This window comes from Capra hircus, chromosome 23 (assembly GCF_001704415.2).
Source record: "Capra hircus breed San Clemente chromosome 23, ASM170441v1, whole genome shotgun sequence".
NCBI lineage: Eukaryota > Metazoa > Chordata > Mammalia > Artiodactyla > Bovidae > Capra > Capra hircus.
The window spans coordinates 2,510,524-2,653,742 of NC_030830.1; the positions used below are offsets into that span (position 1 = coordinate 2,510,524).

Consider the following 143,219-nt stretch of genomic DNA (forward strand, 5'->3'; position numbering starts at 1 on the left):
CTTTAAGAGGTTTTTTTTTCCCTAAATGGGAATGACTTGTCCCTTCTGCCAGTTCTTGGAGTTGGAGAAAGCAAGGTAGAGGGAGGACACTGGAAGAGAAGGCTTGGGAACTAATGGTTCTTACGGTCCTGCCGCTGGGGGTGTTGGGCGGGTGGGGATTAGGAGAGGGGTGGCAGCCAAACCTGAAGGCCCAGTGTGCAGGGACCTGAACTGCCCCCGCCCCCCACCTTGTTGGCACGTGGTTTGCCTTCTTCCTCCAGGAGTGCCGATGGAGAAGGAGAGGGGCAGTTCCTTCTGAGTGAGAACGTGGTGTGGAGGCAGCTGTGCTCCGCCAGGTCACCCTGCTGAACCACCAGGCGCTCAGCCCCAGAGACACACCCACTGAGCCACCCTCTTAGGTGACCCATGACCTTGATTAATGGCCACTATTCTGTATTCATTGTTTACCAGCAGGTGAATAAGGCCTTTAATCACACCAGAGAAGAAAACAATTAGGAAAGGGCAGGCTAGATGACTGTGTCACCTGCAGAACCTAGCCGTTTATCCGGCTGATCAGTTTGGGCTCCACAGAAAGTGTAGCTCCACTTTCAGAAGGCAGGCCGTGTTCCCGCTTCTCCTGGGGAAGCTCCAAACACTTGCCTCATGAGGACACACTCTACTTTTGATTGTTGGTTTCTAACCACCAGTCACCTTCTTTAGAGAAAATGTATATAGTTTTGAAATTGCTTATTATTTTATTCAGATTCAATTGCCAATGAAATAGCCTTGACATTTCTATGTAGGCATTTTCAGTCAATTTTCGAGTATAATATACATACATTGTGTGTGCACGCTAAGTCACTCAGTTGTGTCTGACTCTTCGTGACCCCATGGACCGTAGCCCGCCAGGCACCTCGGCCCAAGGGATTCTCCAGGCAAGAATACTGGAGTGGGTTGTCAAGCCCTTCTCCAGGGCATCTTCCCAATTTGGGGATCGAACCTGCATCTCTTAAGTCTCTTGTATTTGCAAGCAGGTTCTTTACCACTAGCGCCACCTGGGAACCCCCCATACAAACGTCAGTACACGCAAATCATGGGTATACAGGTGTATGCATTCTCATACCCAGGTACACACTGTCTCCAGGTTGAGAAATGGAACCTTACCTTCACCTCAGAAAGCCCCTAGTTTCTTCCCACCCAAGGTAAGCACTACCGCCACTATAACACCAAACCACTGTGCTCTGCTGTGCTCAGCCGCTCAGTTGTGTCCGACTCTCTGCAACCCCATGGACTGTAGCCCGCCAGGCTCTGCTGTCCTTGGAATTCTCCAGGCAAGAATACTGGAGTGGGTTGCCATGCCCTCCTCCAGGGCATCTTCCCAACCCAGAGATCGAACTGGGGTCTCCTGTACTACAGGAGGATTTTTTTTTTTACTATCTGAGCTACCAGAGAAGCCCACCAAACCACTAGTATGGTCTAATTTTGAACTTTCCCATTTTCACAGTTAACCAGTTTAAACTGGTCCAATGGATAGAGCTTCCTTGGTAATATTTTTATGTCTGCTGTTCTTAGTCGCTCATTTGTGTCCGACTCTTCCGACTGCATGGACTGTAGCCCACCAGGCTCCTCTGTCCATGGAATTTTCCAGGCAAGAATACTGGAGTGGGTTGCCATGCCCTCCTCCAGGGGATCTTCCCAATCCAGGAATCGAACCCAGGTCTCCCACATTATAGGCTGATTCTTTATCATCTGAGCCACCAAGGAAGCCCCTCCCCCCATTTTTTAATGTCAGGGATCATAATTCTAAAGATGCTGTTTTGCTTCAGCATTTCCCACTGGCCTGACGCAAAGCCACGGAACTCACAGGATAAAGCATCTTTCCCACAGGTGAGGTCAGTCTTTTTGTTTAATCCTTTTGCCACGGAGGAAGCAAGATGTGCTGTGAATGTCTCCAGGCAGCTGGTGCCTTTCACGGATTATTTGTGGGTCAAATTCAAGCCAAATATGTTTGCAAATTTTGTGCACTTGCAGGCTATGCATGCGAGTCTGCACCCAAATGCACTGGTATTGAGTGTGCACACAAATGCCCTTTTTCCTGTTTTGACTTCTTGTTTTCCTTTTTCTGTCCTCAGAAGACCACTGTCTCCACTCTGCTCGCCTAGCACACAGACCCTCCTCAACAAATCCTGCTCTCCAGGATTCATCAGCTGCACACACTGCCTTGACCTGGTTTTACCGTTTATCACACAAAAGGCATAACATTTATCATACATACGTTATCACACATAACTTCAGAGGATACCTTTTTCACTTGTGCGTTTGAAATAAAGACCAGGAAATCCAGACCTGGAAGAGGTAAAACAGAGAGTAAAACCAACCATTGGCATGTGTGACCAGCCTGAGGGTCAGGCCTGAGTTTCCCATGAATGAGGGGATCCGTGGTTATACATTTGTTTGCTGAAGGCACAGGCACCGTTAACTGTGAGTTTGAATGAGTTTATTAACTCATTCATTGACTCGTTCGTTCATTTCCTGAGCCCTTTAATGTGCCAGGCTTTGTGTTAGAGGCTGGATTTTCCACGGAGAACCTCTGTGCTTTACACCCAGGGAGCCCTGGCAATAGATAATGCATCTGACCACGGATCAGAAGATTCCAGGTTCAGCCTCTGGCTGGCTCAAAACCCTGGAGGCTCAGCGGTAAAGCATCTGCCTTCAAAACAAGGAGAGGCAGGAAACGTGGGTTCGATCTCTGAGTCGGGAAGATCCCCTGGAGGAGGGCACAGCAACCCACTCCAGAGTTCTTGCCTGGGTAATCCCACGGACAGAGGAGCCTGGTGGGTTACACTCCACGGGGTTGCAAAGAGTCGGACATAACACCGCACACACGTGTGCACAGACTGACGTATGATCTACGTCAGGAAATTAGCTGTAGAAGAAATTCTTGATTTCCTAAAATGGAATATTGGTGCTTTTAATGATGCCCTATATATTATAGCACTCTAAATGCCTTTTCGGATAAAGATAAGAGTATTGTGCATGTTTCTCTATAATAAATCAGGACAAAGTCTGTATTGGTTAGCTTGTCATAAATCCAGTTCATTATTACTTTATAAATTAAACCCAATCTCTTTGCTGGTTAATTAACATCCACGTATTGTAGTCCTCCAGGGCTTGCCTCCCTGGAGGTAACAGCTAGCTCACATTTAGCTGACCTCTGTCCTTTCAGCTCTACAGCAAGAGTGAGAATCACCCACTGACATCTACATGTTGCTGTGAGATTTGTTGGCGGTCCAGTGGTTAAGGCTCTATCCTTCCGATGCAGAGGTTGTGGGTTCAATTCCTGGGTAGGGTACTAAGATCCCACATGCTTATGGCTCAGTCAAAACAAAGACAAGGTTCTGGTTTAAAAAAAAAAACAGTCTCATGTCAGAAGAATATCTAGACCTCTTCAAGGAAGTAGTCAGTAAGTGTATGAAAACATTGAATAGTCTTTTCGCGTTGTGCAATAAGTTGTCAGTTGTGTGTGTCAAATGATTTCCTGCAGGTTCATGGCCACAAAGAAGAGGGAGTAAGAGGTTCACCCATGGCACAGGGTGGAGGGTGATTCTCTTCTTCCGCACACAGCCTGTTAGCAGTTGACCGCTGGCTCATTTCCAGCTGATGGAACTCATACCTGTCAGCTCGGGTTCCTCTGAGACCTGGACTGCAGAGAGGAAGGGGGCAGGTCAAATGAACTCGCTCAATGGGATTTAAGTTTATCCAACGGAACCCACTACTGGAAATCCCTTTATCACCTGCAGTAATTATACTGTGTCGTCTGTGGGCTGAGATACCACCCTAGTCCCCATTTTGTATCCTTGTTGAATACGGAAGAGACATCAGTATCAGAGCTCTGCCCCAAATTAACACTCCTTCCCATAGAGAGTTCTAAACCCAGAAGGGACGAGTGCCCCTTTAACAAGGTGCCTTCCCCCTGCCTGCTCTCAGCTCAGGGTCAGCAAACTCACAGGTCAATGCTTTCTAGTCTCCGGGATGTGGATGCCCGAGGAGGAGAAGGCTTTTGTCGTGGGTTTTCCAGTGTTATCCATAGCTGTGTAAATCTCTACATGTTGTTGTTGAATTGCTCAGTCATGTCCAACTCTTTGTGACCCCAGGGACTGTAGCCCGCCAGATTTTGCTGTCCATGGGATTTCCTGGCAAGCATACTGCAGTGGGTTGCCATTTCCTTCTCCAGGGGATCTTCGCAACCCAGGGATTGAACCTAGGTCTCCTGCGTCTCCTACGTCGGCAGGCAGATTCTTTACCACTGAGCCACTAGGGAAGCCCATATCTGTCTCTACTATTTTTCAAAAGTAGGAAGATGTGATTGGGATTCAGAAAACATCAGTTGGGTTCAAAACCGTGTTATACGCATGGCAGTGTTTCTCATTATGTACTTCCTCCATCGGTTGCTAAAAGAAGCATGATTTTGCTTATGTGCAGATTTACAATTTTTAATAATAATGTGGTCCTCATAATTTAAAAGTTTGGGGGTCACTGTTGGAGGGTGTTAGCAGTCTATGTTTAGCTCGCGGATGACTTCCTCCAAGCTGCATAAAACACTGAGGTGTCGTCATTGCAAAGCTGCTGTCACTGGGATCTTTGAGTCCTTTTCTGTAAAAGTCAAAAATATTCTTTTTTTGTGGTACTCTAGCTCAGTAGTTGAAGCATGTGGGCTTAGTTGCACCACAGCATGTGGAATCTTAGTTCCCTGACCAGGGATTGAACCCACATCCCCTGCATGGCAAGGGTGATTCTTAACCATTGAACCATGAGGGAAGTCCCCATTGCATTATTCTTGACTGCATCCTTTCCCAACTCCTTCTGTCTAGCTGGGGAAACACAATTTAAGCACGTAAGAGATTAGAAGTTAAGAAAATGCAGAGAGAAAACATGTGGCATTTGATCAATTTATCAAAGGCTTTGAGCTCAGAGGAAAGAGTGGGAAGAGGAGAGGGAGACAGAAAGAGTTGAGACAGAGGGCCACCCAGGAGTCCGGACATTAGGGCAGGTTTCATAGACTCTGCTAATTACCACTGGAGTGACCGGGATCTGCTTACCTGACCCCTGTGAGCCCCTGTTCTGTCGTCAATAAAATCAGGATTATACTGCCTCCCTCACAGTGTTATTGTGAAGATGGTTTACGACAATGTGCTCTAAATGCTTTGTACTACACCTGGGACATGGCATGTGAAAGCTAAATGGTGGCTATTCTTTGTTTTATTGGATTGTCATCCCATCAGCATTGAAAGGATGACATTTATTTATGCTTCCCCAGAACCCAGCACAATGCCTGACTCATAATAGGTACTAAAAGAAAATGTTTGCTGAATGAAAGGATGGAAAGATCGTAGGATGAATTGTATTAATGAGCCATGTGAGCTGGGAGGGTCTCATGAGAAGCAAGACTTACGGTAACTCCAGCAGAATGCAGAGAAGGTGGGTGACTGTTGCCCTGGGGGATGGGCAGGAATTAAAGCACAGAAGCAGAAAAGTGCAGGGTGGGTAGAGGGTAGGTTGGGGTACGGTTGTGCAGGGCTCTGGATGCTAAGGCTGGGAGTGTGCGTCTTGTCTGCTGCCAGCAGGGAGTCAGTGTGATGTTGAGATGGTGAATCAGGTGAGCAGGGAAACTTTCAGAAGGTCAGTCTGGAGCAGGAAAATGATATCCACACCACGTGTCCATCCCGCGCAGACAGAGCCCCTGACCAGTATAGTCAGTCAGTCAGCTTAGTTGCTCAGTCGCGTCCAGTTCTTTGCAACCCCATGGACTGCAGCACGCCAGGCCTCCCTGTCCATCACCAACTCCCGGAGCTTATTCAAACTCTTGTCCATTGAGTTGGTGATGCCATCCAACCATCTCATCCTCTATCGTCCCCTTCTCCTCCTGCCTTCAGTCTTTCCCAGCATCAGGGTCTTCTTCAATGAGTCAGTTCTTCACAGTAGGTGGCCAAAGTATTGGAGTTTCAGCTTTGGCAACAGTCCCTCCAATGAATATTCAGGACTGATTTCCTTTAGGATGGACTTGTTGGAGCTCCTTGCAGTCCAAGGGACTCTCAAGAGTCTTCTCCAACACCACAGTTCAAAAACATCAATTCTTCGGCGCTCAGCTTTCTTTATAGTCCAACTCTCACATCCACATGACTAATGGAAAAGCCATAGCTTTGACTAGATGGACCTTTGCTAGCGAAGTAATGTCTCTGCTTTTTAATATGCTGTCCAGGTTGATCATAGCTTTTCTTCCAAGGAGCAAGGATCTTTCAATTTCATGGCTGCAATCACCATCTGCAGTGATTCTAGAGCCCCCCCAAAATAAAGTCTCTCACTGTTTCCATTGTTTCCCCATCTATCTGCCATGAAGTGATTGGACCAGATGCCATGATCTTAGTAACAACTATGGAAATAGAGAGAGAGAGTTTAATAGCATAATAAAAGAGATAATGGGGCTTCCCTGGTGGCCCAGTGGTAAAGAACCCGCTTGCCAATGCAGGAAACACGGGTTCAATCCCTGGGTCTGGAAGATCCCCTGGAGAAGGAAATGGCAACCCCCTCCAGTATTCTTGCCTGGGAAATCCCATGGACAGAGGAGCCTGGTGGGCTATGGTCCTTGATAACTCAAGAGTCAGACATGACTTAGCAACTAAACAACAACAAAGGAAATAATAGAGATTAAGGAGAGCCTGTCTCTGTCTTATCTTGTCTCTATTAAGTCTTCATGTGGTCATTTAAACCATTGGCCAACATGCATACTGATGATTCTGAGATGTACAAGATGACATTTTAAAAACCATGGCAGGTGAATGTTTAGCTACAGAGGCGACACACTGAAATTGGAGGTTCGGATCCCCGAGGAACGTGGAAGACGAGGCATCAACAGAGTCAAGGAAGAGAGGTGATTTGAGGTGCAGGCTGGGCTTTTCCCTCTCGGAGACTTGGGAAGATAAAACAGTGGTTCGATTAGGGAGGGTAGTGGAAATGGGTTACTCCAAGAGAGGAAAAACTGAACCAAGCAGCTAAATTGCCGACAAGAGAGACTCGGGTGCAAGGAGAGAGGCGGTTGCAGAGCAGGGGGAGCCCGCTGGAGTGGGGACACAGGGCTGACGGACAGAGGGATGGAGAGGAGCCGGAAGGCGGGTGGGAGGAGCCAGGTGCGGCCCCGCCTCCTTCTGCCCTCGCCTGGGCTGGCCTGGCCCCTCCTCACTCACCGTCCCCTGAGCAGGAGGAAGCGGGTGGAGCCTGGAGGTGGCGCTGGAGCGGGCCGCCTGCCTGTTTCGTTTTCAGGAAAGAGGTCTGTGCGTCTGTGGAGGAAGTTATTCTTCCAGATGAAGGAACCATTTCTGGAAAGGAATACAGGTGAAAGAGAGAAAGAAAGAAGGAGAGAAACGAAAGAAAAGGGCCTTCCTTTCCCCTATTCTTAAGGGACCCATTCATTCATGGACCATATTTATTAAATTGAAAAAGCCCCACTTTCATTTTCTTCCTATAACCGCCATGTTTACTGACTGCTGATTTTATTGCCACAAAACTCTCTGCCAGCCATAATATACTTGTTTTCCTACACTGGGGAAATGCAAGAAGGATGTTTACGTTGAACCCACCTCCCCTGCAAGTTTTTTTAAAAAAATAATTTTATTTATTTGTTTTTACTTTTGGCTCATTAGAGAAGACCCTGATGCTGGGAAAGATCGAAGGCAGGAGGAGAAGGGGACGATAGAGGATGAGATGGTTGGATGGCATCACCGACTCAATGGAAGTCAGTTTGAGCAAGCTCTGGGAGTTGGTGATGGACAGGGAGGCCTGGCGTGCTGCAGTCCATGGGGTCACAAAGAGTCAGACACGACTGAGCGACTGAACTGAACTGATCTGGGCTGTGCTGGGCCCTTGTTGCTGCGCGGGCTTTTCTCTAGTTACAGCGAGCAGGGCCTACTCTCTTGTCGAGGAGCCCCGGCTCCAGGGCCTGTGGGCCTCAGTAGTTGTGGCTCCGGAGCACTAGAGCACAGGCTCCTTAGTTGTGCCCCATGGGCGGATTTGCTCGAGGCATGTGGGATCTTCCCGGGTCAAACCTGTGTCAGATGGATTCTTTACCACAGAGCCAACCGAGAAGGCTTCCTGCCAGTTTTGTGTTCGAAAAACGACAGAACATCCTGATAACTGAAGGTTTCATACAATGTACAAAGAACCCAAGTGGCTTTGGACCTCTTGACCACAGTTCCACAAACAGCAGACAGTGGAGCAAGACTTCCAACAATCAGAAGGAAAATTATTTCTCTTCTAGATTTCCATACCCAACCAAATTATCAGCTAAGTACATGCAGTAGTGGGAAAATAATGCTTTGGGACACACAAATTCTCAAAAAATTTATCTCCCAGGCACTTCTCAGTAAAGTAGGTGGAAGAGGTGTGTGATCAAAATGAGGGAGTGAACCAGGAAAGGGAAAGGCATGGGAATCCAGAACACAGGGTCCAGCCAACACTCAACAGGCAACGGGGACCCTTAGGGGGAGGATGGAACTTCCCCCAACAGTGGAGGAGCAGGTCTGGAGAGCAGCGGACCCAGATTAGAGCAAGTCAGAAAATTCCAGGAAGGATTTCTCCCTTTCTTTCTCTTGTTATCTCCTTTTTAAAAAATATTTTGAGGCTGCCGTATCTTTTTGAAAAAAAAAATTGTAATACTTTTGTTGAGGTTTCAGTTCAGTTCAGTTCAGTCACTCAGTTGTGTCCGACTCTTTGCGACCCCATGAATTGCAGCACGCCAGGCCTTCCTGTTCATCACCAACTCCCGGAGTTCACTCAAACTCATGTCCATCGAGTCCGTGATGCCATCCAGCCATCTCATCCTCGGTCGTCCCCTTGTCCTCCTGCCCCCAATCCCTCCCAGCATCAGAGTCTTTTCCAATGAGTCAACTCTTTGCATGAGGTGGCCAAAGTAATTGACACAAAACATTATATTAGTTTCAGGCATGTAACATAATGATTCAGTGTTTACATATACTCTGAAATGATCACCGCACATAGTAGGTCTAGTTAACATCTATCACCATACATAGTTACAAAAACAATTTTTTTCTTGTGATGAGGACTTTTGATTTACTTTTTTTTATCAACTTTCTTTTTTTAAGTGAAGTATAGTTGGTTTATAGTATTAGTTTCAGGCATATAGCAACACTGCAATTCAGTTAGATATATGTGTTTTTCAGATTCTTTTTCATTATAGGTTCTTACAAGATAGTGAATATAGTTCCCTGTGCTATGCAGTGAATCCTGTTGCTTATCTGTTCTGTGTATAGTAGTGTGTTATCTGTTGATCCCATTGTTGTTGTTCAGTTGCTAAGTGTCCAAATCTTTGCGACCCCAGTCCACCAGGCTTCCCTGTCATTCACGATCTCTCGGAACCTGCTCAAACCCAGGTTCACTGAACCGGTGATGCCATCCAACCGTCTCATCCTCTGTTACCCGCTTCATACTCCTAACTTGTTCCCCCTCCTTCCCCTTAAGTTTGTTTTCCATGTATGAGGACCATCTCTGTGTGAGAGGATGGGAGAATTCTGGAGATGGATGGCGGTGATGGTCAAACACCTTTGTGAATGTACTAACACACGTAACAACAGTTTAAAGGGTGAACTTTATGTTACTATATTTTAATACAATTTTTAAAATAAAAAACTATAAGTGCTGCACAGATGAATTGAGGTATAATTATTTTTTGCATACTGATAAATATCAGACTTTTAAGACTTTTAAGGACCTCAATTTATTTTCAAAACCAGGTACAAAGGCTACATTTTTCTTTTAAAATTGCACACGTTTATTTAAAAGATCTATGACTAGAAATGTATATTCTAACAAATAGATCTTCCAGTGATAACATCTATGTTTTAAGTTTTATGTCTTGTAATCATATTTTTAACGTAAAAAATCTTACCATTTCTAATGTAAAAAATTATAATTTTAATGTAAAAATCTGACCATATGACTTAAAAATAGCCTTTTTTACTTTACATTTTCCCTTCAGTCTATGCAAGCACTCTCATTTTCTTCAAATTTTTTAAAAATTTTAGATTTACACACAATTTTCTTAACATTTATTTTTAATGATAACTCTGATCGAAGTGTATTTAATATTAATGTAAGTGCCTCTTACAAGTCAAGTCCCTCTGTAGCTAAAAAAGGAGGTTTTAAAACCCTCCTTTTGTGTATTACATATTTTTTCAGGAATACATTAAATAGGAATACTGACTTTTGTTTTAGAAATACAGTAATTCGGATTTTAAATTGAGAGATTATTTTTGCCTTATTCAGTAAAGAAAAACAAAAGCTTGTTCAGAGATGACAGATGACATCTCTTCTGAGGGCCAGGGTGGGAAAGGACTCCAGGTGCTTTGCTTGATTCCACCCGGAGCCAAATTGCTAAGTGGTTACAACTCCCAGGGGCCGTCAGACAGGTTTCACGGGAATGACGTGTAGCTCTCCACACCCACCTCTGCAAGACCGAACAGCTTCAGGGGTTGCTGAAACTGCCTCAGAACTGTACTATAACTTTTTCCTGAATGTGAAACGTTTCTGGCTGATGTCAGCAAGGTTTAAATGTTTCAGGTTAAATTCTGCAAATCAGTTAAAAAGAAAAGCACAAATTAAGTTAGACTGGATGTCAAGGGCATTGATTTATGGCAGCAGAAACACTCCTCCATAGTCTCCTCTTGATTTTGGATGACTTTTTGTTGAGCCCAGCTCTTGCTAAAGGGAAGCCAGGGCTAGGGAAGGATCTCTGGGAAGACCCTTCAAGCACTTCCCTGCATCCCGCAGGCAGGACTGTTTCCCTAACACGCCTTTGGGGATGGTCATAACCACCTTCCTTGGATTGCTCCCTGCTCCAGCCCTGCCTCACCCTCTGTTTCTCATCCACAGGGAATGCAATTTGCCATTAATGTGAACCTTCTAGAACAGAGGTGTGTTGTATAGAAAGCTCGAGCAATTGCCCCTTACCACTTTTAAGAAGCCTTTTTAAAACAACAAAATAATACCCTTAAAAAAAAAAAAAAAAGCAATACTAACAAGACATTTTAAATGAAGTTGGAAAATGCCCATGACATAGTGCTAACTTAAGAAATTGGAAATAAATCTGTATGGGGAATCTGACATCAGTTTGGTAAAAAAAGAAAAAAAATTATTGGAAAAAAAAACCTAGAAGGAAATCTACAAAAATTGTTTAGCTCGATTGCTTTGGTCTGGATTGTATATTTTAGGTGAAATTTTCTTGCCTGTTCCATGTTCCCTTCTACTTTTTCTGAGCATCCTACAGCAAACATACACACTGTTATAATCGAAGGATGGGGGAACCCCAATTTTAGACTTATCCTTCTAAGCAAGCCTCTTGCTTGATTTGCTAGCAAACTTTCCGCTCACTTCGAGGTCTGCCCTCACAGGCTGAGAGCTGGGCAAGAAGTGTAAATTCTCATGGCCTCTTTCCACTGTGTATAATCAGGAGTTCTAAGTGTTTCTTCCTGATGGTCTATAATCTTTCCAAGTCTATGACAAAATTACACTATCATAACCTTAGATGTTAGGAGAGTCAGTCAAAGCTGAGGATGGATTTCTTTTCCCCTCCCCTAGCTCCTGCTCTATTTAGATTCCCACTTTCTGTGTTTTTGTAATACTACCAGTTGACTTCTGTTTCATATTCTCTCTCCTGCTGTAGCTGCTTTAGTTGTCAACATAACTGAAGGCAGGAATTTTAAAAAATTTATTTTGTAATATTAATTTTTTAGTTTTAAAATTGTATTGAAGAGTGCTGATTTATAATGTTATGTTAATTTCTTCTATACAGCCAAGTGACTCAGCTATACATATATATTGTTTTTCATATTCTTTTCCAGTATGGCTTGTCACAGGACATTGAATGTAGCTCCCTGTGTGTTTTACTATTATTATTTTAAGGAACTTATTCTTTAAACTTCCTTGCGTGGATACTTCTCTCTGAAGCAGGGAAACAATGTGTATGTAATAAATTCTTCGTGACGATAGTGATAATGGTTGGAAGAACTTGCCTGTGAATGTCTACAGTTTGGAAAGATGGTCGCTTCGGACAGCAGGTGACATTTGGGTTGCCCTGGACTCTACCCAAAGTTAGGTGTCGGAACATCTACGGCTTCATTTCCACTCTGACTTTACATTGTTTGTGTATGAATCTGTAGTTTCACTTTTCCTAAAAGATGGAGGCCATATGAAAAGCCAACAACAGTTCAACCAAACCAAAACGAAAATATGCCCTGTGACTTGAAGGTGTCAAGAAAGACAATCAACCAGCTCACCTATAGGAATATGGTTAAAAATGATGAGTAGTCTTTTCTGATGTAGCGTCTGCAAAGCATGCTGATTACTGTATTGTCACTGCCTTTCCAAACATCCTATGTCTAGTGTAGGAAAGTAACAGTTGATAGTTTTTCGTTTCAAACTAACACCAATTATTGCTCAGAAAGATATCCTTTCATGCCTGACTGGACAGGAATTTTGACCTTGTGGAAAGGGCATGAGACTGGAAACAGAATTCTGACATTTTACTTATTAAGTAACTCAAGGAGGCTTCTTAACCTCTCTGGGACTCACTCTTTCCTGTCACTAACTTGCAGTTTTTGGTTTCTAGGCTCTCCGGTTGAGGGAACACAGTGGGTAGGACCGTGATCCCAGCAGGCTACGGCCAGCCTGGCCCCACCACGACCCAGCCAGCTGCTGGCTCTCCTCACAGGGCTTCTTTGACAGAGAGCTCTGAGGCTCTCAAAGTTTTGAAAGCACCTGCGATAAACGTTCTTCAAAGCAGATTTCGTTTCTGAAATCCTCTGTGGAATATATGTTTTGAATTCTTTCAGTAAAGGCTGAGTGTGGCTGTTGTTTAGTCGCTGAGCCATGGCCGACTCTTTGCCACCCCAGGGACTGCAGCAGGCCAGGCTCCTCTGCCCTCCACTGTCTCCTGGAGTTTGCTTAAATTCACGTCCACTGAATTGGTGATATTGAGCAGCTATTCATAATTTTCTTCATGGAGCTCTTAGCACATTATATATCCGTGTGGTGCTGGTGGCTTATTATCTGTATCTCGACTCTGTAGACCTTTGACTAAGTGTTCCAGTCCCGAGACTGTAGAACGGTTGTCCGTCACAAGCATAAGATTAGAAAACTCCTTTGAGAGCATATTTTGAAGGCTAGCTTATTTCGCTCCTGTATCCTATTCAGTGGCTGTATGCTTGCCCAGGAAAATTAATGTGAGTTATTGTTTAGCTTGGTGGGTTAGAAGTCACTAGGCCAAGGGTGTAGGTGTCTTCTGTGTAGCCATTCCTATGCATATCGTCAGCCATGCCTCTGACTTCCAGCCTCCCGATCTTGCAACCTGGGGCTCTTAATGAAAGAAGAAGATTAGGCAGGAAAGGACAGATGGGTCTCCAGTATCTATGCTATCCAGCTAAAGGGAGTCAAAAAAACATGCTCAAAACACACAATTTATTAGATATCATCTGTCCCCAAACCAAGGGGCAACTCCTCAGTACAGAAACAGAAAGTGTATTTGAGATGTTTCTCTCAGCTCTACAATTTCTGAAAAGTTAATCCTCCTCTTCTGGCAAAAATGAAAAACCACTATAAACAGAAAAATTCTTCTGTTCCCGGACCCTTGAACCAAGGAAAATAGAGTTCTGGGCTAATTTATATATTTCACAAACATTTTCCCATTTCTGAAATGGAATTTCTGTGAGTTTATGAAACTGCTTTTGTTTAAAGCTTCGAACAGTTTCAACAGCTTTAGGAGAGATTGATCTTATTTTTTATATTACTGAGAACACAGATTTATGATTTCTGGAGGATTATAACTTATTCATAAAAATGGAAAAATAAGATAGTTCAGTTCAGTCGCTCAGTCGTGTCTGACTCTTTGTGACCCCATGAATCACAGCACACCAGGCCTCCCTGTCCATCACCATCTCCCGGAGTTCACTCAGACTCATGTCCATCGAGTCAGTGATGCCATCCAGCTATCTCATCCTCTGTCGTCCCCTTCTCCTCCTGCCCCCAATCCCTCCCAGCATCAAAGTCTTTTCCAATGAGTCAGCTCTTCGCATGAGGTGGCCAGAGTACTGGAGTTTCAGCTTCAGCATCAGTCCTTCCAAAGAACACCCAGGACTGATCTCCTTCAGAATGGACTGGTTGGATCTCTTTGCAGTCCAGTGTACTCTCAGGAGTCTTCTCCAACACCACAGTTCAAAAGTATCAATTCTTCGGCGCTCAGCTTTCTTCACAGTCCAACTCTCACATCCATACATGACCACAGGAAAAACCATAGCCTTGACTAGATGGACCTGTCGGCAAAGTAATGTCTCTGCTTTTGAATATGCTATCTAGGTTGGTCATAACTTTTCTTCCAAGGAGTAAGTGTCTTTTAATTTCATGGCTGCAGTCACCATCTGCAGTGATTTTGGAGCCCCCAAAAATAAAGTCCGACACTGTTTCCACTGTTTCCCCATCTATTTCCCATGAAGTGATAGGACCGGATGCCATGATCTTCGTTTTCTGAATGTTGAGCTTTAAGCCAATTTTTTCACTCTCCACTTTCATTTTCATCAAGAGGCTTTTTAGTTTCTCATATATATATGTATATATAATAAGATAGTTATATATATACATATATATATATACATACATATATATATATATACACATACACAATTCCAATCCTAGTTTCTGTAGTTCCAATTTGTTAAAAAGTCCTACTTCCCTGGGAATTCCCCCAGGGTCCAGTGGTTAGGACTTGGTGCTTTCACTGCTGGTATCGGTTTGATCCCTGCTCAGGGAACTAAGATCTCTCAAGCCTCATGGTGAGGTCAAAAAAGGGAAAAAGGATACTACTTCTGTGGCAGGCAGGAAGAACAGCTATTTTTAACTCACAAGTTGTAAATCTTTTCTGTGGTAAAGGATTATCATTTATCCCCAAAGAGATAGGAGACAGTTCCCGTGGGATTTTGAGCAAGTAAATGGTTCCGCTTAATCTCACTGAAATCAAGGGGCTCTGTTTCATTTTAAAAATATGTTCAGGATAGGACTGATGCCTGTTTCCTAACTTCAAGGTCATTTTTAAGGTCAGCTACAGAGAAAGTGACTTGTCAGTGATGTGTCTCTAACAGTACAAGGGGACATATCTACAAGTGGAAGGGAAAAAATAGCTGACCTTACTCAGGTCAGCTAGTGAGGACTGTGCCAAAGGTTGGATTCTAAACTTCAGCAACATAGTTGTAAGAAAAAAAGCTACTTTTTAACCCCTTTCCTGTACCCCAGAAATTCTGAAGACACACCATGTAACAGCAGACCTAATATTGTATTGCAATTACTTGTCTTCCTCCTGCAGGTGAAATCCTACAGTGAGTGACCAGCAGTGAGCCTACAGTAGATGCTTTATAACCGCTTTCTAAATGTGTGCGCCTCTTAGTCTCAGTCGTGTCCGACTCTTTACCACCCCATAGACTGTAACCCGCCAGGCTCCTCTGTCCATGGGATTCTCCAGGCAAGTGCAACGGGTTCCCATTTCCTTCTCCAGGGGATCTTCCCTGGATCGAACCCGCATCTCTAGTGTCTCCTGCTTCGGCGGGCGGATTCTTTACCACTGTGCCATGGGCTACCCAGTGTGAATTCTCAGAGGGGACCCCCCTCTGCCCCCCGCCCTCCCTGCCCCCAGTTGAGCAGAGCTTTCGCCATCCTGGGAGCTGGTTCATGGATGCGTGTTGTGGTTAAGGAGGCTTCTGTGACCTTCTTACTACACATTATTGGATAAAGAAATCCCTGAATTTTTAACATTGAAGTTTTATTATCTTGTTTTTGAGGACAGTCTGTGTGTTTTCCACAGCCTAACATTGGTCCTTCCATATAAGAGGTTGTAACTACTTGATGAATAAAGAGGTACGTAGAGGTATTTTACACATTATGGACTGATACCCTGGAAAGGTTTCTCCCCTCCCACCCATGGGTGTCAGCCACTTATACTGATGCTGACTTCCAGCCGCTGATTTAGTTTCAGAAGAAGCACTGTTCTTGTCAGTGTGTGTGTGTGTGTGCTCACTCAGCTGTGTCTGACTCTTTTGCGACCCCATGGACTGTGGTCTGCCAGGCTTCACTGTTCATGGAATTTTCCAGGCAAGAATACTGGGGCAGGTTGCCATTTCCTTCTCCAGGGGGATGTTCTTGTCTATATATCTGTGTTTGTGAAATCCTTTGAACACTATCACATTTGCCTTTATTAGAAGAGGAAACTGAAAAAATGTTGGGAATTACTGAGTGTGCTAACAGTGGTAGACTTTTATCTCATGATATCTTTAACTGCTTGGACTTAGGCTGGTGAACTCTGCAGTTCATGGTGGAGGAAAGGGATGTGCTGCCGAAGATTTGTGCCTAAAAACTGAGGGGAAATTTGGAGTTCTATAAAATGGGATCTTTAGAGAACTTCCATTCTCTTTACAACATGCAAATATACATACAAAGATAGTTTGATTTTTGTTCTTTTCAGTTTATACATATACATACAAATATAGTTTCAGTTTATACACATACATACAAATACAGTTTGATTTTTGTTCCAGTTTACACATATACATACAAATATAGTTTTTTTGTTCTTTTCAGTTGATAAACACTGGAGAAATATACTGTATAAGAAAATGAATTAACTGTCATTGTTTAGAGAGATGACAAGTATTTATTATAAAGATCTTTAAATGGTGTTTATTACAGAGTAATTGAACACTTTTTCCGAAATATAAAAACAGCTTTTTATGGACGGTGTGACAGAGACCGCGTGTGGGTCAAACTCAGCCACTAACTGGGAGGGGCCCTCGATCAAGTTGCTGGAATGTTCTGCGTTACTCATCTGTAGCCAGTGGACAATCTCTGTCCAGGGCTCTTTGCTGCTCTCAGGGAGGCTGAAGCTTCCTGACTTTCGGGAAAAGCAGTTTCTAAAAGGATGGGTCCAGGGAGCTGGTGCCCAGGGGCGCATAAGACAGGGGTGGTCCCCGAGTTTTTTATAAAATTTGGAAATGGTCTCAGGGTGGCAGTCTTTGCGATTTCTCGTTTAAAATGACTGTTCATTATGAGGCAGAATGAAAGAAACTGCAATTTATAGTTTCACGATGCCCCGTGGAAACCGTAGTGTTTTCTTCTTTATCTTCATGCCAAAGAAATTAGTTTTTTACGGTGAAGACTTCCCCGGCTAAGGACTCGTTTCACGCGTGGGAAAACGGACTTCTTCAGTATTCTGAATTACCAGACTAAAAGAAAATTTTTAAAAAGCCTCCAAACAAAACCTCATCATCTACGCGTTCTCTCCTCAATAGTTTCTAGAGGAGGCTTGGCCGGCACCGTTTCCAGGGATAATCAAAAGTAAATGTTTAATAAGTAACTGTGCAGTCGAATGACTTCTATTTTTCAGCTTATTTCCGCCCCGGGGACCGTAAAATCCTCAAAAAAGGTGGGGGGGCCGTCTCCCTCCCCGCCACTCCAGCTCGGGGCGGCGGGCACGCCCTGCCCTCTGCCCTCCGCGCGCCCCAGGCGCTCGGGTCCCGGGCCCCCGCCCCGTCGAGTTACTCAGGCCCCGCGCGCAGGGCGGAGCCGCGGGCCGGCGGCGCAGGTGGGGAGGGTCGGCCGGGGCGCGTCGGTGACACCCGCGGGGGAGCGGGGAGGCGCGGCGGCCGCACCCCGCCCTGGGAAGAAACCGGCCAGGTGTGGCTTCGGCGCCCGGCGCCAGCGGGGAGGAGACTCGCGCCCCCGCCGACCAACACCACCACCCGCCCGCGGCCCGGCTCCTCTGCGCCCTCGCCGCGCTGCGAGCCGCAGCTCCCGCTCCCGGCCCGTCCCCGGCGCCCTACCCCCGCCCGCTTGCCGCGCTCGCAGCGGCCCGGCCGGCCCCAGTGGAGAGGCGCGACCTCGCGATCCTTCTGCGTCCCCAGCTCAGCCCCGGCGTGGGGCCTCTCCCGGGAGCCCCTCGCCCTCTCCGAGCCGGCCGGCCCTCGCGTCCGCCCCGGAGCTGAGCGGCGCTCCAAGTACCCGCCGACATGAGCTGCAACGGAGGCTCGCACCCGCGCATCAACACGCTGGGCCGCATGACCCGCGCCGAGTCCGGCCCCGACCTGCGCTATGAGATGACCTGCGGCGGGGGCGGCGGCGGCGGCGGCGGCGGCGGCGGGGGCACCAGCAGGATGTACTACTCGCGGCGCTGCACGGTCACCGACCAGAACTCGGACGGCTACGGGTGGGTACCGGGCCGGCCAGGGCGCGCGGGGCGCGGGCCGGGGCCGCCACCCTCCCCTGGCACCCTGGGACCGGAAGGATCCCTGACCGACGGGGAAACTCAGGTCCCGAAATGGGACGGTCGGTCAGTCTGAGGTCCTGCGCGCATTCCCCGCGCGCGCTGGGGCCGGATCGGCGTGTCCCGTGGGCGCCGCGCCAACCCGGGTGGGCGCGTGCGCCCGGGGGAGGGAGCCGCTCCTACGCGCCCGCGGCCGGCCAGTGAAGGTGCCGGCGGGGCGCGGGGGTCCCGGCTGAGCCCGGAACTATCCCTTGCGCGGCGTCGCCTTAGTCTAGAGCCGCAGATGGGAGGTGAGGCGGCCGGGGCTGCGACCACCAAAGCCAACTTCTCAAACTGTAACCAAAAGTAAATCAGTACAGAAGCGGGGGCTCCGGCCTGCGGGCTGGCCGGGGTGGACTCGGCGGGCGCTACTGCTCATCGCCAACTCGTGGTCAGCCCGAGACCCCGTCCGCAGCGGCGCCTGGGCAGCTTGGCCACCGGGGGAGGCTTTTGTGTAGAGGCTGCGCGTCCCGGGTCTAGAAGGCTCCGCTTCGTCGGCTTCTGCTATCTAGACTGAGTTGCCTGGCGGGGGCGGCGGCCTGTTCCCGCGCCCCCCGGCCCCCCAGCCTGGATCGGCCGCGCCGCAGCTCCGGCCGGAGAGCACACCTGTGGCCCCGCGCCTGCGCCCTTTGTTTCCTGGTTTTTCAAATGCACCCGAGAAACGACCTCGGATTCCGGGTGGCGGAGGGCGGGCGCAGACTCCTGCGCTCTGAGCCGGGGCTCGCGGAGGAGCGGCGCCGGGTCCCACCCCCGCCGGCCCGCCACGCCAGGGGCGCCCTGGTCCAGGTGCCCCCGGGGAGGGCGGTGGGAAGAGGGCCAGGTCTGCCTCCGAGTCAGCGGGGAAATCCAGCGAGGAGGGTCACTCGGGTGGGGGCGGAGAAAGATAACGAACCTACGTCTACCCAGTCCCTGGAGCTGGGGTCGCCCACCTGAATCGTGAGAATTTCTCGGCCCTCACCCCCCTTTCCGCCCCGCTGCAAGTCCTTGCCTTGTAGGGCTTTGGGGGAAAGAGGCCTGGGTTCCAGAAACTTTGCCGACCTTGCCTTGTGGCCTTAGGCTGGGGAGGAGCAAGTTGAATCCACTCCCGGGGGTTTTGTTTTGCCAGCAGTTTTGGAGGTGGGGACGGACTCGAGTTGCAACGTGTTTTCTGCTTCGATTTATTCATTTCTTTATCTTTCTGGAGTACTTTTAAATTTTATTTTCCCTTTCTGAGTGACCAATGAACCGTCTCAATCTTGGCGCTCTTCCTTTTCTTACTAATTTTCTTTAAAAAATTGGATGGCGCTCTTTAATGAACAAAATCCGCCTGGGGGTTTCCAGAAGAATGTGCCAGGCCACTAGGGAGGCTGGGAAGAAACTTTTGCTCATTTTCACTTTGGTTTTTAAGTTAGTTTGAAAACTTGGCCAACCGTTTAAATCCGAAACTTTACTTACCCTCCAAGTCGTCTAGTATTTGGAAAGCACATGCTATACATTTAAAGCCATTTAAACCCAAGTCAGAATTAGCAAGACCACTTCTTTCCCGCATTTTATGAACCAAATTGTTTTTCTCTTTTTAAATGCTCCTGTTATCCTGTTTTAAATTGACAATACACATTATTATTAATGGAATATTTCACCCTCTTGGCTTCTCCTGGAAGTAAATTTGTAATTAATATCTTGCTTAATGAACCGCATAAAAAGACACCTGGTTTTTAAGAATTCTTAAATTCTTAAACGTTAAATTTGGGCAAGGTTCAATGTTTTCGCATAGTAGAACATCATTTTTTTGTGTTTGGTTTTTCCAACTTGAAGGCTGTTTGTAAATCTGTTAAGTTTTCCATCTCTGCGGGAAGGGAGAACTGACTCAAGTGAAAAATGACCTAACTTTGAGGGAGGTTGTTTTTCTGCTCTTTGGTGTGGAGCTGCCGGGATGAGGGGTGGTGGAGGGCTGGGGCGGGGGCCTCAGCAGGCACGTGGCCCCGGGGTCTCTGCGGATCCAGGGACTGGAGTTTCCCCTGGCCTGGCCCTGCCTGGCGGGTGCCCCTTAGAGGCTGAGCATTATTAGCACACACGCAAAAACCCCCAGAAGCCGAGGTCTGCATTTTACTAAAACAGGGACTGAGGGTCCCTGCACACGCCACACCTGTTGTCCAGGTTTTTTTTTTTTTTTGGTCTTGTGCGGAGGGAGTTTGCTAGTCCCTGACAGGGACTTTGCAGGAGCAAGATGCCATCTCTCACTGCCAAATGAATGTTGGAGGAAGGATTCAAAAAGCACTTTTCTGGCCAGAAGTTTTTCTAAATTGAGGTGCTTTGTTTTTAAAGTAAAAAACAAAAGAAAAACAAAAAGAAGCCCCTAAAAAAACATGAGAGCGACTGGTTGCATCTAAACTCCTTTGTTTCTAAAACTCCCACTTGATTGGCTGAATTGGATTGGTGATTTTTTTTGCGTGATCAATGTTTGCATGTAGCCCTTCCCTAAATACACGGATTTGAGTGTGAACAGAGCCCAGATCTTATTTTTCCTTTGGAAGTGGCTTTACAATCTCTTGCCTCGGTCGGTCCTTTTCTTAGAACAGTTGTCACTGTTTAGGACCAGACCGTTCTCACTCTGACAATCCCTCCTTCCCTCGTTGTCTTTTTCGGCTTTGTTTCAGACTCCATGGAATCTGCAATGACTTTATTTACCTTCTGCTGCTCTAGCTTAATATTTTCAAGTTTAGTACATACTACAGGCTTAATAATTAAAGAGGTTTATTTTCGAAAATTTAAACTTTGGATTTTTCCTGTGTAGGATGTTACTGTTTTCAATGAAGGCGGAATTACTCTAGTCTTTTTCCTGTAGAAATCACAAATCTGTAGTGAAATTTGGTGGCCAAGTGACCAAGTCCTCCAATTAGATCTTCCGCTGATCAAAGTGTGGAATTTGTAGGAGGATTACCAGCCGAATACAGTCACTAAGGGCTTCCCTTGTGGCTCAGCTGGTAAACTGAATGCCTGCAATGCAGGAGACCTGGGTTCAATCCCTGGCTTGGGAAGATCCCCTGGAGAAGGGAAAGGCTACCCACTCCAGTATTCTGGCCTGGAGAGTTCCATGGACTGTATAGTCCATGGGGCCGCAAAGAGCCGGACACAAGAGCGACTTTCACTTCACTGTCACTAAGCCACAGAAATATGTGCATAAAATGGTAATGCTTTTCTCCAGAACTCACAGTTTCCAAACCAGGATGTGTGTGGTCCCTGTCCTGTGCTTAGTGGCTCAGTTCTGTCTGACTCTTTGTGACCCCCACAGACTGTAGCCTGCCAGGCTCCTCTGTCCATGGCATTCTCCAGGGATTGGAGGCGGATTCTTTACCATCTGAGCTACCAGGGAAGCCTCACTATTTGATATCTATTTTAAACTAACTTTTAAAAGAAGCCTGTTTCTTAGCATGAAATTAAACAGGCATATTTGCATTTAATTTTAGACTGGGAAGGGGATGCTGGTGAGGACATAAACCTCACTTTCCCACTTGAGAGACAAAGAGGTTAAGACTTGCCCCGAATCCCAGAGTCGACGCAGGGCTCGTCCGTCTGCCCTCTGCCCTCTTGTACCACGCACTGAAGTGTATGAGACTGGACAGCCCTGTCCTTCCAGGATGAAAGTACATCGAGTGTGTGTATTCGTTCACTCAGCCAATACATTCTGAGCATCTGCTGTGTGCTAGATGTTGGGGAGATTCAAAGGTGGAAATACAAAGGCTTCTGGAAGGGAGCGGATGCTCTTTAAGGGAAGATAAGGACATTAAGTACTCTGTTACACAGGAGGGGCGCCCGTGACTCAGGCTTCATAAGGGACATGATAACATCTATAGTGGCGGCACTTGGCAGACTTTATTATTAAGGCAGTGGTTGAATTGGACTTTGGGGAATTTCAGCTGGTAAAGACAGGTGGGCAGAGAGTGCTCCAGCGGGAGGGAAGAACAGGAGGAAAAATGTGAGAGGTGGCAAACTGGAACAAGTTCAAGAACTAGAGAGTGGCGGTCTCCCTGTGGGGCATTTGCTGCAGGGGGGAAATGGTAAAGAAGCAGAGAGGCAGGGCGGGCTGGGGCAGCGCCTGGGAGGCCTGGACTCCGTGGTGGGGGGATTTGGGTAGGCACAGGGGATCCACTGCAGGTTTCATCCAAGCCAGTCAGGGTCTTCGTTGAAGGAACAGGGAGATGAGACCGTCACAGAGAGCTCTAGGACTGGTTTCAGGGCTTGTATCGGTGAAGGAGGGAGGTGATGAAAGTTGGTCAAGTTTGGTGGCAGTGGGGCAGGAGGTAGATGTGATGGAGTGGCAGCTTCAGCTCAGAATTGGATCAGAGAGGCAGGAAGAATCTGAGAAAACAGGCTCAGGGGTGGGTGACTCACAGAATGGTCATTCTAAATGTTTTAATGGGAAATGATGGCAAAGTAAGATTCAGTGTTGCTTAATATAAGGCAGATGATACCACTTACATAGTGATTAAGTTTAATATATTTGATACAAATATCAGATCCGTGGTTAATAATAGTTATATCACCACAGGGCAAACACCCACAATGTGCCAGGTATATTGTTGTCTCAAGCCTCAGGACAAACTTCCCATTTCACAGATGGAAAACTGAGGTTAATGTAGTTAGATGACTTGGCCTAGGTCACACAGCTAGCTGGAAGTTAAGCTGCCTTTGCATCCAGTATACCACCATGGTTCAAGAAAAGATCAAACCTTAACATCTCTTCTCCTTGTAAACTCTTTATCCAATGAGTTTTCATTTCTTTTTAAATTGTTGCATTCCTAGGATGTATTTTATAACCGTAGTGTTCTTTCATTCACACTCCTGTAGAGTTTCCATCTGCTGAGGAATGCAATTAAGCCCACTAATTGCTGGGCAGATCTACAGAAGAGCTTCCAAAAGGAGTTAATTTTTTCTCTAAATATGGGCATAATTTCATTGTTGTTCAGGTGGCTGAAATGTCTTGGGAAAGACAAAAAGTGCTGATGCCTCCATGCTGACTTCTTGGGGTGGATCCCAGGAGAGCTTGGGTGTGTCTTGGGGAGTCTAACTCTCAGCCAACCAGTCTTTCCAGACTTCTCAGAGGTTCTGGAAGGAGTGGCTGAGTCCGGAGGCCTTGGTGCCTGGGGCCCTGCTCCCCACCCTTTGCTTTTCTCTGTTTCCCTCTTGCAATCCTGGGAAAATGGGCAGGTGTGGTTCTGATGTAGAAACCACAGTCCTACAGACCCCAAGACTCTGAGAGACAGCATCTCGTAAAATGCCAGCATGGCCCCATCATCACGGGCACCTTAGCACCAATACCCTGGGCTGGGGAGGATCCAAGACCTTCAGAGACCCTAGGAATGCGAAATCCAGATTTCATGAAGATGATGACCCAGGAGTGGGAGGCTATAGCCGATAGGTCTAAGTTTTTGCTTGGAATTCAGAGTCTTGACATGCAGACATTTTTCCCTTGCTTCATCTGGCACCTGGAAAAAAATTTTTTTTTATTTGAGTTGGCTTCTTGGGTAGTGGCTCAGATGGTAAAAAAAAAATATATGCCTGCAATGGAGGAGGCCCGGGTTGGATCCCTGGAAGGGGGAGATCCCCAGGAGAAGGGCATGGCAACCCACTCCAGCACTCTTGCCATGAGATCCCATGGACAGAAGAGCCAGGTGGACTACAGCCTGTGGGGTGGTGAAGAGTCAGACATAGCTGAGAGACTAACAACTTCAATTTTTTCACTTCTTGGTGGATAACTTGATAACTTCTACATGACTTTTTTATTTTAATAGACATCAGAAGGAATGTAAGTTTTTATATAGGGACAGAATTCAAAATAGAAATCCCTACTTTGGCTTTGAATTTTTAAGGGTCAAATATTCATCCCCACTTAATACAGGAAAAGAAGGCATATTTTTCTGATCCTTTCAAAAAATGTCTTTCATGCAGTTAAAATGTATCACTCTCTTTGAAGTGTCTCAAATTTTATTTTAGATCTTATAGACAATTTTAGGAATTAAAAATTACTTGACAAAGTCTGAAATGCCTCACACTTAGTACTCAGTCATCATTTCTTTTCTTTTTTTTTGCTTTTCTCTCTACCCTCAATTTGCTGCAAGATTAATTTAAAATTAGGCAAAGTTCAAGATTATAAATTGGGGCAAAAACCACAAAGTGAAAAATCAAAGGGAAATCTAAGAATCATTTCACAACAGCAGCCACTGCTCCCCTGTAAGAGCGACCCGGCAGGAGGATTTAGTTTCTGCGGGGCTTGCACCCTCTGGGGCTCCTCCTCGAAGCATCAGGCCAGCCCTGGGAGGTGGCTGTGTTCGTGCAGAAACGCCAGGCCCCTCCAGTCTAACTAACTTGCTCCAAGTCACAGGCTGTCCTGCCGGAAGTGGCCGAGCAGGGGGTGGCCCCCAAACTCTTCTGAAGTTAATGATCTGTAATCGGGGTGCCCGCCCCGCCCCAGGGTGCCCGCCCCACCCCTACCTTTCACCAACAAACTGTGAAAATAGTAAGCATGGAGAGGAAGTGGACCTTGATTAGAATGCTGATTCCGGAGATTCTGGGTGAGGACAAAATGAAGGATCAGAGGAAGGCTTCTTTCTAAAACTGGTAGAAAACAACAAAACAAAACATTTTTTTGACGTAAATGCGCTACCTGATGGATCTTTGGAAATACCAGCCTTTGATTCGCCTTTGTTTTTCTTCCCCTTTCCTAAACCAAACAAACGTGTTAGAGATCTTCTGTGTGCACAGCCCTGTGTCGTCAGGTGTGTGTAGGAGTTGAAAGTGGCTGAGATGTGGGACTTTGCTCTCCAGGAGCAGGCCAGACAGGTGTGTAAACAACTCGTGCAGAATGGGGGCAGAGGTGTGCCAGGAAGCTCTATGCATGGAGGCCGCAGCCCTGGGTGTGTAACTTCTGATACATGATGTTTCCACTGACATGTGTTCGGTGAGTCTTAAAGGTAGGGTATTTTCCTTAGGTGAAGTAAGCGATTTTTTAAAAAACAAACTCCATGGATGCTTTACTTAAGCTCTTTTAAAGAAACTCAAACAAGATAATGTATGGAACGTGTGTTGAACCTTGTAAGGAGCTAAGCAAATAGACTTTAAGTCCATGTTAATGAAAGTAAGTTTCAAGAGCATTACGTAATCACCATAATTTCCATCAAATATTTATTGAGTTTTTCCAAGGTCATTATTCCGTGAATCTGAATACACATAAGACATCATTTCTGGCACACATCCAGGGTCCTGTGTTGGTGGAATGAATAAAAAGAGAGAGATAGAGAAGAGACAGCAAAGGAAGGAGGAAGAAACGAAGGAACCGGGTGGGAAAGAAAATACATACACAAGAAATCCGGGGTCGGGGGCACCAGTCAAGTATCTAATGAACAGCATGAACGATTGTAAAAGACTTTTATAAAACAAAGTATTAAAAAAAAAGTCTTAATCTTGTAATGTTGCACGCCCCTTTTCGAAATATTTTTCTCGTGTTTTTTTCTATGATCTTGGGAAAAGTGTTAAACTCATGACTTCACAGTTAATTTTGGAATCTTTTTTTTTTTTTTAAGAAATGACTGTTATTTGTAGGTAGTGAAACAGAAAGCTCTATAATACCGGTCATGCTTTCATGTGGCCCACTTGGATGAAAATCCTGACCATGTTTTCCATTTAGCCTCTGATGAAGGGAGCTTTATGTAAACCTGCTGCAACCTTACTTGTTTAAACAAGTTTTTAGGAAGGATTTTCAGAAAAAGTGTAGGCAGGTCCTTTGTTGTATGAATCATTTGTCTTTGTGAGTTTGAAGATAAAACAGGATTTCAGAGATGTTAAAGACTTTTAAGGACATGCATTATTTTTTTCAAGGCAAGCTATTAATTTTGATCAAAATTATTTTTTATTGATTTGACCCAAATGAGTTTTCTTTTTTTCTTTTTTTTTTGCATTGACATCCTTCATCCTCCATGTCACTGAAATAAAACTCAAAAATTGAACTTTTGACGTCTTTAGTTCCATTCCTAACATGGTTTAAAATCTCTACACCCCTAACACCAGTTCGTACCAGTTCTGAAAATTTCTTTGAGGCTAAGGATTTGTAAAGTCCTTATGTGCTTGTTAAATAAGTATTTATTTAAAAGTGATTTCTTCCTGTCTGATGGAATTTCTCATTTTCCCAAAATGCACTGTATGAAGAGGAAACTTTATTATCTTTAAACAGAATGTAGACTTTTGAATTATTTTCAATAGGAGTAATGCGTTTGTTGGCTTCATAAAATAAAGTTACAGAACAAATGAGCTAAGGAGATTTTAGATAGAATCTAGCCTAACAGATGTGTTAACTGGATCTAAAAAATTTCAGATATTAACTAGAAAAGATCTAAAGTTATGTGAAAAAATGTTTTTGACTTAAAAAATTTTGAATGACAAAAAACCACCAGTGTTCCCTGAAGCAAGCTCTCCTGGCTCCTCTGCGTAAGGTCCAGCCTTGCGAAGCATCTGGGTGTCTGATGAGTCAGAATCCTCTGAGCAGACACAGCCTCCTTGATTTTTAAGCCAGTTTTGTGTGAGTCTGTCACTGGGCGGAAACAGGACCGCTGAAATGTGAAGGTGGATTCTCTATCCTCATCAGTAAACCTCAGGGGGCCTGGGTCTCCCTTCCTCCGGTCTCATTTTGATGATGTTTCCCAAGCATGTTCAGACTGAAGTGAGATTTTACAGACGACAGATGAGAGCTGTAAGTCTTGCTTTAAGGACCAGTCTTGAAAGGTTGTGTCTAAGAGAAAATTTGCTTCATCAGTTCATACTGTCCTAAGACCAGTCACAGTACCAAGGGTTCTTCATTACACTGTGCTTACAGTTTAGCTTTTCATTTTTCTTTTTTATACTTTTAAAGAGATTAGATTTTTGTGCATGACAGCTGTTCATCTATTTCCTAACATGCCAAGGCACACACAGAGGGTTTTAGCGGCTGTCAAGGGTGTGTATAGTGAACATAAGCACATTTTTTAGTAAAACATGAAGAATTCTTTTTAGTATTATTAACAGACTGTGGAGTTACTTTTTTTTTAAGTGCAAATTCATAATATTTTAAGCCAACATTTAATTGCTTTTCCTCTTTTTCCTGGATACAGTTCATTTCTAAGTGTTGTGTAACTAACTGCTCTAGTAGTTGGGGAAAGAGAGCTGATGAGTTAATTTTGTTGTCAAAGGAATCTAGTGGCATAAAGTCACTTTAAAAAGACCTGTGTAGGGACTTGCCTGGTCGTCCAGTGGTTAGGACTCTGTGCCTCCGCTGCAGGGGGCATGGTCTCGACCCGTGCCCGAGGCATGTGGGCCCCAAAAGATTTGCATATATACACTTAGAGACTTTCATTCGAAAGTTTGGCCTCTCTGCTGCTTTTTTACTTTTTTAATGTTTAATAGTTTAATTGTTTATGATATGGAAAAACCCCAGGGAACATTTTGGCCAAGCCCTTCCCTCACCCAGAGTTCCCATCTGCACCTGCCTAGGAACCCCCTGTGCTAGTCTTTATAGTCACACACATTGTTAAGTCATTTAAGAAACTCAGACTTTGCACTGCTCTGAGAATGCCCTCTCTTCGTGGGAGGGACTGGCATTCTTTGTGGGAATCACCCTCTGAACCCAGTCATGTATCAGAATGACCCAATGTTTCAGAAGAAAGCTCCTCTCATGCCTCTTCAACCAGGAAAACAAATGTAATTCACAGGACTCCCTAATTGCCTACCCATCCTCGCTTCTCAATGACGCTTCTGTGCTTCTTCAAGTCTCTGTCTCCTGAAGGTCTTTCCTTCCTATTACAATAGGTGCCTTTGGAAAGTGTTCTAAGTCAATTGGAATTTTGCACAGGTTTTGACAAGGGATAGAGTCCTGTTTATATCTCAGCAATCCCAGAGGTGTGCCAGGCCTCCTGCCTGATTCTGCGTGGGAGGCGGAGAAGGGCGGCATTCATGCGGGGAGGGTGGGCCGCCCTGGTTTTGTTGGGTGGGCGGTGCCCAGCCTGCCTGGAGCAGCCCCGGCCCCACCTGGCAGCGGTTCCCAGGGGAGCTGGTTTTTCACCCACGCACTCTCAGCCGGTGCTGGCATGTCGGGAGCCCAGCTGGCAGGGACGGACTGCCAACGGGTGGCAGCGAGAGAAAGTGCCTCTCGAATGTGAGTGAGGCAGAATCAGAGGCGGAGGGGATCATCCCACATTCTTGTAACCTTACCCCCTCTCTGCCTAGTACAGCCTGTGCTTTTCAAACTTTTTTTTTTTTTTTAACAGTAAAATTCTTCCTTTAAAATGCACGGACACCCTTCCCGACACACACACACACATAAAAGAAAGTCCAGGATTGAGCCGGCGTCGGTTTTATCTGAAAGCTTGGGCTGGGCTGACTGGTGCCTTGAACGCTGGGAGGAGCTCAGGTTTCTTGTAGGACACTCTTGAAGTCTTTCCTAAACAGTAATAATTTAATGGGCTTTACATGTCTCTTAAGCTAAGCTGTAGTGGGCTGTGCTGTGGCATAAGGCACCTTGGCAAATTAAAAAAAAAAAAGACTTGTTTTATTATAGATGACTCTTTATTTGTATCTGGAACAGACTGAATTTCTTTCTTTCTTTAAAATGTAGAATATCTAGGACTTCCTTTGTGGTCCAGTGGCTAAGACTGCACTCCCAGGGGGCGGAGGTTCGATGCCTGCCTGGGAATGCCGCAACTAGGAATTGACATGCGCAGTTAAGACCTTACACAGCCAAACAAATGAATAATAAGTATTTTTTTAGTGTAGAATATCTACAACATTCTCCTTAGACACCACCCTTGTTTTAAGGTTTCTGCTGCTTCTCTTCCAGTAAAGTGCTGCATTCGCAATACACCTGTGGCTGAGCAGTCATACAGGATAATATTCCACGATCATCTGGAAAGGAAAAAAGTGCCTTGTTTTTGCATTAAAGATACTTAAATTTGCCATCGCTTTCTTCACTCCGTTTTTTCTTGACCATTATCGTCTTTTTCTGTAATTGCAGAAAACAGTTTTGCAGAATAAGCTTTTCCTTCTTCTCCTACAAGTGTCCTCACAGACTGGTCAGGGAAGCCCTGCGGCTCTGGGCTGAAGCCCCCTCTTGCAGAGGGACTTTTGATGGCATTGACGTCGGATGAGTGACAGAGAAGGTGCTAGAAATGCATTTCCACGACTCATCCAGATTAGATCCCGTGCTGTGCTTAGTTGCTCAGTCGTGTCCATCTCTTTGCCACCCCATGGACTATAGCCCACCAGGCTCCTCTGTGCGTGGAATTCCCCAGGCAAGAACACTGGAGTGGACTGCCAGGGGGTTTTCCTGACCCAGGGATCAAACCCACATCTCCTGTGAAGCACACACAGAAAAGGGGGAGGGGGACACAGAGACCCAGCCAATGTGAGCAAAGGGGGAGGGGGACAGAGGCCCAGCCAATGTGAGCAACTGGGAGGGGGATCTGGCTGAAGGGTTTTTGCATCTTTTCTGAAAGTTTCCAGTTTTTCAAAATTGAAAAAAATTTACCACCTGCCTTCTCTGTGTTTTTCCTTCAGTCAAACGGGAACGATGTCCAGGCACCAGAACCAGAACACCATCCAGGAGCTCCTGCAGAACTGCTCCGACTGCCTGATGAGGGCGGAGCTCATTGTGCAGCCCGTAAGCTCGCTTCCCAACCCCCTAATCCCTCTAGTGCCGACCACAGCTGCTTCTGTTCCCGGGCTTGCTCCTACTGATGTAGACTCATAGATCTCTGCAATCTCATCCCTCACCTTCTTCACATACTTAGCATGTAGCGATGCTTTGTCTCAGAACACACTTCCCCACCTACCTGCGGTGTTGATTGAACCATGGGAACTAGTTTTCACACTTTTTTCTCAACAAATGCTTGCTCTGTGGACTGCCACCCTTTTGGGATTGCGATCACCTGTGGTTGTTTATGTGATTTGGTAACACTTTCTCTTCCTAGAGATGCACCCTGACGTGTTTATGTCACTGGGTTGTCATGGATTGTGATGTACACCATCAATTTAATGTCATTTTTTCAGGAAAATCTACCATCTTGTGAGAACAGTTCTACAATAGAAATGTTTACAAAGTATGGGAAAATGAGCAATTAAAAATTGAGGGGAGATAGTAACATTGGGGAAGGCCTCATGCTCCTGGATGTTACTGAGATAGCATCGGATCTCACTGAAATAGGTGTAGAAGTCAAGAGATTCGTGATTTTATCTGAGTACCCATCATTCAGCTCCCTCCAAAAGTGGCATTTCACTAAGTATCACTCATCATCAAAACCAGGACAGTTATTAGATCAATGCAACCAACTAGACAGCTTTCTTTTTAAGAACTGAAAAGTTATTTCCTACAAGATGCAGGGAAAACTCAGTTTGTGTGTTAAAAAAAAAAAAAAAGACCTTATCTGGCGTGACGGTACAGGGCTCTTACCACAGCAGAATTCCAGTTAGATGAATGGCTTGTGTAAATAAGAAAGATAGGCATTTAACATTGAAGCAAGGGCGAGATTAGCAATCTTTGGACATGCTTTTAAAGGCCTCTCAAAATTTAAAAAACAGTCTACAATTTTGGTTTGTGACAGTGAAAGTCCCACCCCATGGACTGTAGCCTGTCAGGCTCCTCTCTCCATGGAATTCCCCAGGCAAGAAGAATGGGTAACCATTCCCTTCTCCAGAGGATTGAACCAGGTCTCCTGCATTGCAGGCAGTTTCTTCAAATTAATAAGATAATTTTCATTTAAAGATTTTTTTGCAGTTAGGTGGAATAAGGGGGGGAACTTATTTAAGTTTATAGCAGAAACTTTCGCTTCCAGTTAGCACACATGAAGCTTTTCTTTCCCGTATCGTGTGCTCCCTTCACGTGACTTCTTTCTTGCAGGAACTGAAGTATGGAGATGGAATTCAGCTGGCCCGGAGCAGAGAGCTGGATGAGTGTTTCGCCCAGGCCAACGATCAGATGGAAATTACCGATAGCTTGATCAGAGAGATGCGGCAGATGGGCCAGCCCTGTGATGCTTATCAGAAAAGGTATTGCAGGGACTTCCCTGGCGGTCCAGTGGCTAAGACTTCCCTACTCCCAATTCGGGGGGCCCGGGGGTTCGATCCCTGGTCAGGGAACTAGATCCCACGTGCTGCAACTAAAGATCCCACACGTGACTAAAACATCCTGGATGCCACAACGAAGATATCGAGTCCCAGCTAAGCCACAGCGAAGCCAAAGAGACATTTTTAAAAAAGAGAGAAAGGAAAAAGGTATTGTCCACAGAGCGAGCGTGGTGCAGGCGGGCCTGCAGACCAGCAGGAGTTGTGCAGACGTGGTGTAGGAGTTACACTCAGTCCCCTGACCCTGGTCTTCCCTTGAGGGAAGCACAGACGTTTTCCGGGAAAGGCTCCCTTGCTTGATAATTTCGCCCCATTTTTGGGTCTCTAATACAAATCACCTAAACCCACTACCTTCATCTTTTGTGGAATCACGAAGCTGCTGAGCAGTGAATTAAGCAGACCTGCCCAGGAGGGTGTGCTCCTTTTGAAGAGTCGAGTTTGCTGTGAGGTGTTCACCGTGCTTCCACTTAGGGGGCAACAAAAGCCTTTGGCGCGGTCGTTGACTTTTGAGTCTGAGATTAAGTTGAGGACTTCTCTGGTGTCCCAGTGGCTAAGACTGGGTGCTCCCACTGCTGGGAGCCTGGGGTGCATCCCTCAGTGAACTAGAGCCCACATACCCCAACTAAGAGTTCACCCTGCAATGAAGATAGACGGTCCTGCGTGCTGCAGCTGAGACCCGCCGCAGCCAAGTGAATAAATATTTTTAAAAGAATGAATAAAATAGAGCCCAGCTAAGTTTACTGCATACAGAAATGAGACTCATAGAGTTGAAGATGCTGTTTCATGCAGAGGTGTGTAGTCTGATTTTGTGTGATCATGGTATTCAGAGCATGGGGTCCTAGGAGATCCCCAGGCTGGAACTCGTGAAAAAGTACAAGATGCTACCAGGTTGGGCAAAGGCAGTTACCCTTGCTGTGATGCTTCAGGTCTGGAGCAGAAGAATACTTAAGGTTTTGTCTGTGACTAAGGTAAAAAAAAAAAAGCCTATAAATAAAACATTTGTGGGCTTCCCTGGTGACTCAGTGGTAAAGAATCCACCTGCCAGTGCGGGAGATGAGGGTTTGAGCTGGAAAGATCCCGCATGTCTCAGAGCAACTAAGCCTGTGCTGATGCTACCGAGCCTGTGCTCTGGATCCTGGGAGCTGCAGCTAGTGAAGCCTGCCCGGGGGCCCTAGAGCCCGTGAGAAGCCCCGACGTTGTCACGAAGAGTAGCCCTTACTCTCTGCAACGAGAGAAAAGCCCTGCAGCAATGAAGACCCAGCGCAGACAAAATAAATAAAACTATAAAAGAAAAGAGAGGTCGTAAAAAAAGAGCACGTGTGGTCCCTGTACTGACCCAAAGGGGGACGGTTGCCCGGGACGGGTCTTCAGGGGCTGTCTTCCTGCCGCGGCGTGATGGTTCCCCTCTCCTTTCAGGCTGCTGCAGCTGCAGGAGCAAATGCGAGCCCTCTACAAAGCCATCAGCGCCCCCCGCGTCCGCAGGGCCAGCTCCAAGGGCGGCGGAGGGTACACCTGCCAGAGTGGCTCCGGGTGGGATGAATTCACCAAGCGCCTCACCAGCGAGTGTCTGGGGTGGATGAGGCAGCAGAGGGTAAGCAGCTTCCGGCGGGAGGAGGTTGGTGCTCAGAGCTCCCAGCCCCTCATGTGAACCGGGGCGGCCGGGGCGATGACCCAGGCCTCTTGCTGTTTTCTCCTTTTCCTCATGTGCTTTTATTTTGGAATGAATGCTTTTATTTAGAAATAAATGAAACTTCCGGGGATTTTTTTTTTTTTTCTTCCTCATGTGGCTTAGGGAACCAGCCTCATGGCTTTATAGTCGTACTTTATCACTCGAGTAATATTTAACAGGTGAAAATCTAGTTCTTACAGGAACATCTATTATGGGAGTTCATGGCTAAAAACACTTCATCCCTGAGCTCATCAGGTGTTACCGAGAGGTCCTTAAGAGAAAGAAGGAGAAGGTTGTGGAGGTTCATTTAAAATGTTGAGGAATTGGAGGAGCTGGACAGGCAGGGAGACTGGATCTTCCAGTTTGGGCTCATGGGTTGTTTCATCTTGTATTTTTGAAGTGTCAGGCGTCTTGTGCAAGCGTGACATCACTGATGTGGGAGCAAAGTGAGATGCTGGCACCCGATGTGCTGAGCCCCGAGAACTGGAGTTTCTACAAAGGGTTTTTCACTGCTAATGATTGTTTTGTTGTTTTATGTAGTAATTAGGTGCTGTAATGAACAGGTGGCAGGAGGAATGTAGATGGGAATTTTATAGTGAGAACCGATCCTGACGAATCAGCCTTCTCTTGAGAAGGTGGGCGTGTCAGAATGCTCAGTCGTGCAGAGGTGGGATTGAGGTTGTCAGAAATAGTGGTCTTATGACTTGTCCTTGGACCAGTTAGGCAGTGGTTCTGAAGTTTCTCAATCTTTGTTGTGGGTGTTCTTTCGCAAGTGTGAGGGCTTATGGGACTAAACGTTCACTCATTTGTTCAGTTAACCTTGTCTCCCGTGTCTTACAAAGACTCTGTAACACAAGAAGGTGGGGCTTATAAAAGAGCAAAGTTGTAGTTCCAGCAACGTAAATACAAACCTATTTGCAGGTTTCCCAACTCCCTTTAAATCTTTTGAACACACGTTTCTGAAGCATTTGCTATATGTCGACTCCATGCCAGAAAATGAGGGTTTCAACGTTGTGTCCCATAGCCCTGAAAGGGAATATTATTTAAGGAAAAAAAGATATATATACACACCCAAGTGCCACTTTTCTATGCAGAGCAGTGTGGGGTTGATAGCTGGGTTTGAGCTGTAATAAAACCATGCTCAGATAGGAGTGGGGAGGGGTGGCATGCCCGTCCTTGCGGGATGGAGCCAGCAGAGAAAGCTGGGCAGAGCTCCTGGAGCCTGGACTATGTCGGGAGGATCAGTGACATTAGGGGAAACAACCTTTGAACCAGATGACTTCTAAAATGGCAGATTCCCTCACTTCTTCTTAGTCACTACCGCAGTTCTATAAAATGACAGCTCATACTTCGTCACTTTCTGAATTCATGTTGGGCGTAGCTTTGTGAGAATCTTTTGTGGCAAAGGCGTAACTTTTTTTTTTTAATCTGTAAACATAGCATTTTATTAATAAAATGTTTACACTATCCCTACAGTACAATAAATTTTGTAGTGACTTGGCATGGTATCCTCTAGAAAAGTTTGGTATAGAATATTCAAGCTAAAACAGTAGTTTAAAAGTATGCCAAGGCTCAACATTTTTGTTTAGTTGATAACTCGTGTCGGACTCTTTGTGACCCCATGGACTGTAGTCCGACAGACTCCTCTGTCCATGGGAATTCCCAGGCAAGAATACTGGAGTAGGTTGCCATTTCCTTCCCTGGGGAATATTCCTAACCCAGGGGCTGGTAGATTCTTTACCACTGAACCACCAGGGAGGCCCCAAGGCTCCACATTTTCAAATTTTGAGCATTTGAAAATAGCATTATCCCATGGACTCAATTTTCCATTGTGGTGAGGAAGGGGGGGCGTCTTCTAATAGATGATAATGATGGGGGTTTCAAAGGAACTGTGAGCTGCTTTATCCCTTATTGCCGGTTTGCTCTGAGGTTCTCCAGCCCTTTCCTCCTATCCCTGCTTCCTCCAAGCCTGCATTCTTCCTGTCACTCCCGGGGGACTGAGCCGCAGGGCCAGCTGATAAGGGAGAGGTGTCTCCAGCAGCACAATCGGCACACAGTCACACAACTCCTGGGCCAGGGTCTTGTTTCCCTGATTTGTGTTTTTGCTGATGAGCAGGGCAGATACTGCACACCTGGCTGGTAATGAAGGCGGGGTTGGTCATTTCATTAACTTCCCGGTGCCCTCGCTTGCTTTGCTTTAAGGTTGAAAGGAGCCATGGGAGGGCAAGGTCAGAGTCCTGGGTAACTTACAGTTGTCTGGTGGGCTGCCTTTTCTGAAGGCTCGTCAAGTACATGAGAACGTGGATGGGGCTTAGAACAGCGGGTGTTGTTCCCGCTGCAATACCGTTCTGGAATGTTTGCCCTCGCCGTGTCCGAGAGATTTGGCAATTTACATGAGCTCATGCCAAAGAAAGACGAGATGATAGACTCGCCCCAGTATGCAGCTTGTGAAATAATATGTTTGATTCTTATTATTTGGTACTCTGAAATTGAAGTAATGGAGATGCAAATTAGAAAGTTAGGTTTACTTTTTAGAAAGCTAACATAAATCCATGATCTTAATATTGCCAGTATTCATTGAACTGAAGGTGTTGGAGATATATTGTCACTTCTGTTTGAAATGGGCCATGGAGAGTTTTGCAACCCAAAAGGCAGTGCTAACTTCTGGATTTAAAGAGTCAACAACTGCATTACTCAAAACAAGTTAAAGAAATAAACAATGAAAAATTGTCTTAGGTCAACTGTTAAGCTTGGGAAGTAGTACTTGATTGAGCTTAATGAACTATCTTTGATGCACATTTAAAAACAAGTGAATATAGAAACCTCTGTCAGTATCTTATCACACTGTGTCATACATAGATTTACAGTCCCAGCTGTGTATACACACAGGTCACTTGGACACACACAGGTAGATTTTTTTTTTCCGTCAGTGCGCACAGTCTGGGTTTTAAGGATCTCATTACAGAATCATCTCTGCTCAGCCCATCTTGAGATGGGGGCAGATAAGTTGAGGGAACCCCCAGCTTTTACTGTATTGGGCAACCCCCACGAGCTGTTTGGGATTCCTTAGAAAATGGCAACCCACTGCAGTGTTCTTGCCTGGAGAATCCCAGGGACGGGGGAACCTGGTGGGCTGCCGTCTATGGGGTCGCACAGAGTTGGACACGACTGAAGCAACTTAGCAGCAGCAGCAGCAGCCTTTACAACGGAGAAGGCAATGGCACCCCACTCCAGTACTCTTGCCTGGAAAACCCCATGGGCGGAGGAGCCTGGTAGGCTGCAGTCCATGGAGTCGCTAGGAGTCGGACACGACTGAGCGACTTCACTTTCCCTTTTCACTTTCATGCACTGGAGAAGGAGATGGCAACCCACTCCAGTGTTCTTGCCTGGAGAACCCCAGGGATGGGGGAGCCTGGTGGGCTGCCATCTGTGGGGTCGCACAGAGTCGGACACGACTGAATCGACTTAGCAGCAGCAGCAGCAGCAGCAGCCTTTACAAACTTTTTTTTGGGGGGGTTTCAAAAATGTTGATTAGTTACAGCTTCATTTGTATCTGAGTGGAAGCTTCATATGCACCGTGGCCGCCTGGCCACCGGGGGTGCTGTCGAGGAGGGAGTTGGAAATAAGGGCCCTCTGTCTCCTTGGCAGGCGGAGATGGACATGATGACCTGGGGCGTGGACCTGGCCTCGGTGGAGCAGCACATCAGCAGCCACAGGAGCATCCACAACGCCATCGGGGACTACCGCTGGCAGCTGGACAAGATCAAAGCCGACCTGGTACTTGGAACTCTTCTTGGCAGAGGCTCCCAGCAGTGTACTGAAGGCTGCTGTAGCTACAACATCCCAGGCAGTGTGGGCTCAAACATGAGTCCGAGATTTCTTCCCCAACAGACTGGGAATTTGTTTGTTTGTTTGTTTGTTTTCATCTTGGCCTGTAGGCATTTTTTTGAATATTGAAGTATAGTTGATTTACAGTGTTGTGGTTAACTTCTGTACAGCAAAGTGATTTAGTTATACATGTATGCAGTATTTTTCATATTCTTTTCCACGATGGTTTATCGCAGGATATTGAACACAGTTCCCTGTGCTATACAGTAGGAACTTGTTGTTTTCCATCCTATATATACTAGTTTATGTCTGCTGATCGAAACCCCCAGTCCACCCCCAACCCCGCTCCCCACTGGCAGCCAGTCTGTTAGTCTACATAGGGTCTGTTTCTGCTTCGTTGATAAAGTTCATTTGTACCATTTACATCACTGACTTTTGTTCTTAGCCCGAGATGATCGTCCTTACTTCTTCCGCTCTTTTTTTTTTTTAACCTACTTTTGTCTACTTGAGTATCTGATCAGGTCTCTCCCTCTTTTCTCTAAGTTCTGAGGAGTCCTAAGTGATATTTTCAGACTTTCAAAAGTTTGTGTAACAGCGAGTCTGTAAGTGATAGTGATGAGCCCTTAACTTTGTAGAGGTGCCACCACCAAGCCAGTGAACTTTGCCTCCAGACCAACTGGGAAAAGTCCTTGTGGGTAAAAGTTTCCGTAGAGCAGCTACTTCTTGCTGCTGGGGAATCAGAAGTTAGTATGTGTTTGACAGAAGGAGGTTTAGAAGGGCTGTTCTTCTATGTAAACCCTCAAGGGGAATTAAATTAACTCGCTGTTGGTCTTCTTCTAGCGGGAGAAATCTGCAATCTACCAGCTGGAGGAGGAGTATGAAAACCTACTGGTAAGACGATTTATTCTGAAAGCTCTGTGTTCAGCGCATTTCAGTCTTGTAAATGTGGACCTGGGGATTAAAGCACCTGCTTGGCACTATCCTTAAGGACTCTGGAAGTACCTGGAAGTATATGAGGGACTTACAGGTGCTGATTTCATTTCTGCTGCTGTGTTTTCTTTATAAGGGAATTTTAAAAGAATATTTTCTGAAGATAGTGCTATTCTGTTTGCAAGTTGAAGGGTCCCGTCAATAGCCCTTGTTAAATACTTGCAGTTAAAGACATAAAGCTTTTCCACTTGTGAACTGCAGCCTTTTTACAAAATATAAGCAGAAATAAGACTTGTTTTCTTTAGAGAGAGGTTTTCCAGACCATCCTTACCATTTTATGACAAACTGAATCAATTCCTTGACTGGTAAAAAGAGATCTTTCTATTCTTCTGCCTATTTGAGTCACCCTGTCTTCACTTTGCCAGTGTTTCCCTGTTGGCAATGATACTATTTAAATAACATGGCTAGTGGCGACACAGCTGTTTTCCAAGGTGATGACACTTTGAATTTCGGGGACATTGGAGAGGGCAAAGAGAGCTTGATTTATCTTTTTAAGAATCTGTTTTCTCTTTATGGTCCAAGGCTAATTAGTGAGACCAAACATCAATGTATGAGTCAAGACCCATCCCGATCAAGCTAGTTCATTGAATCTAAAATTGTCCCCTTGTTCCTAAGTTTGGGTGGGTCCTTGCCATCTCCCAGCTGATCACTGAATGCAAGAAATTAGCATTTGACTGCTTCTTGGGATTTTTGTTGGTGAAAGGAACCAGCCAGGGTTTATCTGTGGCGTCTGCAGGGAGCACCATCCATCTGCACTTTGTCCTAACGCTGCTCTGACCGTCCTGTGCAGAAAGCGTCCTTCGAGAGGATGGACCACCTGCGGCAGCTGCAGAACATCATCCAGGCCACGTCCCGCGAGATCATGTGGATCAACGACTGCGAGGAGGAGGAGCTGCTGTACGACTGGAGCGACAGGAACACCAACATCGCTCAGAAGCAGGAGGCCTTCTCGGTAAGCCCCCGGGAGCCGCGTGTCGGCAATGGACGCGTTTGTAATCATTCAGTCGGCTGCCTGTCATTCAGCCTCAGCGGAGAGATCGTGAAAAACCGTTCCTTCCTGAAGGCTTTTCAGTGACTTAAGACGGGCAGTGCGGTGCTTAGCATCTCAGAAGACAGAGGAGTGAGGCAGTTCAGTCAGATATCCCCTAGTGTACACCGAAGAACGTGGTGGCTTAGACCTGAGAAGTAGACAGTCTCAGTATGTGTTGTGGGCTTCCCAGGTGGCTCAGTGGTAAAGAATTTGCCTGCAATGCAGGAGACCTGGGTTCGACCCCTGGGTTGGGAAGATCCCTTGGAGAAGGAAATGGCAACCCACTCCAGTATGCTTGCCTGGAGAATCCTATGGACAGAGGAGCCTGGTGGGCTACAGTCCATGGGGTCACAAAGAGCTGGACACGACCTAGGGACTGAACCACAACAAGTGTGTGTTGTGACTCTGTCACTTCACCTGTGTGCATTTGGATGAGACGGGTCACTGGTCTGGCCTCAGCCACATACTGGATCTCAGGCATCCTTTCTAGTCTTAAAAATGCTGCAGTTCTTGAGGAACGCATCACGCAGTTCTCTGCCATTGTACATTCCAAGATGCAGTTTTGTATTTGATTCCTCTAAGGATGGTGGGAGGGATGGAAAGCTGCCAGTGACTTGCTCTAGAGGATTTGCTTCTCTTTCGTTCACAGATACGCATGAGTCAGCTGGAGGTTAAGGAGAAAGAGCTCAATAAGCTTAAACAAGAGAGTGACCAACTTGTCCTCAATCAGCATCCAGCTTCAGACAAAATTGAGGTGAGTTTCATGAGATTTTTACTTTTATCAAGGGAAGAAAGGGATACTTTTCAAAAAATAAGACTATCCAAGAAACAAAAAAGACTATACGAATGAGTAGTTTTTGCCCATTGCAAAGCCATGACAAGTTTATTTATCAACACCCTAGGCCAGGGATTGGCAAACTTTTTCTGGAAAGAATCAAATAATATAATATTTTAGACTGACAAGCCATTTAGTCTTTGTTGAAATTAACTCTGCCATTGTAGTGTGAAAGCAACTGTAGCAACATGTAACTGAATGAATGTGGCTGTTTGCCAATAAAACTTTATTTATAAATGCAAGTAGTGGGCCGGATATGGCCCTTGAACTGTAGTTTGCTGACCTCGGTCCTAGACTGTGATCTGTGGGATGTGCTCAAGGCAGACTCCTTGTCCAAAGGCTGACTCCCTCTACTTACAATCAGTGGGCAAGAGCTTTTATGGATGGTGGGAGGGGCTATTTGCAGAAATAGCACAGTCAGCTCTGATAGTCATCTCAAAGTTAGTCTTGCGGTGATGATTGGTGTCGTCCTGATGCTTTTAAGTACAGTTAGCCTTTAGTTTCAGGATCGGTTTGTTCCCATTTATTTGAGGCCAGTTCTCAGAATTGCAGCAGCTTATGTCATGCCGACAGTCTAGTCCTCATGGAGATGACCTCTTCCACCTGGTGGAGGTTTCAGTGTGTACAGGACAACTCACAGGATATAGCCCTTGAGGAGGAACTTTGCTTATTGACTAAACTATTAATATTTAGTCATGTTGGACCATATTCCTTTGTTTCTGCATTTTCTCACTTCTCTGATTAAGCTCATTGTTTGGGTAAAGTTTTTCCACAGACACGAGGCAGTTTGAGGACATGAGCGAGGGGGTAGGGGGCACGGACCATAGGGTCCTGCACCATTTCTCCTTGAAGCTCCTCATGATCTAACAGCTGAGCAGGAATAGGACTTAATGCCCCTGCTTTATCCTTGTTCTGACTGGTCTGTTATGATTGGTCAGGAGCTATGTCATTTGGATGACTATTTTAACTAATACTTGTAAGGATACCCATTTGTTAAAACTAGGTCTTTTTTTTAACTGCACAGCTTACAGGATCCTAGTTCCCTGACCAGGGATTGAACGTGGGGCCACAGCAGTGAAAGCGCTGAGTCCTAACCACTGGACCACCAGGGAATTTCCAACTGGTCTTAAAATTTAATTTCTACCATACCAAAAGGTTCCTGTTGGGAAATTCTGGTTTCAGTTTTTAGAAAAAACTTTACTTGATTTGGAATTAAATTTTAAAAACTGCTTTATACTTCTCGTTGATGCTCACCTATCTGTGGATTGACGGATGCCTTTCTACGGCTGGGTGGTGGAGAGATGGCTGCTGTTCTCTCGTTTCAGGCCTACATGGACACCCTGCAGACCCAGTGGAGCTGGATTCTTCAGATCACCAAATGCATTGATGTTCATCTCAAAGAAAACGCTGCCTACTTTCAGGTTTTTATCCTCAGTAACTGTTTAACTGTCTTTGGGTCTTGATGCCTTCTCTTTTGAATGTGTTTGAAAAAGCACTGACAACAGTATTTACAATACTGCATAAATACTGTTTGTTGGGGTTTAGCTTAGAGGAGCGTAGACAAGTCACCTATCTTTCAGATAGTCTCGCGCACCTGGAAGTTTCTGCTCTCATCTTTGCCTTTAACCACCTGTCAGATAGACTCGTAAGGAAGATACTCCTGCAAGTTGAAGTATTAGGTGATGCTGCGTGTTCAGTTGCTTTTAACTGACGTGGAGTCGCTCCCGTCCTTCACAGTTTTTTGAAGAGGCTCAGTCGACGGAAGCCTACTTGAAGGGTCTCCAAGACTCCATCAGGAAGAAGTACCCTTGTGACAAGAACACGCCCCTGCAGCGCCTGCTGGAGCAGATCAAGGAGCTGGAGGTAGAGTCTCAGATGCAAGCCCTTTCCTGGGAATAAAATAAACGCACCCCCCAGTGGATCCAGACTGCTGTTCGGATTTGTGTTGCTCTGCAGAGCAGTGAATGCTCAAAGCTCAAGCAAACCTTGTCTTCACTTTCAGTGGCTTTTTCTCAAATACATTTCTCTGCACGCTTAGCTACTGTTGCAGATTACTTCTGCTTCAGTAGTTGCCGTTGCTCTAAACAAAACGGGAGAGAACACTGATGACTTAACATGAAGATCCCTTTGGAAAAGCGTACGTCACATGTTATCAGCATAGTCCTCTCACACAGTGATATGCTTTCCTGCCCCCCTAATTCATGGCTGTGTTGCCTGTGTGGTGGCTTCTTGTGAAAGGCACCCGTGGTCCCTGCACACAAATGAATGGGTGGCTTTTTACAGCTAGTGCGATTGCAGCAGGGCCTAATTTGTATTGTCCTGATAGCTCTAGGAATGCCATTTCGAGATCTCACCTAATTTTCAGAGAGTATGTACGTTCAAGGATGATTTTATTTGCAATTGCAGAGAGAACGGGAGAAAATCCTTGAATACAAGCGCCAGGTGCAGAGCTTGGTAAACAAGTCCAAGAAGATTGTGCAGCTGAAACCGCGTAACCCGGACTACAGAAGCCATAAGCCCATTATTCTCAGGGCCCTCTGCGACTACAAACAGGACCAGGTGTGTGCTGTTACTCAGAATGCTGCCAAAGTTTTCCCTTTCTCTATAGATGGATTTCTGTCCATCGAGAGAGCAGAACTGAATTTAGGTTTCAGGGAACACCCTAGTAAATGTCTTTCTTTTGTATACAAAGGGGAAGCTGTTGAAAGAACGGAGTGATTTTGTTCTGAATCATGTGATAATTATCAATAAGTAGGACAATAAGTATTTTTAAACTATTCTAATTCTGTTTTAAGGCTTAAGACTTCTTTTCTTCTGAGATTAAAAGCAAACAAGATACATGGCCACTATGCTGCATGTGAAGGGAATGTCATTGTGGATTTTATGCGTTAAATGAACGCATCAGTTCTGTAGGCTCTGTGGTCAATACAAACATTTATATGGAAAGATGGCTCCATTTTAGCAAGTTTTCATGAATTTCCCACAACTCTATATTCTTATAAAAATTATGGAGGATTTAATAAATGAAAATGTGACTAGTTGATGAGATGAACATTATAAAACAATGGAGTTTATTCTACCATGCAGAAATGGTTTTAGAACTTGGCTGGAGAGGAGAAAGAAATTGAAATGGAGATCAAAATACCTGCTTGTCAAACTTGTTACGTTAATAGTTAAGATAGATGTCATAATTTACCCATTTTAAGAAGCTATCTAGTTAATTTAGAAAAGAAGCAATTTAGATGCTGGAGTTAATTTAGAAAGTTGTTTTTCTGGAGACCTGATACCAGAAATTTTTCGTTTTTATTTAAAAATTTTAACAAGTGAATGAGGTGTGATGTCCACATACTGAAATCCACTATATGAAACAAAAACTCACAAGTGTGGAAAAGTCAGAAGGTGAGTTTTTGCTTCATAAAAGGATTTATCACTTCAGCGGCGTACTCCCCTGGCTGTCTCCTGGAAAGTCACTCCTCCTAATTCCCTTCAGATACACCTTGTAGACTCACCTGTTGTATTTAAAGCATCAGTCCTGTTGGGTTGTGTCAAGGTCAGCTTGAATGGAGGAGAAATTAAGTGTTTCAAAGCTGCAACACTTTGCATGTTGTCCTTGTGGCTGCTTCTGTTTTTTTGAGCAAAAAGATACAAATGTGAGCCTGTGGATCAAGCCAAAACATGATGCTGCTTGCCTTGCAGAAAATTGTCCACAAAGGGGACGAATGTATCCTGAAAGACAACAATGAGCGGAGCAAGTGGTATGTGACCGGCCCAGGGGGCGTGGACATGCTCGTGCCCTCTGTGGGCCTCATCATCCCTCCGCCCAACCCTCTGGCCGTGGACCTCTCGAGCAAGTATGTAGTTCAAGTTCCTGCTGGCCGTGATGTGGACATGGGTGGGGAAAAGTGTGGCCGACCCCTGTACAAACACTCAGACACACCGCTCCACACAGCTGTCACCTACCCCAAAGTGGGATCCGGTGAAGGGCCCTTTGCCTTGTCTTGAGGTTTTATGTTGAAGATACTGTACTCATCATTGGAAGATGAAAAAGAATGTTTGACAGTAGAGGAACTCATCTTGACCATGCACTTGAAAGGCGTGGTTTCAGAATTCTTCCTCCTTTTAGGCAATTGGTAGTCTGACATATTGGAGAAGGGAAAGGCAACCCACTCCAGTATTCTTGCCTGGAGAATCCCATGGACAGTCCATGGCATCACAAAATGTTGAACATGACTGAGCAACTGAGCACACACACACACAGTCTGACATGTAGCCACAAATAGAATATGTGGCTAAACATTTCACATAAACATTCGGCTCATCAGTAAGTAGCTGGAACATTTGCTTGACAGGTTGTCCAGGGCAGATTTTTCCAAATGCTTTATAAAGGAAATCTTCAGCCCGTTCAAGGTGGGGTGAGCATAGCCCAAGGAATATTTCCAAACCCCAGAAGCCATCAGAGTTTACGACCCAAGACCCATCTCTCTCTGCCAGTGTGCATGGAGTCAGACCTCTATCAATTAAAAAGTTGCTGACAAATAACCCAACCACCCCAAATTGTACTGTGTGTTTCAACCAAAATGATTCCAGTGTATCTAAACCCATGTCAGTCATTGAGAATATACTTCCGGGTATTGGTCCAAATCCGTCAAAATGTTGTTGCTTAGTTGATAAGTTGAGTTCAACTCTTTTGCAACCCCATGGACTGGAGCCCAGCAGCTCCTCTGTCCATGGGACTTCCCAGGCGAGAATATTGGAGTGGGTTGCTATGTCCTTCTCCAGGGGATCTCCCCGGCCCAGGGATCCAGCCTGAGTCTGCAGCATTGCGGGCGGATCCTTCGCCACTGAGCCGCCGGGGAAGTCCTCACTGAAATGCTGGTGTCTTGCAGCTGTTCCCTGTGCCCGTTGCTCTGTTAGTTCTCCTTTGAGCTTTCGGGATGAACTTGGAGAGCCAGGCCCGCGTGTTTTTCCCTTGTGCCTCCTAGGATCGAGCAGTACTACGAAGCCATCCTGGCCCTGTGGAACCAGCTCTACATCAACATGAAGAGCCTGGTGTCCTGGCATTACTGCATGATCGATATCGAGAAGATCAAAGCCATGACCATCGCCAAGGTAGGTCCTCAGGACCCCCTTGCTGCCCAGAGGGGCTGCCCAGCCACTCCCCGCGCTGCGGTTTCTACCAGACAAACCTAGCTTTGCAGTTGATGCTTTTGGGGTCAGCAAGAGAGTCAGCTGAGCCTTCCTTAGAGGTTCTAGTTCATCCAACACAGATGGGAGGAATGGCACCGGGCTGCTTACCAGACAGAGAACTAATTAAAGTTACCCAACAAGCCAGAAGTCCCTGGCAAAGGCATGTGGTCCTGCGATCCTCTGGGTCCCCTTCTCCTTAATAGACATAATGGAAAATGAGGTCATAATTATTGACTGGATAGCACAGAAGTAAAAGGTAGGGTAGGATTTTTGGAATCCAAAGCGTCAGCTACCCTAGACTGGTAGTTTTCAGATTATGGTCCAAGAACCCCAGGGGTAGAGGTCCTCCGGGAGGACAGGGGCAGACGGCAGGGAGGGTAAGTCTGGGGGCTTCCCTTCACGCTTCTTAGTCAGAGCAGCTTTGCTGTGATCGACTTGACTCTTGGGGTTTCTGAATCCTGTTTCCTTTGAAGAAGAAAATGTCATAGGAAGAAAAAAATTGACAACTCCCTGCTGTGGTTCTTAGGAGCAAGGTCTAAATCCTCAAAGACCTTTTCTGTCTTAATGGGTCCTTGAGGGGCGATGCCTCAGGCCACTACCCTCCGCTCCCCACCCAGCTTCCCTCCTACCGCCCCCAGCATGGTGCATTTCCCAGCAAACTCCCCTTGGCCACTGTGTGGGGCCGCCAGAAACACCTCCACCGGGTTTATTTCCAGCTGAAAACCATGCGGCAGGAGGACTACATGAAGACCATCTCTGACCTCGAGCTGCACTACCAAGAGTTCATCAGGAACAGCCAGGGCTCGGAGATGTTCGGAGATGATGATAAGCGGAAGATGCAGACCCAGTTCACAGACGCCCAGAAGCACTACCAGACCCTGGTCATACAGCTGCCCGGCCACCCCCAGCACCAGACAGGTTGGCGCTCTCTTCGCAGCCACCATACATGCAGGTTTCGAAAGAAAGGACGTAGTTTGCCCAAATCTTGTTTTGGAATCACTTCTTTGAAAGATCACATTTCAAAAGTCACTTAGGTTGGAGGAGAATGGATACATGTATATGTATGGCTAAGTCCCTTTGCTGTTCACCTGACGCTATTAATTATCACAGCACTGTTAATCGACTGTACCCCAATACACAATAAAAAGTTCAAAAAGAAAGAAAAAGACACTAAGTTTTCAGAACCCAATCCAAGGAAGTAGCAACACTCTCATGCAGCCTAGCTGTTTTCTTGGGGCCTCGCACCCTTCTTGCCCGGAATTCTCTGATTTTTGTGGTCCTAACATTTTTACAGTAACCACGACTGAAATCACTCACCTTGGGACCTGCCAAGACGTCAACCATAATAAAGTAATTGAAACCAACAGAGAAAATGACAAGCAAGAAACGTGGATGTTGATAGAGCTCCAGAAGATACGCCGGCAGATGGAGCTCTGTGAGAGCAGGATGGCCCTGAAGAACCTCCTTCTGGCAGACCCGGGGTCTTCCCACCACATCACAGTGAAAATAAACGAGCTCAAGGTAGGCGCTCGTTATTATTTTGCTTGCTTCCAGGTATATTTATATTTAACCGAGAACTAATGGAAAAAACCTCCTGGTTAAAACATTTTTAGGTTTACACCTATTGAAACCTTCGTTTTCAATAAAAGGCTTCTGGCCCGACTTCCTTTTTCCTTTCCCATGCTTCTGAATTTGTTGAACGATACCAGACGGGGGACTGAACTGTCTTTGCTGTTAGATGATGGGCTGCTGAATCAGGCTGCAGTGTTCCTCCTTTTCTGCAATATAGCGCTTTGTAGATTTCCAGAGTTTTCACAAGCGTGAATTCGGGCTCTGCCTGAGACAGCGTATGATGTGGTTTAGACAGGTAGAATGATATTCTTTGCAAACAGGAAATGGACGTGGAGAGATTTGGTTGGGGGAGGGGGTGTAAGAGCCGCGGAGCTGGGACTGCGGCCCAGATGCTTCGGCGTCAGGCTCAGTCATTCCTTCTGCTCAGCCAGGCCTGGGCACGGCATTGGAATGTCTGAGGTGTACTTTCTAAGGGAGAGGGTTGATCAACCCAGTGCTGGTAAGGCCTCCCTGATGAAGGACAGGAAGGGTCAACTCTCTCTTGAATCATTCACATTTTGTGGGCTTTTTGAGGGCACGAAGGATGGTGACAGGCATACAGCTAAATCAAAGGCGCTTTCCTTCTTTCTGGACAGAGCGTACAGAATGATTCTCAAGCCATTGCTCAAGTTCTCAACCAGCTGAAGGACATGCTAGCCAACTTCAGAGGCTCGGAAAAATATTGCTATTTGCAGAATGAGGTATTTGGATTGTTTCAGAAACTGGAAAATATCAACGGCGTGACGGACGGCTACTTAAATAGGTAAACACGACTGACACTGACCTCAGATATTTGGCTTTTCTCAACCTTCATTTTGTGAGACTCCATTTGCTTTATGTGCTGGTTGCCTGTGGTTTGTCTTTTTATGAGGGACTCACGTTTTCTGTGCTTCTGGGAGAGGATGCTCCAGCCTAGGGCTCCAGTTCCTCTGTTCTGAACTCCGGTGTCTCTTCTAACAAAGGCAGCCTCTTCAGGCCAGAGCTTAGCATTCTTCCATTAATGCAAAGTGGTGTTCTGAATCATGAAAGTGGGGGGAAAAAGTGCATTGCCGTGCTGTTTCCAAAATAAGCAAAATCAATTTTTCTCTGCTTTAATATCGTTCCCTTTTATGAAGAGTGGCAAGAGCCAAAGTCTAATTGTGTCATCGGCAACTTTATCTGCTCCCAACTTTTTGGCTCCCAACAGCTTGTGCGCCGTGAGAGCCCTCCTGCAGGCCATTCTCCAGACAGAAGACATGTTGAAGGTTTACGAGGCCAGACTTACGGAAGAGGAGACCGTGTGCCTAGATCTGGATAAAGTGGAGGCTTACCGCTGTGGACTCAAGGTAATAAGAGGAGTTTTAGCAGCAGCCCAGTTTATTTCGGAAAAAAATGCAGGAACACTCAGTCCCCAGTGATAAAGCTTCGCTATGTCTTCATGACTTTGGAGGATTACTGGATTTTGTTGGCCGCATGTGGTTGACATCAGCTGTTATCCCCAGAACACTGTTGTCCAGAGCACATTGGCAGGACCTACCTGAGAAGGTCGCTTGTAGTGAGATTAGCCTGGGGAATGCGAGTTAAGCCTAGTTAAGCTGGTACTATAGTACTGGGGTGGGTTTCCCCAATGCCTCAGCGGTAAAGAATCTGCCCAAAAAGACACAGGAGACTCAGGTTTGATCCCTGGGTCGAGAAGATCCCCTGGAGAAGGAAATGGCAACCCACTCCAATATTCTTGCTGGGAAGTTTCATGGACAGAGGAGCCTGGCGAGCTACGGTCCCTGGGGTCATAAAGAGTGGAGCATGACTTAGCAACCGAACCCAGTACTGTGGCACTTCTCAGAGCCTGAGATATGATATTAAATATATTAGTATGTGGGTGCTCAATCCTGTCTGACTCTGTGATCCCATGGACTGTAGCCTGCCAGGCTCCTCTGACCACGGGATTTCCCAGGCAAGGATGCTGGAGTGGGTTGCCATTTCCTTCTTCAGGGGACCTTCCCATCCCAGGATCGAACATGTATCTCTTGCATCGGCTGGCAGATTCCTTAATCCTGTGCCACCTGGGAAGCCCAAATATATTAATAGATTTTATAATTTTCCAGGAATGGAATGGAGTGTGATATGTAGCGTTCCTTAAACTGACTTACACGTCAATTTTTTTTCAAATTCTTTTTTTTTTCTTGAGTTAGCACAACAAACTAGGTCATTAGCACAAATATTAGGAAATGCAGTCTTTGAAGATACTTTCCATGCAGTGTAGCATCAAGTGGGAAAGAGGTTAATTTGTACTATTTTTTTTTTCTGCTGTGACAGAAAATTAAAAATGACTTGAACTTGAAGAAGTCCTTGTTGGCCACCATGAAGACCGAACTGCAGAAAGCCCAGCAGATCCACTCCCAGACTTCACAGCAGTATCCACTGTATGACCTGGACCTGGGCAAGTTCAGCGAAAAGGTCACCCAGCTGACAGATCGCTGGCAAAGAATCGATAAACAGATAGACTACAGGTGAGCCAGCCTCCTCCCACACTTTCTGCCCGTTTGGTTGTTCCCAATATAATGGCACTTGAAGTCATCACTAAAGAAAACAGTGGTTCTGGAGACTTCCTGGGTGGTCCAGTGTTTAAGACTCTGTGCTTCCAATGCAGAGGGTGTAGGTTTGATCCCTGGTTGGGGAACTGAAATCCTGTATGCCTTGTGGCTTGGCCAAAATCTAAAACAAGAGACCAGAGGTCTTGTTCTGTGTGTCAGTTCGGCATCCTAGGTGCTCTCTTCGCACACTGGCAGCTTTGTTGGGAGTGGAAGAGACCTCATCCCAGTAGCCAGGCTTGAACTCACATATGTCGGGTGCCCTCCAGTCTCATAGGGAAATAAGGGAAGCCGCTGATCAGGCTCTTCTGTGCCCCCTAAACTCCTGTTATGACCGTTTATTGGAAGGAGTAGTGACTCTGAGGGAGAATTCTCCAAAATTTTGTGAAATTAAATCTTACATTTAATACAAAAGAAATGCCTTACTGCAAATGAGGATTTGAAAACATCTCCTGAAAACACCTCCTAAAAACATCTTTATTAATATATAATTCACACACCATGCAATTCGCTTTGAATTCACAGTTGAAAGTATACAATTCAGTTGTTTTTAGTAAGTTCAGAATGTGTAACCATCACCACATTCCAAGTTTAGAACATCTTCATCACCCTAAAAAAGAAACCCTGAAGACTTCCCTGGTTGGCCACTTCCACTGCAGGGGCACAGGTTTGATCCCTGGTCAGGGAACTAAGGGCCTCCCTTGGGGCTCAGCTGGTAAAGAATCTGCCTGCAATGTGGGAGACCTGGGTTCAATCCCTGGGTTGGGAAGATCTCCTGGAGAAGGAAAAGGCTACCCACTCCAGTATTCTGGCCTGGAGAATTCCATGGATTCTGTAGTCCATGGGGTTGCAAAGAGTCAGACACGACTGAGCAACTTTCACTTAACTCTTCACTCACGCTCACAAGGAACTAAGATCCCGCACCTGCGTGGCATGGCCAAAAACAGAACGCCTTGTACCCGCTGGCAGTTTGCCCTGTTTCCTCCCAACCTTCCAGCCCCAAACAACCACCATTGTACTTGCTGTCTCTATAGATTTGCCTATTCTGGATACTTCATATAAATGGAAAGATATGATATGTGGTCCTTTGTGACTTTTTTTTTTTTTCCGTTTAGCATAACATTTCCCAGGTTCACCCATGGTGTAGCACATGTCAGTACTTCACTTCTTTTTTCTGACTGTATAATATTCCGTTGCATGGCTATACCACCTTTTGTTTATTCTTCCATCATCAGATGTATATTTGGGTTGTTCCCAGTTTCTGGCTATCATGAAGTGCTGCTGCAGACAATCACACGTTAACTTTTGTGTGAATGTATGTTTTCAGTTCTTGAGTGTGAGCCCAGTGGCACTGCTGGGTTATCTGGTAACTCTGTGTTAATACTTTTGCAGAGCAGTAGCAATGCCATCTATGGGGTCGCACAGGGTCGGACATGACTGAAGCAACTTAGCAGCAGCAGCAGCAGCAGTGCTCTGATAATTTTATTATCTCTTATTATCACCAGATTATGGGACCTGGAGAAACAAATCAAGCAACTGAGGAATTACCGTGATAACTATCAGACTTTCTGCAAATGGCTCTATGATGCCAAACGCCGCCAGGATAGCTTAGAATCCATGAAGTTTGGAGATTCCAACACCGTCATGAGATTTTTGAATGAGCAGAAGGTATAAGCAGATTTGTCACTGCATAGATTTCACTGGGGATAAGCTGTATTTTCCTCTGGTTTTCATAGCAGTACTGAGGTTGAAAGTGAGAAGTTTTTTTTTAATGTATTTGATTGAAGGATAGTTGATTTACACTGATGTGTTAGTTTCAGCTGTACAGCAAAGTGATTCAGTTATACATAAATATACGTTCTTTTCCATTATGGTTTATTGTAGGGTATTGAGTATAGGTTCCTATGCTATACAGTAGGGCATGTTGGTTTCCATTCTATACATAGAAGTTTGCATCTGCTAATCCCAGATTCCCAGCCTCTGTCTCCTACCAACACATACACTCAGCACCCACAGGTCTGTTCTCTATGTCTATGCATCTATTTTATTTCGTAGATAAATTCATTTGTGTCATATTTGAGATTGCACATATAAGTGATATTACATGGTATTTGTCTTTTTTTCTTTCTGACTTACTTCACTTAGTATGAAAATCTCTTGGTCCATCCATGTTGCTGCAAATGGCATTATTTTGTTGGGTTTTTTTTATGGCTGAACAATATTCCCTTGTGTATATATACCTTATCTTCCTTATCCATTCGTCTGCTGATGGACATTAGGCTGTTTCCGTTTCTTCACTATTATAAATAGTGCCCTTATGAACATCGGGGTGTGTGTATCTTTTTATGAAATGATAAATCTTTAATACCACTAGTCCATTTGGGGAATGCTTAAAGAATGCCCAGAGGAAAAGCAGTTGAGATATTTACAAAGAAATGCAATTATGAACATAGAAATGATGTTATGTTGTAGTAAAGTATCTTTACAAATTGAGTTAACAGGACTAGAGACGAGTGCTGACTAGATAGTAACCTCTTAGATGATAAGAAGTTGAAGATCTTCTTTCTATTTTCTGAATAGAAAACACACTCATCTCCTGAGGTTTAACTGTGAGACTATGGGGTCAGAACAGGTCTTAAACTGAGGGGGGGGGGAAAAAACAACAGTGGTTAAAGAATGAAAAAACATTTATTTTAAAATCTGTGTACACTTTAACATTTGTAAATATTTTCTTTTCTGTGTAGAACTTGCACAGTGAGATAAGTGGCAAACGAGACAAATCAGAAGAAGTACAAAAAATTGCTGAACTTTGTGCAAATTCAATTAAGGTATGTTGGTTTCAGAAAGCGTGATTGTGTTTCATCAAGAATATTATGAACGGTGTTTGCGTTGGCAGCATGTGTATTAAAATGGGAATCATACAAAGATCAGCCCAGCCCTTACACATGAAGTGTTCTGTGTTTTTTTAATTAAAAAGAACATTATTGACTATACTATTTTCTGGTTCACTTTAAAGATGATAAACTTCTTGAGGACAGCAGTTATGGCTTTTGTGTATTCTCTCCTGAACAAACCATAAACACTTGTGACCCATTAGCTTGAATTTATTATACGCTGGTAGTATTTACGGCAGTGGGCCGGTCTTCATTTTTAGACAGGTGGTGTGTGCAGAAATCTCTGTTTGGCTTAAAGATGTGCCACTGGTTTAATGCTATCATATGATGCTTGGACACTAGCAGCATGTTATGGCCTTTGGGGTTGGACATCAGAAGTGCAGTGTGGTGATTTAAAACTGGAATTGTAGCTGCCAGTGACTCCTCTTAAGTCAGTTACGTATGTTTTTCTGAAATGTCGTTATTCTGCAGGATTATGAACTGCAGCTGGCATCATATACCTCAGGACTGGAAACTCTGCTGAGTATCCCTATCAAGAGAACAGTGATTCAGTCTCCTTCTGGGGTGATTCTGCAAGAGGTAGATAAGTCATTACCTCTCTCTGAGAGCCTGCCCCTCCGTCTGCATCTTCCTCCTCCCCTGTCCCCTTCCTGTCTTCCCCACCCTCCCTGAATTAATCTCTTGCTATTGGGAGGGTTTCCATTCAAAAAGGTTTAACAGGTTTTCCTCTCTCTAGTGTAAATCATCGATATAAGATGCTCTTTAGGAAATGATCAGTGAGAAGTCTGGGTCAGTCTATTTATACATTAGACTCTTTGCAGAAACTGGGCTTAAATTCTGGGTTTATTGAGGTTTTTTATTCCATTTAAAAAGTGGAAAATATCTAGTCAATTTCTAAAGACAACTTCTTCTCAGAGATATCAGAGAACATCACCCATATCAGATGGTTTAGGGGGCATACCCTAGAGGGATGAAGATAAAATGCATGGTATAGGCCCTTGGTTTTATTGCACTTTATTGTTTTATTGGATTTTGGAATTAGCACAGATGAAAAGAGGGAGCTCACTCTTTAAGCTATAATTTCACTATTGGACTGTTTAGAAACAGAATTGGTCAGCTCGCATAGGGCTTCTTGTGAATGCAATGTCATTGACTGGTCCTTGCGTATCTTTCCTCCAAGGCTGCAGATATGCATGCTCGGTACATAGAGCTTCTTACAAGGTCCGGAGACTATTACAGATTCTTAAGTGAGATGCTGAAGAGTTTGGAAGATCTGAAGGTAATATACTCACTTTATTTCCATGGACGATTGAAAAGAAAATAGAATGGAACTTAATTATTACTGCCTCGTTGGGTTTAACTTTTTCGTTTGCATTGGGGTACAGCCGAGTAGCAAACAATGTTGTAATCGTTTCACATGAACAGTGAAGGGACTCAGCCTCAGTGAAGGGACACATGTGCCTCTTCTCCCCCAAGGCCTCCTCCTTCCAGGCTGCCACATATCATGGAGCAGAGTTCCATGTGCTGCACAGCAGGTCTTTGTTGGTTATCCATTTTAAATATGGCAGTGTATACATGCCCTTTTTTTCTTTTCACTGCCTCATTTTAACATGGACGCTCCTTGGTAAAACTGTATTTCCTCTAAATAGTATAATACAGTTCGTTCATAAATCAGGTATCAGTCCTATTCTCCAGTTCACTGCACGAAATGGGCTGAGGTCATATTTTCAAAATTATAGCTATTTTACTTTGCCAAAACTTTCCCAGGAATTTCATTTAACGTTTGGTCAAGGAATTAGCTTTATTTCTTTGTGTGAAATTAAGAAGAACACCTAGGACTCGCTGGATTTGAATTTTTCATGTCAGGTGATTGTTGTATTTACTTCTCGTTTCTAATGCTCGTGCTGAGTTTATATGGAAACTTACTTTATGCCTGGAAACTTAGGACGCATAATTTAGGAAATCATAAGCTTTTGGTCTTGAAAGAAATTCCTTCATTTGTAGATATTGAAGGAAGCTGAAACTCAAAGAGGATAAGTCCCTTACTAAGATCATGCAAGCACCCAATGGAAGAATGACAAGAATACGGATTTCTTGAGTTTTTTTGCCAAGTAGCTTTTGCCTTGTATCATTCTTTATGTGCTTGTCTGTGTGTGCGTGTGTAGTTGTGTAACAAGAAGTGAAGAAAGCGCACATGGGTCTGCTGGGGAGGAAGTACCACTTCTTTCTTACGATGTCGAGGTATGTTTCTTTCAACACCCTCTCCCATTTCCCTTCCACAGCTGAAAAATACCAAGATTGAAGTTCTGGAAGAGGAGCTCAGGCTGGCCCGAGACGCCAACTCGGAGAACTGCAATAAGAACAAATTCCTGGATCAGAACCTGCAGAAATACCAGGCAGAGTGCTCCCAGTTCAAAGCTAAGCTCGTGAGCCTGGAGGAGCTGAAGAGGCAGGCCGAGCTGGATGGCAAGTCGGCCAAGCAAAACCTAGACAAGTGCTATGGGCAGATCAAAGACCTCAACGAGAAGATCACACGGCTGACGTATGAGATTGAGGATGAGAAGCGCAGGAGAAAGGCCGTGGAGGACAGGTTTGACCAGCAGAAGAGCGACTACGACCAGCTGCAGAAAGCGCGGCAGAACGAGAAGGAGAGCCTCGGCTGGCAGAAGATGGAGTCTGAGAAGGCCATCAAGGAGAAGGAGTTCGAGATAGAGAGGCTGAGAGTGCTGCTGCAAGAGGAGGGTGCCCGGAAGAGAGAGTATGAGAGTGAGCTGGCCAAGGTAAGAAACCACTATAATGAGGAGATGAGTAATTTAAGGAACAAGTATGAAACAGAGATTAACATCACCAAGACTACCATCAAAGAGATATCCATGCAGAAAGAGGATGATTCCAAAAACCTCCGCAACCAGCTCGATAGGCTCTCGAGGGAGAACCGAGATCTGAAGGAGGAGATCGTCCGTCTCAACGACAGCATCCTGCAGACCACGGAGCAGCGGAGGCGGGCCGAGGAGGACGCCCTGCAGCAGAAGGCCTGCGGCTCCGAGATGCTGCAGAAGAAGCAGCACCTGGAGATAGAGCTGAAGCAGGTCATCCAGCAGCGCTCCGAGGACAACGCCAGGCACAAGCAGTCCCTGGAGGAGGCAGCCAAGACCATCCAGGACAAAAACAAGGAGATCGAAAGGCTCAAAGCTGAGTTCCAGGAGGAGGCCAAGCGCCGCTGGGAATATGAAAATGAACTGGCTAAGGTAAGGGCCAATTACGACGAGGAAATCATCAGCTTAAAGAACCAGTTCGAGACGGAGATCAACATCACCAAGACGACCATCCACCAGCTCACCCTGCAAAAAGAAGAGGACACCAGCAGCTACCGGGCCCAGATAGACACCCTCACCAGGGAAAACCGGAGCCTCTCAGAAGAAGTCAAGAGGCTGAAGAACACTCTGGCCCAGACCACGGAGACCCTCAGGAGGGTCGAAGAGAACGTCCAACAGCAGAAGACCACTGGCCTGGAGATGTCGCAGCGGAAACAGCAGCTGGAGATTGAGCTCAGGCAGGTGACGCAGATGCGGACGGAAGAGAGCGCCAGGTACAAGCAGTCTCTGGACGACGCTGCCAAGACGATCCAGGACAAAAACAAGGAGATCGACAGGTTGAAGCAGCTGATCGAGACGGAAGCCAGCCAGAGGAAGTGCCTGGAGGATGAAAATGCCAGGCTACAGAGGGCGCAGGGCGAGCTGCAGAAAGCTCACAGCAGCGCCACGGAGACCATCAGCAAGCTGAAGGTGCAAGAACAGGAGCTGCTGCGCCTGAGGCTGGACTACGAGCGGGTGTCCCAGGAGAGGACCGTCCGGGACCAGGACATCGCCCGCTTCCAGACCTCCCTGAAGGACCTGCAGCTGCAGAAACAGAAGGCGGAGGAGGAGCTGGCCAGGCTGAAGAGGGCGGCCTCCGAAGACTCCTCCAAGAGGAAGAAGCTGGAGGAGGAGCTGGAGGGCCTGCGGAGGACCCTGAAGGAGCAGGCGATCAAGGTCACCAGCCTGACCCAGCAGCTGGAGCAGGCGTCCATTGTGAAGAAGCGGAGTGAGGACGAGCTGCGGCAGCAGCGGGACGTGCTGGATGGCCACCTGCGGGAGAAACAGAGGACCCAGGACGAGCTGCGGAGGCTGGCCTCTGAGGCTGAGGCCCTGCGGCGGCAGCTGCTGCAGGAGCAGGAGAGCGTCAGGCAGGCTCAGGCGCGCAACGAGCACTTCCAGAAGGCCATTGAGGACAAGAGCCGGAGCCTGAACGAGAGCAAGATCGAGATCGAGCGGCTGCAGTCGCTGACCGAGAGCCTCACCAAGGAGCACCTGATGCTGGAGGAGGAGCTCCGTCAGCTCCGGCTGGAGTACGATGACCTCCGGCGGGGCCGCAGCGAGGCCGACCACGACAAGAACGCCACCATCGCGGAGCTCCGGAGCCAGCTGCAGATCAGCAACAACCGCACGCTGGAGCTGCAGGGCCTGATTAACGATTTACAGAGAGAGAGGGAAAACTTGAGACAGGAAATTGAGAGATTCCAAAAGCAGGCCTTAGAGGTATTCACAAATATTTGATCGCCGCTTGTTGCCGCTCCACTAATCCCCTCCGCGGTCCTCTCTGCCGGGCTGAAGGCTTGCAGCCCTCTCACGTTTTCTCTTTGCTGCTGTCTGTCCTCATCAGACCTGCGGTGGAGTGATTGCGGTGCAGTTGGCCCGTCTCTTCTCTCACCGGTGTTCTCTTTGTAACCCACGCTGGCTCTGCCTTTCGAGCCTCCACCGGGTGTAAGAGCTGACATCGCTTCCTCTCGATGTTCCACGCTGTTTTCTAGAAGACGGCAGCTCTTACCTTATGAGCTGTGACCTACGTTTGTAGTTAAAATCTTCCTAAATAAAAGCCACGTTAAAGGGCTTTTTGAGCCATGTTAAATTGCACGCTTTCTATACAATTTTTAAATCACTTTTCTTGCTTGCTTTTCATGATTTTTCTGCATGCATTATTCTATGCTCTTTTCATCCTGGCCCTAATATGTTTCTTTTTGTTTGGCTTTTCTTTTAACCCCTAATTTTAACACTTCTTGAACTTCTAACACGTTTGACTTCTGTAAACAATATTTGTGTGGGGCTGGGGGTGCAGGGGTGGATGTGTCCATAGATTTGTATAGCTTTATTAAACACGTCAATATAGCTGTAACAGGTGGCATGTAGGTACAGCAGGTGTGATAACCTGGAAAAAATTCATCATATTTGTTCAAACCATAATTACCATTAAGAGTAAACCAGGTATACAACTGCTCGTATCTCCTATGGAAAAGTATAGTAAGTATAGAAGCCATTTATCAAAGTGGCAACATATATGTTCAGACTTTTTTTCCCCCACGAACTTGTAAGATAAAATAACAGTACAACTAAGGAAAGAGGGAAAGGGCAAATAAGTAACTATATGTTGTACAAATATAGGAAAAGAGGTGAAATGGTGATAGTCCTATGATGTGATCAAAGCATTATTTTTTTTTTTCCATTTCTTTCTTTTTGCATTTTAGGCATCTAATAGGATTCAGGAATCCAAGAATCAGTGCACTCAGGTGGTGCAGGAGAGGGAGAGTCTCCTGGTGAAAATCAAAGTCCTGGAACAAGACAAGGCCAGGCTGCAGAGGCTGGAGGAGGAGCTGAGTCGCGCCAAAACAGCTCTGGAGGCGGAAAGCAGGGTGAAGCAGCGCCTGGAGTGTGAGAAACAGCAGATCCAGAATGACCTGAACCAGTGGAAGACGCAGTACTCCCGCAAGGAGGAGGCCATCAGGAAGATTGAGTCGGAGCGAGAGAAGAGCGAGAGAGAGAAGAACAGCCTTCGGAGCGAGATCGAAAGGCTGCAGGCGGAGATCAAGCGGATCGAGGAGAGGTGCCGGCGGAAGCTGGAGGACTCCAGCCGGGAGACGCAGTCCCAGCTGGAGACGGAGCGCTGCCGGCTGCAGAGGGAGATCGACAGGCTCAAGCAGCGCCCCTACGGGTCCCACCGCGAGACCCAGACCGAGTACGAGTGGTCCGTGGACTCCTCCAAGCTGGTGTTCGACGGGCTGAGGAAGAAGGTGACAGCCGTGCAGCTGCACGAGTGCCAGCTGATTGACAAGGCGACCCTGGACAAGCTGCTGAAGGGGAAGAAGTCCGTGGAGGAAGTCGCTTCGGAGCTCCAGCCTTTCCTTCGGGGAGCGGGAGCCATTGCCGGGGCGTCCGCTTCCCCGAAGGAGAAGTACTCCTTGGTGGAGGCCAAGAGAAAGAAGTTGATCACCCCGGAATCCACAGTCATGCTCCTGGAAGCCCAGGCAGCCACGGGTGGTATAATCGACCCCCACAGGAATGAGAAGCTGACGGTGGACAGTGCCATCGCGCGGGACCTCATCGACTTCGACGACCGCCAGCAGATCTACACAGCGGAGAAAGCCGTCACCGGCTTTGATGACCCATTTTCCGGCAAGACCGTGTCTGTGTCAGAGGCCATCAAGAAAAATCTGATTGATCGAGAGACTGGAATGCGTCTGCTGGAAGCCCAGATCGCTTCAGGGGGTGTGGTGGACCCCGTGAACAGCGTCTTTTTGCCGAAAGATGTGGCCTTGGCCCGCGGGCTGATTGACAGAGATCTGTATCGTTCCCTGAACGACCCCCGGGATAGTCAGAAGAACTTCGTGGATCCAGTCACCAAAAAGAAGGTCAGTTACATGCAGCTGAGGGAGCGGTGCAGAATCGAACCACACACCGGACTGCTCCTGCTGTCAGTGCAGAAAAGAAGCATGTCCTTCCAAGGAATCAGACAGCCCGTGACCGTTTCTGAGCTGGTCGACTCTGGCATATTGAGACCGTCCACTGTCAACGAACTGGAGTCGGGTCAGATTTCTTACGACGAGGTTGGCGAGAGAATTAAGGACTTCCTCCAGGGTTCGAGCTGCATCGCCGGCATCTACAACGAGACCACGAAACAGAAGCTCGGCATCTACGAGGCCATGAAAATCGGCTTGGTCCGCCCCGGCACCGCCCTGGAGCTGCTGGAAGCGCAGGCGGCAACTGGCTTCATCGTGGATCCCGTGAGCAACTTGAGGTTACCGGTGGAGGAAGCCTACAAACGGGGCCTGGTGGGCATCGAGTTCAAGGAGAAGCTCCTGTCTGCAGAACGAGCCGTCACCGGGTACAATGACCCTGAAACGGGAAACATCATCTCCCTGTTCCAAGCCATGAACAAGGAGCTCATTGAAAAGGGCCATGGCATCCGCCTGCTGGAAGCGCAGATTGCAACCGGCGGGATCATTGACCCGAAGGAGAGCCATCGCCTGCCCGTCGACATCGCCTACAAGAGGGGCTACTTCAACGAGGAGCTCAGTGAGATTCTCTCAGATCCGAGTGACGATACCAAAGGCTTCTTTGACCCGAACACTGAAGAAAACCTTACGTATCTGCAGCTGAAAGAAAGGTGCATCAAAGACGAGGAAACTGGCCTCTGTCTCCTTCCCCTGAAAGAGAAGAAGAAACAGGTGCAGACCTCCCAGAAGAACACCCTCAGGAAGCGCAGGGTGGTCATCGTGGACCCGGAAACCAACAAGGAGATGTCCGTGCAGGAGGCCTACAAGAAGGGCCTCATAGACTACGACACCTTCAGAGAGCTGTGTGAGCAGGAGTGCGAGTGGGAGGAAATAACCATCACCGGCTCGGACGGCTCCACTCGGGTGGTCCTGGTGGACAGGAAGACAGGCAGTCAGTACGACATCCAAGACACTATCGACAAGGGCCTCATCGACAGGAAGTTCTTCGAGCAGTACCGGTCGGGCAGCCTCAGCCTCACTCAGTTCGCTGATATGATCTCCCTGAAGAACGGCGTGGGCAGTGGCGTGGGCGGCGGCGTGGGCAGCAGCAGCAGCACCGGGGGCGGCCTCAGTGATGATGTCTTTGGCGGCTCTCGACACGAGACCGTCAGTAAGATCTCCACCATCTCCAGCATCAGGAATTTAACCATCAGGAGCAGCTCCCTGTCTGAGCCCCTGGAAGAATCCAGCCCCATCGCAGCCATCTTCGACACGGAAAACCTGGAGAAGATCTCCATTTCGGAAGGGATAGAGCGGGGCATCGTTGACAGCATCAGCGGGCAGCGGCTTTTGGAGGCTCAGGCCTGCACGGGCGGCATCATCCACCCGACCACGGGCCAGAAGCTGTCTCTCCAGGATGCAGTCTCCCAGGGCCTGATTGACCAGGATATGGCCACCAGGCTGAAGCCCGCTCAGAAAGCCTTCATTGGCTTTGAAGGAGTGAAGGGCAAGAAGAAGATGTCGGCGGCAGAGGCGGTGAAGGAAAAGTGGCTTCCCTATGAGGCCGGCCAGCGCTTCCTGGAGTTCCAGTACCTCACGGGGGGCCTGGTGGACCCCGAAGTACAAGGGAGGATAAGCATGGAGGAAGCCATCAGGAAGGGGTACATCGACGGCCGCGCAGCTCAGAGGCTGCAAGACACCAGCACCTATGGCAAGATCCTGACCTGCCCCAAAACCAAGCTGAAAATATCCTACAAGGATGCCATCAACCGCTCCATGGTGGAAGACGTCACCGGCCTGCGCCTGCTGGAGGCCGCCTCTGTGTCCTCCAAGGGCTTGCCTAGCCCCTACAACATGTCCTCTGCCCCGGGCTCCCGCTCTGGCTCCCGCTCCGGGTCCCGCTCGGGCTCCCGCTCCGGCTCCCGCTCCGGCTCCCGCAGTGGGTCCCGGAGAGGAAGCTTCGATGCCACAGGGAACTCCTCCTACTCTTACTCCTACTCCTTTAGCAGCAGCTCGATCGGGCACTAATGATCAGTAGGAAAGGTGGCTAGACCTTGGCGCTCATTTATATGAATTTTCACTGTATTCAAAAATAGAAAGAGCAAACCGCGTGCTTGCCGGATAGTGATAGAACTTTTTAGGCTTCAGAAAACATAGCCAAGGGGAGGGGGGCGGAAATACATGGCAGAGGCTGTTCTGGCTTTTTCTCTTCTTAGCTCATCTGAACTAATGTAACACACTGGACGTAGTATCTGTGAAGTAGGGGTAGTTGGTTATAAGGATAGCACAGATTGAATCTAGAGTTTGTTTCCTCTCTTCTGTGTTTAGATTTTTGATCACTGCTTCTTGAGCTTCTTTTGGCCAATAATGTAGATTTCTATGCTTGGAGAAGAAAATAAAATTGACCTTATAGTCATCAGTCTGCTTCTCATCTAAATATTTCTATTTTATGTATTAGGAGGAAATTACCCTACCCACCCCCACCCCCCTACCCCCAAAAAAGAACCCCTCTGAAACTCAAACGTTTGGAATAAGTCTCCTTGGATTGCATGACCCATGACCCTATATACTCTTCAATGTACCTGTTTGGTTTGGTATTAGTTCGACTGTATATGCATGATAGTAACAATCTTTGCTTTTCTTCTATCAGAGTTTCCTGTTTATTTTGCTTATCATTGTCTATGTACTTTCAAAAGGTGTCTTTATGAAGTTTGCTATTCCAGCAATAAAGTTTTAAATGTTTGAAGTTTTTGCATTTTGATTTCATGATATGTTCATACACACAAGGGCATTTAGCAGAAGCTTTTTGTTTATTGTAAAATATGTCTAAAACTGTTTACTAAATACCTATTAGGCTCCCCTAGTGGCTCAGGTGGTAAAGAATCTGCCTGCAATGCAGGAGACCCAGATTCAATATGAAAGACCATTAAAAAGCTGTTTTAGTTCTGAATTCTTGTTCGAAGTTGGTCTTCTGAAGGTAGTTTTTTCAACATTTCTGTACTAGGTAGAATTTTGGAAAGAAGCCTGCGTAAAGAGGCCAGGTCAGAGGTCTGCACACACTTCTAGTTTATTCTGGGCAAGTGAATAACATAGGCTAATTCACAGTCATACCCTTTAAAAACATGAAGTGACTAAGATTCTATGTTGGGTAGCCTTAAACCACCTGGTTGCATTTTTGTTCCCTAAGAGGAAAGAATTGATTTTGAATCTGTGAAACAGATTCCAGAAGAGTTCTTGGTTCTCTGTTGAAGCCTATTCTTCAGAACCAAGAAAACTAGTTATATCACATTAGGGGCCCAACGGTTATGACCTCATTTAAACTTACTCTGTAAACGCCTTGTCTCCAAATAGTCACGTTGGAGGTTTTGGCTTCAACCTATGAATTTTGGAGGAGACACAACTGAGTCCATCCTAAAGGCCTAACTTAGAACAGTGGTCAGGAGACCTCTTTAGGAAATGGTGATGAACAGAGCAACCTGAAGCCGTGTAAAGGAGTTCTTTGGGTTGAAATGGTACACCTGCTCCAAGCTGCTGCCAGAGTTGCATTAAGTTCTGAGCTGAGAGGGCCAGGTCCTGGAGAGTGGACATACTTGACCTAGGCTGAGGTTTGATCTGGTTCACATACACTACATCCACAGGAAAGGGAAATTTTCAGTGACGGTCATCACTTCACATCCAAAAATAGTCTCACATTTTCCAGGAGGCTTGGCAAACTAGGTAAATACAAATAAAAAGTAAGGATGCTGTGGGCCGAATGCGAATAGAATGCTTCTTACACCCAGTTGCAGCTACGGGACTATTTCCATATTATTAACTTTGTGTGTGTGTGAGAGAGAACTCTGCTATTTACCTTTGAAAACAGTTGCTCACAAAAGTATCCTCCACTGTTTCTTTGCCTCATGGAAACAAGTGCAAAGGAAAGCAAAGATTTGGCATCAGGCTTGGGGAAAAGAAAAAAATAAAGAAGGATTAGATTGTAGGAGTTATTAAAACTATTTGGGGAAACCAAAAGGGCTGATAAAGTGAACTTGGGTTCATCAAAACAGGGAAGTACTTGAGGGCTAACAGGGTACGTCACAGAGACCCAGGCGGTTATAGTGGTTTCCACTGGCCAAACTTGGAACCATTTCAGTCAGTTCAGTTCAGTCACTCAGTCGTGTCTGACTCTTTGTGACCCCATGAATCACAGCACGCCAGGCCTCCCTGTCCATCACCAACTCCCGGAATTCACTCAGACTCATGTCCATCGAGTCAGTGATGCCATCCAGCCATCTCATCCTCTGTCGTCCCCTTCTCCTCCTGCCCCCAATCCCTCCCAGCATCAGCATCAACAAAAATTATGTTGGTTAAAAAAAAAAAGTCCAGAATACTCATAGGATATAAATGGACATTGATTATTCATGGCCCAAATCAATATGACAAGTCCTCCTTATCCTTTAGTAAATGCCGCCTGCATTGCTCACTTGTGTTGACAGCATCATTATGACTATGTCAATTATCAGTGATTTACTTCTTCAAAAGAAGTCCGTGGACCCATGGGAGAGTTTTTAATTATTGATTTACCCAACTCAGTTTTCTCAAAAATATCAATATTTTGTACTGTTGCTAATTTCTGCAAATACATTTCTACTTAAAAATGAATTATGATGGTAATGGAGTATGTAATAATGAATTTTAAAATCCTTAATAATTTTTAAAAACCTGGATTTCATAGTGAAACAAACAACAGAGAAAATGGTGTGGTAAGAATGGCAGCTAATAAATGTAGGAGCCATGATAGAGAATCATCGTTTATAACTGCTGACATAATCAGATTCAGGGAAGGATTGTGTGACTGTTGGGAATAGAAAGTTCATATGGCTTCAGAGTATCATCCTTCAGATTACTTACCAAATACCAAAAGGAAAATGTACAGTTAGATGTCTGAAATGTAGAAATGGAGTGATGCCCCACCCAACCAAGTGATCAAATTTAGCTTTACTAACAGCAGGAAAATCTAAGCTATGTGTCCTTTATAAAGTGTAATAAAGAGGTACACACATCTAACAAAAAATGCATAAGCTGAATCTAATCATAAAGGAAAAAAATCCGACAAATCCAAAAAGAGGAAGGTTCTACAAGATGACTGAGTCCTGACAAAATTCAATGACTTGACTTAAGAAGGAGACTGTGGGGACATCCTTGGTGGTCTAGTGGTTAAGACTCCTTGCTTTCACTGCATGGGGAGCCAGTTCATTCCTGGTTGGGGAAATGAGATCCCTATTGGCCATTGCATGTGTGTGTTAGTCACTCAGTCGTGTTCGACTCTGTGACCCCATGGACTTGAGCCCGCCGGGCTCCTCTGTCACCCTGAATGGGTTGCCGTTTCCTTCTTCCACGGGATCTTCCGCACCCAGGGATTGAACAGATTCTTTACTGTCTGAACCACTGTAGTGCAGCCAAAAAATAAAAATTTAAAATAAAAAGGAGAGTGAGGGAGGCTTTTCTAGAATAAAAAAGAACCGATTATAGCTCATGGTTTGAAAAAAATGATGAGATGGTTATAAAAGGACTTGAGGGGGACAAATGGGGAGATAGATATGAATGTTATTATAAATTATTAATTTTCTTGGATTTGATCATATATTGTGCTTATGTAGGAAAATGATCTTACTTTTCTTTTTTTCTAAATTAAAAAAAGTTTTGGCCATGCCTCCTGGCATACAGTTTCAGTTCAGTTCAGTCGCTCAGTCATATCTGACTCTTTGTGACCCACTGAATCGCAGCACGGCAGGCCTCCATGTCCATCACCAACTTCCGGGGTTTACTCAAACTCATGTCCATCCAGTCGGTGATGCCATCCAGCCATCTCATCCTCTGTTGTCCCCTTCTCCTCCTGCCCCCAATCCCTCCCAGCATCAGGGTCTTTTCCAATGAGTCAGTTCTTCTCATGAGGTGGCCAAAGCACTAGAGTTTCAACTTCAGCATCAGTCCTTCCAAAGAACACCCAGGACTGATCTCCTTTAGGATGGACTGGTTGGATCTCCTTGCAGTCCAAGGGACTCTCAAGAGTCTTCTCCAACACCATAGTTCAAAAGAATTAACTCTTCGGCACTTGGCTTTCTTTGTAGTCCAACTCTCACATCCATACGTGACCACTGGAAAAACCATAGCCTTGACTAGACAGACCTTTGTTGGCAAAGTAATGTCTCTGCTTTTCAATATGCTATCTAGGTTGGTCATAACTTTCCTTCCAAGGAGTAAACGTCTTTTAATTTCATGGCTGCAATCACCATCTGCAGTGATTTTGGAGCCCCCCAAAACAAAGTCTGACACTGTTTCCACTGTTTCCTCATCTATTTGCCATGAAGTGATGGGACCAGATGCCATGATCTTCGTTTTCTGAATGTTGAGCTTTCAGCCAACTTTTTCACTCTCCTCTTTCACTTTCATCAAGAGGCTTTTTAGCTCCTCTTCACTTTCTGCCATAAGGGTGGTGTCATCTGCATATCTGAGGTTATTGATATTTCTCCTGGCAATCTTGATTCCAGCTTGTGCTTCTTCCAGCCCAGTGTTTCTCATGATGTACTCTGCATATAAGTTAAATAAGCAGGGTGACAATATACAGCCTTGACGTACTCCTTTTCCTATTTGGAACCAGTCTGTTGTTCCATGTCCAGTTCTAACTGTTGCTTCCTGACCTGCACACAGGTTTCACAAGAGGCAGGTCAGGTGGTCTGGTATTCCCATCTGTTTCAGGATTTCCCACAGTTTCTTGTGATCCACACAGTCAAAGGCTTTGGCATAGTCAATAAAGCAGAAATAGATGTTTTTCTGAAGCTCTCTTGCTTTTTTGATGATCCCGTGGATGCTGGCAATTTGATCTCTGGTTCCTCAGCCTTTTCTAAAACCAGCTTGAACATCTGGAAGTTCACGGTTCATGTATTGCTAAAGCCTGGCTTGGAGTATTTTGAGCATCTTAACTAGCGTGTGAGATGAGTGCAATTGTGCGGTAGTTTGAGCATTCTTTGGCATTGCCTTTCTTTGGGATTGGAATGAAAACTGACCTTTTCCAGTCCTGTGGCCACTGCTGAGTTTTCCAAATTTGCTGGCATATTGAGTGCAGCACTTTCACAGCATCATCTTTCAGGATTTGAAATAGCTCCACTGGAATTCCATCACCTCCACTAGTTTTGTTCGTAGTGATGCTTTCTAAGGCCCACTTGACTTCACATTCCAGGATGTCTGGCTCTAGGTGAGTTATCACACCATGGTGATTATCTGGGTCGTGAAGCTCTTTTTTGTATACTTCTTCAGTGTATTCTTGCTACCTCTTAAAATCTTCTGCTTCTGTTAGGTCCATACCATTTCTGTCCTTTATCAAGCCCATCTTTGCATGAAATATTCCCTTGGTATCTCTAATTTTCTTGAAGAGATCTCTAGTCTTTCCCGTTCTGTTGTTTTCCTCTTTCTTTGCATTGATCACTGAGGAAGGCTTTCTTATCTCTCCTTGCTATTCTTTGGAACTCTGCATTCAGATGCTTATATCTTTCCTTTTCTCCTTTGCTTTTCACTTCTCTTTTCACAGCTATTTGTAAGGCCTCCCCAGACAGCCAGTTGGCTTTTTTGCATTTCTTTTCCATGGGAATGGTCTTGATCCCTGTCTCCTGTACAATGTCACGAACCTCATTCCATAGTTCATCAGGCACTCTATCAGATCTAGTCCCTTAAATCTATTTCTCACTTCCACTGTATAATCGTATTTGATTTAGGTCATACCTGAATGGTCTAGTGGTTTTCCCCACTTTCTTCAATTTAAGTCTGAATTTGGCAATAAGGAGTTCATGATCTGAGCCACAGTCAGCTCCCGGTCTTGTTTTTGTTGACTGTATAGAGCTTCTCCATCTTTGGCTGCAAAGAATATAATCAATCTGATTTCGGTGTTGACCATCTGGTGATGTCCATGTGTAGAATCTTCTCTTATGTTGTTGGAAGAGGGTGTTTGCTATGACCAGTGTGTTCTCTTGGCAAAACTATTAGCCTTTGCTCTGCTTCATTCTGTACTCCAAGGCCAAATTTGCCTGTTACTCCAAGTGTTTCTTGACTTCCTGCTTCTGCATTCCAGTCCCCTATAATGAAAAGGACATCTTTTTTGGGTGTTAGTTCTAAAAGGTCTTGGAGGTCTTCATAGAACGGTTCAACTTCAGCTTCTTCAGCATTACTGGTTGGGGCATAGGCTTGGATTACCATGATATTGAATGGTTTGCCTTGCAAACGAACAGAGATCATTCTGTCGTTTTTGAGATTGCATCCAAGTACTGCATTTCGGACTCTTGTTGACCATGATGGCATACAGGGGGGTCTTAATTCCTCAACCAAAGATGGAACCCCCACCCCCTACAGTGGAAGCACCAAAGTCTTATTAATCATTGGACTGCCAGAAAAGTTCCCTCAGTTGTCCTTCAGTTCAGTTCAGTTCATTTCAGTCGCTCAGTCGTGTCCAATTCTTTGCGACCCCATGAATCGCAGCACACCAGGCCTCCCTGTCCATCACCAACTCCCGGAGTTCACTCAGACTCGCGTCCATCAAGTCAGTGATGCCATCCAGCCATCTCATCCTTGGTCGTCCCCTTCTTCTCCTGCTCCCAATCCCTCCCTGCATCAAAGTCTTTTCCAGTGAGTCAGCTCTTCGCATGAGGTGGCCAAAGTACTGGAGTTTCAGCTTTAGCATCATTCCTTCCAAAGAAATCCCAGGGTTGATCTCCTTCAGAATAGACTGGTTGGATCTCCTTGCAGTCCAAGGGACTCTCGAGAGTCTTCTCCAACACCACAGTTCAAAAGCATCTATTTTTTGGCGCTCAGCTTTCTTCACAGTCCAACTCTCACATCCATACACGACTACTGGAAAAACCATAGCCTTGACTAGATGGACCTTAGTCGGCAAAGTAATATCTCTGCTTTTGAATATGCTGTCTAGGTTGGTCATAACTTTTCTTCCAAGGAGGAAGCGTCTTTTAATTTCATGGCTGCAGTCACCATCTGCTGTGATTTTGGAGCCCAAAAAATTAAATTCTGACACTGTTTCCACTGTTTCTCCATCTATTTCCCATGGAGTAATGGGACCGGATGCCATGATCTTCGTTTTCTGAATGTTGAGCTTTAAGCCAACTTTTTCACTCTCCTCTTTTACTTTCATCAAGAGGCTTTTTAATTCCTCTTCACTTTCTGCCATAAGGGTGGTGTCATCTGCATATCTGAGGTTATTGATATTTCTCCCAGCAATCTTAATTCCAGCTTGCGTTTCTTCCAGTCTAGCATTTCTCATGATGTACTCTGCATATAAGTTAAATAAGCAGGGTGACAATATACAGCCTTGATGTTCTCCTTTTCCTATTTGGAACCAGTCTGTTGTTCCATGTCCAGTTCTAACTGTTGCTTCCTGACCTGCATACAGGTTTCTCAAGAGGCAGGCCAGGTGGTCTGGTATTCCCATCTGTTTCAGAATTTCCCACAGTTTCTTGTGATCCACACAGTCAAAGGCTTTGGCATAGTCAATAAAGCAGTTGTTCTTAGGAGATGCATAAGTGAAGTCGCTAAGTCGTGTCCAACTCTTTGGGACTCCATGGACTGTAGCCTCAGGCTCCTCCGTCCATGGATTTTTCCAGGCAAGAGTACTGGAGTGGGTTGCCGTATCCTTTTCCAGGGTATCTTCCCGACCCAGGGATCAAACCCGGGGCTTCCGCATTGCAGGCAGACGCTTTACCATCTGAGCCACCAGGGAATCAGTGTGTGGGGCCATGTGTATGGAGAGAGTGAGAGAAAGGCCAAATATTAGCAATTAATAAGCGGAGGATGGCTACGCAAATGCTCATTGTACAATTCTTTAAACTTCCCTGTTGATATAAGCCTTTTTTTTTTTTTTTAATGGCGAGGGGTGGGGGCGGGGGGCATTGTTGATTGGATGATAACGTTCGGGGAAGGCCAAGGGAAAAGGCATACAGAGTGAGTGAAAGTCACTCAGTCCTGTGCGACCCCATGGCCTGTAGCCTGCCAGGCTCCTCTGTCCATGGGATTCTCCAGGCAAGAATATGGAGTGGGCAGCCATGCCCAACTCCAGGGGATCTTCCTGACCCAGGGATCTGACCCAGGGATCGAACCCGTGTCTCCCACACTGCAGGCGGATTCTTTATAGTCTGAGCCCCCAGGGAAGCCAACTCATCCAGAAACCAGGTGAAAACAGCCACTTCAGGAAAAAACCGGAAGAGACCGCTCAAACGCCCCACTTCCCGGGCTGCTTCCCTATTGGCGGCTCCAGTCACGTGGCAGCGTGGCCCCGCCCCTACCCCAGAAGTCCGCGCGCGCGCGCCGCCCTCAGTCTCGCAGCTTCTTCCGGGAGCGCGCACTGGAGGTGGAGGCCATGGAGGCCGAACCTCCTCCGGTTGAGGAGCGCCGGCGGCTGCGGGAGGAGTTGAGCGAGTTCGTGGAGAGCTGCCGCCGGACGCTGGAGGAGGTGACGGCGTCGCTGGGCTGGAGCCTGGACCGGCTGGAGCCCGGGGAGGAGGCGGCGGCGGCCGAGGTGAGAGGCCCGCGGGGCCGTGGGCGGCGGGCAGGGCGCGGCGTCTGCAGGGCCGAGGGGGGCGCGTGGGACTCGGCGCTGTAGCCTCCCGGGCGCTCGCACCGCTCCCGGGGAAGCCGAGGAAGTGCAGTGAGATAAGCGGGCAGGCCTGGGGTGCTGCCGGGCTGCTTGCCGTGTCCTCCGCGCGTGGATTCCGCCTTGGCACCGGGTTCGGGGTCGGGAGAACTGGGGAGTTGATGGGAAACAGTGGAAACAGTGGCAGACTTTATTTTGCGGGGCTCCCAAATCACTGCAGACGGTGACTGCAGCCATGAAATTAAAAGACGCTTGCTCCTTGGAAGAAAAGGTATGACCAACCTGGACAGCATGTTAAAGAGCATAGATGTTACTTTGCCAACAAAGGTCCGTCTAGTCGAGGCTATGGTGTTTCCAGTAGTCATGTATGTATGTGAGAGCTGGACCATAAAGAAGGCTGAGCGCCGAAGAATTGATGCTTTTGAACTGTGGTGTTGGAGAAGACTCTTGAGAGTCCTTTGGACTACAAGGAGATTCAACCAGTTCATCCTAAAGGAAATCAGTCCTGAAGATTCATTGGAAGGACTGGTGTTGAAGCTGAAGCTCGAATACTTTGGTCTCCTGATTCTAAGAACTGACTCATTGGAAAAGACCCTGATGCTGGGAAAGATTGAAGATGGGAGGAGAAGGGGATGACAGAGGATGAGATGGTTGAATGGCATCCCCGACTTAGTGTACATGGTGTGAGTAAACTCTGGGAGGGTGATGGACAGGAATGCCTGATGTGCTGCAGTCCATGGGGTGGCAAAGAGTTGGACACGACTGAGCAGCTGAACTGAACCAGGTTCTGCGTTGGGAGAACTGGGGAATTGCGGGTCGCCTTCCTCTGCCCCAAGATAGTGCACTTCTGGCACTTCTGACAGGGGTGGCAGCATTCTAGGACTGTTAAAGGATTCGGTACCTGCAGCTCTCCTGGACATTAGGATTGCTTTGGAAAGAAATGTAGGCAAGTGTGTTAGGGTCAGCAATCCTGATCTTTAAAAAAAAAAAAAATTTACTTTACTTTGGCTGCGGCAGGTCTTAGTTGGAGGCACGCAAGCTCTTAGTTGCAGCATGTGGGATCTAGTTCCCAAGCCAGGGATCGAACCCGGGCCCCCTGAATTGGGAGCACAGAGTCTTAGCCACGGGGACCACCAGGGAAGTCTCCAGTTGTTGTTTTTTTAATGAGATGAAAGGAAGTGCCCATGGGGCATCATACTTCATGAGGCCTACTATGCTTTGAAGTGAAGTGAAGTCGCTCAGTCGTGTCTGATTCTTTGCGACCCCATGGACTGTAGCCTACCAGGCTCCTCCCTCCATGGGATTCTCCAGGCAAGAGTACTGGAGTGGGTCGCCATTTGCTTTACGGGTTTATAATTTTTTGAAAAACTCTTTCACTGTTTGTTTGGAGGTATAGTTGAAGCTGTGAATTCCGTTGAGCGGAGCCTCCCAGGCCTTTCCACATCACTGTGCTCCCAGCAATGTAGTAAATTTACATTTATTTTATTAGCAGTTAAATAGGTCTTTGTTTATGCCGCTTATTGTACACTACCTCCTTTAATACTCATAATGACCCTGTGAGGTAGGTACCCTCAGCCACCTTTTACAGATGAGAAAACGAACCGAGAGAGGTGAGCATTTGTCCCAGGACTCGTTGTTGTTAAGTGGCAGTCAGGATGTGAACCCAGGCATTCTACCCCTGAGAGTGTGTGCTTCATTGCTTCGCTGCCTCTCTAAAACTCCACGCTAAAATTCCGAAATTCTTGGGAGTTCCGCAGTGGCTGAGACTGCCTTCCAGTGCAGGGGCGTAGGCTCAGTCCCTGGTTAGGGAACTGAGGTCCCACATGCTGTGGGGTGTGGCCAAGAGTTGAGAAATAAAATGGAATTCTCAAATTCTGATCATCAGTTGTGGGTGTGCATCTCATGTTTGCAAAAGCAGCACCTGACATTCAGGAGAGTGACTGGCGTAAACGTCCTGGTGCGTGGCATTGCCAATTCCTAGACCAGGTGCAGTACAGAAAGGCGGTGCATCTTCACTGCTCTGCTGGAATGCTTTCATCCTGTAATTGCGTGAACAGCAGTCAGTCTCTGCCCTCCAATGACTGCTGATGGTGAGGGGGAATACAGAGAGTAGCCGCTGTGTGTTACAAGGTGAAAAAGTCTGTGAAGGGTGAGTCAGGATTGCTGTAGTGCATGCGGGTTATTGTAGGCTGTGGGGGTGGACGGCCACAACTTCCTTTGCAAGGTGAATTCTAAACTGGTGAAAGGAGCTAAATTAGCTAGGTGCAGCACAGAGAAAGCATCAACAGCATGGGTAGAAATCCAGAGATAAGGCTATGCACAGATCAGGAAACCTCTGGAAGTTAAGCATAGCTAAGAGCTTGGGATGTAGGGGAAGAGGGGAATGGTGGTCAGGGGCCAGAGCTTAAAGGTCCTTGTACAACTGTGTTAAAGAATCTATATATACATTTTTTTTTTCTTAATGAGAACGGTAGGGGGAGACATGAAGGTACTTGAAGCCAAAGTGCTGGTTGCTCAGGCAACTAAATTTTAATAAAATTATAACTGCTTATGTTTATTGAAGTGTGGTATTTGCCAGGCCCTGTGTGAATTGCTTTGTGTGTATGAATTCAGGTATAATTTATTTAATCTTCACAGTAGCTCTGTGTGAGTAGTCCTGCTATTAGACCCATTTTACAGGTGAAGAAACAGAGAAAGGAAGGCTCCTGACCTTGACTACGTTCGTACGGTCATTCAGTGGCAGGCCTCGAACGCACTCTGGCTGCTGTGTGGAGGGTGGAGGCAGAGGGAGCAGTTGGCAGGGGCTCTTGTCACCTCGGATGGAGAGGACGGCATCCGGCATGGGCTGGGGCAGGGGCGGGGTTATGTGTAAGGACCTCTGAGTTCCTCAGGGGGAGATGGTCGGTGAGGTTGTCCAGGCAGTGCACGTACGTATATCTTTTAGGAGGTGGGCTTTGAAGGGTTGGAGGGGGACAGAGGCTGTCAGGGGTAAAGAGAACCAGGGAGGTTGTTTCTTAATGTGTACGTACACTCACACGGGAAGTGGGGTGGAGAGGCTTACGGAAGAGGATATAAAAACATTTAATGGGATAGTTATTTCTTGAAAAATGATGGACCTTTTCCTTTGCTTCTCTTTGATCTTTATAGGATGAAGTTGCGATATGCCCTTACGATTCCAATCACCACATGCCTAAATCGTCTTTAGCAAAGCATATGGTGTCTTGTAGATTGAGGAAGCTGGGCTATACCAAAGAGGAAGAGGTACCATATATTTATTATATATATGTGATGCGATTCATGCGTTAATAAATCCTCACAGTATTTGGAAGGTGTAGTGTGAGGTTTTCTGAGAAAATAATAGTCATTTGTGAGGTGCAGTGGGGTTTGCCTCATTTTGCAAATGATTGCAAGAAATGCTTAAATGACACTAAACCTGTTGTTGGTTTATGTCAAATATTAAAGTGGGCATCTCATACTGGAGGACATTAAGATTTACTTTTTTTTTTTTACCGTTTAGGATAAAATGTATAATTCTGACTTTTTCTATGAGAATGCGAATGTACCTTCAATTACTTTGAGTAAGTATTAATATAATTTTTAAATATCTTAGGCTATATGTGTATAGGTATTTATGTTTCATTTTTGAATTATCAGAAGAGTGGGCTTTGTAAGTATCCTGATGATTGATTAAGAAAGGTATTGCTTATAGTGATACTAGTTTACTCAATCTGAGATTTAGAGACCAGGTTTATAATGGACACCAGAAATCCTCTGGAGTGTCCTACAATAGGGCACATGCCTGCCGCCTTGGTTATAACAAAACCTGGCCACACACATATGTTGAAGATAGAGCTGAGGATGGAAGTGTGTTCTGAGTGGTCACCAATTACATAGAGGTTAAAATCTCGGGCTCTAGAATCAGAATGCCTCGTTTAACTAATTCTGTGACCAATAGTTGTGTGGCTTTCAGTAAGGTAATTAACCAATTTTTTGCCTAAATTTCTTTGTAAAATAGGAATGATGCTAATAACACCTGTAAGGAGGATTAAATATCACATATGTAATATGGTTAGAATACTGCCTGACACTTAGCTGGGATTCACGAAATGTTAGATATTACATTGGTTGCTAAAATTTGCGGCAGCAACTGCTGCGTGCTTGATTATATTAAGTGTTTTCTGAACTGCTCGAAGTCTGGTTGCCTATTGGATTCTGGTGGATCAGAAAGAATTCTGCATTCAGATTACCTCAGCAGCAAGGTGAGTTGTTAAGATTCTGGATTCTCAGTGTGCCCAGAGAGCTTGGATTATTGGAACCTAGTTAATAATTCCATTGTGGACATTGATGATTCATATTGTGTTTATGGATTTTTTTTTTTTTTTGGCAGATAAGGACTCACAATTCCAGATAATTAAACAAGCTAGAGCTGCAGTTGGAAACGATGGTGATTATTATAATCAAAGTAAGTGGCATCATAGTTTGAGCTAATTAGTTAGACTGTTTTTCTTCCATAGCGTGTATCACTAATTTTCAAGAGAAATCTTGTAAAAACAGTTACATGGAATAGGTTAAGCTTTCCATCTGACATTAGACTAAGTACTTGGTGTCAAATAAATGCCCGAGTAGACCGTCTCACCCTGAGATTTCCTCTCTCGTGAGCACTGTTGTTGTTAGTTTAGTTGCCCAGTCGTGTCTGACTCTTTGAGACTGTGTGGGTTCTGGCCTGCCGGGCTCCTCTGTCCATGAGATTTCACAGGCAAGAATCCTGGAGTGGGTTGCCGTTTGCTTCTCCAGGGGATCTTCCTGACCCAGGCATTGAACCCCCATGTCCTGCATTGCACGCAGGTTCTTTTCCACCGAGCCCCCTGGGAAGCCCCTCTCGAGAATTAGCTCAATGTTACATGTCAGGATGTTGAAGTGCAGCATCCTTACACCCCTGCGCCTCGCAGTGAAGCACGGACAGTGTTAGACGTACAGTTTCAGAGGGTTGTGGGTACGTGGTGCCCAGCTTTGGAAGCTGGGGTAAGAGATGCTACCTGGGACTTCACTTTAGCAGAGACAAGCTTAGAATTTTAAGTTTCAGCTTTTAGGAAATCGGAAGAAAACTTCATCCTTCAAAATCATAGAAGTAAATGGGTAAATGGAATTAATAGATTTCTGACTCTAGGTAGAACATCCAGCCAAACCCTGACTGGCTCCTTTGATAAAGGTTCTCAGTTGTCTTTGAGCTTTCTGAAGGTACCTTTCTCTGAATACCTAACCTTTTTCTCCCTTGTTGATGTTTAAGGTCGTGACCCTGTTGTTGTAAGCCAGTATCTGGACTCAATTTCTCCCTCGATCGCATTGTGGCTTTGAAAGGAAGAAGTCTGTTAGTCTCAGTGTATTGGTAGCAGCCAGAAGCATGTTTCTTGTGTTTGCTGTTTTGAAGGATCCATGTAGTTCCGGGTGTTAGTCTTTGAGAGGGATGTTTGACTCTCATCTTACTCAAAGAGATACTGAGCTGTGGTCGGTTAAGCCTTTTTTGGCCATCATTCAGTTAAGACCCAGTTAAAAAGTAGAGGATTTTGTTTGTGTGTTTTGGGAAAAGTTACTAGTTTTAACTTTATTTGACCTTAGCTAGTGAGATTTACTAAATTTATTTTATCTACTCCAGCATCTGTTTTTTTCAGATAAGGAAATAAACCCTGTCCAGCAGAGGTGATAAAAGAAATTCTGGGGTGCTTGTTCTAAAGTTCCTCAATACTTTGCTATTTTAGAAGAGATTCGTTTTGTTTTGTTTTTTTCCAAAGCTCTCTTGTGTATTTCATTTCTCTTTGACATCATAGTTGTGATAGGTTAGACAAGTATTTTCTCTTCCATATTAGGTGAAGAAATAGAGGAACACAGAAGTGAGTTAACGCTTTTGTGCTTTAACATAAGCTGGATTGAAAACCTAGCTCTGAATTTTGCGAATTTGAACGTTGAATTTCGTTCTTTACAAAAGCAAACAGTTACTTTAAATGAATAGTTCTTTCAGTAGATAAAAGGAACTTTGATTTTGGATTTTTGTACTGTGTTAATATTTAATTGTTAAGGACAATTTGTTATATCATCTGTAATCCTCTTTTTAAAACTTTTTTTCATCTTACGTACAGCTCTGCAATTTCTCAATAGAGATTATTTTTTTGTGGCCCATTTATGTCTTACACATTTAAAACTTTTTACCCCAGGACAAAAATCTCTTTAATATCTTATTGATGTTTACTTTGAAGGAATGACTAACATGAACAGCTTTACATTTTCCGTATAACTAATATTTTGTTGGTAATGTACTAAAATTTTAAGTTTCTTATATTTTCATTTCATTGGTCATATCAGGCCCAAACTCAAGGTATAGAATTCTCAACCTGCTAATCTTTGTCAAAGCTTGAACAGCCATTAGATCTACTTATTTACTTTCAGATGTAGTTATGTTGGAATAAACAATCATTTTATATTTGATCTTTTTCCTTCAATATTAAAAATTCAAGTTGCCGTACTTGAATTCCATGACATCTGTGTGGCTGGTGGCCATGATTTGAACATGAGTGTACTGGGCTAAAGCATCCTAAAGAGATGGGAGATGATGGTTCTAACCCTGATCTTTTCCTCCCACTTGTGAGACTTCAGTGGATCATTTTACCTGTAAGGGCCTCATTTCTGCATCTCATGTTAGGAAATTGACTTGGTATGAATTCTTCACAAAATTCTGAATCCGTATCTTTGACACAAGTTAATATTTAATATTGTTAAATATATTATTATTTAATGTTAACATTATTGATGTTTAATATTGTATTTTACACATTTGAGATGGCATGTGATGGCCACAAGGGCTAACAGAAGAATGAGAGTTCCGGTTACTGGGAAAGTAGAATGGAGTTTCAGTTTGGGGTGGTGGCAGAGTTCTGGAGGTCGGCACAGCTGATGGTGCACAGTAGTGAGGATGTGCTGACTGCCGCTGAACTCTCCACCCAAAAAGGGGTCAAATGGTAGATTCCATGTTGTGTCTATTTTATGGCAATTTTTAAAAACTATTCTTAAAAAAGTACGTAGAGGGTCACAGTTAGTATGATGACAGCTCATTCAGATAGATCTCCAAATCATATAGAAACTTGCATCTGAACTTTTTACGTTTTGTGGAAATGTGAGCTTCTTTAAGTGTGTTTATCCATTTTTTTCTTTTACCAGAAATATCTATGTTCTGAATGATTTGAATGCCGTTTGTTGTTTAACTTTTCCTGTACTTTTTCTTTTTCAGTAATTGGGGTGAGTATAAAGAGGAATTAGGAACCTGAATGTACTCCTTATTTAAAGATATGCAGTATCCTTTTTGCAAATGATATCCTTTTAAAAGTATCATTCAAATTTCTAAACTTTATCTTAATCGCTGTCAAAACATTATAGTGGTGACTTGGAATTTTAGTTGAATTTCAAAGAATTTAAGTATCAGTCTTAACCAGACAGAAATTTTAAGATGAATAAAGAAAACTCCAAAATATTTTAAGGAGGAAGTTATACTTCTTTGTTTACAAAGAACAGGCAAAGGTTTGTGTGGAACGTGTTTTAAAATACATCAGTATTCTTTTCATCTTTGTATTTTTCTTCCAAACTGTGTAGCCTATAATCAGATAAATTAGGTTTATCAAAGCTGACTCACTTTCGTATTACAAAATGAAGTGCTGAAAATCTGGCTGCATAGAGGGGCTTCTCCTAGTGTTTGCCAGAATTAGAGTAAGAGGGATTGACAGTGGGGAACCCTTCCTCCCCGCTAATTCAGAACCTTTTACTAGTACAGATTGGTATCCGTCACTGTTACTTCAAGACTCCGATTCAGGGTAGCTCTCCTCGGAATTTATAGGCCTGTAAAGTCATCTCTTTTCTCGCGTTGTTATCCTTAGTTCATGGCGTGTTCTCATTTGAATTTTTGTTGTGCCACTTTATAAGCACTTGAGAAGAGCTACTGATTTTATATTATCCTGTGAACCTGAGTGATTACTTTAGGGTAACCCAGCAAACATTAAAAGGATTCCTTTAGTAGCTGGTGTTCTTTGTTTGTATTCATGGATAATGAAGTCTAGAAAGAATCTTTTTAAATTGCTTATTTACAGTTACAATAATTTTTTATTTCTTTGAGAAAAATTGAATCTCAAAAATTTTCTTCAATCTTTAATACATCATATCAAGGTATTGTATTTACTTTTTTTCATTAATGAGCAGATTATAGAAAGTTCTATGATTGGGGGGGTGGGGCGCTTGCTGTTGATAACTTTTTTCAGTTTGGTGAAGCCAAGATGCTGCTGCTTCTGAAAATTAAAAGAAGCTTTAGTCTCTGTCTTTCTCTGATCTGAGGAAGTTTGGGATTTCTGCCCCTTGGTCTGTAGCTCTAAGTCACTGCCCAAATGGGATATATTTTGACTGAAACATATCGCTTGGTGTCTCATAAATATGTTTTAACACATTTTTCGTATTTCTGTAATTTATTTTCAAGGGGGCTGTAATGTGTATTTCCTATTAAAATCATTTTCCTTCACCTTCTGTGGGGAAAAGCATATATAGAGAAAATTGATATCTACTTTTACAGTATGGGGAGCCTTTTAAAAGTTTGTTTTTTTTTTCCAATGGGCAAATTGTCTCACGGTTATTACTGTCTGCCTTCATGGGATCTGTCTTAACGCTGTCGGGGAGAATAGCCAACATCCACGTCCATCCTTTCTGTGGATGCAGCGTTCAGGACAGAGTCAGTGTCACGCAGGTGGCTGTTCTGTATGTTTAGGGACTGTTGAAAGCAAGTGACTTGTGTTAATTAAACGTCACAGTATTACCGTGCATGTTTAAAGATAAGTATAGATTGTAAATCCACAGAGCTTCATGTATTATTTATCCTTGTGATCTTATTTTTACTCTAGGGGTGTATTCTTCATTGCCTGTTGAAGTTCCTCTGAATCACAAACGGTTTGTTTGTGATCTCACTCAAGCCGATCGTCTTGCCCTCTATGATTTTGTAGTCGAGGAAACAAAGAAAAAACGCTCAGATTCTCAAATTATCGAAAATGACAGCGATCTCTTTGTAGACTTGGCGGCCAAAGTCAATCAAGGTTTGAGATGAATATCTTAGTTTTCTATTTCTTAATTGTCATTTCCTCCTTATAAGTGTTATTAAGATGATTTGCAGGCCATTTTGAGTTGAAATAGGATGGTTTTGTATCATCTGATATTAACATATATGTTAAGGTGTTTACTTAGTACTTGAAATTTTGTTCTCTGGTTGTTACAGTAAGCATACCTTTCTTGCATAAGAATGTTACTTAGAACTGGGCTGTTACTTTAATCTCTGTACTTAAAACACTCTCTGTTCAACTAATGGCTAGAGAAAAGGAGTGATGTGAAATAGTCCATTTGTACAACATAAAAAAGTGCTGCATTAAAATGTGGTAAGATATCAGATGACCACGGTGTTCCTTTCCTCTAATTCTTAAGAGTTTACAGTTTCTGATGATGTAATAATTTTATTTTGGTCTTTTATTAGATAATAGTCGAAAAAGTCCAAAATCTTACCTTGAAATCCTGGCAGAAGTGAGAGATTACAAAAGAAGACGCCAGTCCTATAGAGCTAAGAACGTTCACATAACCAAGAAGTCATACACCGAGGTGAGTTCTGCGTGATTTTGTAGAGCCTTGCTGAACGCAGAGGTTTCCCTCCTCAGTCATCGCCTGCCCCGTGGTTCCCACAGTTGCCTAGAGGCTCCCTGGGAGCACGAGGCTCCACTGTGGCCACATCTGATTTGTATTTGCTCCATCGCATTCAGACCCAGCCTTCACCAGGCACAGGCTCTTCAGGGCACAAAGACCTTACGTAAAGAGGTTGTGCAGTCTTACAAAAATATTGCTTTTGAGAAAGTGATAACTGCGTCATGATAAGAACATAGATTTTGGCTGTAGACAGACCCAAGCTTGAGTTTTGATGCTGCAATTTATCACTGTCTCTTTGACCTGGGCAAGTGATTTGGGCTTTTTAAGATTGAAATTTTTTTCATTTTATACTAATACAGACTTTGTAGGGTTATCGTGAGAAGTAATGGAAATAATGCTTATGGACAAAGGAATTTTCAATAAATAGCTTTTATTGGCAGAAACTTTAGTGTCCTTTTATGTACTCTACTAAACATTTTGGCTTAAGTGTTTTGGTATAAATTATTTGTAACTTACAGTATTACGTATATAATAAAATTTAAGTGCATTGCTGCTGCTACTGCTGCTAAGTCGCCTCAGTCGTGTCTGACTCTGTGCGACCCCATAGACGGCAGCCCACCAGGCTCTGCCGTCCCTGGGATTCTCCAGGCAAGACCACTGGAGTGGGTTGCCATTTCCTTCTCCAGTGCATGAAAGTGACAAGTGAAAGTGAAGTCGCTCAGTCGTGTCCTACTGTTCGTGACCCCATGGACTGCAGCCTACCAGGCTCCTCCGTCCATGGGATTTTCCAGGCAAAAGTACTGGAGTGGGGTGCCATCGCCTTCTCCGTTAAGTCCATTAATTTGTGATTTAATTGCTAAGTTATGTCCCTGACTCTTCGACCCCATGACCTGTGGCCCACCAGGCTCCTCTGTCCATGGTATTTCTCAGGCAAGGATACTGGATTGCCATTTTCTCCTCCAGGGCATCTTCCCAACCCAAGGAATGAACCCCATCTCCTGCACTGGCAGGTGGATTCTCTACCACCGAACCACCAGGGAATCCTGTTATCTGCATGTGATCTCTGTTTATTTTACACCCACTCACTCCCTCTCTCCTCCTGCCCCAACCGTCGGTGGTTTGGGAGCAGATCCTGGATGTCCTTCATCTGTGAAAACGTCCGTGTGTTCCACCCTTTCAGTGGTTTATCGTGTCTCAGTGACCTCCAGCATACAGATGAGCTGCACTACGTCAGACAGTACACAGGACTCGCTTGTGTGTGTCCTTCTCCCAGATCACCCAGGGTTGACCTCGTGGCCCGTCCTGCGTCCTCTGTCTTTCTGTGCGTGATTTCTACTCTTCAGGCCGAGTTAACACGTGTCATGATCGTGTGCCCCTGAATCCTCAGTGTGTCTCCTGTTTGTGTTTCCTAGACTGCACACCTCCCACAGTCCACCGTATCGTAGCTCTCAGGAAACGTGTAATTGATGGCAGTGCCATCTGCTCGTTTCTCGAGCAGCTTCCTTACCTGGCAGTTGGGTCCTCCCCGCCCGCAGGTGATCCGGGATGTGATCAACGTGCACATGGAGGAGCTGAGCAGCCACTGGCAGGAGGAGCAGGAGAAGGAGGCGGACGGGGCGGACAAGTATGTCGCCGTGTCGTCGGTGGGAGCGGCCCTCTGTCAAGTCTGTTGCCTGTCGCTGTTGAGCTGGGTTTGAGCACCTCCAGGACCAGTCATAGCACACTGATTCATCCGGAGGCTTCCTCCTCTTCCTGTGCCCACAGTCATGAGACAGACCATGCGGAGCTGGGTTTCTTTGCCTGCCCTCTTACTGGAGTGCAGGATTATGCATATTTATTTGGTCTCTGCTATAGAATGTTGGGCTCGAGGCTGGTCTTTCATGGAGACCAGTGGTTGAAACTAGCTGACGACCATTCTTTCTGTCTCAGGAGTGAAGAAAGACGATCGGCCTCAGTGGACTCGAGGCAGTCCGGGGGCAGCCACCTGGACGGCGAGTGTTCACGGCATAGACGGGACCGAAGTCGGAGCCCACACAGACGGAAAAGAAACAAGGACAAGGACAGAAGCTGGGGCTCCAGGAGAAGGAAGGAGAGGTGAGCCTGGCGGCGCGGCGCTCGTTGCCGAGCTGTTGCTTCTGACATGTGGACAGTCCTTCCGTCACAGGCCATGTTGAGAAGATGGAGCGTCAGCACCGCGAGGTCGGGGAGCAAACAGCCTGTGAAGGTCCTTCACGTGTGTCCTGTTTCAGGGCGGCTGTCCACAGCTCTGCGGGCGTGGCTCGGTCTGCCTGCTCAGGCCTGGTTTCCCTTCGTTATTAACTGCTTCTCAGCAAGACACAGGAAAGGACTGTCTGGGCAGAAGGATAGCTGCATCACAGAGGTGTTTGCCTGGGTCTTCCTTCCGTCCCTCAGTGTCTGCCCTCTGCTTCCTGTTTTCCTGCTGCTGTTCTCTCCTTCTCTTGCTAATCCCGCAGATAAAGAGCGTTACTAAGTCAGGAAGGCCCAGGCTTTATGGCACTCAGCTCAGCCTTGTTGGGATTCCTGGTAGAGGTTTGATCATTGGGGAGATATAAAGTGACACTGAGATAATACAGGTTGGCGGAGGTCTGTTCGTGTGTTCCAGCCGCTTAGTGGGCCTCCGCCTGGACCTTAGCTTGGCCAGGTCTGCCCCTGGACTCATCTGTTTTCCACTCTGCTCCTCTGGCCCCTCACGCCTGTCCTGGTTGCTAATGACTGGCATCTGTCCACCTAAGCCGGAACGCGAGGCCTTGCTAGCCGCTGTCCCGCTCCTCGCCGTCTGGGCTGGCTGTCATCAGTCCTGCGTGACGGGGCCCCTCTCGCGCTCCCCGCCCCTCCGCCCTGAGCGCTGTCCTCTGGGAGTTTTCCTGGTTGTTCTGTCTCTACGTTGGTGCCGTATGGACCTGTCCCTCCCCAGCTGCTGGAGTGAGCCTTCGCTTTTCAGAGCCCCTCAGCAGCCGCATTCTCGTGGCTCACAGCGGCTCTCAAGGCCTCACTGTGTGCTTTGCCGCAACCCCGTGGTTCCGTAGCGTCTGCCCCAGCCAGCCCGGGCCACGCACCGTTCCCTGTCCCCGCTGTGCCTCATCCGTGCCCGTCCACCGCCTGTTCTGCTGCCTCTCTGCTGTTTTAAACTCCTCCTCTGCCTTTAAGATGCAGCTTAGTCATTCCCGTGAAGCTTTTTTTTCCCCATCTGTGCCACTCTACCCAGCACGTGCGTTTCATTGACCTTAAGTTATTTTTCTCCGTACTAGACTAAGCTCATTGCAGGCAGGTCTGGGTCTTGTTTAGTCTCATTTACACAGTGCTTGTCTAAAAGTAAGCTCTTATGTGGTATCTCTCCAGGATCAGTGGTGATCAGGAGTCAGGCTTTTTGGTTTAGTAATTCTGCTCATCTTGTTATCATTCAGTTTGTAGGTTTAAAGCTAGCTATGAGTTCAAACTGTGAAGTAGTTTCTTGGTAATCCCTTTTGATTCATTTACTGAAGGATAACCTCTGGTCATCACACATCGACTCTTGATCAGCTGTCGGAAGTTGTGTTCTCTCCCTCTTTTTCTGGTTTCTTAGTTCTTCCTCCTCCTGAGTAATTTTTGACATGTCCAATCAGTCCCTATTGACTGATACACATTAAATAGTCTAAAAACCCAAACATGGATGATTTCCTTCAGTGAGGATAAGCTGAGTGTCAGCAGGAAGTATTCTTTGAGACCCCCCTGAGGTGGGATGACCTGCAGGGAGCTGAGCTGGGAGCCGGGATGCGGAGCTCAGACAGAACTCTGAGTTCCTCCTGTGACTCCAGAGTCCTGTTTGAAGTGAACTCTCAGGTCATCCACCTTGTACATATATTCAGAGCATAATTCCAAAGTGCAGCTTTAAAAAAAAAAATCCATTTCCTGTATCCTCATCTCAGTTTTGTCCTGTATTTTTAGTGATGCTTTTTTTTTCTTTATTCTTTAAAAAAAAACTGAAACACTGTTCTGTTTTAAATGCATGTTTGAACTTGCTCTGGTTTATATCTGATGTATGTACATTGCTGTGAGTTATTATTTTAAAGCTTTGATCATTTTTTTTCACCCCTTTCGTTTCAGGGATGGGGAAAGACATCACAGTCACAAAAGAAGGAAGCAAAAAATGTAGAGCGGAGTGTCTGTGCACATGGTAATTAGGCCTGGGCCCCAGAAACCAGTATGCTGGCGTCTGCCATTGCCTTCAGTAGGAGCACGTGCTTCTGTCAGCCGTTCCGTGCTCATATCCTCATTTTTCAATAAACGCCTCTCAAACCACAAGAACGTGATGATGCTCTCAGGCTTGGTTTTCCTAGTTGATCGCCTTCTGTTGCTGATTGTGTTTCATTATTTTTTTTTTTTTTTTTTACAATTTATGTATCAAAAAATTCTTTAAAGTAAATATTTAAGCTGTGTAACTAATACATAAATGCATTCTTACTGTGAAAAAAGCTTACAGATAAGGCTAAACAACCCCTGGCGCACCACCTGCGTTGGCCCCACCTGCAGCCCCCTCGGGGTAACCACTGGTGAACTGTAACAGGAAGAGAACCCAGACACTCCTCAGAAGAGGAAGGGCGGAGTTGTGCTGCAGCAGCATGTCGGGCCTGAAGAAACACACCGTGTCACCGTGCGTAGATCTAGGAAGCACGATCTAAATGAAGGAGCAGGTTTCAGAAACACACCCGGGCTCGCTCTGTGTGAGAACAGCAGTGCGCGTTTCCTGTGACTACTTCTATGCGTATTAGTCGCTCATTTGTGTCTGACTCCTGTGACCCTATGGTTTGAAGCCCGCCAGGCTCCTCTGTCCACGGGGATTCTCCAGGCAACAGTACTGGAGTGGGTTGCCATTCCCTTCTCCAGGGGAACTTCTCAGCCCAGGGATTGAACCCGGATCTCCTGCATTGGCAGGCAGATATTTTTACCATTTGGCCGCCCTATATGTACGTAAATATATTTTTAAAGATTCAGAAGAACTTCCAAATTCAACAGTGGTTACTTGGGGGAGGAGATATAAGTGGGAGAAAGGATGGAAACCAGGATTGGAAGGTGGTCAGAGGGAAGTTTACCTTTATCCATAATTAATTTTAATTATTCATGTTAATTTTTTAATGTATTTGTGTTTCACTTGTTAATTAAAAATACATTGTCCTTTTTTTTTGTAAATCAGCTTTATTGAGGAACTGTTTACATACAATGAAATTCATTTTAAGTGTACATTTCATTAAGTTTTGATAGACTTATACCCACCCCCCCCCCCCCCATGTAACCTTCATCTCAATCAAAATAGAGAACGTTTCTGTCTCCCTCAGGTTCCCTTAGAGCCCTTTTCCCAGTCGGTTTGTCCACCAGCAGCCCTAGACAGACACAGCTCTGGTTTTTGTTGCTGTTGATTAGAAACATCTTTCCCAGGATTCATATAAACGGAATGCTCCTGCTCACTTCTAGCTGCCTCTGCACAGGTCGGTCTGAGTTGTGGGTCAGTAGCCTGACCTAATTGTGCTGTATGCTGGATCATTCAGGTGAAAGTTTGGCCTGAAATGGTAAACCTCTCGTATGTGAAGAGGAGTGTCTTGAATCCAGGGAACCCAGGTTAAAGATTCCCCAGTGATTTCCACATAGAAATAAAACCTTGATCATTTGAGTCTGTAATGGACAAAACCAGGAAGGTTGACTGTGTTCAGATCCGATTGGCTACTGGGCTTCCAGTGTGAAAGAAGCACTCTGACTTACAAGGAGGGAATCACCTTAGCAGTATGAAGCCCTGTGAGTGCCATTGTATGTAATTTCTCAGTGTGTAAAACTCACATTTAAAAGTCTTCAAAGACTTGGAAGTTGCCATAATTTTGAGCTGTATGAAGTTTCTACCTTTGTAGGTCAGATCCATTTGATCAAGTTTCATGTAATGTAACAGTTTATAATACTGTTTTTTATTACGATTTCAGTGACTTTACTAACTGGAAGACAGTTTACTGAAGGGTAAACCTGAAAGATGTATTTAGCCTTTTAGTGTGAGAGATGCGGGGGGGAAATAGGGTAGTGTGTGTGTTTTAAGGGATTGCCAGACTCGCTGTGTGCAAGAAATTGCCAAGTGTTTATTCAGGTGACTGTTCATGAGGTGTATCAGTCTAATCTACTTGTCTTTGGTTTTAGTATCAAGATAATGATGGCTGGGAAAGTTTTCTTTCTCATTTGGGATTGTGAAAAATTGGTATCATTCCTCCTTTGGTGTTGGCTAGAATTTATAAGTGAGTTGAGTTCAGTCACTCAGTCGTGTCTGACTCTTTGCAACCCCATGAATCGCAGCATGCCAGGCCTCCCTGTCCATCACCATCTCTCGGAGTTCACTCAGACTCAAGTCCATCGAGTCCGTGATGCCATCCAGCCATCTCATTCTGGGTCATCCCCATCTCTTCTTGCCCCCAATCTCTCCCAGCGTCAGTCTTTTCCAATGAGTCACCTCTTCTCATGAGGTGGCCAAAGTCCTGGAGTTTCAGCTTTAGCATCATTCCTTCCAAAGAAATCCCAGGACTGATCTTTAGAATGGACGGGTTGGATCTCCTTGCAGTCCAAGGGACCCTCAAGAGTCTTCTCCAACACCACAGTTCAAACGCATCAATTCTTCGGTGCTCAGCTTTCTTCACAGTCCAACTCTCACATCCATACACGACCACAGGAAAAACCATAGCCTTGACTAGATGGACCTTAGTTGGCAAAGTAATGTCTTTGCTTTTGAATGTACTATCTAGGTTGGTCATAACTTTTCTTCCAAGGAGGAAGCATCTTTTGATTTCATGGCTGCAGTCACCATCTGCTGTGATTTTGGAGCCCAAAAAGATAAAAGTCTGACACTGTTTCTACTGTTTCCCCATCTCTTTCCCATGAAGTGATGGGACTGGATGCCATGATCTTCGTTTTCTGAATGTTGAGCTTTAAGCCAACTTTTTCACTCTCCTTTTTCACTTTCATCAAGAGGCTTTTTAGCTCCTCTTCACTTTCTGCCATAAGGGTGGTGTCATCTGAATATCTGAGGTTATTGATATTTCTCCCGGCAATCTTGATTCCAGCTTGTGTTTCTTCCAGTCCAGCATTTCTCATGATGTACTCCGCATATAAGTTAAATAAGCAGGGTGACAATATACAGCCTTGACGTACTCCTTTTCCTATTTGGAACCAGTCTGTTGTTCCATGTCCAGTTCTAACTGTTGCTTCCTGACCTGCACACAGGTTTCACAAGAGGCAGGTCAGGTGGTCTGGTATTCCCATCTCTTTCAGAATTTCCCACAGTTTCTTGTGATCCACACAGTCAAAGGCTTTGGCATAGTCAATAAAGCAGAAATAGATGTTTTTCTGGAACTCTTGCTTTTTTGATGATCCAGTGGATGTTGGCAATTTGATCTCTGGTTCCTCTGCCTTTTCTAAAACCAGCTTGAACATCAGGGAGTTCACGGTTCACGTATTGCTGAAGCCTGGCTTGGAGAATTGTGAGCATTACTTTACTAGCATGTGAGATGAGTGCAATTGTGCGGTAGTTTGAGCATTCTTTGGCGTTGCCTTTCTTTGGGATTGGAATGAAAACTGACCTTTTCCAGTCCTGTGGCCACTGCTGAGTTGGAACTAGAGTTTTCTTTGAGGGAAAGTTTTATCTATGAATTTAACAAAATGAATCTATTTCAAGTATCTATTTCTTCTTGAATAAACTTAAATAGAAAACGAAGGCCAAATTAAGCTAAAGGAAGATAACACGAGCATAAATTAATGAAATAGAAAACAAAAGCAATACAGAAAGAGAAATGAAAGCAAAAGCTAGTTTTTTCAGAAAGAGGGATAATAAACTTGATAAGCCTCTAGGCTGAAGGATCTAGCTAGGAGGGGGTCGGTGGGGGGAAGACAAGTTACTGACACCAAGAATGAATGTGGAGATGTTGCTATAGATCTACAGACTTAAAATGATGAAAAGGGAATATTACGAATAATATGCCAGGAAATTCAACAGTTTAGATGAAATGGGTAAATTCTTTGAAATGCACACTGCCTGCAATTGGAAGCATAGTGTCTTAACCACTGGACAGCCAGGGAGATTACGAAAAAATTTAATAAAACATGTAAGACCTGCATGCTGAAAATGACACATCTTGCTGAGCAGAATTAAAGATTCAAATGAAGAGACACTGAAGTCGAGGGTAGTCATCAGATCCGTTAAACCATAGCTAGCTTAATAGTTCCATGGGCTCAGTCGTGTCTGACTCTGCAGCCCGTGGTCTATAATCCTGCCAGGCCCTTATGTCTATGAAACTCTCCAGGCAAGAATACTGGAGTGGATTGCCATTTCCTACTCCAAAGGATCTTCCTGACCCAGGGGTTGAACCCTAACCTGTATTGACAGGCGGATTCTTTACCACTGGGCCACCTGGGAAGCTCAGCTTGCTTAATGAACTGCCTCACCAATCAAGCTGGCTTTAGTTGTTTTTTAACAAAACCCTGCCTGTCCTCCAGGCCTCAGCACTGGGCTTTCAGGGACGTGGCATCAGCTGCATCCAGTTCAAGCCCCAGCTGGTTAGGACTGGTTGGAACCCTCAAGACCCTCCAGCTGGAGTTGAGTTGGAAACCCTGCGTTCAGAACATGCAGACACTAGTTTTCTGAGTGTAAGTCCGGTGGTAAAGCCTGTAGTTTAGTGGTACCTGCGCTAAACCAGGTTACCTTGCGTTTCCTTCTCTGTCAGCTCTTCCACGCTCCCCGTGCCTCAGCTTTATCGCGTAAGTATCCCAAGCCCCTGGCCTTTGGGGAGGTGGATTTGAATTGTTCTCCTGGCTTGTGAATAAACAACCCCCTTCTCCGCTGCACACCTCAGCGTCTGGCTGCCTGCGTGTCAGACAAGTCTGGTTTGGTAACAGCACCATACTCACAGACTGTTTTAAGTTACCAGTTCTCTCCAGATTGAACAACAGTTTCAATGCAATTTCAACACATTTCCAGAGGCTTTTCTTTTTTAAAAGCTTGTTGAGGAAATTGTTCAGTCACTAAGATGCATCCGACTCTTGGCGACTCCATGGACTGCAGCACACCAGGCTTCCCTGTCCTTCACCATCTCCCGGAGTTTGTTCAAACTCATGTTCATTGAGTCGGTGATGCACTCAAACCATCTCGTCCTCTGTCGTTCCCTTCCCTTGCCTTCAGTCTTTCCCAGTGTCAGTCTTTTCGAATGAGTTGGCTCTTCATGTCATCCAGCCAAAATACTGGAGCTTCAGCTTCAGACCTTCTAGGACATGTTCAGGGTTGGTTTCCTCTGGGATTGCTTTGATCTCCTTGCTGCAGGGTATACCACCTGAAGAGGGTGGGAATCTTCCTGCAGGTCGTGGGTTCTGAGTCCACTGGAGGTGCAGCGCCCAACCTAGGGATTCTGATTCTAATCCCAAAGAGGCAAAAGAGAGCAAGCCTGAGGGCATCAGGAGCCAGACCGCACTGGAGATGAAGGCAGGGTCCTGGGAGGCAGAAGGGAAGGAGACGGTGGGGTTGGGGGCATCCTGTGTGAAGAACAACCAACCACCACAACAACCCCTCCCCGCCCCCCAAAAAAATATTATTGTCAAGATAGAGTTTATTTGATTCTTGGGAGAAAACAACCTGGATCCGAGGAGGCAGAATTACAGTTTTGTTGAAATACGATCTTTTTTTTTATGAAGAATAAAATACATGTCCTGTAACTTTGTTGCCAGGTTAGAATGGGACTGTTAACTGGAGGCAAAGATCTGTGGGGTGTATGAAAAAAGATTCTGCCTCTTCGGACACTTCAGTTTATTAGGGGTGGTCATTTATAAAATGTCTCTAGGCAGGCTGTGAACAGAGAGGCCACATGATCAGGGAGAGGGCTTTCTGGGAGCTTCCTGGACCTTCCTCTCAGTTTGGCTGTGAACCTAAAACATTCCCCCACCCCGCCCCAATAAATCTATTTTAAAAATACTAACAAAAGTGCCTTTGTTTGCCAGGAGAAGAATTAAGACTTGAAATTTTCAAAAAATTCTAGGAGGTCAGAGGTTTCAGAGGAATATATAAACAGAAATGAAACAGTTTGTCATATTTTTCTGGCTTCTTTTGGTGAAGTCACATTAAAAGTCAAAATGGAGAAGCAAGTCTAAATCTCTGAGCCTCAGGCCTTCAGAAGTGGGAGCAGTTGGTGAGCTGGATTCTCTGCTGAAGGGAAGCATTGCTTTGGGTGGAGGCACTCACCTTGCCCTTCTCAGCCGGGCACCCCTGTCACCTGCCATCTCATCCCAAAGGTCACGTGGCTGAAGGAGGCCAGCACCCCCTTGAAACATGAACTTGGCTACATGAGTCCTTCCAGGAGTGTTCACATGAGAACTCTCTTTTGAAGAAACTAATTTCATGAGTTATCTAATGTATCATGCCATCCAGAAGTAAAACATTTCAGAACATTTCAGAACCATCTAGGCCATTACCTGTTTAATCATTAAGAAGGAGCAACGTATTTGCAGGAGAAATGTTTTGCAGTGAATCTGCTATGGGAGCCAAGAGAGGCAGCTATCGTAGGTGGAGAAAGCATTCTTTTATTGCTTTATGGAGGAATTTCACTTTCTCAGCTACTCTGCAAACCAACTACTTCCAAAAAGAAAAAAAATCTGTATTACTGCTGGGTAGATAAGAGTGGGAGGCATTTCTGTCTGGGGACCAAAGTCACGGAGGAGGAAAGAAACAGGCTAGCTTTCCCCTTGTGTGTTTGTTTTTCCCTAAGCTGAGCAGGAGAAAGTGAACCATTTCATGCTCTTTGCTTGAGCTGGAAGTGTACCAGGCACAGTGTCACAGGCGACAGGAATGCTGCTGGTCTCTTAGAGAAGCGCCTCAGGGGGTCGAGGTGGACTGGCACTCATTCCACCCTCCTCGTGTGCGTTCCTGAGCCGAGGAGGTTGCAGGCTCAAAGCCACGTTTCTGGGCTCCATCGCAGCAAGGGTTGCTGTTGACACAGAGGATCAGCCAGCCGTGAACCGGTGGGCGTCTGCTGGCGCAGCTACGAGCAGGTGCAAGAGTCGCTTCTGCGACAGGAGCCTGAGCCCAAGACCCCGGCAGGAAGCAGGGCCTGTCCTTTGCGGGTGTGCTTTCCCGGTCCTCCTGGAGCCACAGTGGCAGCGGCTTCCTTATTCTTTCAGCGCCGTAACTTTGTGAAGCTGTGTGAGCCCGGATCTGCGCCAGCTGCTCTTAATTTCTCAGTTCCCAGTGTGGCAGAGGCGTCGGTGCTCTGGGCCGGCCCATTCTGGGGGGCGGTTCTGGGAGTTATTTCTGAAGGCTCTGCTTAGCGCCCACTCCTGCAGCCCATTCAGTGATGTTGTAAGCACCCAACCCCTCAACTCCTTACGCACATTGTCTTAGCCTGTTCAGGCTGCTAGACTGTCACAGAGTGGGTGGCTTAGACAGCAAACCTTTATTTCTCTCGGCTGGCCCGAGGGAAGTCCAAGATGAGGGCACAGGTAGGTTCAGGTGAGGGCTTCCTGGTTCACAGGCAGATCGCCGTCTCCTCATGTGCCCTCAGTGGTGGGAGGGTTGCTGGAGGTCTCTGAGGCCTCTATCTATAATTCCGGTCACGGGGCCCCCACCCTTGCGACCTAGTCGCCTCCCAAGGTCCCCACCTCCAAATACCATCTCCCCGGGAATTGGGTCTCAACCTATGAGTTTTGGGGGGAACACCAACCTTTAGTCTAGAGCCTGCATCGTATGATTGGTGCCTCTCAGAAACACGAGAGCACTTCCTTCCTGAGTACGTTCCGTGGCCGTCTCAGGCTGTTTCCTGGGACGTGGACCAGTGAGGAGCGGCAGGGGTTTCTTTCGCTGTGGCGGATGCCCTGGTGCCTTTGGCTGCCTCCCCACCCTGATGCAAGCACGGCCAGTGTCAGTCCACAGCAGAGGAAATGGGACTTGGGGGACTATAGTGACCTGCCCAAGGCCACCAGCCTGTCAGCGAGGACGCAGGTTGCAAAGCCAGGCACGTTCCCTCACGACCCTGCCCCCATTCCGGAACCCTGGCATGGGTTACGCGGTCACCTGGATTTTTGCTCATCCTGTGTGCTTGGGATCCAGTGCTCTGCTTTTGTGTTCCTGAAATTCTTCTTCTTCCTTTTTAGGAATGTTTGCTTGTTTATTTGGCTGTGTTGGGTCTCAGGGGTGGCACTCAGGATCCTCACTGTGCCGTGTGAGAGCTTTCCTTGTGGCCCACGGACCCTCTGGTTGTGGCATGTTGGCACGTGTGGGGGCTGAGTTGCTTCAAAGTATGTGGGATCTTAGTTTCCTGACCAGAGATGGAATCCGAGTCCCCTGCATTGCAAGGTGGATTCTTAGCCACAGGACCACCTGGGAAGTCCCCTGTCTTGAAATCCTTAGTGATTTTATCACTGAATTTGCATCTTGTGATGCAGTTGGATGGGATAATGGTGGTGCCCGTGATAGGGCTTCGCGCCTGGCTCTCTGAGTGGTCCCTCCTCTCTCCTCCTCCCAGAGGGGGAGGTGGGGAGCTCGAGCACACTCACCCCGGAGAAGGGGGTGTCCTATGGGTGTCTGACACTCCACCTGTGACCGTGCTCATGCCTGTGGGAACGTGATATTAAAAACCAAACACCAGGACAGGTCAGGAGAGATCACGGAAGAAATGAAAGGTCTTTTTGTTTTCCGCTTCTTGAACAAGGGACCCTGCATTTCTATTCGGGGTGGGGCCCAGGGAATTGTGCAGCTCTGCCCTTTGACTCATCCCCTGGTGCTTTTATTGAATAACTACAAGGACTCACTTGTCCACATTAGAGAGTGCTATTAGCACATAAAAGAGGAGATAAATGGCGCTCGTCTTTGCTCTTTTATTTTCACTCCCAGTATTAGCATTCTAAGATCATGACTCTTTTGATGGACCAACATTCTTTAATATCTATTTGGTGAAGAAACAAGGCATTCATCCTGGAATTAAAGGTTAATGTGGTTAAAAGTTATGAATTTTCCTTTTGGTGCAGAGTTTAGCCATAGTACAGATACTTAGTGTTTCGTTTTATAGTCTTTCCATTTAAGGATGCCCAAGTGTTGGATGAATGCACTATTTTGAGGGAAAAAAATGCATAGAGGTTTAAAAAATTCTTGGGACTTCCCTGGTGGTCCAGGGGTTAAGACTGCGCTGGAAGCACAGAGGGTGAAGAGTCAATCCCTGGTGTGGGAAGTAAGATCACATACGTCTCTTGGCATCGCCAAAAATTTAAAAAGTCAAATAGAAAAATTTTAAAAAAAAATTAAAAAGTCACTTTTGCCGAAATAAATTATGCACACTTTGAAGGGTGATTGTTTTTTTTAATAGTAATTTGATACTTGATACTTTGACAGATCAAATGGAGTGCCTCAAATAGGGGCACAGCACATTGACACATGTAGATAAATAAGTCCCCCAGTCTTATGGTCCGGAGAAGGCAATGGCACCCCCCTCCAGTACGCTTGCCTGGAAAATCCCATGGATGGAGGAGCCTGGTAGGCTTGCAGTCCATGGGGTCGCTAGGAGTAGGACACCACTGAGCGACTCCACTTTCACGCATTGGAGAAGGAAATGGCAACCCACTCCAGTGTTCTTGCCTGGAGAACCCCAGGGACGGGGGAGCCTGGTGGGCTGCCACCTCTGGGGTCACACAGAGTTGGACATGACTGAAGTGACTTAGCGGCAGCAGCAGCCGCAGCAGTCTCATGGTCATGAAGCCCCCCCAGGTGACTGATGAAGCCAGCGTGGTCCTAATTCACAGACCAGCTTTGGCAAACTCCTGCCTGATCCATCGGCTTAAGATAATCAGGTTTCTACTATATTTCATTCTCTTTCACGGGTCTTAAAATTCTGATATTTGAGGCAATTGCTTTGGGAAGATGAGGATGGAATTGTCTAGAAGAAATTTTATTTCATTTATTCCTTAGGGAGGAAGTGGAGAAGGCAATGGAAACCCACTCCAGTACTCTTACCTAGAAAATCCCATGGACGAAGGAGCCTGGTAGGCTGCAGTCCATGGGGTCGCTAAGAGTCGGCACGACTGAGCGACTTCACTTTCACTTGTCACTTTCATGCATTGGAGAAGGAAATGGCAACCCACTCCAGTGGTCTTGCCTGGAGAATCCCAGGGACGGCGGAGCCTGGTGGGCTGCCGTCTATGGGATCGCACAGAGTCAGACACGACTGAAGTGACTTAGCAGCAGCAGCAGCAGCAGGGAGGAAGGGGATATAATGAGAAAATTTCTTTTGATGAAAGACCTACATGAAGGAAATGGTATATTTGTGCTTTTAAAAAACATGTGTTTTTTAAAAAATAAAAACATGTTTAGATGGGTTCATTTTTGGATTATTTGGATATTGAGTTTTCTATTTGAAGTTCATATCTTTATTCATTGGTCTTCAGGAATGAAGGCAATGACATATGAGGATTCTTGGTTCTTCTTGATTCTTAGGCAGCTGGGCAATAATTCTTGATGAGTAGGTAATTCAAAACCTTATTAGTCAATTTACGGTTGATGCACATGGCCTGGCTCTCCTCCCAGAGCCTGTTTCACTCTCCTAAACATCTCCTCCAGGAGCCTAGAGAGGAAACGCAAACACACGCAGCGGCGCTGTGACCCTCGCTGTGCGATCTGGGGATGCTCTGAGAGCACTGAGTGCCCTTGTGGTTATTGGTGCTCCCTGACTTTATGAGGACATGCAAACAAAACCCGTGATCAGCAGTCACTCACTTTAATGAGAGTTTGCACGAATAGATTCCCTCTGCTGGACTTTGAAAATCTGAAATGTTATCTCTGATAAAATGAAAGGACTATGGGGAGGGATTTTTTTTTTTTTGAGGGTTTTTTTCTGATATCACAGTAATCATACTAGCCTTGTCTAGGCTGGCTCTGAGCCTGCGGCTATCATTCTAGGGTTGGAGGAGGGTCTGCGGTTTCTTCCCTCCATTGTCTCTCTGCCTCCATGAAAAGATCAGGATGGAAGCTGAGGGCTGGGGCGTCAGGAAATAGGGAGCTGGGACTCGGCACTTGCCCTGCCTAAGCATGAGGTCCCCTCCCTCCCTCACGATTCTTCAGCTTCCTGTGCTTAGTCATGTCCGACTCTTTGTGACCCCACGGACTGTAGCCCCCAGGCTCCTCTGTCCATGGGATTCTCCAGGCAAGAAGTGGTTGCCATTCCCTTCTCCAGGGCATCTTCTGAACCCAGGGATCGAACCTGGGTCTCCTGCTTGGCAGGCAGATTCTTTACCATCTAAGCCACCAGGGACGGTTCTTCAGCTTTAGGAACCACTGTGAGTCCAGCCTTCTGTCATCCCCAAAACTCAGCCTAGATCTTGTCCCCACCCTGTGCCTGAGGGTGTCGGCAGTCCCTTACTTGGCTTGCAGGTCAGTAAGGACTGGAGGGTGGAGGACCGGTACCAAGTGTGACCAAGAGAAGCTTAGCTTTGGGTTCCGGAGGCAGGTGTGCAGAGAACTCTGTATTGGAGGAGCTGAGCCCTGCCAAAAATGTATGTTCGCTAAGTGGCATTCAGGGATATTATGGTTGGAAATTCCCTGGAGGTCCAGTGGTTAGGATCAGTGCTTTCACTGCCAAGGGCCCAGGTTCAATCCCAGGTCAGGACACTAAGATCTCACAAGCTGGGAGTCTCAGCCAAAGAGAAAGAAATTATGGTTTACTGTGAAGTACACATTTCACAAAGAAGGCTTAGGATGTAATCATTGTTCTTTCACCAAGGCTATGACTTTAGACAAATAATGTAACTTTTCTGGCTCTTAGTGTCCTTATCTGTAAAAAAGGGGTTTTCTCAGATCCTTCCCAATAATATAAATCTTATGTCACTGATCCTATTAGGAAAAGAGTCATTGTCATCACCAATTAGAGATATGGTAGAATTAACAGAGCATGAAGAGAAAAATTAAAAATACAGTTTTTTGCGTGTGTTTGTGTAGTATAATAAAGACTATCCTCAGTTTCTGGCGGAGCTTCAAAAACCCTTGGAATCTCCCAAGACAAGAGTGTTTTGTTATGCTAATGAAGTGACTCTGGGAGGGCCCCTAGAAATCTTCCAAACCGGGGCTGGTCACCCGGAAGCCCACACAGTTGGAGTGTTGGAAGTCTGTAAGTTTAAGGTGTACAATGTGTTGATTTATACATTTATATATTGCAAGATGATTACCCCCAGGTTACTGCCAGGGTGTTAGCTGACATCTCCATCCCCTCACGTAGTTACTTTGTTTCTGTGATGAGAGCTTTTAAGACCCCCATCTACTGCAAGGAAGATACAGCACAGCCAAACAATATAAAAACTATTCTCTCAGCAGCTTCCAAGTGCACTTCAGCATTGGTAGCTGTAATCATCCATGCTGCACAGATCAACAGAACTTGTTCATCTTAACTAGAAACTTGTCCCCTTTGACCAATAGAATCTCACCATTTCCCCCTCTCCCCAGCCCTTGGCAACTATCACTGTACACTCTGTTTCTCTGCCTTAAGCTTAGCTATTTTTCTGTTAATTATATGTTCCCATTTGTTTGACCCTATTTTCTAGTACAATTTGTTGACTTTAAAAAATGCACAAGGTGAGAGTTACAAGTTCAGTTGTATTTGGGGCAAAATGAGGACTGCAGCCTGGGAGACAGCAGATCAGACAGCTTAGAGACTGCTCGTGAGAGGCAGTGGGGAAGGTCAGTATATATACGTGATTTCAGTGAAGGCGGAGTGCATGCAATTAAGCGCATATTTGTCCAGAAGGTTTCTGCTGGTCTCTGAAACTTTGCTAGTCACGAGGAACAGTCGTTATGATGCAGGATTTTAGTGCTCTTCTAGATATGAGGAGATACAAGAACTGGGCTCATAAAAGCAGCTCCTGAAAATACCTATCTGAAGACCCGTCCTGCCAGCTCCCCCTCGGCCCCCATCCCCCCGACCCCAGCACAGAGTGTCTCATTCCTGACCTCCCCCCGAACCCCTTTCGGGGGGTGTTGCAGGTCAGCAGCTGTAGCAGCCCATGACTGAGGCTTTGTTGAGGAAGGTGGCAAGTGCCAGTCTGTAGTTGACAGATCTTTTGAAAACGTCTTACCAGCTTGTCTCAGCCATGCTAAGAATAAGCAAGGATCTTGGTGGTCTGGATCGGGGCAGCAAGTGCCAGTGATGGAGGCCCTTGTACCTGAAGAACTGATCTCCAAGGAGCAGGTGTACTTTGTCACCTGACCCGTTCAGAAGCGCCTGGGTTATTGGAACAGCAGAATCCCCACATGCACAGATAAAAGCATTCATTAAAAACAACAGACTTTGGACAAACTGATGCACACTCATTTCTTCGATCCACAGACATCCTCCCAGGCGAAGACCACAGTCTTTGGGGAGCTCAGGTTGTGGGAACTTCCGGGGTGCCCGCTGGTTGTGGTACTTCTGTTCCTCCTCCACTGATCCAGCATCCCACGAAGCAAGGATCACCCATTAAAAAGCATTTCCAATCAACCATGGTGGGCTGCTCTCCCACTTAGAGCGATGTATCACATTTGGCCGAGGAAATAGTCATTATTTCCAAGGGCAGTAATGGTTGGCTATTTGGGGCAATATGGAGATTAATTTGTGGGAAGAGTCATCAGGCTCCTAAGTGTTTGAAAGCAGGCAAATTACCAGCAGAGTCTTAGGAGGGAAATGGCAAAAGAAAGGCAGCTGCATCTACCTGGAGGGGGACAAATCTTCCAGCTTTTTTCATTTGATAAAAGATGTGTAACTGAATCACTGTGCTCTAGAGTGGAAATCAACACAATATTGTGAATAAACTATAGATCAATAAAGTACATCTTTAAAACAATTTTTCAATTATTACTTATTTTTGACCGCTCTGGGTCTTCGCTGCTACACGCAGGCTTTCTCTGGTTGCGGAGAATGGGGGCCTCTCTCGCAGCGGCTCCTCTTGTTGCTGAGCACGGGCTCTAGATCTCAAGGGCCCAGAAGTTCGGGTGCACGGGTAGGCTCTGTTGCTCCAAGGCATGTGGGATCTTCCCGGAGCAGGGATTGAACCCGTGTCCCCTGCGTTGGCAGGCGGAATCTTAACTACTAGACCACTAGGGAAAACTGGTAAAGTAAATTTTTTTAAGAAAAGCTTTTCCCGTGTAAAAGCGAAGTGTCATGTAAAACACTTGACCAGCTTGAACTGGCTTCGCCTCCCTCAATAGGTCTATTAGTCAAACCTTGAGTTATTGTACGGAGACAGCCCTGCAAGATGAGAACTCAGAAACCAAGAAGCTTCAGTCCATGGATCGGAAGGAAAGAAACGTTGCCACTGGCGAGCTTTACAGAGCGAGAGTTCTCTCAACAAGGAAAACCTGGCTTCCAACAGCAGGAGTACCTTGTGTGGCAAACCTGACTAATCAGCATCCAAGTTTGAAATTCCACCGTCTCCTTAGATTTCACCATGAGCCCTGGATCCTGGATCTCGGAGACAGATTTGAGAAGCTTGTGGGTTCTCAAGCTTACAAAAATGTTCTTTTCTCAAGAGTTGGAGCCATAGAGAAGGCTTTTATGCAAGCTGGGCAGGGAGCCTTTGCTTCATCCCTTCCCAAAAGGGGTAAGTGCTCAGGTTTTATCCCAGAGGTCTTAAAACCCAAGAAAAAGGAGAGTTCCAGTTCAGTAAAGATGATAACATTGATTGTATGTCTAAAGAAATGGAATGATCAGGTTGTAAATCTGTGGTTTCTCTGCTGCTGCTAAGACCCCATAGACGGCAGCCTACCAGGCTCCCCCGTCCCTGGGATTCTCCAGGCAAGAACACTGGAGTGGGTTGCCATTTCCTTCTCCAATGCATGAAAGTGACAAGTGAAAGTAAAGTCGCTCAGTCGTGTCCGACTCTTAGCTAAAAGGAGCTAAAGTGGAGCCCCGTCGCTGGAGTGCTACAGAATCAGATGGAATTGCCAGCGTCAGTGGCTTTCGGCTCTTTGTTGTGAGACCCTCTCCGCGTGGCCTGCTGTGCTGGTGGTCCACACGGGCAGGGCAGCCCCTCTATCGAGGCCACTCTGAATCCTGTGACTAGGAAACTCAGGGCCATCCAGCACCTCTGCCCGGTGGAAGAGGAAGAGGAGGCCGGAAGAGACGACAGGTAAGAGCAGCATTTCTCAGTCTCTGAAACACTCCCCACCGTGGCCTGGCCCTCGGGAAGGGACCGGCAGGGCCCCCGTCCCTCCCTTGAGCATGTCTCCCATGAGCATCTCTCCCATGGTGTTTTCCGTTTGCCTCAGAGCCACGCACGAATGTGCAGGGTGAATGCTTCCATCCCCGTGGAACAGTGGGGATATTGAGGTCATTGTGTGGCTAAGTGCTGATTGGAGTTGGAAGGGATATGCTGTTTGCTTTTAAAAGAAAAAAACAAAACAAAACGAAACATGGTTTGGAAGCAGCTAATGTAATTGAGCAGCTCTGTTCTGCCTGGCGAGTCTTGCGACAAATGAGGAGTCCAGGAGCACTGAAGAATTGATGCTTTTGAACTGTGTTGCTGGAGAAGATTCTTGAGAGTCCCTTGGGCAGCAAGGAGATCCAACCAGTCCATCCTAAAGGAAATCAGTCCTAAATATTCATTGAAAGGACTGATGCTGAAGCTGAAGCTCCAATACCTTGGCCACCTGATGCGAAGAACTGATTCATTGGAAAAGACCCTGGATGCTGGGAAAGATTGAAGGCAGGAGGAGAAGGGGACAACAGAGGATGAGATGGTTGGATGGCATCAGCGACTCAATGGGCATGAGTTTGAGTAAACTCTGGGAGTCGGTGATGGACAGGGAAGCCTGGCATGCTGCGGTTCATGGGGTCGCAAAGAGTCGGATGTGACTGAGCAACTGAACTGAACTGGGATCCATGCTGAAATGGGAGTGACGGCCCAGATATGAGCAGATTTGAGATACCGTTCAGATCCCGTGCCCCCAGCCTGCTCAGGAAGAAATTTCAAACACCTTTCACATGAAAAACACTCGAAGATCTTCATCTCCTTCTCTCATTTCACGTCATCTTTCATTAAACTCAGGACACCCCTGCCCCCTGTGGTCTCATTTAACTGTCTGCTAGTCTTAGCACCGGCATCAGCAGCCCCCTGGGAGGGGTCTTCCCTGGTGACCCAGTGGCTGAGACCCCGTCCTCCACGGTGCAGAGGGCCCAGGTTCCTTTCCTGGTCTGGGAACTGCATCCCACATGCCACAACTAAGAGTGCCTACCGTAGCAAAAAACAAAAAGACCCTTCTCGGGAGGCACAGAGTTCCCACAGCATTTGGGCTATCCTTCTAAAAGTTTTTTTTACATTGTGGTGAAATATAAATTTACTGTTTTAACCAGTTTCAAGTGCAAGATGCAACGGCAGAAGCGTATTCACATTTCTGGGCCACCATCACCACCAACCACGTCCAGAGCTTTTTTCATCTTGCAAGATGGAAACTCTTTATCTATTAAAAATAACTCTCCATCCCCTCCTCCCCTGACAACCACCATTCTACTCTGCATCCCTAACTTAAGTGGAATCAACAGTGTTCATCCTTTGTGTGTGTGTGCACGTCACTCAGTTGTGCCCAGCTCTTGTAAGTTGCCAGGCTCCTCTGTCCATGGGATTCTCCAGGCAAGGATATTGGGATGAGTTGACATTTCCTGCTGCAGGGGATCTTCCCGACCCAGGAATCGAACCAGGGTCTCCTGTACTGCAGGCAGACTCTTTACCGACTGAGCTACGAGGGAAGCCCATAGGTTTATCCCTTAGGTGGAGCTCATTTCGCATAATGGCCTCAAGGTTCGTCTATGTGATGGCCTGGGTCGGAATATCTTTTCTTCCCAAGGTCAGATCATACCCATATGTATGCACCACATTCATGGGCTATACTTTTTATCTGGCATTTGATATTTACTGTCACTTAGCTTGTGAGCTGCATGGGGATAAAAAGACAAGAAGGATTCACATTTTAATTCTTTTCCGGGTATCCAGCATATCGTTGAGTACATGTTTTAACAGGCCCGTCAGTGCTCACTTTACACACACTCCCCAAAGTCCATGTCCTGGTGCGGAGCGGGGCGGGACTGACTTGCTAGGAGTAACAGAGGGTAACCTGGTTCTATGTAACGCTGATCGCTCGTCTGATGGCTTAATTAAATAATTCATTCACCCGACATACTTCGTGTGCTCCTATCATATGCCAGGCAGTTTGGAAATGACTGAGGCCGCAAGGCAGACCCATCACTTTCCCTCATGGAGTTTTTTCCCTTAATTAAAGTGTAGTTGATTTACAATACGTGGATTTCAGGTGCACAACGCAGTGATTCCTCTATGCATAAATATCTTCAGATTATTTCCCCTTACTCAGGGAAAAGTCGCTCAGTTGTGTCCAACTCTTAGCGACCCCATGGACTTTAGCCTGCCAGGCTCCTCCATCCGTGGGATTTTCTGGGCGAGAATACTGGAGTGGGTTGCCATTTCCTTCTCCAGGGGATCTTTCCAACCCAGGGATCAAACCCGGGTCTCTTGTATTGCAGACAGACTCTCTACCATCTGAGCTACAGAGCCAGGACCCTTTTCGCTTGCAGGCTATTACAAAGTACTGAGTATAGTACTACTGTGCTATACAATAGGTCCTTGATGGAGTCTCTAATGGAGGAGAAATTAAAACGTAACTTCCCAAATATACACAATAAATATAAGCTGTGGCAAGGGCTGGGGAAGAAAATTATAGATAGGGAAATTATGTTTCTGTTGTATCTGTTATTCTAATGAGCTTTTCAAGTAAAAAAATTAAAGTTCATTGGCTTTCTGACCTCTGGACTTCCCTCTGTCAATTTCAACCTCAAAACCCTCCTTCCTCTAAAACCTAGTCCTGTGACCAAACAACGGATAATGAGTCAGCAAAAGTTGCCAGCTACAGTCCACAAAGGGAAGAGCTGATTGATAATAGAGGTTAGGAGAGAGTAGCCAAGAACAGTTGAGCGGCTCCGTCCTGTTGCCCAGCAACGCCTGACTCCACCCTCGAAGAAAACGGGGTCTGGGAAGGATGAGTTCCTGCAATCTCCGCAGATGAGAGCAGTGGTCTCCAAACTGGAGGTTGGCAGGAGAGAGGGTGCTCAGGGAGGAGCCAGAGCGCCAGCAGACGACCTAAGAGCCGGTCAGCAGGACAGTGGAGGGGGAGGACTGAGCTGGACAGGTGCCGCCCCTGGACAGCAGCCAGCAGGGAGAAAGAGACGAAGGCAGAAAAGCAGGCGCTGTCAGGAAGCCAGGAGAAGAGGGTGAGCTAGTGTTGCAGCCACGCGCTCCGGGAAACAAACCCACTCAGGAGGATAGTGCAGACAGCAGAGTGCAGTTTACTACAGCGGCGGGCCCAGGCAGCGTCTGCTCTTAGCCAAGGACCCCGACCAGTTTTTGTGAAAACCTTAGATACCCTAAGTGTACGTGCCCAAACCCATCTCCCCAAATTCCCTGAAACTACTCTGAACAAAGGAAAAGAAAGATCCAATCAAAGTTAACCCGTGATTCACATGCCTTAAGCCTAGGTAGTTAACAGTGGACAATTGTCAGTAGGCCTGTGGTCATACCCCAATAAGCATAATAGAATTTACGATTCTATTTGGTTACACAGATAATTACCGTATTCTTTTAGGCAACGGAGAGTCTAGGTACAAGCCCTGGGGCTCTTCCTTCTGGAGGGGTCTGGTTTTCTAGTTGGTGCGTCGTTTCCATAGATACTGGGCTTATAGCTCAAAGTCCACAGTCCGGCCCAAGATGGAGTCCTGCTTTCAAGATGGAGCCTGTTCTGCCTGTTTCCTCCTTCACTAGGAGGAAGGCTCTGTCTACTGGATGAGCTGGGGAATCATAGTGGGGAGTTCTGGGGGTGAGCCCTGCCCGTGTCATTAGATCTGGCAGAGTGGAAGTGATGGTTCCCTCGACACCAGTGGTCGGATTGGAGTCAGATGTTCCAGCTGATGGCCAGGCCCCCTTGAAAATCACCTTGACCAGGGGGCGGGCCTGGGGTGTCCCGGTGCTAGCGATCCATGCTGGTTGCTACAGGCACCTGGAGCGTGTCCGTGGAGACAGCCTCAAGGGCGGGACTCCCAGTCGCCCTGAGCTTGGAGGTGGGTTAGCTTATCCCGGGACGCACAACGCAGGCTCGCCATCCGGGCTCCTGTGGTTTCCTCACTGTCTCCGCCCGAGTCTGGCTTTTCCTTTCTGTTGCAAGAAAAAACTTGAGCATCTGAGATTGAAAGGACATATCTACGGGCCTTCCCTGGCGGTCCAGTGGTTAAGACTCCACCTTCCAGCGCAGGCGGTGTAGGTTTTATCTCTGGTCGGGAAGCGAAGATTCCACATGCCTGGAAGCCAAAAAACCAAAGCATAAAACAGAAAAAATACTGTAACAACATCAATTAGGTCTTTAAAAATGATCCGCATCAAAAAAGGAAAACTGTTTGAAAAAGGACACAGGTACTGGGGAGAGAAGCCCCGTGGTCCAGCCCACTCTGCTGAGAGCAGGACCCCCACCCACTCCTAGGGGCAGTGCCCGTCTTCACCTCCCCTTTCAGCTTCCCGCAGGGAAGCAGCTAATTGATTCTGGGAGCAAACTGAAAGTCTCTCAGCGGGTTGGGGGCATCTCCCAGAACTTGTCTTCATCTCAAAGGCAGAATGTGGAAAAAAGGTTCATTGATCCCTTTTCATTTGGTATCAACACTTCTGGTAGCTTCGTGTGTTCATTTTGTCATCTTTGAAAACATGAGTTACTATTAACCACGTTATCAAACGTGACTGTCTTTGCAGAATGTTTTAAAGTATTTTTCCTCCTTCTTTGTGGCTTTCTTTCTCTTCTTCAAGGAGCTACAGGTAACTTGGTTGGAAAAGTGGAAGTGAAACTGTTAGTCGCTCAGTAGAGTCTGACTCTCTGCGACCCCACGGACAGTAGCCCACCAGGCCCCTCTGTCCATGGGATTCTCCAGGCAAGAATACTGCAGTGGGTTGTCACCCCTTCTCCAGGGACTTGGGTGGAAAGGAGACCTGACCTCCAAGGTTCTTTGGGATGTCCTGCCTCGGGGGAGGTGACGTCTCAGAGGAGCAGGACACAGGATCCCTGGCCTGGTCAATCATCCCTGTGTGCCCAGAATTTCATAGGGGTATCAAGGCACTCGACACTTGGAAACTACTCAGACCAACAGAGGCTTCCTGTCATCAGCCCTCTAAGACAGGCAAAAAATATCCTTGTGACCCACCAGTACAGCCGAGTGACCTGGGGACTGGTCACTTGCTATCCGAGGGGTGCTGGTAACCCATCCTTTTGCCTTGGTCCAGGGAAGACTCTGGCACCTTTTTACTTCCCTGAAGATGGAAAAAGTACCTTCTGAAGGACAGAGGTCAACTGCCCCTTCCCCTCCAACTCAGGGAATGTGGCCACCAAGTTGAAATTTACTTGATCTAAAGAAAGATTTAAAAATCCATTTTATCTAGTGTACTTGATGGCATCCCAGGGGGCACAGTGGCAAAGAATCTGCCTGCCAATCCAGGAGACCCAAGAGATGAGGATTCGAGCCCTGGGTCAGGAAGATCCCCTGGAGTAGGAAATGACAGCCCACTCCGGTCTTCTGGCCTGGAGAATTTCGTGGACAGAGGAGCCTGGTGGGCTCCAGTCCATGGGGCTGCAAAGAGTCAGACACAGCTGAGTGCACACACACAAGTGTACTTGATTTTGAGGTCTGAGAATAGTTTCATATTCCCATCTCATATTATGTTAATTTGCAGAAGTCAGGATACCATCCGCTCTTGATTTTGTGGTCCCTGGAAAGGAATAGCATGCAGAATTGCAACCCACTATTAATTCCAAACTACTTTTCCTCCTTGTAAGCCTTTTTATGAGGGGTTGATTTTTTTTTTTTCTAAACAGCAAGGTATATTTCTTCTCCTTTCTCCCCTTAATGTAAGCTAAAATCATATACAGCCACTCTAGTAACACGGTTTGGCAGGTTTTTTTTTTTTTTTTTTAAATGAAGTGTACGCTTACCACACGATCCAGCAATCCCACTGATAGGGTATTTACCCAAAGAAGTGAAAACACATGTCCACACAAAGGCCTGAGCTTGACCGCTCACAGCAACTTCACTCATAATAGACAAGAACTGGAAACAATTCAAACGTGCCACTGATCAAAGGAGCACAGTCCATCCGTACAATGATGGATATTCACTGTACGGATACTCATTCAGCAAGCGGAGTGAATTACCGATACAAGTTACCGCATTGATGAAGCTCAAATATGTAATGCAAAGTGAAAGCAGCTTGGACGCAGGAGAACATACTGGATGATTCCAGGATCTGAAATCCTCTGCAAAGCGAAACCACAGTGGCAGAAACCAGAGTGCTTGCCAGGGGTCAGGGAAGGGCGGAATCGCCGGCCAGAGGACACGAGGGAGCTTCTGGGAGAGCTGGAGACGCTGTGTGTCGTGCCTGTGGTGATGGGAACCATGTGTCAAACCTCATCATGCTTTACACATAAAACTGGTGAATTTTATTGTTTAGGGATTATATCCCAAAAAGTTGACAAAAATCATGTGGGGGAAACATAAAGTAATGAAGGTATTGAGAGAGTGGTTCCCGAGCCTGCGAGGACCTCCCCGGTTGCTGAGGTCAGGTTTTCTTTACTGCTCTTGAACTGCACACGAGCGGGTCCCTGAGGTCCCCACCCCTCGCCACCACCCCCGCCAGAGCTGCCCTCCCACCTTCTCCAGCACCTTTTCTTCCGCTGGGGAGGAGCCAGGCTGTCTGGGTCCAAGGGAGCCAAGGGGAGCCCTTCCCCACAGAGTCCTTCCCTAACTCCCCTTGTCAAGCTTTTCCTTTGAGCTGGCCCTTCATTCCCTCGGCTTTATTGCTGACCTTGGGCAAGATTTATCACGTGCGTGTGAGTGAAGGTGCTCAGGCTAGAGAACAGAGAAACAGACCACTAGGAAAGATACAGAATGAGAGAGAAAGGCACTTATTTTAAGGAATTGACTCCCACAGGGTTTTGGAACTGGCAGATCTGAAAATTGCAGGGCAGGCTGGGCGGCTGGGAATGCCCTGAGTGGAGGCAGTCTTGAGTCTGCAGGCTGGACACGCAGGCAGAACTCGTCTGCTGCCATCCAGAGGCGGCGTTCCTCCTTGCTCTAAGTTGCTCAGTCATGTCTGACTCTGCGACCCCATGGACTGCAGCCCGCCAGGCTCCTCTGTCCATGGGATTCTCCAGGCAAGAGTATTGGAGTGGGTTGCCTTGCCCTCCTCCAGGGGATTTTCCCAACCCAGGGATCAAACCTGTGTCTTTTATGTCTCCTGCACTGGTGCATCAGTGCCACCTGGGAAGTCCTTTTTCCTTCTTAGGGGGACCTCAAACTTTGTTCCTAAGGCCTTCAACTGGTTAGACAAGGCCCACCCAACATGTTTGAGGGTAATCTGCTTCATTCAAAATCTACTGATTTAAATGTAAATCACATCTTTAAAAGAAAACCTTTTTACACAAGGCCTCAACTGATGTCTGACCAGTCAATTGGATGTCATAGTCCAGCCAAGTTGACACATAAATCTAAGCATCACAAATGGGTGCCCACATCTTCAGTAGCCTCTTTCCTGCCACTTAAAGCCATTAAGTGCCACCCGAAACCCTGGGTTTGGGCTCTAGCTCTGTTGTTTGCTGGTTGTGTTACCTTGGGAAAGTTCCTTGTCTCTCTGGACCTCTGTTTCCCCAATATAAGCCAGGAGCAGTAGTAGGACTGTTAACATAAGGATTAAATGAGCTGACACAGCACCTTCAAAGAACCTCGATGAGTACTCAGCACATATAACCTCACTACTTTATGCCCAGCATTATTCTAAACTTCATAAATACTAGCTGATCTTCCAGAAAAGTTTCTATTTATCTTAAAATTACATTTATTGGTTAAGAAACTCCTTAATCACTGCCAATGAATGACTTGAATCAAGGAAGATGAAGGGAAAGCAAATATTTGCAGTAAATTGGACAAGACAAAGAAAAGGGATTCAGAGCTTCCCTGGTGGCCCAATGGTTAAGAATTCACCTCGCAATGCAAGGGACACAAGTTCGATCCCTGGTCCGGGAAGATCCCACGTACCATGGAGCAACGAAGCCCAGGTGTTGCAACTTGCTGTGGCCACAACAACAGAGTCCCTGGGCCGCAGTGAAGGATCCCAAATGATACGATGGAGGTCCTGCATCTAAGACTCAATTCAGACAAATAGCTAGATTTTTATTAAAGAGAAATGGGTTTCAAATTCAAATATTAAAAAAAAAAAATGCCCCAGAATCTCCCTCCTACCTACTTCTTTACTGACATTTTCAAGTCCTACCATTTAAGATAATTTTTAAAGACTTCTTGATCAGTGATATTCTTATTTTGTTATTTAATCATTCAGTTCAGTTTAGCTCAGTCATTCAGTTGTGTCTGACTCTTTGCGACCCCATGGACTACAGCACACCAGGCCTCCTTGTCCATCACCAACTCCTGGAGTCTACTCACACTCATGTCCTTTGAGTTGGTGATGCCATCCAGCCATCTCATCCTCTGTCATCCCCTTCTCCTCCCGCCTTCAATCTTTCCCAGCATCAAGGTCTTTTCCAATGAGTTAGTTCTTTGAATCAGGTAGCCAAAGTATTGGAGTTTCAGCTTCAGCATCAGTCCTTCCAATGAATATTCAGGACTGACTTCCTTTAGGATTGACTGGTTGGATCTCCTTGCAGTCCAAGGGACTCTTAAGAGTCTTCTCCAACAGCACAGTTCAAAAGCATCAATTCTTCGGCGCTCAGCTTCTTTATGGTCCAGCTCTCACATCCATCCATGATGACTGGAGAGACAGTAACTTTAACCAGATGGACCTTTGGTGGCAAAGTAAAAAGTCTCTGCTTTTTAACATGCTGTCTAGGTTAATCATTAGTGTGGCAGAATTTTCTTTTTGTGATAGTGTGTAAAAAGCATCTTTTCATATATTATACTTTAAACATACATTTGTGAGCTGATGAGAACTCAGTCATCACCAATCACCTTTCCATGGGAAAATGTATTCTACGATCTAAGCAAATAGCTTACAAACTTTTAGTCAATAACCTGTCTCAAATTTGCTGACCGTCTATTTTAAATACAGACACTATAATGAAGTAGTTAAGGACCAGGGTTTTGTAGCTTTCAAAAAGCCCAGCCTGGCCATCTGAAGTAGCATCTTCGTGGACAAGTTGCCTAAACTCTCAAAGCTTCAGTTCCTCCACTTGTTAATAAAGATAACAACACTATGTTATAGATTTGTTGGAAGGATTAAAATGAATTTTTCTAGCACAGAAAAAGTGCTCAATAAATGAAATTATTCTACTCTAGATATCATACTACTCAAAATACTTCATTTATTTGGTGTCAAATCCTTATACTTTGCTTTCCAAATGAGAAAAGTAGGCGGAGATATTAGTAGTTCCTCCTCCAGGGACACTCCTAGTGGTCCAGAGGTTAGGACTCTACAGCCATTGCAAGGGTCACAGGTTCAACCCTTGGTTGAGGATCTAAGATCCTGCATGACTTGTGGTGTGGCCGAAAAGGAAAAAAAAAAAAAAATTATCCCCTCTTCCAAACTTTCTAAGGATATACATTCATCCACGTTTCTCCAAAACTATTTGTTTCCACTTAAGAACTTCATAACCCACTGTCATCTGGCTTCAGCAAGCAGCACTGAGGTCAACCATGACCTCTGCATCGCCAAACCCAAAGGGCACTTTGGTAACTCAATCAGTAAATAAATAATCTGCCTGCAATGCAGGAGACCCTGGTTCGATTCCTGGGTTGGGAGGGTCCCCTGGAGAAGGAAATGACAACCCACTCTGGTATTCTTGCCTGGAAAATCCCATGGACAGAGAAGCCTGGTGGGCTATAGCCCATGGGATCCAAAGAGTCAGACACGAATTAGTGACTAATCCCCTCAAAGAACACTTTACAGCTTTAAATTACTGGGAGTCTCTGCTGTGTTTGATTTTATTGAACCCACTGCAATGGTCTGAACTGTGTCCCCCTCAAGTTCATATGCTGAAGTGCTAACCCTTAGTGCTTCAAATTGTGATGGTTATTTACTTGGAGACAAAAGCTTTTAAGAGACAGTTAGGTTAAAATGAGGTCACGAGGGTGAGCCCAAACCCGAGATGACTGCTGTCTTTATGAGAAAATGAGAAGAGGCTGTGGACACACCCAGAGGGACGACCAAGAAAACAGAGAGAGCAGTCGCCGTCTACAAGCCACGGAGAGAGCCTCAGGCGAAACCACCTCGCTTTTGAACTTCCAACCTCCAGAAACGTGAGAAAATCAGTCTTTCCTGTTTCAGCCACGCAGCATGAGGTCCCTCACTATGGCAGCCCTGTAGCAGGCCTTCCCCGGTGGCTCAGATGGTAAAGAATCTGCTTGCAATGAGGAAGACCCAGGCTCAATCCCTGGGTCAGGAAGATGCCCTGGAGAAGGGAATGCCTATCCACTGTAGTGGGCTTCCCTGGTGGCTCAGAGGATAAAGCGTCTGCCTGCAACGCAGGAGACCTGGGTTCGATCCCTGGGTTGGGAAGATCCCCTGGGGAAGGAAATGGCCAACCCACTCCAGTATTCTTGCCTGGAGAATCCCATGGAGAGAGGAGCCTGGTGGGCTACAGTCCCCGGGGTTGCAAAGAGTCGGACACGACTGAGTGATTTCACTTCACTTCTTCACTTCACCCACTGTAGTATTCTTGCTTGAAGAATTCCATGGACAGAGGAGCCTGGTGGGCTATAGCCCATGGGGTTGCAAAGAGTCAGGCACTAAGAAACGACTCACATACATAGCAGAGTAATACAGCCTCCTTTCTGAAACTTCCTACTGCCAGGATTCCGACTCCATGTTTTTCCTCTGGAGAGAATTTCGTCCTCTGCTCATCTTAGATGTTGGTGATCCTCAGTGTGGATGTTCTTTCTCATCCCGGAGTCTCTGTCCAGCAGATGTCACCTACTTGCAGTTTCTAACCATGTTGACAGTAACCAATTTGCTTGTATTTTGACTATGTTCACAGCAGCTGGTGACTTCCGCCTAGCCCTCTTGCAGTGTAAAACTGCACACCCACCCTGAACACTCTCCGCTTATTTCAGATCTCGGAGTCCAAACCTGCCATCACCTTCCCTTGAAACTGGCTGGGCTTCCCACTTTCTGGGCCTCTGCATTCAGTTCACACCAACATCCTCTTGTTCACCCGTGAGAACCTGAGAACCAGTCTCCCGGTCTCCCTTTTCCTGATATCTTGTCACCTACTCAGTATATGCTAAACCCTCTTGCCCTTTCCTTGGACTGCCAGGAGATCAAATGAGTCAATCCTAAAGAAAATCAGTCCTGAATATTCATTGGAGGGACTGATGTTGAAGCTAAAGCTCCAATATTTGGCCACCCGATGCAAAGAGCCCTGACTCATTGGAAAAGACTCTGATGCTGGGAAAGATCGAAGGCAGGAGGAGAAGGGGACGACAGAGGATGAGATGGTTGGATGGCATCATCGACACAATGGACGTGAATTTGAGCAAACTCCAGGAGATGGTGAAGGACAGGGAAGTCTGGCATGCTGTAGTCCATGGGGTCGCAAAGAGCTGGACATGACTGAGCAACTGAACAACAACAACTTGTCCTTTCCACACTGACCGTCCTGCTCTGGTCCCAGGCCAAGCATCCCTTAGCTAGATTGCTGCCATCGTCCCCTCCTTGTTCCTTCTGCCCTCATCCTCTTTCTGAAATCCATCCCAGTTGCGGTTGCCTGGGTGACCATCTGGCAGTTACCCTCTGCCATGCTCTTCCCTGGACAGCAGCAAGCATCCTTTGAGTCTGAGCAAGTATCGCCTTCTGCGGAGAGCCTTATGGACCTACGAGGGTGCAATGGGACAGGTAAGGACTGACCAAGAAGATGCTATTCAAAAAGAGGCTGGAAGTCTGAAGGGGCTCGTGGGGTCCTTCAGAACCCCTGGCGAGTCTTTAAAACAACAAAAATTGAAACTGACCTCAGCTTTTGCCATTTTCCCCAAGGTGTTCTTTAAGGGTTGTTGGGTCGATGAAAAGTCGTCTACTGCCACCTTATGGCAGAATGTTGAAAAGAAACTCCCAGGGATAAAATTGTGCTAACTTCTAAAAGCCTGATCATCTCTGCTGTTGCAGCGAAGGAGTTATTCTGTGCTCGGCCTAAAAACGCTACTTCTATCTGGTATTGTCAGTTCTTTACTGACTCATTTTCATCAGCACCCAAATCTGCTGATTGATCATCATCTTAAAACCAAACCAAACCAAACCAAGAAACACTAGACTTCTCTAGTTACCACCAGTTTCCCTGCTCTCCTTGGTGGCAAACCTCTACAAAAGAGTTTTCCTTCTTTCCTCTTTTGACCTCACATGTGGCATATGGGATCTTCATTCCCCTGGTCGAACCAATAGCCCCTGCATTGAAAGGATGGAGCCTTAACCACCCAGGGAAGTCCCCCAAAGAGTTTTCTATACTTGCTGTCCTGTTTTCTTCCTCTTGTTCTCTCTTGGATCTCTGTGAGGTCAGGGTTTTGCTGCTAACCCTAACCCTAAACTGCTGGGTCAGGCCCACAGGTGACTTTGACTGCCCAATCCAGTGGCCCAGTCTTGACCAACTATAGATGCCATCACTGCTGGGCCCCTCCTGGAAACACGCTCCGCACTCCCCAGAACCCCTCTGCCTGCGTCTCCCTCCTGCGGCGCAGGCCACCCCTTCCCAGGGTGCGACGTGGTTCCTCCCTTTACCTCTGGGCTCTGAGCACTGGGGTGCCCCGGCTCACTCTCCCCTCCTCTTCCCTGTCTCCATCCACTCCCCACACCATCTCATCAGCCCCTCCACGTTCAGTACCCTTCACACGTTGACCACTCCAGCCTTTCCCCCTGAATTCCCGACTTGGTATCACCCCTGCATATCCAACAGGGATCTCAAGTGGAAGTGTTAGTTGCCCGACTGTTTGCAACCCAATGGACTGTAGCCCGCCAGGCTCCTCTGTCCATGGGATTCTCCAGGCGAGAATACTGGAGTGGGTTGCCACTTCCTTCTCCAGGGGATCTTCCTGAGCCAGGGATCAAACCTGCATCTCCTGCGTTTCCTGTACTGGCAGTCAGGTTCTTTACCACGGACGTCTACAGTTGCGTAAGATGACCACAAAACCTGTTCTCTAATAAAGCATCGATTACCTCATGTAGCGCACTGGGTACTGTACTCAAAGTGAAGAACAGAGTGGTTGTCTGGGTTTGAAATGGTCCAGGTATATCAGTTGGGTTGTTTAGCCTTGTGATCACACGGCTGACAAGGAGTTGCCTCTGCCCAGCTTCCATGGGGTCGCAGAGTCGGACACAACTGAGCGACTGAACTGAACTGAGCGTCCTGAAAGGATCACGCTGTGTATCCCTAACCCAGAAAATGACCAAAATTCAAAATGTGAAGCATGTTTCTACTGAACGTGTATTGCTTTCACGTCACTGTAAACTTGAAAAACTGTATTGAATCGTCATAAGTCAGGGACCGTCTGTATGATGACATGTATCCATCTTTATCCTATAGAGTATTTCTACATCCCTAAAAGTCCTGTTGTTACCAAACCCAGGTCTGGCTGTTTGCCGCTTTCGAGCCAGTACTCAAGTAGGAAATGAAAGATTGCTTCATTTCCGAGGCTGGCAACCCCCGGGGAGAAGGTGGACTCTTGTCCGAGAACCCACTCAGACTTGCTGCTCAGGGGATAGGAGCTTTCAAAGGAGAGTCTCAGGACTTGCTGCTCAGGAGATGGGAGCTTTCAAAGGAGAGTCTCAGGGTTGTTGGGGTGGTGGGAGGGAGCAGGGCAGCACCGCCAGCTTGGAATCAGCGTCATCCTGGTGGTTTTAAGTACAGTTAATCTTTAGTTCCAGGGTTTGTTCCCGCATCTTTGAGGCCAGTTCTTGGAAGTGTGTGACGCGGAGCGGTGTAAGTCATAGCTTCCATTTGGTCATCATGCAGTCATCTTCCTCCCCCTAGGGGGGCTCTGGTGTGTGCAGACAGCTCACAGGATCTGGCTCAGAATGTTATCAGCCCTGCAGGAGGAGCTTAAGGCCCCTGGCTTTGCTGAGTGACTAAACTGTTACACTTTGTCTGTGTACAGGCTTCGAGTGTAAAGCCTAAGTTCCAAGACCCAGGCGGTGCTTGCCCTCTGCGCTCATCGAGTCCCCTTGCCCGTCCGGTGGTAGTTTAGCCCCTCAGTCGTGTCCGACTCTGAGACCCCATGGACTGCAGCCCGCCAGGCTCCTCTGTCCACGGGACTTTCCAAGCAAGAATGCTGGAGTGGGTTGCCATTTCCCTTCCCTCTAACTCTGAGAACCCCCTGAGCCTTTTACCATCCCCATAGTTTCGCCTTTTCCATACGTTGTGTAGTTGGAATTCTATAACGTGGCCATTTCAGATTTGTTCTTCCACATCTTTTTCAAAGCTTGACAGCTCAGTTATTTTTAGTGCTGACTGATATTCCATTGTCTGGATGTTCCTTTTTTATTTTAAATTTTTTATACCCATTCACTTATGGAAGAACAGCTTGGTGGCTTCTAGGTTTTGGCAATTATGAATAAAGCTGTTATAAACATTGCATGCAGGTTTTTGTGTGGACCTAAGTTTTCAACTCCTTGAGGTAAACGCCAAGGAGCATGATTGCTGGATTGTAGAGTAAGATTATGCTTAGCTCATACGAAACAAGCAAACTGACTTCTAAAGTGTCTGTACCGTTTTGCGTTTCCACCAGCAATGAACCAGGGTCCCTGCTGCTCCATACCCTCCCGCATTTGGTGTTGTCAGTGTTCTGGATTCTGGCTGTTCTAAAAGGTATGCAGTGGTATCTTACTATTTTAATTTGCATTTCACTGGTGTAATGAGCATCTTTTCATGTGCTTACTTGCCATCTGTATGCCTTCTTTGGTGAGGTGTCTGTTCAGGGCTTCGGTCCATTTTTTAGTTGCATTGCTTGTTATTGCTGAGTCTTAATCAATTTTAAGTTTTATTTTCGTCCACAGAGAGAAGCCACCATTGCCGATTATTTTTCTGCCCTGGGGGGATAGGGTGGGGCAGGGCTTCCTGGTGACTTGATTGAAGTCACCCATCCCTCTGGTCTCCAAGTTGTAGGAAGATAAGGAACATCCCATGAGGAAGGAAAGGGAAACTCCAATCCTTCCCTTTTCTTAAACTTTTGAGATATTTTGTTTTTGGCAGTTCTAGGTCCTCGTTGCTGTGAGGGAGTTTTCTCCAGTTCTGGAGAGTGGGGGGCTGCTCTCTCCTTGCGGCATGGGGGCTTCTCACTGCAGCGGCCCCTCTTACTGCAGCTCCAGGCTCTGGAACCCAGGCTCAGTGGCTGTGGCTCCCAGGCTCAGTTGCTCCAGGCATGTGGATCAACTTCAGAATTAGGGATCAAATCTGTGTCTCCTGCATCGGCAGGCGGATTCTTCAACCCTGAGCCACCGGGGAAGCCCCCAGCTTTTCCCTTTTGTGACTGAATGTTATTTGGATTTTACTGATTGGGAAGGTTCCTGCTGAGGCAGGTCAAGAGAGAGATCCCTCCAAGGCCTTCCTGGGGCCACCGGTCATGAGGGGATGGGGACTGGACTCAATGGGATGATCCAGGGTGTCATGGGGGAGAAGACAGTTCGGAAGTCCTTTGGGTGGCGACACCTTTCTGCTGGATTTGGGTCATGTCTGCAGTGGGACATGGTCAGGGAGTCTGGGCTGGTTTGGGGTAGAGACCCTTGGAAAGTGGGATTCTGTGTGAAGAACCGCTTCATCGTGAAGCCCGCAGTGGGCTTACCAGGTGGTGCTAGTGGTAAAGAACCGCCTGCTAATCCAGGAGATTCAAGAGACATGGGTTCGATCCCTGGGTCAGGAAGATCCCCTGGAGGAGGGCACGGTAACCCACTCCAGTATTCTTGCCTAGAGAATTCCATAGACAGAGGAGCCTGGCAAGCTACAGTTCATGGGGTCGTACAGAGTCAGACACTACTGAGGTGACTTAGCATGCATGATTGAAGCCCACAGCAGCATCAGTGCATCAGTGATTGCTCTGAATCACAAGACGAGATCTGCTCATAGCTCTTGTGAACCGCAGTGCCTGGCCAGGGCAGCTCATTCTGGAGCAGCCAAGTTCTGGGGGCGACCGTGGCTTCCTTCAGCCTCAAGGGCATTCGTCTGCTTTCGCTTCTCCTGACTGGACAGGACTGGCCTTGGAGATGCTAATAAGCATGTGGAGTTTTGGACAATACTGGGAGGCTGGCGGGAAGCCTCAAGCCGGAGATGTTGAACTTCCTGCTAATCTGGAGTGCTGCAGCCTGAGCCCAGTTCCGCTTGAAAAATACACGGGCGCTGCGTTCCTTGTGCCCTGAGCCAGGGGGAGGCTGCTTCCGGTTATGTAACAGTCTGGTGTCCTCTCTGCCTCATGGGTCCCCAGCCTCTGCGATCTAAAGCTGATGATCTGAGGTGGAGCTGCCGTAACAATAGAAATAAAGTGCACAATGCCTGTAGTGTGCCTGAGTCATCCCCAAACTATCCCACCACCCTCAGTCCATGGAACAATTGTCTTCCACAAAACTGGTCCCTGGTGCAAAAAAGGTTGCGGACTGCTGCATAGAAACTGGTGGGTCACTGCACTCCTGTGTGTTTCTGCTGTTACATAGTCCTCCCCCTTGCCCACATCCCTGGTTTCCACGACCTTGCATCACACCCAAGTGAAACCCAGCTGAGACTAATCCACGTCTTCCCTCTGCTCCTGCCGTGGAGAACATCACGAGACCTCCAGCTTGTTGCTGCGAGGGGTGTATCGAGCCCAGTCTTGCCCCCCATCCCGTTCACGTCCCTCTTTCTCCACATCTTCTTTGCTTCATTCAAAATGACAGTCTGATCATCTCCTCCTTCACTCTGAAAACAGAAACCAGCAGACAGGGCTTCCCTGGTGGTCCAGTGGTTAAGAGTCCTCCTTGCAATGCGGGGGACACGGGTTCTATTTCTGGTCCGTGAAGATCCCACATGCCTCCGGGCAACTAAGCCCGTGCGCCCCACCTACTGAGCTTGCCTGCCTAGAGCCCATGCTCCCCAGTGACCGCAGCTAGAGAGTAGCCCCTGCTCTCTGCAGCTAGAGAAAGTCGACAAACAGCAAGGAAGACCCAGCATAGCCAGGAGAAAAAGGCAACATTATTTTTTAAAACAAGAAAGAAACAGAAACTTCTGCCACCAAAGATGTTTCCTTTTCAGAATTGTGATGGTGACAACTGATGGGTACTGAGAGCTTACAGCCACTCAGACTGCTTCAACCCTTCACTTGCTGGCCCATTTCATCCAGTGTCGGTCCTGTTTTATGATGAAATAACTTGACTGAGATCACATGGCAAATCAGGAGCAGACCTGGGATGTGAACTCAGATCAGCTGACTCCAGAGGGCCCAGCGCCTGTTACAGTGCCTGGACACACAGGTGCAGAGGCTCAGAATGCAAATGTGTCCAGTGAATCAGCACGTGAATAAATGAATGCCCAAACTCAGCAGCTTGAGTTTATAACTTGGGTCATCTCAGTATCAAACGAAAGGGGAAAATGACAGCAATTTGGAGGGCAGGAAGCAGTGAAACCCAGTGAATTTATATTTAAATTCCTTTTTGCACACAAAAACAATACTTACTAATTGAAGAATATATGGAAAATTCACAAAAGTATTACTATAAGGAAGAAGAGAATACCAGTAGGAAAACCAGTAAAAAGCTGTTCTTTTGGAAATTTACATATTTCTGGAAATGTGGGAAGCCTGACGTGCTGCAGTTCATGGGATCTCAGTCAGACATGACTGAGCGACTGAACAATGTATCTCTGGAAAAAAAGATCTTGTTTTGCCATACATCAACATGAATCCGGCAAAACCAATACAATATTGTAAAAACTGCCAAAAAAAAAAAAAGATCTTGTTTTTCCAGAAGATCATTTACACCTCTGAATGAGTTTCAGATGCCTTTTAAACGGACTGTGATAAACGATTCAGTGTGCCAACTGCTGGTGCCCTCCTCTCTATTTGACAGAAAACAGACTTCAGGGGCCCATTTGGGGTCTAAGTGTTGACTTATTAATGGCAACAGTGCAACTTCCCAGTGACCTTTAAAGTGCCTGGCCCTGAAATCCCAGATCAGAGAATGTTCTGGACCTCTCACTTTCTGCCCCGAGTTGAACCTGTGTGGATGGACAGGAAGGTCCAGCTTGGTTTACCCATGGTATGAATCAGGGCTCTCCAACCAACAGGCTGCATTTATATCTGTGTAGAGGGATATACTCTGAGGCCTTGGCTCACACTGTCATGGAATCTGGCAAGTCCAGAATCTGCAATGTGGGCTGGCAGGTCGGGACCCCCAGGGAGGAGCCAAGGCTGCAGTCTAAGTTGAAGAGCGTCTGTGGCCGAATTCCTTCTTGCTCAGTGGAACGAGGTCAGGCTGTTATTCTACGGGGACCTTTGACTGGATGAAGGCTGTCCTTACTAGGGAGGAAAATCTGCTTTCCCCAAACTCTACAGACTTCAGGTATATCCCTGGTAGTCCAGTGGTTGGGAGTCTGCCCTCTAACACAGGGGACGTGGGTTCGATCCCTGGTCAGGGAACTAAGATCCCACAGGCTACAGGACAACTAAGTCTGCACACTCCAACACAGACTCTGCAGCAAAAACAACAGCAGCAAAGCTCTGCAAATTCGGATGTTGATCTGACCCACAGAGCACCCTCACAGAAACATCCAGAATAATGCCTGACCAACTTATCTGGGTACCGGAGCCCAGCCACGGGCTTCCTCGGCAGCTCGGCAGTAAAGAATCCACCTGCAATGCAGGAGACGAAGGAGACGTGGGTTTGATCCCTGAGCTGGGAAGATCCCCTGGAGGAGGGCATGGCAACCCACTCCAGGATTCTTGCCTGGAGAATCCCATGGACCGAGGAGCCTGGAGGGCTGCAGTCCATGGGGATGCAGAGTCAGACACGACTGAAGCAACTGAGGACTCGTGCAGGCAGGGCTCAGCCATGTTGACGCGTAAAATTAACCGTCACACCCACCTAGCCTAGCCTCGTCATCAGCAGGGAAACAAACAATCCCCCTTCCGCAGTAAGGAGCCTGGTTGGCAGGGAGGGGGCTGCTCTTTGAGGAGAGTTGTGGAGAGCTCACTGTTCTTGAACTCAGCAGGTCTGAAGCGGTGTGAGGCGTAGGCTGTGCCAGCAGGTGCTACCTGGAACGTGTTAGAGAACCAAGGGCAGATCCCATGTTTTTGGAAAGAATAGTGAAAATGAGAGTCACTCAGTCATGTTCGACTCTTTGGGACCCCGTAGACTACACAGTCCATGGAATTCTCCAGGCCAGAATACTGGAGTGGGTAGCCATTCCCTTCTCCAGGGGATCTCCCAACCCAGGGATCGAACCCAGGTCTCCCACATTGCAGGCGGATTCTTTACCAGCTGAGCCACCAGGGAAGCCCAAGAATACTGGAGTGGGGTAGCCTAACCTGTTTTTGGAATCTGCTTTAATAAGAAACACAAGCTTGGGTGCCAGGCTGCAGAAGAAGCCGTGAAGCTCTGAACCCTTTCCACACAGTGAATCACCTTGAGGAGGGGGTGGTGGGGAGAAGGGCGTGGGACCTGCTTGCCTACTGTAAACCCCTGCATGCAGAGGGGTTTGCACCGCAGTTGGTGGCTGAGGGAATGAAACCTTGATGGTGACGCTGGGTGGTGAAGGGGGCTGGTCCTTCCTTCGCATCGTGACTCACGCATGGACGCGCAGATATCTGGGCTCGTCCAACTCCAGACGTCTTTCCTGTAAACCAGGGGTTGGCAAGCTTTTTCTGTAAGAGGTCAGAGGGCACATCTTCGAGGCTTTGTGGGTCATACAGTTTCTGTCTCAGCAAGTCTGCTCAGCTCTTGGACCGCAGAGCATTCATGGGTGATGGATGCACCCGCAGGACTGAGTTCTGATTTAATTTTATTTCTAAAAATAGGAGATGGGCCAGATCTGGGCTCCAGGCTGCCCTTTGCTCTAGATCACAGGTTTTTAAGCTTTAAAACCAAAATCTTGTTTTTCTTTTTAAACAACAGCTTCTGTCACACCCCAAACGTCAACCTGATCAAAGTGGTTGCTCCAGTCAAAGTCTGGGTGGGTGGGAGGGAGCCCAGAGCCTGACTCATCTCGTGCTGGCCCTGGGCAGACCTCCATGGAGGCTCTTGGGCCCCCTGAGACCCTGTGTGAACCCACCGCCCCACCCTCGCTCGCTCAGGGACAAACCTCACGGCCTTTGCTGTAATGCCGCCCCTTGTCCCATAACTGCACTGCAACGTGGCTGAGAGTGTGGGCAGCAGTCTTTCCTTAACGGTGGCGTCTGGTGGTGTCAGGCTCAGATGCAGCTGTCTCACTTAGCACGTCGGGGAGCATGTCTAACACTGGTCGGTCCTGGCTCAGGGCAGCCTGATGCTGAGCTACGGGGGTCTAGGACCGCGAGAGAGCGAGGCTGGGCTTCTCCCCGGTTCGACGCTGTCCACCATCTTTCAGCTGAGAGGACGAGGCCTGCGGGTCCTTAGGTCATCCACGTCTGAACCCTCCTCTCACCCATGCCGCGGTTTCCCTTTCTCACAGGTGGTAAGCTTGGTCTGCCCCTGCTGTTTCTGGAAACAACCCTTTAGGCTTCTCACAGGAAAGATCAGGAGAAGGTGGGTGGTGTGTCTGTGTGTGTGTGTGTATGTGTTCTCAGAGGAAAGATCAGGAGAAGGTGGGTGGTGTGTCTGTGTGTGTGTGTATGTGTTCTCAGAGGAAAGATCAGGAGGAGGTGGGTGGTGTGTGTGTGTGTGTTCTCATGGGAATGATGAGAATGTGGGTGGTGTGTGTGTTCTCAGAGGAATGATCAGGAGAAGGCGGGTGGTGTGTGTGTGTGTGTGTGTTCTCACGGGAACCATCAGGAGAAGGCGGGTGGTGTGTGTGTGTCTGGGGACGAAGGAGGCGGCTGCGTGTGCAGCTCCTTCAGTGGAAAAAGGGAGTAACCGCCAAAGGTGCTGCCACGGGTCACTCTATGTGTCAGTGTGCCTGGGTCACGGGACGCCCCCGATAGCTGGTGAGACGTTGTCTGGGGTGTCTCTGAGGATGTTTCCAGAAGAGGTTAGAGCTGGAATCGGCGGACTGAGTAAAGCAGATGGTGCTCCCAATGAGGGTGGCAGCACCCGGCCTGAGAGGCCCGAGGGGAGCGCAGTGGAGGCAGGGAGCGCTCACTCTCCGCCCGACCGCAGGGCCGGACATGGCTCTCCTTCCCCCCACGGGGCCCTCACGCTGCAGGCCTGGACTGCGCCTCTGCCACTGGCTTTCCTGGGCCCCCCGTCTGCACAGAGCAGGTCGGGAGGCTTTCTCAGCTTCCAGGATCACAAGAGCCAACTGCTCATTATAAATATACTTAAATTACTACTGTCCACCCACTCTAGTATCCTTGCCTGGAGAATTTCATGGACAGAGGCTACGGTCCATGGGGTCACAGGGTCCAATGTGACTAAGTGACTAACGCTTTCACTTTCCAACACATCGCTGTTATATACATCTATATTTTATTGGTTCTGTTTCTTTGGACAACAGCGGCTAACACAGGGCCTTATTCACTGTGTCTAAAATCGTGCTCAGGGGGACTTCCCTGGCAGTCCAGTGGTTAAGATTCCATACTTCCACTGCAGGGATGCAGGTTCGATCCCCGGTCAGGAAACTGGATCCCACATGTCTCAACTAAAGAGCTCGCATGCTGCAACTGAGACCCAGCACAGCCAAATAAATAAGTATTAAAAAAAAAAAGTGCTCAGTGCACACCCTCAGTATTGGGTGAATTAAGTGGGATGGCAGGCTTGAGGAGTTCTTGCAGTCCCAGGGCTCTCCTTTTTTGGAGGGGGCACACTGCATGGCGTGCAGAATCTTAGCTCCCCAACCAGGGACCAAACCCATGGCCCTGCAGTGGAAGTTTGGAGGCTTAACCACTGGACCACCGTGGAAGTCCCTATCCCAGAATTCGAAGCTTTCACGCCAAAACAAGCAGTCTGCACAAAGACAGTGCAGATCTGTCCAAACAGGTAGACCTTTTTGTGAGGCTGATAGAAATGCGGAGGCCGCACTGCTCAGATCCCGTGCAAAGCTGTCTGCAAAAAAGGCTCTGGGAGCACGGAACCACTTAGGAGGGGAGACGAGAACATTTACAGGAAATCAGGGTCAATTCTCCAAAGTGTGGTGATTTAGCTATCAAGAGAAACCTTTGGGAGAATTGATGACATCTGCAAATATTTTTGTAAAAATGACGGTGCTGTAAAAAATGGAGACTATGTCACACGATTAGAGTTTTTTTTTTTTTAATTTATTTTTTAACTGAAAGATAATTGCTTTACAGAATTTTGTTGTTTTCTGTGAAGCCTCAGCATGAATCAGCCATAGGTGTACATATATCCCCTCCCCCTTGAACCTCCCTCCCATTTCCCTCCCCCCCCCACCCCTCTAGGTTGATAAAGAGGCCTTGTTTGAGTTTCTTAGCCATACAGCAAATTCCCATTGGCTATCTACTTGACATATGGTAATGTAAGTTTCCATGTTACTCTCTCCATACATCTCACCCTCCCCTCCCCTCTCGCCATGTCCCTAAGTCTGTTCTCTATGTCTGTATCTATTGCTGCCCTGTAAGTAAATTCTTCAGTACCATTTTTCTAGATTCCATATATATGCATTAGAATACAATATTTCTCTTTCTCTTTCTGACTGACTTCACTCTGTATAACAGCTTCTAGGTTCATCCACCTCATTAGAACTGACTCAAACGCGTTCCTTTTTTATGGCTGAGTAAAATTCCATCGTCTAAATGTACCACAGCTTCTTTATCCATTCGTCTGTCGATGGGCATCTAGGCTGCTTTTGTGTCCTGGCTACTGTAAATAGCTGCAATGAACAATGGGATACACGTGTCTTTTTCAGTTTTGGCTTCCTCAGGGTATATGCCTAGGAGTGGGATTGCTGGGTCATATGATGGTTTTATTCCTAGCTTTTTAAGGAATCGCCATACTGTCTTCCTTCCATAATGGAAGTATCAATTTACATTCCCACCAACAGTGAAAGAGGGTTCCCTTTTCTCCACACCCTCTCCAGCATTTATTGTCTGTAGATTTTTTAATGATGGCCATTCTGACCGGCATGAGGCGATGTCTCACTGTAGTTTTGACAATCAGATATTTTTATCTGAAAAATTATTCCCCTCTATAAAATCTTGATTTATTTCTTGCTTATTTTGAAAATCATCTGAAGTTGAAATTATGATAGAAATGTCACTAGGCATAATATTTAAAACATTTATTTAATTTTATTTTCCAGATAAAATTTCAACCCAAACCTTTTTTTCTCCATTATTTCCTTGGTACCAATAATCCTCAGACAACAAGGACTATTTTCCATGATGTTGGGATGGGAAAAATCTTTCTAAGCAAGACACAAACTGCCAAAGAAAAAGACTGTCAGAACTGACTGCTGAAAGTGTGATATTTTGCATGACAGACTAATAACAAAACCAACTGAAAATAGGAAAATCTTTGGAACATGTAACCTACAGGTGGTTAATAGCCATTATATAAATTATGCTGGACAAAAGGTTCATTCGGGGTTTATAAGATGGTATGGAAAGACTCAAATGAACTTTTTGGTCAACGCAATAGAAAGCAAATACAAATCAATAAGAAAAAGAAAAATAACCCATTGGAAAACTGACAAAAACCCTGGCTGGTGGATTCATGGAAGAAGAAACGGGATGGGGTGAGACAAATCTGTGGACAAATTCTTGCCTTTAACGGTAACCAGCAAGATGCAAATAAAACATCAAAACTCCTCTTCAACCCATGGGTGGCCAAAGCCTCAGAAATAACATGCAATATTGGATTAAGCAGATTACAGGACATCCTTACAAGGAACACAGAGACACACTGTAAGATGAGCTGAACAGGTGGCCGTGCACTCCATTTATGAAATCCACAAACCGTGGGTGTGTTGTGTATGTGTGGTGTGTGTAGAGTGTGTGTTGTGTTGTGTATAGTATGTGTGGTATGTGTGAAGTGTGTGTTTATGTGTGGTCTGCGTAGATGTGTTGTACATGAGTAAATGCATGGATGAGAACAGACTGGAAGGAATACCCAGACCCATCTCAGAGGTGGCATCTGTGAAGGGACCCGTGGCTAGGGGCAGGTGATGAGGGGTGCTGGTGTGGGGAGACTTTTCATTTCTCCTCCATTAAGTCTTTGAGTCGTTGATTTTGTAGGAGAATATATTTATGACTTGGATAGCTTTGAAATGTAGAATGCAGACACTGAGGGGTTGCAGGTACGTCTGGCCGGGCCCATGGGTCGCTGAGATGGTGACCGCTGGCCAGCTTGCCGGGAGGCCGGGGCAGCGGGCAGGGAGGGACGCCTCCGACGCTGGGGAGGAGGGCTGGGGGCGGCGGTGGGCCGGCGGCCCCATGGGGCCCCCAGCCCAGGGCCTGGGGTGAGAGGGGACAGGGGGGCGTCTCTTGCCTCTCACGTCCACACCACCGCTTATGAGAGGCCTTTCCTAACCGTGATATTCTCACAGCCGGCCGTGCTACTGGGCTTGTTCATCACTGATTTCTTGCTCATTTTGAAAATTAGCTGAAGTTGAAATTATAATGGAAATTTTGTCATGTGCGTCAGGTAAGTTCCCTACTGATTTAAGCAACTGTTTAGGATTTATTTTGTTTTTTTATTTTTTAAAACATTTATTGGACTACAGCTACTTTACAATGTTGTGTTAATTTCTGCTGTACAGCAAAGTGAATCGGCTGTGTGTATACACGTGTTGCTGTTGTCTAGTCACTCAGTTGTGTTCGACTCTTTGTGACCCCGTGGACCGTAGCCCGCCAGGATCCCCTGTCCGTGGAACTTCCCAAGCAAGAATACCGGAGTGGGACGTATACATAGATCCCCTCTTCTTTGGATTTCCTTCCCAGTTAGGTCACCAAAGAGCACTGAGCGCTGTTCCCTGTGCTAGCCAGGAGGCTCTCATTAGCTGTCTACCTTATACATTGTGTGTGCTTAGTCACTCAGTCGCGTCTGACTCTTCGGGGCCCCATGGACTGTAGCCCGCCAGGCTCCTCTGCTCATGGAATTCTCCAGGCAAGAATACTGGAGTGGGTTGCCATGCCCTCCTCCAGGGGATCTTCCCAACCCAGGGATCAAATCCAGGTCTCCTGCGTTGCAGGTAGATTCTTTATTGTCTGAGCCACCAGGGAAGCATTTTATACACAGTTGCAGTCCATGGGGTCTTGACTGAGCGACTTCACTTTCACTTTCCACTTTGATGCATTGGAGAAGGAAATGGCAACCCACGCCAGTGTTCTTGCCTGGAGAATGCCAGGGACGGCGGAGTCTGGTGGGCTGCCATCTACAGGGTCACACAGAGTCAGACACGACTGAAGCGACTTAGCCGCCGCAGCAGCAGCAGCGTATACATGTCAATCCCAGTCTCCCAGTTCATCCTCCCCCAACCCCATGTAGGATTTATTTTGGTTACAAATGAACTATCCCGAACGGATATATTCCTAGTTATGTGGAATATATGGTCATTTGTGACCGAATATATGGGCATTCAAAAAATGACCATATCTACTTATTTGTGTATCCATCCATCCATCCATCATCCATCTTGACAAGCAATTTTTGGAGAGTCTCTATAGTATTCCGGGCAGGGAGCCGGGTGATGTCTTACTCAGAGTTGGATCTGGCACAGAGAGTGCTCAGCAGTTATTTGTTAGGTGCATGCTTGGAAGACGGATTCCTTGCTTTCATGCACCTCAGAGTTTAGAGGACACACAAAAATAGTCAGCGGCAATGCAGAGACAGACTCGATGGCGGCGCTTGTTCCTGGCTCTGGCGTGGGACGCAAACGAGCCTGGTGACAAAGGTGGCGGGAGACGCATGGATGCTGAAGAGAGTGTGCTACGCTGAAGAAAGTGAGAACAGGTTTACTGTGACTGACCCCTGCGGGGTGGTGGTGGAGGGGGAGGGACGCAGTGAGCGGGGAGAGACTCGTGTGTGTGTATGTGTGTGTGTGCGCGTGCATGCATGTGTGTGTATGTGTGTGTGTGTGAAGGGCACTGTGGCTACAGACATGAGCGGGAACACTTGGGACCACCCTTTCTGATCTGAACCTGTGCTGCTAAGATCAGTGGTCTCCAGCCTTTGGTGCCAGCAACTGGTTTCGTGGAAGATGACTTTTCCACAACCTGGGGGTAGGGAGTGGTTTGGGGATGAGTCAAGAGCAGCACGTGTATTGTGCACTTTCTTTCTATTATTATTATTGCATCGGCTCCCCTCAGGTCATCAGGCGTTAGGCCCTGGAGGTTGGGGACCCCTGGCTAAGACGGTGAATGTGGATGGTGACCTCACCTGCTTTCACGTTTTGGGAGGAGAGGGTCTGCCAGCGGGATGCCTTTCGATTTTCATGTGTCGCGGGTCAGGATGGCTGCTATCGAAAAGCCTGCAAGCAATACATGCTGGAGAGGGTGTGGAGAAAAGGGAACCCTCTTACACTGTTGGTGGGAATGCAAACTAGTACAGCCACTATGGAGAACAGTGTGGAGATTCCTTAAAAAATTGGAAATAGAACTGCCATACAACCGAGCAATCCCCCTGCTGGGCATACACACCGAGGAAACCAGAATTGAAAGAGACACGTGAATCTCAATGTTCATTGCAGCACTGTTTATAATAGCCAGGAAGCAACCTAGATGTCCATCAGCAGATGAATGGATAAGAAAGCTGTGGTACATATACACAATGGAGTGTTACTCAGCCATTAAAAAGAATACATTTGAATCAGTTCTAATGAGGTGGATGAAACTGGAGCCTATTATACAGACTGAAGTAAGCCAGAAAGAAAAACACCAATACAGTATACTAATGCATATATATGGAATTTAGAAAGATGGTAATGATGACCCTGTATGCGAGACAGCAAAAGAGACACAGATGTATAGAACAGTCTTTTGGACTCTGTGGGATAAGGCGAGGGTGGGATGATTTGAGAGAATAGCATTGAAACATGTATATTATCATATGTGAAACACATCGCCAATCCAGGTTCGATGCATGATACAGGGTGCTCAGGGCTGGTGCACTGGGATGACCCAGAGGGATGGGATGGGGAGGGAGATGGGAGGGGGTTCAGGATGTGGAACACGTGTACACCCATGGCTGACTCATGTCAACGTATGGCAAAACCCACTACAATATTGTAAAGTAATTACCCTCCAATTAAAGTAAAGAAATTAATTAAAATTTTTTCATGTGTGTTTCTAATTAAATTTATTTATTTATTCTATTTCTGGCTGCACTGAGGCTGCATTGCTTTGCCCAGGCTTGCTCTCTCTGCGGCGCCTGGGCTTCTCACTGCAGTGGTTTCTGTGGTGGTGGAGCACTGGCTCCAGGCACACGGGCTTTAGCGGCTGCCGCTGGCGAGCTCTAGAGAGCGGCCTTAGCAGTCATGGTGCACCAGCTTCGTTGAGCCTCGGCAAGTTCTTCCCAGACCAGGGATGAAACGCGTGTCCCCTGTGTTGGCAGGCGGATTCTTATTCACTGCGTCAGCAGGGAGGTCCTGTTTTTCACTTTTTAAGTTGCCTGACTGATGTGGCAATATGTATAACGCATAGCAGAGGAAACAGGACCTCAGGATGCACGCATTACTCTTTTGGGTCGCTCGGTCCCACTCTGGTAGACTCTTGGGTCAGTAGAGGATGAATGCTCCTGTTCCATAACGTCTGTGGCTCGTGTTAACACTTCAGGGATATTTCCAGTAGGTCTTGCCTTTGCATCATCTTCGTGCAGCTGTGTTTTCTGGATGAGATCGTGGAGGTCTGGGTTATGCCAAATGCTTATTCCCAGCACCCAGATTCTCATCTTATGTCTTGTTTGCCAAGACAACAGGCAGAAGCAGCTTTCACTTTCATGGGCTTCTTTTCCTGCATCCCTAAAACTGACCTTCCAAAAACTTCATCAAAAAACAAAAATAAAATCAGTGATGCCTTGCACATGGCAAACAGCTAGTGGAGAAGGGGATCCTCCTGGGGAAGACATCTTGCTGTGATGCCAGGCCCTGAGAAAGCAGGTCAGAATCAAAGCGTCTAGAGATGGAGGGAATAAAACATGATTACCTTCAGTTGGCAAGTCAGTAATGACTGTGGTTATCTGACTTTGGATGCTTTGGGGGAAACAAAAAAACTTCAGGAGGGCTTTCCTGGTGGCTCAGTGGTAAAGAATCCACCTGCTAGATCAGGAGACATGGGTTCGTTCCTGATCCAGGGAGATCCCTCACGTCGCAGGGCAGTTAAGCCTGGGGACCACAGCTATTGAGCCCGTACTCTACAACTATTGAGCCCATGCTCCACAACAAGAGAAGCCCCCACAATGAGCAGCTCAGGAATGGCAACTAGAGAGGAGCCCACTCTCGCCATAACTTAGAGAAAACCCTGTGAGGCAGCGAAGACCCAGCACAGGTAACTGGAAAAAGAAAAAAAAAAACAAAACAAAAAACACCTTAAAGAATTAACTTATGTTTCATAAATAGGATCCTGAGAGCATTATGTACTTGCAGCATTCAATATGTTCTTTTTAAACAAATATTTGTTTTATTTCTGTCTGTGCTGGGTCTTAGTTGCAGTATGTGGGATTTAGTTCCCTGACCAGGGATTGAACCTGGGGCCCCTGCTCTGGGAGCATGGTGTCTTAGCCACTGAACCACCAGGGAAGTCCCTCAGTATGCTCTTAAAGACTTCCCTGGTGGCTCAGATGGTAAAGCGTCTGTCTACAATGCGGGAGACCCGGGTTCGATCCCTGGGTCGGGAAGATCCGCTGGAGAAGGAAATGGCAATCCACTCCAGTACTATTGCCTGGAAAATCCCATGGACAGAGGAGCCTGGTAGGCTACAGTCCATGGGGTCGCAAAGAGTCGGACACGACTGAGCGACTTCACTTACTCACTTACTTACTTATGAAATGATGGGGTACAAGAAAGGAGATGCTTCCTGCACCCAAGAGATGCTCCTAGCTTCAGCGTGAGGCAGTTCAAATGGACTTTGCCATCTCATCCTCAGTGGTAATCTTTTTTCAGTTAATTCTCAGGAAGACAGATGTTTCCAATTTAGCCTTGAAAAGTACACAGTAATAAAATAATCTTCAAATTAGCATGGCGGTAGGGCCCGCTGTTTACAACCTGTTTTGGAAAAAAAAAGACTCTGGCTTTGCCTGTTCGAGTTTCCGTCAGGAAGATGGGATTGCCAAGTGAACATTACCATGTTGTCTTCTGAACTTTCATGTTCAGGCTGTGATTTAGACGTGACATTCTTTCTTTGAAGCGCTCTGCAGAAGCTGACCCAGTATTTATATATTTGTCAAACATGAAGTTCCTTCTACTTTTTTTTGTGTGTGGTCAAAAAATCTGCCTTTCTGATGAGACCTCATTAAATCTTTTTTGAATATTGGGCCAGATTTTTAGAAGACACTAGAGACCTGCTCCACTGGTTAAGCCTCTAAGGGATGAAAGATTCCAGGAGTGAGTCATGATCTCACTCAGGGAGAATCTGAATGAGCAGTGAGAAAGGACAGACGCAGCACAAGGATAAGAATCTGCCTGATCATTTACTTTTAATTTTTGATTGATGTGGAGTTGGGTTACAATGATTCAGGCGTCCATCAAAGTGATTCAGAGATAGATAGATAACAGATTCTTTTTCAGATTCTTTCCCATTATAGGTTATTACAAGATATGAAGGATGGTTCCCTGTGCTAGACAGTAGGTCTGTGTTATTTACCCATTTTATATATAGTAGTGTATATCTGTTAATCCCAGATTCCTAATTTATCCCCTGCCCAACCTTTCCTCTTTGGCAATCGTAAGTTTGTTTTCTATGTGAACCTATCTCTGTTTTGCAAATAAGTTTATTTGTGTCGTTTATTAAATCCCACATATGAGGGATATGATATATTTGTCTTTGGCTTATTTCACTTTGTATGGTAATCTCTAGGCCCACCCATGGTGCTCCAAATGGCATAGCTCATTATTTTGAAGATGGAGTAATGTTCCTCTGTACATATGTGTGTGCATGTGTGCATATACACGCCACGTCTTTACCCAGGCCTCTGCTGATGGACACTTGGGTTGCTCCTGCCTTCTGGCTTTTGTAACTAGTGCTGCAGAGAACACTGGGGTGCTTGTGACGTTTTGAATTAAGAGTTTTCTCCTGATATCTGCCCGGGGAATAGGATCGCTGGGTCATATGATAATTCTAGTTTTAGTGTTTTTAAGGACTGGCCATACTGTTCTGGCAGCCCCCAGGTTGGGCTTTGAACCGGGGGAGCGTGCACTCTGGTCTCCACGGGAACAGGGCTGCCAGGTGAGGAGTCCCACCATTCCACGGGAAGGACCCCAAGGAAAGGCGCTGGGGCTCCCTGGAAGGCAGAGGGATCTGGCTGAGCCCAGGCTTTCAGACATTTCTAGCAAGATACCAGACATACGAGTGATGCCTTCTCAGGCCTTCCAGACCCAGACCAGCCCCCAGCTGAGCAGCATCTCGTGACCCAAGGCAACAGCACAAGAATGCAAAGGCATCGCCCCACCGAGCCCTGCCCACATCTCCAACTCACATAATTGTGAGCAATCATTAGCTGATTCAATAACTAATTCAAGCCACCGCATTTTGGATAGTTTATTGACACGGCAACGGAAAACTGGGGTAGCGCAGTTGTGTATTAGCTGTCCAGTGGTATCCAGCTCTTTGCGACCCCATGGACCATAGCCCACCAGGCTCCTCTGTCCATGGGGATTCTCCAGGCAACAATGCTGGAGTGGGTTGCCATTCCCTTCTCCAGGGGGTCTTCCTGACCCAGGGATTGAACCCGGGGCTCCTGCACTGGAGGCAGATTCTGTACTGCCTGAGCCAGGCAGAGAATTTAGATACTGTCCCGGTGCATCTTGATGGAATCTTCCTGGGGGTTGCACTGTAAGAAAAACCCAGGAAGAAGGATCCTCTAAACATTTCTTCTTTCTCCAGAGGGGAGTCACAGACACCCCGAGAGGCCCAGATTTGACTAGTGCCAGGTTACCTCTCTTCCTAAGTCTCTGTGCTTTTTGCTAAGTCTCAGCACCCACTACAGACAGATTTCCAGGGGCGAGGCTGTACCAGTCCATCACCTGTGCAGGATTGAGTCTTCCTGGTCGTGCGGCCTTGGCTCAAGTCAGGACCTGCTGCCAGAACAGCGTCTTTCACTTGTGTGTGTGCTTTCCCAGTCACTCAGTCCCGTCTGACTCTCTGCATCCATGGACTTGGCCCACCAGGCTTCTCTGTCCATGGGATTTTCCAGGCAAGAATACTGGATTGGTTTGGGTTGCCATTTCTACCTCCACGGGATGTTCTCGACCCAGGGATTGAACTTAAGTCTCTCGCATCTCTGGCATCGACAAGCAAATTCTTGACCACTGTGCCACCTGTATAATGGGGTTGCCTGATGGCTCAGCAGTAAAGAACCTGCTTGTCAATGCAGGAGACATGAGTTCTATCTCTAGGTTGGGAAGCTCCCCTGGAGAAGGAAATGGCAAACCACTCCAGTATTCTTGCCTGGAGAATCCCATGGACAGAGGAACCTGGCGGGCTACAGTCCAGGGGCTCACAAACGAGTCAGACATGACTTAGCGACTAAACAACAATGACATCTGTATAACATCATCTTACTTGTACCCCAGGTCACACCTCAATGCTCCTAAATGATCACATCTCTCCTTCTCCCTTACAATGTGGATAAATGAGTGATGGGTGAGGTTGCTGCTGCTGCTAAGTCACTTCAGTCATGTCCGACTCTGTGCGACCCCATAGATGGCAGCCCACCAGGCTCCTCAGTCTCTGGGATTTTCCAGGTAAGAGTACCGGAGTGGGTGGCCATTTCCTTCTCCAGATGGGTGAGGTGGGTCTCCCATCAAATGTCAACCTAATCTATATCACAATTGTTTTAAACTGGGAGTTTTCACCAGGAGACTTCTCATAACAAGTACAACTATAGTTGGGGGAAAAAAAACACAGGGGAATGCGGCTTTGTAGATAAGGATAAAAAATATCGTAGGTTACAGACTTTATCAGCTGCTCGAGCCTCAGTATATAGCACACAGGTGATTAAATAAAACAACATTATTTACTCAGCATGAATAACTCCTGGCTCCAGAACCATGGACCATCACTCAATTCAATTCAACCATCATTGAACTTAAGCTGCCTCCAGCTGAACTGTGTGGGCCAGGTAGTCCTCTGAATGTAATGGCTTATTATGAAACTATGTGAAAAAAATCTAAAACACTGATGTTATTTCCCATCTTACAAAGGAAAATGGCTATTAAATTGATTAGTATAATGAATTCTATTTAAAGATTTTCACAACTCTTTTTCTGTTTTTAGGAGATGTACCCTGAAATTGAATATTCTCTCAATCGATTTTTTGAAGTTCACTTTTTTGAGACTTTTTCTGTACTGAATTTTGATATGGGTAATTTCTGGATAGAAATTTAAAAATCCCACTGGTTTAATTTCCCTAGAAACAATTCCGAACCATATTTGTTGTGCTCCTTGATCCAGCAGGAATGCCCTCGATGTGTACTGAATTGGCATTTGGGTTTCTGTTAGGGTCATGTGTGTGTTCTAGGAGACACACGAGTTCTTGATGAAGATTTTGTGTTCTCTGTTTTAATTTCTATGACATTTTAAGACAATATTAGCATATTTTAGATCATCTGAATGACCACATTGTTATTAAATACTGCCACAAAATTTCAGGCTCTCTGCTTGACTCAAATTTAATTTATGAGCTTGCTTTTAATTTATAGTTGCATAGGAATTGTATCTATCACTTCAGTTCGAGCTTTGTGTTTACATACATGTTACTTTATTAAGCTTGTTTCTTTGTGCCAGGCACTGATCAAAAAACTGCATAAATTATTGCCTTTGTGCCCCACAGATCAGTGAGTTATACCCATACTGTATATGAGGAAACTGAGGCACAGGGGATAAAACTGAAGTAACAGAAGAGTCAATTAAAAAAATTTTAAGTAATATTAGAGATTTGACAACTTACATAATTGAAAAGTCCAGAGGACACAACTTAGTGACTAGACAACAAGAACACAAAAAGATAGTACTTGCTTCAGGTATGGGTTGATCAGGGCACAGACTCAGCGTCTCTGTAATCTCTTTGGCTCAACCCTTTCTGTGTGTCAGCTCCATTTCCTGGCTGGCTTCTCACAGGATCACAAGAGGGCTGCCTTCTTCTGCCAGGGCCACAGGTTTCCTCATTTATGTTTGGGGAGAAAGAATCATTTTCACCGCATTGCCACACCAAGAATGAAAAATCCCATTTCATCACATTAGTTACAAAAAACAAAGAAAAAATTTTGCATGCTCATTATCTGTCATAAAGAAAACAACAAGTATTTCACTAAAACCAGAAAAAAAGGATACTGTGAAAGAGCTAGAGAGTGATGAATGAAACTTAATAGTAGGAAATCATTACTGAAGATTTCATATGTATACAATGTCATCAGTAAATTACAAATAAAACTACCATGCCTGCCTGCCTGCTAAGGTGCTTCAGGCGTGTCCAGCTCTTTGCAACCCCATGGACTGTAGCCCGCCGGGCTCCTTTATCCATGAGATTCTCCAGACAAGAATACTGGAGTGGGTAGCCATGCCTTCCTCCAGGGAATCTTCCCGGTCCAAGGATCGAACCTCTGTCTCCTGCATTGCAGGTGGATTCTTTACCGATGAGTCACTGGAGAAGTCCAAAACTAACATAGGATCCAGCAATCCCACTTCAGGGTATTTCTCCAAAAGAACTGAAATCAGGATCTGGGAAAGACTGCTTCATTCCCACGTGTATTGTAGTATTAGTCACAATAGCCAAGAGGCAGAAACATGAGGAGCTTGATATATACACACTTTGGAATATTATTCATCTTCAAAAAGGAAGAAAATTCTGATCTTGTTGTACCATGTAAAACCATAATAAATAATTATGCTAAGTGAAATAAGCCAGTTACATAAGAATAAATACTGTGTGATTCCACTAACATGAAGTTCCTAAAGTAGTCAAATTCAGAGAGACAGAAAGAATGGTGGTTTCCAGGGACTGGGGCAGCGGGAACAGGGAAATGGGAAGTTGCTGTTCAAGGGGTACAGTGTTTCAGATTTTCGAGACAAACTGTTCTAGAGTTCTGCTCTACCACCGTGATGCCCAGAGTTAACAATACTGTACATTTAAAAATTTATTCAGAGGGTAGATCTCACATGACAGGTTTTTAGCCACAGTAAAAAATACCATCATCATCACTGGTAATTAATTTACTCTTTATGTTGTTGCTTGGCTTAAATTTTGCGAATATAAATTAAAAACTTTTTAAAATTTGTGTGTATGTTTTTGTCTGGGCTGGGTCTTTGTTGCTGCCCGGGGCCGTCTCTAGTTGCGGTGTGTGGGTTCTCATCACAGTCGCTTCTGTTGCGGAGCATGGGCTCCAGGTGCTTGGGCGTCAGTAGCTGGGCGCACAGGCTTAGCTGCCCTGCGGCACGTGAGATCTGCCTGGACCAGGGAGGGAACCTGCATCCCTTGCACTGGCAGGCGGATTCTTAACCACCGGGCCACCACGGAAATCCTACAAAATGTTATTATAATGGCTGCTGCTGCTGCTGCTGAGTCGCTTCAGTCGTGTCTGACTCTGTGTGACCCCATAGACGGCGGCCCACCAGGCTCCCCCATCCCTGGGATTCTCCAGGCAAGAACGCTGGAGTGGGTTGCCATTTCCTTCTCCAATGCATGAAAATGAAAAGTGAAAGTGAAGTCGCTCAGCCGTGTCCGACTGTTGGTGACCCCATGGACTGCAGCCCACCAGGCTCCTCCATCCATGGGATTTTCCAGGCAAGAGTACTGGAGTGGGGTGCCATTGCCTTCTCCATTATAATGACATTCATATATTTGCTAGCAGTTTCTGTCTTCCCATCTTAGGTTTGCCTTGAGCATCTCTCCAAATTAAAACGTGCCGTGGACTCTTAGAAAACTAGCTCTCATGGGTGGGAGTGGGGCAGGGCAGTGATGCCAGCATCTTAGGGTAACTCTCCATGGTTGCAATTTTCTTAAATTAAGATTTAACTAATGGTGCCTCTGAGTTCATAATGTGAGCAATTTTCTAAACGCGTTTTCCCGTAGGAAATGTGCAACTAAATGGGAAGTCTCTTAATGAATTGCTTTCACGGTTGGTTACCCCTCCATGGCTTGTGTTTACAACCAATTCTCAGAAATGATTTTGCACTTCCAAATGAGCACTCAAGGTCGGGAGAGTGACTCAAGCTATCAGCTTGCAATGACTGGCTATCCATACCATTCTAATCATTTCATGTTTTAAAGGAAGTTTTTTTTTTTTTCTACTTTTAAAATTTAAATATATATATTTTAAAGTTTTACAATGTTGTGTTGGTTTCTGCCATCAGTTCAGTGCAGTTCGGTTGCTCAGTCGTGTCCGACTCTTTGTGACCCCATGAATTGCAGCACGCCAGGCCTCCCTGTCCATCACCAACTCCCGGAGTTCACTCAAACTCACGTCCATCGAGTCAGTGATGCCATCCAGCCATCTCATCCTCTGTCGTCCCCTTCTCCTCCTGCCCCCAATCCCTCCCAGCATCAGGGTCTTTTCCAGTGAGTCAACTCTTCGCATGAGGTGGCCAAAGTACTGGAGTTTCAGCTTTAGCATCAGTCCTTCCAAAGAAATCCCAGGGCTGATCTCCTTCAGAATGGACTGATTGGATCTCCTTGCAGTCCAAGGGACTCTCAAGAGTCTTCTCCAACACCACAGTTCAAAAGCATCAATTCTTCGGTGCTCAGCCTTCTTCACAGTCCAACTCTCATATCCATACATGACCACTGGAAAAACCATAGCCTTGACTAGACGGACCTTTGTTGGCAAAGTAATGTCTCTGCTTTTGAATATGCTATCTAGGTTGGTCATAACTTTCCTTCCAAGGAGTAAGTGTCTTTTAGTTTCATGGCTGCAGTCACCATCTGCAGTGGTTTTGGAGCCCAAAAAGATAAAAGTCTGACACTGTTTCCACTGTTTCCCCATCTATTTCCCATGAAGTGATGGGACCGGACGCCATGATCTTAGTTATCTGAATGTTGAGCTTTAAGCCAACTTTTTCATTCTCCACTTTTACTTTCATCAAGAGGCTTTTTACAGCAATGCAAATCAGCGGTTTTTATAGACACATCCCCTCCCTTTTCGCCTCCCTCCCCTCCCCCTATTCCATTCTGTGGACACAGTCAGGGAGCGAGAGGGGGACAAATGGAGAAAGTGGCATCAACATATACACACTACCCGGAGTAAGATGGATAGCTGGTTAAAGAAAGACTTTTAACTAAAGTGATTTGTTCATGTCTTAATACTTAGTGAATTTTTTTTATTTTAATCAACCTCCCACTTCTCCATAATAGACTAAAAAACATCCTTTTGGAATCTAAGGTAGTATACTGATAGGTTCTGAAAAGACCAGGGACCAGCAACTTTCTGAACCGGGAGGTTGTAGCTCTAATTTTATAGGTTTTTCTTTTTCCATGAAAATGGATCTTGTCTATAGCAATGTTTCTTATTTTTTTTTATAAATCTAATTTCTTATGTTATTATCTGGGTCAAGAATTATTGATAAGAAGGCCCTGAGGACTCAGAGTTCTATACAGATGTGTCTCAGGGTTCTACAAAGACCTTCCCAGGTGACCACATTCAGACCCTCAAGACAGTCCATTTGCATCTGCTTCCTTTCTGAAATGAAGAAGAGGGGCCAGGTAGCCTGGGTGTCACCTGACAACGTGGAAACCCAGCCTCCTAGAGTACAGACTGGACGTTAGGGAACCTGGGACATACAGTTGCACTGTGACCTTGACCTCTGTGTTTGTCAGCCTCGCTGCTGAAGAGAGTCTCAGACAGGGCAGCTCAAACAGCAGACATTTACATCTTGCAGTTCTGGGGGCTGGAAGTCCAAAATCAAAGTGCCAGTCAACTAAGTTCCTGATGAGAACTCTGCAGCCTGCAGATGGCTGCCTTGCTGGGCTGTCCTTAGACTGCAGAGAGAGGGAGTAAGAGAGAGAGAAAGAGGGAAACTTGCTTCCTGTTCTTGGTCACTTTCATCATATCCAACTCTTTGTGGCCTTGTGGACTGTAGCCCGCCAGGCTCCTCTGTCCATGGGGATTCTCCAGCAAGAATACTTCACTGGTTACCATGTCCTTCTCTCTTACAAGGGCACTAATCCCATAGTGAAGGCTCCACCCTCATAACCTCCTTTAACCCTAGATACATCCCAAAGGGGCTTCCCTGGTGAAATCCGCCCCCAATGTAGGAGACGCAGGTTCAATCCCCGGGTCAAGACCCCCTGGAGGAGGGCACGGCAACCCACTCCTGTATTTTTGCCTGAAGAATCCCATGGACAGAGGAGCCTGACAGGCCCCAGTCCATGCAGTTGCAAGAGTCAGATATGACTTACCAACTAAACGCTCACCGTCACTCCCAAAGACCCCATTTCCACATACCATCATGTTGGGGGTTATGGTTTCAGCACACAAATTTGGGGAGGGGCATAACTCAGTCCACAGTAGCCTCCCTCTTGACCTTTCTCCTGTAATAGAATCTGAGCTCTGATTTTCTGGTACACATTCAGGAAGAGATTGGTATCTTGATTTTAATATTTAAAAGGCAATTCTTATCAGCAAGTTCTCAGGAATGTCAAAGTTTACTGAACTGATAATTGCGTTATAAAACTCAAAATCTACTCTGATGTCTTCAATGTAAAAAGTTAACCTGAGCTATATGTTAAGATTGTTATCACTTTCTTACAGAAATTATTACTGTAAACACACATTCTCATTACCACCCAAAATTCCTTTGTACTTGTGGGGTCCACTGGGTGTCGCAGAAAGAGTTCTAGTCTAGACGTCCCAAAGCTTGTGTTCTAATTCTGCCTCTGGAGCTTGCAGATGTAAACTGCCAATTTTTCTATCTTTAAAAAGTCTCTTTCCTCCATAATATTTGGGAGAGGTGGATGTCTCCCACCTGCTCCCAAGGGGTTCATTTGACTTTTTAAAGCTACCTTGCCATCTTTTCTACTTTAGACTCTGGTTACTTCACTACTGGTCTCAGATAATCCATTGCCTGTAGTGTTCCCGTGTGTGTGTGCATGCAGGCATGCGAGCGTGCATACATGTAGTGTAAAGGGCACTGAAGAAGATCTTTACTTTCAAGTGATAATTATTCAAGAGCAACCAGCCGAGGAAAAGGAGACTATACCGACTCACAGAAGCAAATGGTAGAAAGAGCAGGGACGCCCAGAACGAGGGCATGCTCTCTTTCTCACCTCTTTCTTTCTGCATTGCTTCATTCTCCTAAATTATCTTGCTCCTTTAGGGGTAGAATCACAGCTGCTGTGATTCCAGGGCACACATCTTCCCATCTTTTCCCTCTGAGAGGAAAGGGCTTCTTGTAGCTTCTGCTGATCAAAACTGGAGGAGACTCCTGATTGGCCTGGCTTGCACCCTGGGCCAGCTGCAAGAGCCTCACTGGGGTCCAGGGCTTCCCCTGGACTCCTGCAACCTGGAGGTGACGGCCTGCAACCCACACACGGACTGCCTGTTAGGGTAAAGCAACACCCCCAAAGAAGAAAGGAGGGCCAACATGCCCACGGTGGGAACCGGGAGCTGGGCCCCCATCTCATTTATCCTGTTTCTACTCTAGTGAGGTGGGCTCACCCCTCTCTTTGCAGCTCCAAGGAGCGTCTCTTTACTTCCACACATTGCTATCTGGGGAGATCAACTTTCATTGAACAACCGCAGGAAAGAAAAGGGAATGACAACATGCAGTGAAAAGAATAGCAGACCGCATGCGGACGTGGCCCAGGGTCTAAGGACAAGCTTGCGAGGTGGTCAGCCTCCCACGGGGGATGCTGCTCTGATGCGTCCCCAGCCCTCTGGGCCTCCTTCCTCCAAGCTCCACCTTGACTTTCTGCCTGATATTTGGAAACCCGTTTGACAGTAGGGCTTATTACACCCCCAGGGTATAGCTTTCTCCTCCCCCAGCACTTTCCCAAAGTCTTAGTAGGTCAGTCTAGAAATAGCATCTGAGGAGCGCTGGCTCTTCACTACTCCAAGTCCCCGGGACTTGTCCAGGCTATAGCCTTTGGTACCATGGTTTCAAAATACCCTGTGTCAGACTCTTCCATGAGGCTGTCCTGGCAGACTATCCAGGGCTGTTCTTTATGCCCTGCCGCCGATGTGAGTTGCAGCAGTGTATATTTATTTTCCTAATTGTCTTGTAGAAAGAGAGAGATGAATACTGACCTCAAGGTTTTGTAATTGCAAGGCCTCCTCATTCACAGTGGAGTTCTGTTCACTTCAGATTTCAGGTTGTCTCCTAGGGCGTCTGCTGGCGATAATAAACAGGCCCATTACGCAGCTGTGCTCAGTGGCCGCTCCCTTGGCTACTAAAAAGACCTTGCCAATATGATGAATTTTCTGCTTAGAGAGGCTGGATTAACTCCTTAGATAAGGATCACGCTTCCTAACCTCTGTCTGGGAAAACGAGGATTTGTTTTTTTTTTCTCTTTCCATGGTGCAAGTTATTTTCCTTCAAGTATTTACAGCAAGCTTGAAAATGTCTTTGACATGTTATCAGTTCAGTCACTCAGTCGTGTCCGACTCTTTTGCGACCCCATGGACCGCAGTATGCCCGGCTTCCCTGTCCATCACCAACTCCCAAAGCTTGCTCAAACTCATGTCTAATGAGTCGGTGATGCCGATGTTATATTATGTTATGGCGTGTTATGGGTGATCTAAAAAAGAACGTAAAATTTGCATTCTCCTCCATTATATATCTGTTTATTACATAAGTAATGCTTTAAGTTATTTTCCATTGAGCAAAATGTATTTTCTGAAAAGATGTGTTGTAGTCACTGTATTCGGTTGTTCTCTAGCTTTGGGTAATTCTTAGCAACGAGTTAGAGAAGTCAGGGGAAATGGAATTAGAGCCTTTCCAACCCCCTCACCTCCAATCCCCAATCTTCTGAGCAACTTTGAGGAGCCCAACCTTCACAAAACTGAGCCTTAGGGATGTATAACCCCAACCAGATCTCAGGAGGTGATGAGTGAAACAGACCTTCCAGGCAAGCTCAGGATAGAAGGCAGGCCCTCTGGCATTAGAAAAGCCCATACCTTCTTTCAACAACTTCTTGACTTGGGAGTTGAGCTCCATGTACTTCCTGGCGTCTTATGAATCACTGACTCAGATCTTTCTGGGCCGGATGGAGCACCACCGATCCTCGTCCGCTCCTGGAGACCCGGGCTGGGTGTACGCGTGAGTCGGGACCTCCACACTCCTCTGGATCCGCCGGATGTGCGCTGCCGCTCAGCCTCCATTCACTCTCCTCCGATAGCCACGCCCCAGGACTACTCTGGGGAGCTCCCGTAATCCACTCTCATTCCATCGACTTCTGGTGGTTTTGGCTCCTTTGAGGTACAGAACATACGACTCAAGTCTGGCCAATCAGGGGGGCTCTGTTCCCTGGCCGGGGACCTGATATGACTCAATCAAAGTAAATAAAATGAAATCCTATTGGGCTGAGCGCCTGGAAGATATACAGTCTAGATCTTCTGTAGACATCTTGTGATCAGGAAGAGGGAGACTGTCTGAAAATAAGGCCAACACATAGAAGAGACTATGGCTGGTGACCAGGCGATGAAAAGAAACCAGGTCCTGGAAACACTGGCATCTACGCCACGCTTGAGGCCCGTGCTGTCCAGAGCTTCTCAGTTATCTCAGCCAATCAGTCACTTTTCTTTTCCGCATATGCCTGTGCTGTGCTGTTCAACCGCTCAGCTGTGTCTGACTCTTTGTGACCCCATGGACTGTAGCCCACCAGGCTCCTCTGTCCATGAGGATTCTCCAGGCAAAAGCACTGGAGTGGGTTGCCATGCCCTCCTCCAGGGGATCTTCCCAACCCAGGGGTCGAACCCAGGTCTCCCGCGGATTCTTTATCATTTGAGCCACCAGGGAAGACCAAGAATACTGGATTGGATATCCTATCCATTCTCCAGGGGATCTCCCCAACCCAGGGATTGAACCCAGGTCTCCCAAATTGCAGGCGGATTCTTTACCAGCTAAGCTTCCAGGAACACCCCCTTGTATGCCTATTTGGGTTGAGTTTTTGGCCTTTTAGAACTGAATGAAGTCTAACTATATATTCCATGTAAGCAGGAATCTTGCCTGCCCAACTTTCTGCTGTATCCGAGAGCTGAGAACAGATGGTTGTCACGTAACAGGTACTTGATGGGACTTCCCTGGTGGTCCAGTGGTTAAGAACAGCTGCCAAAGCAGGGAACATGGCTTTGATCCCTGGTCCGGGACGATCCCACGTGCCGTGGAGCAACTAAGGCCCGGTGCCACAACCACTGAGCCTTACAGCCTGGGAGCTGCAACAGAAGAAGCGGCTGCAATGAGAAGGCTGTGCGTGGTCACTAGAGAGCAGCCCCGCTCGGCAACTAGAGGAAGCCCGTGCGCAGCAACCACGACCCAGCACAGCCAAAGATAAGATAAATAAATAAATTCTTTACAGAAAGGAATAGCTATTGAAAAAGTGAGCTTTCCAGGTGGCGCAAATGGTAAACAATCTGCCTGCCATGCAGGAGACGTGAGTTCGATCCCTGGGTTGGGAAGATCTGGAGAAGGGAATGGCAACCCACTCTAGTATTCTTGCCTGGAAACCCCATGGACAGAGGCGCCTGGGGGGCTACAGTCCGTGGGGTCACGAAGAGTCGGGCATGACTGAGTGACTAAGCACGGGAAACTGAAGAATCGTGAGGGAGGGAGGGGACCTCATGCTCAGGCAGGGCAAGTGTCGGGTCCCAGCTCCCTATTTCCTGATGCCCCAGCCCTCAGCTTCCATCCTGGTCTTTTCATGGAAGCAGAGAGACGATGGAAGAGAGAAACCTCAGACCCCCCTCCAACCCTTGAATCACAACTGCAGGCTCAGAGCCAGCTTAGACAAGGCTAGTATGATTACTGTGATATCAGAAAAAAACCCTCAAAAAAAAAATCCCTCCCCATCATCTGGGACTTTCATTTCCTCTAAGGGGTTGCAGAGTCCGACACAACCAAGCACACGGCACATCAGATTATGAGGTAGGATATTCTGCTTTAGCTGATAGGATGGCATGTCTTCCAGAGATCCTAGGCTTGGTGCAGGATTCAGTTTAGAGAATCTTCTTGTGAAGAAGTGGTGAATGCATTTTAAGTTGATGGGGCAACTTTTCGAGATGTGGGAGGAAGGATGTGTGTGTGTGTGTGTGTGTGTGTGTGTGTGTGTGTGTGGTGGGCAGCCCAGAGGAGTGAACTGCAATGGATTTCGATTACTCTTTGCCAGCCAGTGACCATGAACCTTTATTCTGAGAGCCACGTGTGACTGCCTCCTGGGAGGGCACCCCTGCCCCGTTCCCTTGATCACATACCCACATTCACAGTCAGGGTGTCAGTTTCCCATGTACCCACGACCCAGGCAAAGCCAAGGAAGTGCGTTGAGACTTCTGAAATCTGTGGGAAAGATTTTCTTGCCGTGTCTAGCTGGAATTGAAGCCTAAATACAAGAAAGCCTGGAACTGTGATAGCCACCTTCTGACCATGGAAGGAGAGCTTATCTGAGGATAAAGCCAACACAAAGAGGACAGCAGAACAGAGCAAAAAGCTAGCGATGCCGGACCTTAATGCTGCACTTTTAATCTGCATCACAGTGCCTGAGGTCACCTCCAGCCGCAGTTTTCAGGTAAATGAGCCAATACATTCCAATCTATCAAAATACACATTTTGTTGGATTTCCTGCCAATTTCAGCCAGAGGAGTCTCAGCTGATACCCTGAACAATTGCCACACTCCGGGAGATGTCTGGAAGTGATGACTCAAAAGACACCCTGAGTCAAGGACTTGCTCAGGCGCATGTCATTTATTCAGGAGGTGATTCTTGGAAGCAGAAATGAGGGAGTGAGGCGGGTGAGACAGGAAGGGTCAATCCCACTGGCGACGGCTGAGGAATTGTGTGAAATACAACTCAAAGCTGTCCCACCAGGAGACGGTGGCGGGGTTGGTCTGGGAAATTTAGATACTGGCCCCAGTCCTCTCTTATTTGGTAATGTGACTGTTCCTGCATCTGTCAAACACCTCACCTGGTTGAAGGGCACCAGAGCAATAAGGACTTGCTCTCAAGAGAGTATCTGGGAGTCACATGGCAAATCTATGCTCACCCTCCTGAGGATTCCTGAAGGATAAACTGATAAACAAAGTCCTCACTCTCCACTTGGAAGCAGCTCACTCTGCATCATGTGACAAGGACTCTAGGTTGGTCAAGCTCTTTGTTTAAAGTGTATTTTATTGAAGCGCAGTTTACAATGTTGTGTTAATTTCTGCTGTAAAGTGACTCACATACACACATATGTATTCTTTTTCATGTTTCTTCCATTATGGTTTATTGCAGGATACTGAATGTAGTTCCCTGTGCCCCACAGTAGGACCTTGTTTATCCAGTGTATATATAATAGTTTGCACCCGCTCCTCCCAAACTCCCACCCCACGCTCTTCCCCTTGGCAGCCACAGGTCTCTCTCCAGGTCTGTGAGTCTGCTTCTATTTCGCAGATGAATTTGCTTGGCCTTATTTTGGAGTCCACATGTAAGTACTGTCATGCGATGTTTCTCTTTCTCTTTTTGACGTCACTTAGTGTGATAATCTCTAGTTGTATCCATGTTGCGGGCAAATGGCATTATTTTAAGTTTCTTTTTTATGGCCGAATCGTCTTCTGCTATATGTGGACCACATCTTCATCCACGCGTCTGTCAATGCGCATTTAGGTTGCTTCCTTGGCTTGGCTGTTATGACGAGTGCTGCTAAGAACAAAGGGGGAGCATATATCTTTCTGGATTATAGTTTTGTCCACATATACGCTCAGGAGTGGGATTGCTGAATCATATGGCAACTCTGGTGTTTGGAGGACCCTCCCTACTGTTCTCCATAGTGACTGCACCAATTTACGTTCTTACAGGTGGGTCATGTCTTTGATCCACACCCAGAAAAGCTCCAGAAAATTCTCCTGAAGGACCACAGCTGCTTAATCTCACTTCAAGGCTTCATTTTGGAGCTTATTCTAAGCTCTTCTCCTTGTAGGGATGGGAAATGGAGACAGGGGTTGAAAATGGAGCTGTTCCCAGGACCAAGTCTAATCTGCATGGAGTTTGGGCTGGAGTCTTGGACCCTCTTGGTCTGGGCCAAATTCAGGGCATGGGGCACTATTCTCCATAATTTACATTTTGTCCTTCTGTAGGCACCCAAGATTGGACTGCTGTTGACCAGATGGGCTGCATTTTATTGGGGGAAAAAGATCCCCGCTTTGTCAGGATTAAAAAAAATGCCCCAAACTAATGAAAACTTAAGGAACCCAAAGCTTATTATATGTGATTATCAAATGAAGCATTGTTTTAGAATGTTGTTGACACAGGTCTTGGGACTGTGTGTTCATAAACATAGCGCTCTCATGGGTGGAAGAAAATTCCAATCTAGGTTATTTTTAGAGAAAATTGTAGCTCTTTGTTATGCCTAAAATAGAAAGATCATATTTTCAATGCCTTTGTGGCTGTATCACGTTAATGAGAACCGTCAGACTATATGGCCCTCATTGAGTTTAGATACAGTCCTCACACAAGAAGGCAGGTGGTAAGCACACATACAG

General features: G+C 46.4%; 2 protein-coding genes and 1 non-coding gene across 4 annotated transcripts; 2 read left to right on the forward strand and 1 right to left on the reverse strand.

Annotated features, from left to right (window-relative positions):
• On the forward strand, positions 17,850 to 61,666 carry DSP (desmoplakin). 2 transcript variants are annotated; one of them, XM_018038784.1, is made up of 24 exons: positions 17,850 to 18,286; positions 29,939 to 30,041; positions 31,278 to 31,426; positions 32,918 to 33,092; positions 36,819 to 36,947; positions 37,839 to 37,889; positions 38,779 to 38,940; positions 39,668 to 39,772; positions 41,179 to 41,274; positions 41,591 to 41,716; positions 42,260 to 42,412; positions 43,550 to 43,704; positions 44,836 to 44,962; positions 45,757 to 45,958; positions 46,335 to 46,561; positions 47,248 to 47,414; positions 47,838 to 47,976; positions 48,947 to 49,140; positions 50,727 to 50,889; positions 51,966 to 52,049; positions 52,587 to 52,694; positions 53,296 to 53,394; positions 54,398 to 56,692; positions 57,676 to 61,666. In XM_018038784.1, exons 1-24 carry the CDS (start codon positions 18,090 to 18,092, stop codon positions 60,946 to 60,948), a joined length of 8,679 nt encoding a protein of 2,892 aa, XP_017894273.1. In that variant the 5' UTR covers positions 17,850 to 18,089; the 3' UTR covers positions 60,949 to 61,666. The 2 variants fall into 2 exon arrangements, with proteins under 2 accessions (XP_017894273.1, XP_017894274.1); XM_018038785.1 differs by having other exon boundaries at positions 17,971 to 18,286; positions 54,398 to 54,895.
• TRNAE-UUC lies at positions 40,893 to 40,965 on the reverse strand. The gene has a single exon. It is a non-coding gene; the product is annotated as a tRNA-Glu (tRNA).
• SNRNP48 (small nuclear ribonucleoprotein U11/U12 subunit 48) lies at positions 69,264 to 83,571 on the forward strand. Its single transcript, XM_018038787.1, has 9 exons — positions 69,264 to 69,475; positions 72,698 to 72,811; positions 73,068 to 73,128; positions 73,938 to 74,012; positions 78,478 to 78,666; positions 79,098 to 79,219; positions 80,797 to 80,885; positions 81,191 to 81,355; positions 83,366 to 83,571. The coding sequence occupies exons 1-9, from the start codon at positions 69,317 to 69,319 to the stop codon at positions 83,412 to 83,414; spliced, it is 1,023 nt and encodes a 340-aa protein (XP_017894276.1). The 5' UTR covers positions 69,264 to 69,316; the 3' UTR covers positions 83,415 to 83,571.

Bases quoted from the DNA above. Each gene is read 5' to 3' on its own strand.
- DSP (XM_018038784.1), top strand. From the start codon at position 18,090: ATGAGCTGCAACGGAGGCTCGCACCCGCGCATCAACACGCTGGGCCGC. The intron at 33,093-36,818 runs GTAAGCAGCTTC...TCTCCTTGGCAG, and splicing joins GGTGGATGAGGCAGCAGAGG to GCGGAGATGGACATGATGAC. The intron at 50,890-51,965 runs GTATAAGCAGAT...TTTTCTGTGTAG, and splicing joins GATTTTTGAATGAGCAGAAG to AACTTGCACAGTGAGATAAG.
- SNRNP48 (XM_018038787.1), top strand. From the start codon at position 69,317: ATGGAGGCCGAACCTCCTCCGGTTGAGGAGCGCCGGCGGCTGCGGGAG. The intron at 69,476-72,697 runs GTGAGAGGCCCG...TGATCTTTATAG, and splicing joins AGGAGGCGGCGGCGGCCGAG to GATGAAGTTGCGATATGCCC. The intron at 78,667-79,097 runs GTTTGAGATGAA...GTCTTTTATTAG, and splicing joins GGCGGCCAAAGTCAATCAAG to ATAATAGTCGAAAAAGTCCA.